The 142,084-nt window shown below is 53.3% G+C and overlaps 1 protein-coding gene and 1 long non-coding RNA gene across 2 annotated transcripts; one reads left to right on the top strand and one right to left on the bottom strand.

Annotated features, from left to right (window-relative positions):
- Window positions 1-41,017: 41,017 nt before the first annotated feature.
- DNMT3A (DNA methyltransferase 3 alpha) lies at window positions 41,018-141,865 on the bottom strand. The gene is made up of 23 exons (XM_027033331.2): window positions 141,705-141,865; window positions 115,104-115,339; window positions 102,784-102,888; window positions 86,663-86,933; window positions 80,453-80,496; window positions 79,852-79,998; window positions 56,144-56,359; window positions 55,721-55,879; window positions 55,243-55,350; window positions 54,838-54,994; window positions 54,359-54,508; window positions 54,207-54,251; window positions 53,386-53,465; window positions 52,760-52,872; window positions 52,444-52,627; window positions 52,143-52,227; window positions 49,751-49,896; window positions 48,875-48,965; window positions 48,537-48,685; window positions 47,428-47,513; window positions 45,552-45,621; window positions 44,602-44,720; window positions 41,018-43,526 (listed from the first exon to the last, which is right to left on the bottom strand). Exons 2-23 carry the CDS (start codon window positions 115,164-115,166, stop codon window positions 43,385-43,387), a joined length of 2,730 nt encoding a protein of 909 aa, XP_026889132.1. The 5' UTR covers window positions 115,167-115,339; window positions 141,705-141,865; the 3' UTR covers window positions 41,018-43,384.
- On the top strand, window positions 65,509-74,167 carry LOC113592448 (uncharacterized). Its single transcript, XR_003412321.2, has 3 exons — window positions 65,509-66,608; window positions 72,343-72,445; window positions 73,757-74,167. It is a non-coding gene; the product is annotated as an uncharacterized LOC113592448 (long non-coding RNA).
- Window positions 141,866-142,084: the final 219 nt, after the last annotated feature.

Raw genomic sequence — 142,084 nt, 5'->3', positions numbered from 1 at the left:
AGCAGGAGGGGAGGAAGTGAGGACCATTTATGGACTGAGTCAGAAGAACACTCGGACCAAATGTCTATGGCAGTGAGGATAATCAGAGGGGAGGGAGCCCGGAGACGGTAAGGGACGATCAGAGAAGTCCAGTGCTCTGCTCCAGGGCCTGGAGACCAGTGCAGCCAGGAGTGGCAGCGGGGAGGGGGGAGATGAGACAAAGGCGAGGGCATGAAGCACAAAGAGGTACATCAATGTGGGGGAAGGAGTCACGGACTCTTCCCTAAGGTTGTTGTGGCTGCATGGCTGGCACAAGGCCACGCTGTGGCTTTACAGCTCCACCACCAGACTCCCTGATCCTAACCCCCCTCAACGACTGCTGAACTGTGTGACTCGCAGCAAATTCCCACCCTCTCTGTGCTTAGTTGTCCCATCTGTGAAACAAGGGAAATGGTTGCGCGAACCCATGAGGCTGTCATGTGGATGCAATAAGGTAACACACGTGAAGGTCTTAGAGCAGAGCCCAACCAGCCCTTAGGAGCGCTAGCCCTTGTCCTTATTATTATAGAAGCACTGGCCCAGGAGGACCCAGCCTGGAAGGGGGAGAGGGGAAAAGGCAAGAAAGAAGGGAAAGGAGGAAGGAGCATACAGGGGGTCTCTGGACAGGGTAGATGAGGGCTCCTTTAGAGACACGGAGTGTGACGACCCTGGGGCTGAGGTGACGCACCCACACCTGGCGGTGGGCACAGGGCCAGAACTGCTCTCGTCATCCCAGCTTTTCACCTTTGAGGGTTTAATTGAAAAAGCAGTGTCACCGGGGTGTGAGTGCGTTACAAAGACAGGTGCAGAGGTGGCCTCCAGGGGCGAGGGAAGAGCTTGGGAGGACAGCAACAAGGATGGGTGGCTGGGAGCCCAACACGGGAGGGTGGCCTTGCCCTCAGCCTCCAGGCACTGGAGCCAGGCAATGGGGGACATTTCCCTGGGAGAAGAGGAGCCTTTTGGGGGGGGAAGCCAGGGAGCAGGACCCCGCCAGGCCCCCGGTGGACCGGCCCTGTGCTGCAGAGAGGAGGGTCTGTGAGAAGGTTACAGCAAGGTGGATGGGGTGACCAGGGTGGGGCGCTTTGGGCGCATTCTGCTTCCCTCCCCCACCCAGGAGCGGAGGAGGGAAGGGAGGGCAAGGAGTAGGGGGAGAGGCTGGGAGGGTCACTGAAGAGTCAGGGTCTGTCCTGGACTCTTAGGTTAGGACAGTTAGGCTCTGACTGGATGCAGGGTTTGCAGAGAGGGAATTTGGGCAGAATTTAGTGTGGGGCTGGGGGCGGGCAGGCTGGGAGGACTAGCAAGGGAGGGGGTTGGGGGTGGGGAAAGGCTGAGACATGCCGACTCGGAAGCAGCTACTGTCCAGTCTGCTCTCAGCCCCAAACCAGGCCCCCAGGCCCCCGTGGTGCCCACACAGTGCTCCCTCGGAGGTCACCAGGTGCGGTGGGCAAGTGCTGGCCCGGAATGCCCAGATCTGCTTCCATCACTCATTCACTCGACAAATGGCCATCGACCCTCACACGTGCCTGGACAGACCTCTCCTGTGGGGGATTCAGCTCTAGGGAAACTGAAAATAAAGTAGTCAGTATTAACCTGAAAAACAGACACTGCCAGGGCGCCTGGGTGGCTCCATCGGTTGAGCGTCCGGCTTCAGTTCAGGTCATGATCTCACGGTTCGTGGGTTCGAGCCCCCACGTCGGGCTCCGGGCTGACAGCGCGGAACCACTTGGGACTCCCTTTCTCCCTCTCTCTCTCTGCCCCTCCCCGACTCGCTAATGCTCTCTCTCTCAAAAATAAATAAACTCTAAAAAAAAAAGATAGGCAATGGCAGTTATTTTGCCAGCAAAAATGGGTTTATTCGGGGCAGGATGGCAACCCAGGGCACACAAGCTGCAGCAAAACCACAGGCAAGTCTGAGGAATAAAGGAGAGGCGTGGTTTTTAAGGACAAAACGGGTGAGTTGGGAAAGCTGTTATCAACTAAATGGACACGGGAGTAAACTGGGACTTTGACGGATGACTTTTCACCGGTAGAGCTGTTGTCCTGGGTGATGAGAAAACCTTCTCTTCCTCCAGCTGGAGTAGTAGAGTAGTATCCATGTGCAAGGTCAGGTCTAGGTAAGGTCAAGTCGATCTCTTCCTGTCGCCAATTGACCACAGGTGGGAGGGCCTGAGAGCTGCCGACTGCATTGCAGTGAGGTTTCCCATTACTAATTTTCACGTCCATAAACAATTACAAGTTGTGATAAGCACAAGGCAGGCAACTGAGTGGGAGAGGGGAGGGCAAAGCTCCTTAGCAGAAGCAACGGCTGGTGCCAAGACCCCGGGTCAGAGGAGATAGAGTTCCAGGAGCTGCTGGAAAGGGAGGAAGGGGAGGAGGGCAACCCTCGGGATGGAGGGACGTGAGGGCACAGGTCTTGAGGACTGTGATGTCGACTTAGATGATGACTTAGATTTTATGCCAAGAACAGAGGGACACCAGTGCTGGCTGTTAATCAAGGGAGGAACTGGATCCTCTCGAGTTCCTCTAAGACACGGTCCCGGCTGTTGTCCGCAGAACCAAGCAGAGGGCGAACAACCAACGGCTTCCGTTTAGAGTCAGAATCAACAGGACTTGGAGATGTGGGAGTGAAGCAAAGGGAGAGTTTAAAGAAGTTTCCGGATTCTGGTCGTGAGTCGGTGGGAGCTGGGAGCCTTCAGAGACATGGGGGAAGACTCCGGGGCGTGGAGGAGGTTTGAAGGAGGACACCGCGCGGCCTCAGGCAAGTTACGCCTCCGAGTTTCCCTGGGGACTTTCAAAGCTCCATCTCCTAGTGCTCACGAGGGTTCTTGCACACCTTGCACACCGAGCAGGTGTGAGAAATGCTAACTACCAGTAGATTCTCGGCAACTGAAACACTAAGAATTCTCCAAGGGGAGCCTGACGGGGGTGGAGGGGGCAGACAAAGAGCTAGCCTCCACAAAGGGGCCCTGAAACCTGGAGCAGAGCAGAGGGGAAAGTCCCTGGTGCCCCCTGGCCCAGGGAGTGGGGAGGGTCCCGCTGCCCCCCTCTATCCCCTGCCACCCACACTTCCCGGCCCCCAGCCCCTTTCACGGAGCTGCCCATTCAGCACTGCAGCTGGGCCACTTCTCGGGCCTTCAGTTTGACCCCAAGGGCAGAGAGGAATCAATTTGTGCAGAGAATTGGAATGAAAGCGATTTCAATTGACCTTTGAGTGGGGTTTTAATTTGCTTTATTACAGCCAAAGGGGCCTCATGAAAAGACCCTTGAGACTGCTTTTATCTACTAATGCGTGCATTAGCGCAGCAGCCTGGGCCTCTTCTGGATGCGGGGCGGGCAGAGGGGGAAAAGGCCAGAGAGGGCCCCGGAGCCAGCGTCCACGCCCCTCCCAGGAAACGGTTCGCAGGCCCCTCAGGGTCCAAGGCAGAATCACAAGTGGAGGAAGAGGCAGTGGAAGGTTCCAGCCCCAGGTCTGCTGCTGGGGCGCCTCGAGACCTGGGCCGGCACCTCCGGGTTGGTCTCTGAACAGTGGCAGGGAGGGGACTTGTGGAGTGGATGGCCCCTCAGTCCCGGCCAGGCCCGATGTTCTGTGGTTGTAAGCTCATATCTGCAAACTCTGGGGTAAAAGTAACTGGTTTTGTAGAATGTGGCCTCGAATGGGGACAGCAGAGCCTGCTGGGCTAAGGAGCAAAGCTCTGTCCTTCCTCCTCATAGGTCGCTGTCATGCTCTTCCCGGTTTTCTTGACATTTCTGCTCTAGTCCCCTCTACGGGCCAGTCAGATCTCTGTTCTCTTCGCCCCCAATTCCAAAGGAAGCCAAGGGGGTAGCTTCATGAATTCCCTTCTCCTCTACTGGGCAGAGCCCTGCAGGCAGCTTCCTGGGGGGGTCCAGGTGGCCTACAGAAAGCCAGCCCCAGAGCAGAGAGCCCCCTGAAATTACTTCTCTACACAGGGCCAACGTCAGTGCCACCGGGTAGGACAGACCCCTGTGAATTCATATTTACAGTCCCACGTTAGAAATGTCACCCACTCTGTACGTGGGGATGTGGCCACATGGAACCATGGGTATGTTCTTTCAGAACCACTCCCTTATCCTAATCCCTTTCTTCAAACTGAGGGCTTGTTCCTTTGCAGTCAAAGTGGACTTCCCGGGGGGCGCCTGGGTGGCTCAGTCGGTCAAGCGTCTGGCTTAGACTCAGGTCATGGTCTCCCGGTTGGTGGATTTGAGCCCCACATCAGGCTCTCTGCTGTCAGCACAGAGCCGGCTTTGGATCCTCTGTCTCCCCCTCTCTCTGCCCCTCCCCCGCACGCACGTGCACGCCCACGCTTGCACGTGCGCGCATTCTCTCTCTCAAGAATGAACGAACATTAAAAAAAAAAGTGGACTTCCTGGAGGTGGGGGTCCTAGTGAAGATGTCACCGACATTAAGGGGACACCAAGCTCTCCTACGTGATGTCCCCCTGCAGCCACCAGTTCCAGACAGAGCCCAGGTGCCAAGAGCCACCATTCTGAGGCAGTGATGGTCAGAATGGTCGTTTTGTAGGGAAATGCCTTTGTTGGACAGCTGCTTTTCCAGAAGAATGCGGAGTTCTCTAACCAGGAGTTGAAGTCAGGAAAGTGACTCGGTGGCCAGGAAGGACGCTGATAATGCACATCCATTAGCGCATCACAGGAGAGGCATTCAGACGCCCGGAATTGTCCTCCTCCTCCAGATCCAACAATGGCTTCTGTGGAGGGGCTTGAAGTGGCCTTTCTACAGGCACTCAGCTCAGCCCCTATCTCTGAGCCCCACGCACTGGTGCTCCGCTTCCATTTCAGGCCCTGCTCAAAGGAATGGAGGTCCAGAGAGCCCACGCCCTGCCCTCAAGTCCCGTTGCCCTGGGAGAGTGACGCCAGGCTTGGGCAGTGCCGGTGCACCATGACCTGATCTGCCACAGCGCCAAGAGACCGCTATTCCGCACATGCGCCTGAACCTGGGTGTGCACGTCTCGGGGGCGGGGAGGACGTGAGCAGTGCAAGGACATCTGGAAGGTAGTTTGATCTGGTTTTTAAGAAACTGCCTAAATCTTTCTGTCCAGATGAAAGTGATGCCCTTGGGGCACCTGAGTGGCTCAGTCGGTTAAGCATCTGGCTTCGGCTCAGGTCATGATCTCGGGGTTTGTGAATTCGAGCCCCGCGTCCGGCTCTGTGCTGACAGCTCAGAGCCTGGGGCCTGCTTCGGATTCTGTGTCTCTCTCTCTCTGCCCTTCCCCTGCTCACGCTCTGTCTCTCTCTCTGTCAAAAATAAACATTAAAAATATTTAAAAGAAAGGAAGGAAGAAAGAAAGAAAAGAAAGTGATGCTCTTCAAAGCATTCCCCCTCTCGTTCTTGATACCTGTGGTGGGGCGGGGGCTGGGACTTCCTGCAGACCCCTCTGGAAGAACTGCCCCCAACACCAGTTTCTAAGTCACCTAAGAAGGCCAGTCTTCTGACTCCAAAGTCACATTTTTTAAAAATGTGTGTTTATTTTTGAGAGAGAGAGAGAGACAGAGACAGAGAGAGACAGAGCTCAAGATGGGAAGGGCCAGAGAGACAGGGAGACACAGAATCCCAAGCAGGCTCCAGGCTCTGAACTGTCAGCTCAGAGCCTGACGCGGGGCTCGAACTCCCAAACGGTGATCATGACCTGAGCTGAAGCCAGACGCTTCACCGACTGAGCCACCCAGGTGCCCCTAAAGTCACATTTTTAAAAATGCATCCATTATATTCCTCTTATTTCTCCTTTATATTATAGTTAGGTCTGTATACTGAATTTTTTTCTATTTGTGGTGGATGTGGGAAGGTTATATTATCTGTGAGTTTCAAGGTAGTAAATAAGATCTTACAGAATATTTCCTTTTAGAAGGGAGTTTTGCTGCTGGTGGGAATGTAAAATAATGGAAAATAGTTTGAGATGCCTCAAAAAGTTAAACATAGAGTTACCATATGACTCAGCAATTCTACTCCCAGGTCTATATCCCAAAACTTAGACACGAATGTCCGTAGCAGCATTATCCATGATAGCTAAAAAGCGGAAACAGCCCAAATGTCCATCAACCAAAAAATGGATAAACAAAATGTGGTGTATCCTATACTGTGGAATATTATTTGGCAATCAAAAGAAATAAAGTACTGACAGATGCTACAACACGGAGGGACATTTAAAACGTTTTGCTAGGGGGCGGCGCCTGGGTGGGGAGTCAGTGAAGCATCTGACTTCAGCTCAGGTCATGATCTTGCAGTTCGTGAGTTCAAGCCCCTCATCGGGCTCTGTGATGACAGCTCAGAGCCTGGAGCCTGTTTCAGATTCTATGTCTCCCTCTCTCTCTCTGCCCCTCCCCTGCTCATGCTCTGTCTCTCTCTCTCTCAAAAATGAAATAAACATTAAAAAAAAAAAAAAGTACAGGCGAATGCATTCAGACAGAAAGTAGACTAGTGGTTGCCTCGAAGGTGTTGGGGAAAATGGGGAGTGACTGCTTATGGATATGGGAGTTCTTTTTGGAGTGACGAAAATCTTCTAAAATTGTGGTGATGATTGCACAGCTCCGTGAATATAATAAAAGCCATTTTATTGTACACTTTAAATGAATAAATTATGAGTTATAGCTCAATAACACTGTTATTTAAAAGGGGGTAGTCTTTTGAGAGACAAAGATGTGGCTACAGAGAAAGGCATGTATCAAATCTTTCTTTTTTTTTTAATTTTTTTTTTAACGTTTATTTATTTTTGAGACAGAGAGAGACAGAGCATGAATGGGGGAGGGTCACAGAGAGAGGGAGACACAGAATCTGAAACAGGCTCCAGGCTCCGAGCTGTCAGCACAGAGCGCGACGCGGGGCTTGAACCCATGGACCATGAGATCATGACCTGAGCCGAAGTCGGATGCTTAACCGACCAAGCCACCCAGGCGCCCCATGTATCAAATCTTTCAATGTAACAAAAGAGGAGGGTATCCTGCGGGTGTTAGGCTGTGTAAGCCACCCTGACCTACTATCCCTTTGTATAACAAAAAACACCCAGTCTTTCCTCCTGTGTCTTTGCTGTGTATCTCCTCACTCAGAACACTTCACTTCTGACATTTCTGATCACTTTTTTTTCCCCACGTCAAGGAATTTTCCATAACACCAAGCAGGTGTCCTATAATTTCACTCAATTCTAACACTATCTACCTGGTCAGATCCCACAGGCTAAGGGTCCTTCCCAGAAGCCTTCCCCCCACCCCACTCCAGATGCCAATCGCACATTGCAGATACCCTGGTTACCCCCGACTTCTGTCTGATTTGGCTACAAGTCGGAGGTTCCCATGACCCTTTGCTCAGGTTGGATTAATTTGCTAGTGCAGCTCACAGAACTCAGGGAAACACGCATATGGTTTTTTCGAGGATATGACGGAGGATACAGCTGAACAGAGGGCAATAAGTATAAAATAGAATAAAGTCTCTGACTGCCTCTGGGTGTTAGGGAAAAAGAACACAATACCACTCGAAACTGAAAAATCAAGTAATGGATGTTTATTTCCGTTTACAGAAATAAAATCCTAAGCAGCAAATTAGTGGGCAAGAGAGGGAGAGAAGTAGTTCACGGTTAATGCCAATATGTCTCTTATTGGGAAAACAAGAGACAACATCTGAATCTCTAAATAAAGAAGTAATGAAAGGTTTTACATAATAAGAGTATTCATCAGTGCTAATCACTGAACAATAATATACACCTTGTTCAACACCGCAGAATGAGAAAGAAAACATGGTCCATCTAGTGAAAAACTCTATTTGGTAAGTATAACATACCGTGTGAATTGAGGTATCATGTGAAATATAAAGCAATATGACAGGGGCGCCTGGGTGGCTCAGTCAGTTGAGTGTCCAACTTGGGACCAGGTCATGATCTCACAGTCTGTGAGTTCAAGCCCGGCGTCGGGCTCTGTGCTGACAGCTCAGAGCCTAGAGCCTGCTTCCGATTCTGTGTGTGTGTGTGTGTCTCTCTCTCTCTGCCCCTCCCCCGCTCATGCTCTGTCTCTCTCTCTCTGTCAAAAATAAATAAACATTAAAAAAAAATTTTTTTAAAAAGCAATATGACAAACTGGGACCCAATAAAGCATATTTATATATGTAAATGGACTTGAATCATCTATGAGGAAAAAATATTTTTAGATAGGTTTAAAAAATCCAGTTGATTGCTATATAAAGGAACATACATGGGGTGCCTGGGTGGCTCAGTCGGTTAAGCGTCCGACTTCGGCTCAGGTCACGATCTCGCGGTCCATGAGTTCGAGCCCCGCGTCAGGCCCTGGGCTGATGGCTCAGAGCCTGGAGCCTGTTTCCGATTCTGTGTCTCCCTCTCTCTCTGCCCCTCCCCCGTTCATGCTCTGTCTCTCTCTGTCTCAAAAATAAATAAACGTTAAAAAAAAAAATTTAAAGGAACATACATGTGGGGTGCCTGGATGGCTCAGTCAGTTAGGCATCTGACTCCTGATTTCAGCTCAAGTCATGATCACAGAGTTCATGAGACCGAGTCCGGGATCGGGCTCTGCGCTGACAACATAGAACCTGCTTCGGATTCTCTCTCTTCTCTCTCTGCCTCTCCCCAACTCAGGTGCACACACTCTCTTTGTCTCTCAAAATAAATAAATAAACAAACATTAAACAGAAAGAGAAAGAAAGAAAGAAAGAAAGAAAGAAAGAAAGAAAGAAAGAAAGAACAACAAAAAGTGGAGAGGGCATCATTTTGGAAGAAAATTTATAAAAAATTATGGTGTATTCCTAGAAGAAAATACCACTTGAAAAAAGAACAAACCACTGATACAACGACATGGATGAATCTCAGAAACATTACACTGGGTGAAAAAAGTTGGAAGCATTCGTGATGTATGGTTCTGTTTGTATCAAGTTCTCCAACAGGCAAAATTCATCTAGGGTGACAGAGGTCCCATGAGTATTGACCCTGGCGATGGCGAGGAGGGCTGGCCAGGAAGACACCCGAGGGAACTTTCTGGAGTCAGGAAAATGTTCTAAGTCCTAACGGGCTGTGGGTTACACACGTGTCTGCGCTTGTCAGAAGCGAGCAAAAGGTATACTCACCGCGTGTACAAGTCTTGGTAGGTAAATTATACCCCAATTGGAAAGAGAAGGGACTGGTGGCCGTGTTTACCCTTAAAGGGTCTCTGGATTCTTTAGCAGCCCCGACTGAGCAGGGCAGCGTTGCCCACACACCCAGCCACCCGAGCAGCACAGGCTGTCTGCGGTGCTCCGGTCCCCAGGGCTGCTGGTGGCCTGGCCTTGAGAACACCGGCCGGCTGGCCGGAGACAGTCATTGAGAGGAAACAATTGTTGCCTTTTGAGCGGAAGCCCGGGGTGGGGGCAAAAAGAAGGTCTGCCAGGCTCTGCCTTTCCCGAACAAAGCCGTGACCTCTTCTTGAGCAGTTGCTGCCTGCATTCTGCAGCCTAAATAGGAAGAGGAGGAGAGGGAGGTTGGAATAAAAGGGGGTAGTCACATCTCCGTCTCTTCCCTCTGCTTTTAAAACGCTTGAGCTACTGCGAGCAGAAGTGATTTGCTGGGTACCGGGCTGAAGAGGCAGATTTCCCAGATGGAGCTGCCGGGGAGACGAACCCGGGGAGGGGAGAGGCTTTCAGGAGGGCATTGGCCCGGCTGCATCCGCGCAGGCAGGGGAGTCACGGGCCTTTGTGCCCGCGGCCTTCAGCCCATGGCACTCACGGTAAAGTGGCTGTGACTTTCTGCCGGAGTATGTTTCAGATACTAATGACGGCCAGACCCCGGTAATGGGATGTGAAGGGCGTGGAGGGGGGAGGCCGGGGCAGGGTGCCTCTCACAAGTTCTCGGGGGGCCTGGGCTCTCTCCTCCACAACCGGCCCCTTCTGCTGCCCATGCAGGGGCCTACCTGGCCATCTGGAATGACAGACCCGAACCCCAAGGTCCACATGCGGTCATCAGGGGTGTGCCCTTCATAGTCGAGGAAGGGACAGGAATGCACGCTGTCCGGTAATCCTGAGATTGGCCGGAGCGAGTGACCCAGAGGGGTCGGCGGGGGCCAGACGTGAGAGGGGATCCTTCCCACATGAGCACGCAGAAGCCTCTCCCTCAGATTGATGGCATTGAGTGCCTCTAGGTTGTAGTAAGGTGCGTCGTGATGTGAAAAGATTCTCGTGCTATTATTGCGTGATAAATGGCAGGCCGTAAGTCAGTGTCTGTGGTCTGAGCCCATATTTGCTGTTTTCGAAGAGTGTAGACAAGAAAACTTAAAACTCTGAGGGGAGGGTGCCGCATGTTAGCAATGCTTATCTGGGGAATACGGGGAAGTTTTTCTTTTCTTTTTGCTTGTCTCTACTTGCCAGACTTTCTGAAATAAGCATATAGTCCTTCTGTAAGACAAAATTTTTATTAATCATAAACTTTAGGGGCTTCTGGCTGGCTCAGTCGGTAGAGCATCCAAGTCTTTTTTTTTTTTAATGTTTTAATGTTTATTTATTTATTTTTTATTTTTTTTTAAATTTTTTTAACGTTTATTTATTTTTGAGACAGAGAGAGACAGAGCATGAACGGGGGAGGGTCAGAGAGAGGGAGACACAGAATCTGAAACAGGCTCCAGGCTCTGAGCCATCAGCACAGAGCCTGACGCAGGGCTTGAACTCACGAACTGCAAGATCATGACCTGAGCCAAAGTCGGACGCTTAACTGACTGAGCCACCCAGGTGCCCCATGTTTATTTATTTTTGAGAGAGAGAGAGAGAGAGAGAGAGAGAGAGAGAGAGACTCTTAAGCAGGCTCCACATTCAGCTTGGAGTCGGACACAGGGCTCGATCCCACGACTGTGAGATCCTAATCTGAACCAAAAATCAAGAGTCAGAGCCAGCGGGGCGCCCCTGAGTTGGCTCTCTTTTAAATGAGGAGACGGTTTGGAAAGACGATTTGTTCCCTAACGGGCCGGATGGCAGGTGTGCCCAGAGACGAAAGTGCTGGCAGGCACTAACAAGATGGGTATCAGAAACAAAAACTGACTCTCACTCATAGTTCAGGGAATGTAAACTGAAACAAGTTTGCTGGGTGGTAAATCCGGATTTATGTACCCGTCCTGTCAGCATACCTACCTGTCCTTTACCACGGCAATCCCATCTCTGGGATTTGTCCTAAGAAAGTGCACGAATCGGTGCATGGAGATCTATGCAGAGGGGTGTCTGTATTTGTAAGAGGAAAAGACGGAAACAACGTGCATATCCATCAACTGGGGATTGCTTTAATAGGTCGTGGTGCTTTCGTATGCTGAAGGGACGGCGAGCCTCACGAAGCCGGCGCGGTACCTGCCTCTTCAACATCACCTCAGACCGTGTGTGGCACATCCCTTCCTTTGTTCGAGGGAGGAACAAATGAGTGAGCAGACAATAGCTATTTTAGAAGCACGACACTGAGGTCTGCTACTGCAGATGGGCAAAGGCAGCCAGTGTATTGCTGAGTGGCAAACACGGGTCTCAAGCCAAGAAGGCGGGTTTGCACTTGCGTTTGTTTAAGTCTGGAAGAATTTCCCTGAAAGCAAAACACAAAGGGCTTGGGAAGGACGCGCCGCAGGTATGAACAGTGCTTATTGACAGATGAATTGGATTATAGAGTCTGTTTATTCTTTTTATTTATCTTTTCCGACTCTTCTGTAATGGCCACGTTTCAGTCTTATACGAAAAAGCACAATGGTAAGTTTTATTTTTTTTAAGTTTATTTATTTATTTATGTAATCTCTGCACCCAACGCGGGGCTCAAACTCACATCCTCCAGAGATCAAGAGACGCGTGCTCCTCTGACTGAGCCAGCCGGGCACCCCACAATGTTAAGTTTTAAAAACAATAATGTGGAAGTGAATTCCTGACCCACAGAATCCTTGACTGTAATAAAATGGTTACTTTGAAGCTGCTAAGTTTGGGGGATTGAGCTGTTACAAGAATCAAAACAGGGGCGCCTGGCTGGCTCAGTCGGAAGAACACGCAATTCTTGATCTCGGGGTCATGAGTTCGAGCCCCAGGATGGGCGTAGAGATTATTAAAAAATAAACAAAGTTTAAAAAAAAAAAGAATCAAAACAATGATGATTCAGAAGAGTATTCAGCCTTTATCGCTTATGGTTTCTAAATAAATACTATTCCATGACAGAGACAATTCTACAATTTGTGCAACCAGCCAGCCACTGACAGCCACATATATCGTGAGTTTTTACTGTTCATTTATTCACTAAATATGTATTGAGGATCTATTATGTGCCAGGCATGCAGTGAGGTGCTGGATATTGGGAATGCTCTGGTAAACAAAGAGGGTTTGTTCTAGAAGCTTACGCTCCAGTGAGAGACAGACACTTAAGAAACTAAATGTTCAAATAAATGGATAGTTACAAATTGTGAAACATACTACGGAGGGAAAAAGATAACTCCTAAGAATCTCTAATATGGTGCAACATTTGAAACTTATAAGGATCAAGATAATAGTGATAAATGGTGCCGGGGGCGGCACAAGCAATTAGCACTGGGAAGAGCCGAAAGCTGTTTAAGGAAAGAAAGGTCATCAGAGTGCAAATTCGTCTCTGCAGAGAACAATATTTACATAGTCCTGATGATTTCACTCAATGTAAAATATAAGTTTGGGGGTGATGGAATGGAGGTAGCAGGGTCAGGGGAAGTCAGCAGATGCTTTAAACGGGTAACTCGGAACGAGCAGCGGTAGCATGTTATTTAGGGAAATGGAGTTACTACCAAAACACACGGTGAAAAGTGGTTATTTCTGAGGAAGTGGAGTGGAGTGTGTTGGGAAAGAGGTGAGCGGTAGACCAGTTGCTTTTCATTCATTCACTTACTCAACACATACTTGCTGAGCTAGTTCGGGGCAAGGCCTTGTTCTAGGCACTAGGGATACAGAAATAAACAAAACAGCTAAAACAAAAATAAACAGCTAAAAGATGGAGTTTATATCCAGAAGGGAAGACAATAAATAAAATCCTTACTGTGTTACAGAATAGTAAGTACTATGGGTGCGGGGGGGGGGGGGGAGGAAGAGGAGAGAAGGATGGGAGGGGGAAGGAGTTACAATTTCAGATAAGTGGGCCAGAGATGGCATCGCTGAGTGACATGTAAGTAGAGGAGTGAAGAGGGTAAAGGAGACAGCCACGTGGACGTCTGGGAGAAGAACATACCAGCAGCGGGAGCAGCAGGTGCAAAGGCCCTGGGGTAGGAGTGGTCCTGGTGGGTTTGAAGAACAGTAAGGAGACCTGCAAGGCTGGATTGGAGCGAGCAAAGGAAGAGAGAGGTAGGAAACAAAGTCGGGGAGTTAATTGGCCGCCAGATCAGGGATGGCCTTGTGGGCCACTTAAGAGTTGAATTTTCTCAGTGGCTCAGTCGGTTAAGCATCTGACTCTTGATTTCAGCTCAGGTCATGACCTCATGGTTTGTGAGTTCAAGCCCCGCGTTGGACTCCATGCTGACAGCGAGGAGTCTGCTTGGGATTCTCTCCCCCCCCCCCCCCCCCGCCACGTCTCTCTGCCCCTCCCCCACTTGCGCATGCAAACAGTCTCTCTCTAAATAAATAAATAAGTAAATGAATAAATAAAACTTTAAAAAAAGAGTTGAATTTTCTCACCAGGTATATATATATATATATATGGCTCTGATTTAATTTTTAAATGTATTTTAAGGAAATAACTCTGCTAGAGAGTAGATTGGAGAGAGCAAGACTGGAGGTGGGGATCCCAACAGGAGACCGCGAAGGCCGTTCAAGTGAATGGATGGGGTGTTGGCAGTGGAGACGGACGGATCGAACCGTTTGGGATCCAGTTGGGAGGTAGCACTGAGAGGTCTTGTTGATGAACTGGGGTCAAGAACGTAGGCAGTTCTGTCCCCAAGTGTGTGGCTTGAACGGTTAGCTGTGTGCCTTGTACCAAGACAAAGGAGAGAGAGAGTGTTCACATGGTATATTGACTCACTGAGTCTCACAGTCCTCCGGGGCCTCTTGGGGGAACCTCTAAAGCCCCGTGGCTGAAACTCACACATTACCCATGGGAATGGAAAATGGTGCCTCTGCTTTGGGAAGCGATTTAGCAGTGCCTCAAAAAGTGAAACGTAATTCCATTCCTGGGTGTCTCTCCGAGAGAACTGAAAATGTATTCACCCCAAAACGTGTACACAAATATCCATAGCAACACTCTTCATAATCGCCCCCAAATGGAAATAACCCAGATGTCCATCCATGAATGAATGGATCACCAAAATATGGCGGTATAAAGTGACATTTTATGTGAACACAAAAAGGAATGAAGCGCTGACTCACGCTACAACACGGATGAGCCTCGGAAACAGGCTCAGTGGAAGACGTCAGACGCAGAAGGCCGTGTATTGTGTGATTCCATTTATAGGAAACATCAGCACCGGCAAATTCACAGAGACAGAAAGTCAACCCATGGTGGCCTAGAGGCTGGGGAGAGAGGGGAATGGGTAGGGACTGCTTGTGGGTTGGGGTTTCTTTTGGGGGTGATAAAAATGTTCCAGAATTATCCAGTGGTTATAGTTGCACACCCTTGTAAATATACTAAAACCCACTGAAATACACACTTCAAAATGGCGAATGTTATGGTATGTGAATTATATCAAAAAAAAAGACAGTTGGCTGAATGGGACTGGGGCCATTGGGAGGTTGGGACTGAAGACCTAACAGAGGGAGGATCAGCACAGAGAGGACATTTGCAGCCACGGGAACTGAGAGGTGCACCAACAGAGCACATAGTGGGGAGAAGCAGTGGGAGCCTAGTGCCCCGAGAAAGAGCCCCATTTAGAGCGTGCGTGGCAGAGAAGGGGCCCATTAGAGACCCAGAAGGGGAGGCCAGAGAGGGGGCAAATCAGGAGCCCATGCTCCTGTCCAGGCTGCAGGAGTCATTTTAGACGGTGCTATTTCAAAATACGGTCCACCAAGCAGGGATGCCCAGGTAAGAGTCTCCACCTGTTTCTCTAGGATAAATCCTAGAGGCAGAACTTCTGGGTCAAATGACATGGGCCCTTGTAATTCTGAGAGTTCTTGTAATTCTTCCTCTCATCAATGTTGAGTGAAACATTAGTAATGGACAAAACCTATTTCTGTTCTGGATCGGGGAGTGAGAGAACCAGGGTGCCTGCCAAATAGAGAGAGGACCAGAGCCGGCTCAGGGGCCTGGGAGAACAAGGCGAGGTTTGGGTTGTTGGCCATGACCTGGCCCAGAAGGCAAGTACCAGAGTAACTCGCAGACCTTGGGGACCTTGGGGGCGAGGTGATTTGTACTGTGGGAACAGAGCCCGAGAGCCCAGGAGAAGGAACAAAGCAGAAGGGGGCACACAGTACAGGGCAAGAATCCTCATCCCGAAATCCTGGGTGGTCACTAAGCCGCTGTGTGACCGTGGATCAGTCACTTGACCACCCTGGGCTTCAGATAACTGTCAAATCTGAGTTCTGGCCAGGCATTTCTGGCCATAATCCTATGCCCTTCAGAAATCTGTATTTCCTTTTTGAGAAGAAGGACAAATCTTCCTTTTCATCCCAATCACCAAAATCAAGGCCGTTTTTCCTTCAGAGATTTTACTCTTCCAGTGGTTTTTCCGTTCTCTGTAGGGGGGTCAGGAGGTCACTGATTTTGAGCAAGCTCTATTTGGAACAGCTCAGTCCAATTCAGCAAATTCAGTTTACTGCGTGTCCCAGATGCAAAGCCACCACCATCATTCACCGGGATGGCCAGTCTCCCTGCTGCCACCTGGTGCCTGTACAGACTGTTCTCAATGCAGCAACTCACACGGAGCAGAAGGCAGAGTCTACAAGAGCCAGCCCACGGGATCTGGGGGATCTTGCACCCCTACAGGACCCACACCTCACACACACACAGTCCCGGCTGAGCAAACACATCCCCACCTGAACACGCTGCCTCAGGGCCTTTGCTCTGCCTTCTCCCAGAGGGCCACTAGTCTAGCTCCCTCATTTTATTAAGGTCTCTGCTCAAAATCAACCTCCTGGGGTATTTCCCCGATCTCTTTGTACAAAACAGTACCCCAGCCTATCGCTGTCAATCCCCTTCTCTTGCTTGCTTTCCTTCAGAGCACTTAGCACCACCTTCACATGGAGTGCTTGTCTGTGCCCCCAGCCACCACCAGACTTGTGAGTTTCCCGAGCACCTGGTCTGTTGCTTCCCCAGTACCCGGAGCAGTGCCTGTGGAGACGAGGCAGTTGGTGCATGTTGGGGGAGAATGAATGAACCTGCCCACAAGCCCCAGCCACACACAAGTCAGTACCGCCTGCTTTTTTGAATGGACACCCAAATAAAAACACAGGTTTCTAAATAAGCTCTTGACTCTTTTTGCAAGGCTTAGAATCTCTCCAGGCCTGGGTTTTTCTGTGTACATCTGAAGGTTAGCAAGCCGGGGACAAGCTCCAGGAAGGTAGAGCTTGAGTCCTATTAGCAGAGAAGACACTCGGAGGGGCTCAGCACTCAATAAATGACTGGTTCAGAGGAGGTGCTGGGCCAGTGGAACAGGTTGTGTTCTTCACACAAAAGAAAAAACAAAAAGAGAGAGAGAGAGAGAGAGAGATACTTTTGCCCCCAATCTGGGGAACTGAGATCTAGGTGGGGGGAAATGGGATTGATTCCTCTCATCAGAAAGGTCCCCAGGCACGTAACTAAACCTGCACGTTAAAGTGTTTAGAAGAAACTTGGTCTGATGGGTATTGAGGAGGGCACCTGTTGGGATGAGCACTGGGTGTTGTATGGAAACCAATTTGACAACAAATTTCATATTAAAAAGAAGAAGAAGAAACTTGGTCTGGCGGTTACAATCCCCAACAGTAGGGCAGCCCTGCCCTCTGGTGGCCATTTAGTGCAGTGCCACCCCGGAAAAGCTTAGACAACCATTGGAGGAATTTTTTTCGTCGAAGTTGCCTGAGAAGCCCGAAAGTAAGGGAATAAAAAGTAATCACGTACCCTTAACACCTCTGGTGCCACTGGAGTTTCCAGTCCTGCCTGTTTCATACCTAGTTCATTCCTTCAATCAAGTATTTCACGGCACTTAACCTCCCGGCTGTAATCACTCTATTTTTTTATCTTGATATGCTCACTTCTATCGTAACCTGTGTTGCCTCACGGCCTTCGTAAAGATCACTGCAGATGGCTAGATGGAAGCCCACTGAGTTAATGTCCTCAGCCATCGGTTCAGTATGTGGGTGGCTTCTTCTTCAAAGCAGGGTGAGGCATATGAGAAGCTTTTAGTGTCTTCGTCACAAGAGTGAGGTCCCACTGGCCGAGCGGCCTCAAATGCCACCCATGTGGGTTTTGACTGTCTCCAGGTCCTCAGTCCTGAATGGGTGCTCTATCTAGACCCAAAGTGAGGGCACACAACTGCTGTCCAAATACCTGCCTTCGCTCAACGACTGCCACCTGCTGGCATTATTCTAAAGGCTGGGGGTGCAGCTCTGGAAAAGGCAGGCAGAACCCTGTGCCTCCTGGAGACCGGTTCTGTGGGAAGGGGGTGGGGAACACATCATCACAAGAATAACTCTAACTCCGCTGTCATACATGAAAGTATATAACAAGTGTCCCTACTTAATCTGACTTCATCAGAGGGGTCCACTTCCCTGGGGAGGTCTTTATTAAGCTCAGAACTCATGGATATACAGTAATCAGGCTGGGGCCAGGCAGAGGGAGGAAGTGGGGACAGGGATGGCCAGGCCAGATCTCCCAGGAGTCTGTAAGCCGGTGAGCAAGTGTGGGGTTTCTCCCGGGGCTACAGGAAGTCACTGCCGGGTTTTGAGGGTTTTGAGCAAAAGACTGGCCTTTTAGAAAGATCCCCTGTAACAAACATAACCAGTTCGAAAGTATAACTGAAGACAAGAATCTATTCATAAGAATAGCACAAAGAAGAAACTATTTAGAAAGCCATTTATCAAGAAAGATGTAATACGGATCTACAGAAAAGCTGCGAACTTTCCTGAGAGACAGAAAAGACTCGAATGAACGGAAAGACACATTTTGTCTGGAATAAAGGACAGTATTCTGAAAACATGATGTTTTCTTAAATCTGCCTATATGGGCGCCACATGCATGTAATAGAACTTGGATCCCAGGGCCCCTGTTTTACACTTTTCCGACTTCCGGTACTTTCCCTCCACAACACGTATGACGGTGCGATTAGATTATTTTTGTAGATATGTGTTTTGGCTGCCTACCCGTTACATTGGTAAAAAGAACACTAAAATTCATCTGGAAAATGCACGAGTGAAAATAGCCGGTATATTTCTTTAAAAAAAATCTTACCAGGTAATAAAATATGTTATAAGGCTGGAGTAAATGAAGCAGCTTGGCACACATACATACAAAAATTGGCAGAATAGAACAATATTAAAACAACAATAGAACACAATAGAGAGACCAGAAATGGACCCTGACTCTATGTGGAAATTTAGAACATCATAAAGGTGATACTCCATCAGTGGGGGAAAGGATTCTTCAGCAAGTAGCACTGGGAAAATGGCTTGCCATTTCGAGAACACTTAAATGTGGATCCATACCTTTCTCTGCACCCAAATAAACTGGGGCTGGATCAAAATTTTATTTATTTATTTTCAACGTTTATTTATTTTTGGGACAGAGAGAGACAGAGCATGAACGGGTGAGGGGCAGAGAGAGAGGGAGACACAGAATCAGAAACAGGCTCCAGGCTCTGAGCCATCAGCCCAGAGCCCGACGCGGGGCTCGAACTCACGGACCGCGAGATCGTGACCTGGCTGAAGTCGGACGCTTAACCGACTGCGCCACCCAGGCGCCCCTGGATCAAAATTTTAAATGTAAACACTGAACCATGAAAGCATGAGAAGAAAGCATGCATATATTTCTATCGAACCCCATAGAAAGGACAAGAAAGACGACACATAGCAGAGAAAAGAGATTCGTGTGGATAACATATTAAAAGCTCAGCCTAACTCAGAATTTAAAAAATAGAAATTAAAAAAGGAAGTTACTATTTTTTCTGCGGCGCTTGGGTGGCCCAGTCGGTTAAGCGTCGGACTTCAGCTCAGGTCATGATCTCGAGGTTCGTGAGTTCAAGCCCCGCGTCGGGCTCTGTGCTCACAGCTCAGGGTCTGGAACCTGCTTCGGAGTCTGTGTCTCCCTCTCTCTCTGCCCCTCCCCTGCTTGCGTTCTGTCTCTCTATGTCTCTCAAAAATAAACAAACGTTAAAAACATTTTTTTTTTCAAAAAAAATGCAAGGTGCAAAAAAACAGCAAAGGTGCAGAAGTCTGAATTGTTTGTTTTTTGAGGTCGCACACCCACACATCTGATTATCTATACCATTATGCATACACACGTAGATGAAAGCATGTATATGCTTTGGAAAAATTTGGGAGGATACACATGAAACTGATGGCCTCTGGGAAGTAGGCCTGGAGTTTGGGGGAGGGGGTCAGGGGGGGCGTCTATCTTTCACTTTCTACCACCTTATAAACTCCTCCACCATCTGAATTTTCACACTGAGCACGTATTACCTCCGCAATAGTACCAACATTGTGGCTGCTGTTGTTTTAAGATCCCCCAGGCTGCCATGCAATGAACTGGCCACGGGGGCCGCGGGGGCCTGTGGAGAGACGTTTGGCCATCCAGAGAGGGCACGCCGGTGGCAGGGGTGGCCGTGGTGCTGAGAGATCGGTGGATTGCAGACTTACCTAAAAGGCAATGCTGACAGGCCAGTGAGAGTGGGGTCGTTCTGAGCCCCCACAGACACTCTGCCACCCCTCAGTTCTGCCCTATGACAAATGTCATTCCCCCTCCCCCCCCCAACACCGGACTAAAAGCTCTGTGAGGACAGAGACCATGACTGTTATGTTCTCCACTGCAGGACCCAGGAGGCCAGTGGCTACCAACACTGGCTTTAAGAGCTCAGGGCCTAAGTGGGAGACCCCCCCCACCCCCAGGGAAAGCAGGGAAAGGGTTTGAGCTGGTTCTGCCCACTGACCCCAATGACTCACACACACACACACACACACACACACTCACACACACTTTCATGAGTACAAGCCTCAGCGCCCGGTAGGAGCCTGCTTGGCACCCGCTGGATAAGTATTTGAATGGATACCACGTATCCCCGATCCAGAAGGCTGTGCCAGCAAATATACCCCCTACCCCCTACCCCCTACCCCCCACCATTCGCTGCCCCCATGCCTGAACCCTGCTTCCTGCCCAGCACAGATTCCCCTGGCTGGGTGGACTTGGTCCAGGAGAAGGCTGCCCAGACTCCCACCTGCATTCCTGAGCCCTGGCCCCACACTCCTTGCCCCGCTCAGGCCCCCAATCCACTGAGCAGGGAGCCACAGATTTGTCCCAGAACCCCCAGGAAAGTCGGGGTGGTGTCTCTGAGGAGGCAACATCTGAGCTGGGCCTTGAAGCGCGAAGAGGAACACGTTCCCACCAGTTACAAAGGAGAAAAGAGGATGTAGGTGTATATGGGAGCCAGCGAGCCGCTGCAAGGTGGGCTGAGGGCCTGGCCGGGCTGCAGTAGAGGCAGCCAGCTTGGGAAATACTCGAGGGGGTCACACTCATAATGGCCACCTCATGCCTCGATGGGCCTCTGTGCCCCGCTGTGCCCCCTGCACGTGCGGCTTCTCACACAGCTGTGTGTGGGGTGCGTCTTCTCTCCCAGACTCTGAGGTCCTCAAGAGAGGACCTCGGGTTTCATCTCTGTGCCCAGAGTGCCCGGCACAGCCTAGGGCACAATGCTCAACGAATGTTTGTTGACCTGAGAAAAAGGGGGGGATATTTGTAATTGTGGCAATCACCCAACTGTAGACATAGGTCAGAACTCCATGGGTTGTAGATGAGTTGGTGGACGTTATTGCTTGTGAATTACAGCCCAGCGTTGGGTACGAAGCGGAGCAGACGGGGCATCTGTCTTTGCAGTTCACCAGACACTTTCACTTCACTCATCCTGTGTCACCCCAGCAGTAGCCCCATTTCACAGACGGAGAAACTGAGGTGTCAGTGGCTTGCCCATGTCCCACAGTGGCCAACCTGGGCCCCACCCTCAGAGCTTGGTGCTCACAGGATGAGTCTGACGGACATTTTTAGAGGATGTGGTCCAGTAGAGGTTATAGAAATTCAACGTGCAGAGGTTATGGCTCCTTCTGCGGGTGCCAGTGGGCCCCCTTCTAAAATCCGGGGGGCGGGGAGGGGGCGCCTGGGTGGCTCAGTCGGTCAAGCATCTGACTCTTGATTTCGCCTCAGGTCATGATCTCACAGTTTGTGAATTCGAACCCTGCGACGGGCTCTGTGCTGACAGCTCAGAGCCTGGAGCCTGTTTCCGATTCTGTGTCGCCCTCTCTCTCTGCCCCTCCCCTGTTCATGCTCTGTCTCTCTCTGTCCCAAAAATAAAATAAAAACGAAAAAAAAATTTTTTTTTAACGTTTCTTTATTTTTGAGACAGAGAGAGACAGAGCATGAACAGGGGAGGGGCAGAGAGAGAGGGAGACACAGAATCGGAAACAGGCTCCAGGCTCCGAGCCATCCGCCCAGAGCCTGACGCGGGGCTCGAACTCACGGACCGCGAGATCGTGACCTGGCTGAAGTCGGACACTTAACCGACTGCGCCACCCAGGCGCCCCCAAAAAATTTTTTTTTAGATAAAAAAACAAGACAGAATACTTGGAACATATTTGTACAAAACAAGATGTATTAAACAAGAGACACATATGCTAAAAAATTATCCATTGTTTACCTAAAATTCAAATTAAACCGGCTTAATGCATCATGTCCTGCATTTTATCTGGCAATCTCGAATGCATAAAAAATTAAGCTATAAAATGTAAAACTAAAATGATAAAACAAGGCGATAAAATAAAATATAAAAAATAAAGTAAAATAAGATAAAATTTAAAGCTGATACGAAACAAAATATAAAATTTAGAGAACGAAAATAAAAGAAACCAGATATAATATAAACATTACAAAATAAAGGTAAAAAAATAAAATGTAATATAAATTTGTTTGTTTAAAATTTTTTTTACGTTTATTTTTGAGAGCGAGAGAAAGACAGAGCATGAGCAGGGGAGGGACAGAGAGAGAGAGGGAGACACAGAATCCCAAGCAGGCTCCAGGCTGTGAGCTGTCAGCACAGAGCTCGACATGGAACTTGAACTCACGGACTGAGAGATCATGAGCTGAGCTGAAGTCAGATGCCTAACTGACTGAGCCACCCAGGTGCCCCTAAATCTGTTTGTTTAATAGGCGGGTGGAGGCCTGTGTGATCCCTGGTGCCTTAACTGTCCAGCAGGTTGATGGTGGCCCAATGCCACCCTGCCTGGCCCTTCAAGCCCCCACCTGTGTCTCCACACAGCTCACCCAGCTCTCCTGGGTGCCTCCCAGGAAAATAGGAACCTCTCACTCAGAGTCCTCCCTACTAGGTGGCTGAAGGATGCAGCATTTTCTCCACTGGTTTTTAATTTTTTTTAATGTTTATTTAATTTTGAGACAGAGAAAGAGAAAGACATAGCATCAGCAGGGGAGGGGCATAGAGAAAGGGAGATACGGAATCCAAAGCAGGCTCCAGGCTCTGAGCCGTCAGCACAGAGCCCAATGCAGGGCTTGAACCCCTGAACCATAAAAGCATGGCCTGAGCCGAAGTCATACACTCAATCGACAGAGCAACCCAGGCGCCCCTCTCCACCATTTTTTAACTGAACCCAGTGTGTTCTAGAAAAGGCTGTCTGCAGCTCTGGAAGGAGCCCCCAGAGAGTGAGCAAATACTGCTCTGTTTTCAGGAAGGTTGCTCCCCGCCTCCTCGCCTCTGCTGTTTTGTCTTGCTTGGGAGAAGGTCAGGTCGTGGAGGGCACCTGTGTCTGTAAGTTCCCAGGGCACCTGCCAAGGCCCCCATGGGAGGGTAACGCCAGTGACGGTTCCCCTAGCTGAACTTTGCCGCCCCCATTCTGCGACCCCGATGCCAGGTGCCATTGTGCAGCTGGAAACAGGCTGGGGGTTCCTGGTCTTTTTTTTCCAACAAATCTGAACGCTGAAAGGCACAGCAGAGGATTTTTGTTCGCTTGGGAAAAAGCCAATCTGTACCTTAGAAAGGAAGAGCAATAATAAAGTTATCATAATATGAAATTAATCCTACCTAATACAGCCATAAAGCTCCAAAACCTTACACCCAGTGGCCCCACTCCTTGGGCGTTGATCCTATTGAAATAATTATGTGCATAATAAAGTTCATTCTGGCATTGTTGACAGTGTTTGAAATTTGGAAACAGTTGAAAACCTAGGAAAGGAGAAGTATTCATTCAGTAAAGATTGACAGCCACGAGATGTAGTGCTGGGCCGTCTTTCCATGATTATTTCCAGTGCTGTAGAAACATGCAGAAACGTTCACATCATGTCCATGAAAAGCGGTTGACACGAAATGGTCCCTACTCACGGATCACAGATCCTTCAAAATTCCTTTTTTTTTTTTTAATTGACCTTTTACGCAGATAATTGTGGATTCACATGCAGTTGTAAGAGGTAATACAGAGGGGCACCTGGGTGGCTCAGTCGGTTAAGCGTCCGGCTTCGGCTCAGGTCATGTTCTCGGAGTTTGTGAGCTTGAGCCCTGTGTTGGGCTCTGTCAGATTAAAAAATTAATTAAAAATTAATTTTAAAAATTAAAAAAAAAAGAATGCAGAGAGAGACAGTTTTACACAGTTTCCCTCATGGTAACATCTTGCAAAACAAGCGTGTTGACAGTGATAGAGAATCCACTGACCTCGTTCAGATTTCTCCAGTTTTACAGTCATGTGTGCGTGTGTGTTCAGTTCTATACAATTTTATCACACAGGGATGGTTTTTTATGTTATTTTTATTTTTTTTAATGTTTATTTTTGAGAGAGAGAGAGAGAGCACGAACGAGGGAGGGGCAGAGAGAGAGAGACAGACAGAATTTGTTTTTTTTTAAATTTTTCTTAACGTTTATTTATTTTTGAGACAGAGACAGAGCATGAATGGGGGAGGGTCAGAGAGAGAGGGAGACACAGAATCTGAAACAGGCTCCAGGCTCTGAGCCGTCAGCACAGAGCCCGACGCGGGGCTCAAACTCACGGACGGCGAGATCATGACCTGAGCCGAAGTCGGCTGCTTAACCGACTGAGCCACCCAGGCGCCCCCAGACAGAATTTGAAGCAGGCTCCAGGCTCCAAGCCGTCAGCAGGGAGCCTGATGCAGGGCCCAAACTCCTGAACCGCGGCATCATGACCTGAGCCCAAGTCGGACGCTTAACCAACTGAGCCACTCAGGTGCCCCAGGGATATTTTGTTTTTTGGTTTTTTTAAAGAACACTTGAATATGTAGAAATGTGTTAAGATGGTGGGATTTGGAGAGGTTTTCTTTAACGTTTCTCTTTAATGTGGCCGCGTTATGTTATCCGTGAACAGAGAAGGAGAGGTTGGACAGGACAAGGCAGGTGACGAGCAGAGGGAGGCCTGGCCAGTACTCAGGAGGCTGAGTACTGTGAGGTCATCATCCAGGCCCTGAGCACAGTCAACTCACTCACCATCCTTGCCAGACGAGCCCGGGGTGGGGGGGCCGGGTGTCTCCCACGGCCTCCTTACCACTCACAGCCCACCACTGCCAAAAAGGGAAATCTCCCCACCAAGCGGGAGATATGACATGAGGCTTCCCAAACGTTTGCCGCCAAAGAGGCCTGGACTCTGGAATTGGACGGGCAGGCTCAAAACCGGCTCCCATGGGGCAGCCGGATGCAAACAGGATCTGATAGCAAAGGGCCAATAAAGCAATGCCCACGGGGCCTCCTCTGGCTGCTCCTGAGAAAGTCGTCTGACTGAGGCTTTCCCTCCAGCGGGATCCCCCAAGGTCAGGGGCAGGGGCAGGGAGGTGCCTCCCCAGACTTCGCAGAGCCTCCTTCCCAGGGGACCCCTTCCAGATGTGCCCTGCGCCACTGTGCAAAAGGGCTCCGGTTCCCACACTGCCCTCTCCATGGGGAAGAGAAACTGTGAGCTGTTTCTGAAGGGGTTTTCACTCGAGACGCTTTGTAATTTTTTTTTTTTAATGCGTATTTATTTTTCAGAGAGGGAGAAAGAGAGAGAGTGAGTGGGTGAGGGGCAGAGAGAGAAGGAGACAGAGGATCCAAAGCAGGGCTTGGACTCATGAACCACAAGATCATGAGCTGAGCTGAAGTCAGACATTTCACCCACGGAGCCACTCAGGTGCCCCAAGACGACGCTTTGTATTTTAACGCTGCCTCGTGAAATGCCTTGTGACAGCTCGGAGATCACAATTGCCCAGAAGATCCTTGACTTGGTGGTTAGCCTTGCTGTCTGCTTAGCCCAGGACGCCCCTTGCCTTCTGTGAACCCTACCCTGCTCCCTTAAGGCGGGGGATGGCAAATATTTCCTGAGAAGGGCCAGACAGTAAATTAAGGTTTGTGTAGCATCTCTGTCACAGCTAGCATGGCAGTGATCCCACTAAATTTTATTTATCGGGGCACCTGGGTGGCTCAGTTGGTTAAGCGTCCGACCAGATCAGGTCATGATCTCACTGTTCGTGGGTTCAAGCCCTACATCGGGCTCTCTGCTGTCAGCGCAGACCCTGCTTTGGATCTTCTGTTCCCCTCTCTCGCTGCCCCTCCCTTGCGTGCATGCACTCTCTCTCTCAAAAATAAACATTAAAAAAATAAATGGGTTTTAGTTATCAATATTTGTTGTGGATTAAATTTCGTCCCCCAGGAAGATTGTTTGAAGTGCTAACCCTCAGTACCTGTGAGTGTAAGCTGAGTTGGAAATGAGATCTTTGCAGGTGATCAAGGCAAGATGAGGTCCTCAGGGTGTCCCCTAATCCAATATGACTGGTGTCCTTCTGAGAAGTGGGAAATGTGGACACATACAGAGAGAGAACACCATATGAAGACACAGACACGGAGGGAAGGCCGCCATGTGGGGACGAAGGCACAAGCCAAGGAAATCCTGGGGACACCAGAAGCAGGAAGAGGCAAGGGAGGATCCTCCCTTGAGGCATCAGGGGGAGCACAGCGCTGCCAGTGCCTTGGCCTTGGCCTTCCAAACGTCCAGAACTGTCAGGCAAGAAACTGTAGTTCTAAGCCACCCAGTTTGTGGCCTCTCTTATGGCAGCCCCAGGAAACTCATGCAACACTGGATTGGAATTTTGTATAGTGTTCACCCGAACCACATAGATCTTGATATCGTTTGTCAACCACACCAAGCAGCCTCGGGATTCAGCACATACACGTAGGCTGCTGAGAGCCTCTCCTCCAGTGAGCGCACCTCCCCACCACCCGTTCCTCTGAGAGAGCTGGCCGCAACCTTCGCTGAGAAAAGATGGGCTTCAGTCCCCCAGGAGCCATTCCCGTCAGAGCTCACTGGCCTGGGGTGACCCCGCCCCATCCAAGTGGGCAGCCAGAACCTACCCGAGAAAGCTGGTGTAGAGGGAGAGACCGGACTCAGCCAGGGCTGGTGCCTGGACTGGGAGGCTGGAAAAGCAGGGCCACGGGGCCTTTAAAAGGGCCTTGAGAGGCACGTATAAATGGTCATCCAGAGGCAAGGGGAGGGACAGATAAGCTAGAAGGCAGCAGGCAGAGTGCACATGGCCCCGGAGAAGAAGAAATGCCTGAGAAAGCTGCTGCCTGGCGTCCTTCCTCGCGGAGACACCGGTTCTGCTTCCTGCGGCTGGGTGCCTGAATACTCTGACCATTTAGTCCAAGTCCCCCTGATGTAAATAGCTTAGGTGGGCTTTGTTGCTGCCCCGGGACAAGTTCGCAGGGAAGGCAGGATGGGCCCAGCCCAAGGCAACTCCTCAAGGCGTCTTCCTCCATCCAAAGAGGTCCCTCGTACCTTCTGGGACTTACTTCTGCCCAGGGAAGGCATCTGGGATGCGTTCTGGAGAGCAAGGATCCCCCAGAACAGAGGGACAGAGCTGGGGCTGGGATTCCAGCAATTTCACTGATAGCTGCAATGGGTCAAAGACTAACACCATAATGTGGATCTTATGTACTGGGTGCTGGTGTATATACTCTATCGAACACCCGATGTACGCGTCTTAATCATCACAACAACCCGGGGAAGGAGACTTCAATTGTTCCCATTTTACAGGCGAGGGAACTGAGTGTTTGAAGGCGTTACACAGCTAGTAAAGAGCAAGTATTCCTTCTCTGGTCTGTCTGCTTTTCTGGCTTTGCCACACTGTACTGTTACCATAATTAAGACCCATATTTCTGGGTTTGATTCCTCCGGCTGCTGTAGCCTTGAAATGTGAGTCAAGCAATTGCAGAATAGGTGTATCCGTTCTGTATTCTGACTGTTCCAAGAGCTAAGCAGTCTCATCGAGGGCTGAGAGTCAGCCACTAGTAATTTCTAGTGCCCTCTGTTGTGTTCCCGTCATCTCGAACTGACTGTGCTCTTCCATACGGACCCTCTGCCTATTTCGTTGTGAACTTTATCCTGAAAATCACGTGTGACGGCATCTGGTTGCTATTGGTTTTGGTTGACCAGCCCCTGGCAACCCCATTTCCTTCTGGAAGGAGATTCTATTCCATCCCCTTCAACCATATCACTCTGGCGTGGCCACTCAGCGTACCCGGCTTCCTTGGACACAGCGACCGTCCCTGTAATGAGTGAGATGGAGGAAGGCCATTGGGAGAATTCCCCTGGCGCTGTGAGCTACGAGCACGTGAATTCGGAGTGGCCAGTGACCACCTTTACCTTATCTGGAATCAGTCTGTTTACAGAAGGGAGCCAGGCAGAGTCAAACAAAAGATAGAAGTGGAAAGAGTGCGAGAGACAGAAAATCGAGAAGGAGAGAGAAAGCAAATGAGAGAGACAAAAACAGAGAGACACCGGAGGCACCAACCCTGACTCCTGTTCAATTCTGTGACCAATCCCATATCCTTCCTAACTCCGAGCGGGTCTGTTTCCTTTTTGTTAAGTGTGTGGTTCTGTAATAGGTCACCATGAAAACTCACTCCAAGGAGCTCAGCGGATGCAGGATGAACGGACCAGAAAGTTTCTCTCATGCTGAGAAGACAGAGGGTCCCGGACTCCTGAGGGAAAGAGAAGTCAGCCCCTGTAGTGCCACCCCAGTGCCTCGTCTGCCTACTCCGCCCTTTGGACGTAGATGATATGTTCTACACAGGCGGACTCTGAGGCTCAGGGCGTCCATCAGACCTTCCCATTATGGGCTGCGGCCATACAGAAATCCCAGCGGCAGTTCTTGGGACCCCCTCTCTCTGGTAAACCCCACATCAACCCAAGCATCATCCCTCAACCCTCCGCAACTATTCCAAGCTCTGCCGAGCCCCCTTCCATCAGCCAGACAGGACCCTGTGTTTCCCCTGACATCTCTGGAGACCTAGCCCATGCCACTGCTGTCCCTCCCCAGACCCCAACCCAGGTGAGCTTTCCTCCCTACTTACGCCATCGCCAAGGATCTAGATATTCTTGCTTCTAAGTCACTCAATCAGCATTGTGTCCTGCCTCAGGCTTGCCCACAGGCCTCGTGCCTCCTCTGCCCAGGGTTCTCAGGGCCCGAGAGAGGCCTTGCCAAGTGCAGGGCAGGCTGGCTCCCCACCCTGAGTGACTCTGGTTTGGACAGCACGTGGTGTGGATGGGGGCCCAGTGCGCACTGTCCGGTCCCATAATGAAGGCGGGGTAAGGCCTCCCGAAGGTGGAGAGTGCCAGCTGGTGGCCACGTCTTCAGAAAAGCCTCTGCTCACAAACAGCATGCACGTCATGGTCCATCTTTATTTAAAAAACAAATAAATATATACACACACACACATACATACATTTAGAGTTTGAGAGTTGCTTAGAGTTGTGTACATATATTTGTATACAGAAAAGCACACATTTACATATGTATATATAATAGAATATATATTACATATAAGTAAAAATCTAGAAGTAAATATACTAAAATGCCAATGACAGTGGGAATCTTAAAAATAAATGTTTTAAAAATAAAAACTTTATTGAGGTATAATTTACATACAATAAACCGTACCTATTTTAAGAGTACAGTTCGATCAGTTTTGACAAAAATATACACCCAGGTAACCGCTGTGATATTTTTATTTTTTCCTTTGTGCCTTTCTTTGATTTCTAATTTTTTTAATTCAGTGGGACAAGTGTGACTTGAGGAATTGGATAACGCATGTACTGAAGGGTGGGGGGGAACCTGTCTCTGACCTTGCACTCTAGCAGAGGCTGGCCCCTTAGACCAGGTTGACCAGGGGTTTCAATAACCCTCACCTCATGTGGCTTCCTACAGTCACGCTCTGAGGACCTTGCTAAAGCAGAAAGTTAACCCATTTTGCAGGCGAATAAACTGTAGCTCAGAGAGGTCAAGTAACCTGCCCACTAAGTGTACAGTTAGAACCAACAGGGAATAGTCTTGGACCCCGAGTGCAGTGCCTTTTCCATATGCCATATTCAGCAAAAGACCACACCACCAGGTGGGGGGGAGCCCGACCAAACTTTCCTAGGCCTTTGGGGGTCCCTGGCTCCTCAGAGCTGCAGGGAATGAGGCCAGCAGCCTGTTCAGGCATAGCTGCCCCCTCCCGCTGGCCACAGGAGGTGAATGGTGAATCCGGCCCAGACCTCCTGGATCCTGCTCCTTCCAGGATCCTAAAAACACCTCACTCAAACTCAAAAGGGGTGAGCACTGGCCAGCAGGACCCACTTCTTGCCCTTGTCCCAAACTCCCCTCCGTGGCAAGCCAGGACAGAGAGAGCAGCACCCCTGGTCCCCCACAACACACACATTTCTTCTCCACTTCCAGAAGGAATCCCTTCACAGCTGAGCCCCTTGGGGCTACAAACCCAGAAGTCCTCAGGGCCCTCCCTCTGGCTCAGTTACCCTAGAAGCCCAGGTATGGAGGATTTACGTGGAGGAAAATGCACATAAACAGGGGGACCTCACAGCTTCAGTCTACCAAGGCAGGAGGCTGTGGGCCCTGGCGACCTTGTACACATCTCAAACCTGTGTCCATTCCTGGACCTACCAAACACACACACACACACACACACACACACACACACACGTATACGCAGCATTTTTTTGTGCTTCTGTATAGCCCAGCCCAGCCCTTGGTGCTGACCATTTATACAACATCCTTGTAATTTCCACAATAATCTCATTATCACCCCCATTTCCCTAAGTGAGGAAACAGAGGCTCAGAGCAGTGAAATCACCTTCCTAGTTTGGGAGATTACAACCCAACCATCCGAGACCCCACCACTGCACCCCAGCATCCAACTGCACCCACCGCCTCACACGGTGCCACCCAAGAACTCTTCCTCTGAAAACTGCACGGAGACACTCCCAAGTCCCCCCCCCCCCGATAGGGGTGAACCCTTAATGCCCCTGCCCTTTCTCAACCTGCTGTTCCACTGGTCAAAGGGGCGGGGGGGTGGCGCTCGGGTGCCCTCACTTGCCACCAACAGAACATAATCCTGCCAGGGCCAATTTACTAATATGGGTCCCGAGCCCTTCCACCTGAAATCACATTTCAAACATTTATGCTAGAAAATGATCACGTACAGACACCAGGTTGAATAAACGATCCACTAGGCTGTGCTCCTTGCCGGGAGGGTGCGTCTCAGTCACAGGGTATCCTGTCATCACAGCAGATGAGGGCGCCAGGCCCTTGAGCAAAGGCCCGCACAGGTGAGGGAAGGACCTGCCAGTGCCCCCAGAAATCCCAGGGGGCTCTTGGGAGGAGAAGACAGCTAGGCTGGCCAGGCCAGGGGGATGGGGGCATGTGTGTGGGGGTCAGAGGCCAACCCTTCCTCCAAGCTCCCAGGTGGTAGGGATAGGAGTCCCCTCCCACCACCCCTGCCCCCCCATGCCCCCCTCCCCCGCCCTCCCTACTGCTCAGAGGAAAAACTGAATTAAATAAAATTGTGTTACATCTGTGAGACAGAATAATACGCAGCCATTGAAAATGATGTTTTCAAAATAGTGATGGGGAAAATGCTCACAGTAAAATGTTAACAGAAAAGTAGTATCCAGCATGCAATGAATTCTCAAAAAGTAATTATTATTTCAAAACACTATATTGACGAATAATACAGTCTTAAATGAATCAAGTTGTATATGTGCCTCATGGAAAAGAAAGAGAAAAGAATTCCAACAACAGTTAAATTTGGGAGGTTGGGATAATGACTGATTTTTCACTTATCCCTTTTTTGATTATTTTGAAGGTGCGAGTAACATAATTTTAGGCTAGGGAGTCAGATCAACTTTTTTAAAGACTCGTGGTCCATTCTCTTCAATGCAGAGAGCACAGATGTCTCCTTCCCCTGGGCAGAGCCCCCCTCTGAGGAAGCCTAGAGAGTGGAAATAGCCTCTGGGCTGGCATGTCAGACACACGTCCATCCAGCTTCTACCTGGCAAGTTGGGTACTCTTGATAAGCCTCAATTTTCCCATCTGTAAAATGGCACAATTATGAGGTCTTTGCATAGGAAGTGAGCTAATGCATGTAAAGAACTTGGCACAAGTCTGGACCCATGGGAAGTTCGGTCACTGTTGGCAGCTGCGGGCTAGGATTTCTTGTATCTGGTGGACACTCAGTAATGAACTTTGCTTCCCTTCTCCTTGCCCTTTGTGCGCTGTGGACATAACCAACATTTATGCAACCGAGTTGGAACTAACTGAGGCCCATACGTTGTAAAAAATTCCAGAAACCCTGCTCAGCCCAGCAAGAGGCTTCTCGAGAGCCACTATCCTGGAGATCACACAGGTGTGGGGCTGCCTGAGGTTACCCATTCATTCCACAAACATGCAATGTACCTCTGGGGGTATACGAAAGGACAAGACGACTCTATTTCTGCCTTCCTGGATTTCCATTTTAGCGAGCGAGACACAACAAATGAGTAAACAAAGCGATTCTAATTATGATAAGAACTACAAAGGAAATAAAGGGCTGAACCAGAAAATTAGGGGAGAGGAGATCCTAATCTGAGCCAGGGGAGCCTCTCTTAAGGAACTGGTACCAGTAGGAATGTCTGCGCACAGAAAAGCTATGAAATAAGAAATCTACTCAGGTGCCCCCATGCCCCATCTTCCAACTCCTTTCCCCACACCTTGAAGAGCTAGCTCCCTGGGGGTGTGGCTGGAGGAGGAGCCAGGTCTAAGTAGGGAAGCAGGGGTGGGGGGCTGCACACCCAGACCTCTGGGGAGGGAGCCGGAAACTGCCACAGAGACCCTAATGGACCAGCCCAAGATGTGTGAGAGATAGAGTAGGGGCAGGTAACTCGGACTGTGACCTGCAGCCTTGCAGCGAGCAGAGAGGGTTTGAAATTTGGGCATTGCCCCTATGTGCAACCACAAGCACAGTATGTAGCCCATCTGTAAAATGGGATAATAGCACTCAGCACACAGGGTTGAGCAGGTTAAATGAGTAATGCAGAAATGATTTCTGGTACACGCTGAGCACTCAATACATGTCAACTCTAGCAATGATTAGGTTTCCTATGCAATCGTTATGTAAGGACCCGGTCTGGGCCCCGGGCACACTGCAGAAACAAAGGAAAGTTCCCGCCCTTGCAGAGCTTTCATTTGAGTGGAGAAGAAAGACAACAGCCAGGAAAGCAAACTCCTGAGTCAGAAGCGGAGAGGGCGAGGGCTAGGAAGATAATACACGTGACAGAAAGCAGTGGGCACAAAAGTACTTGAGAAACAGCAGTTAGCGTTTCTCTGAGTCGAGGCCTGGATGAGAGCGAACAGGCCGAACAGGCCGAGGAGGGAGAGGAGCAAGATTTCCAGGTGGAGGGCACCTCGAGCGTGCAAATGCTCTGCGCTGGGAAAGAGCTTGGAGGCCCAGGCGGAGCGCGTGAGGAGGGCGGGGCTTTGCAGGCCAGGGCGAGAGGGGTTTACGCTCCCTGCAGGTGCACACAACGGATGGGCTTTTTTTTTTTTTTTTTTTTTTAAGAGTTTGATTTTCAATAAGATCATTTTGCGTGTTGAACGGGCCGAAACCGAAAGGGACGGGAACAGAACAAAGAGATCTATTGTCACGGGATGGGGACAGAGACCGGTTAGGGGCCAGATGATGAAGACTTGGGGAAAGCTGCAAAAGACAGTGAAAGGGGCCCGATGAGGGTATATGGGGAGAGGGGTCTGTCAGTGCGAGCTGGTGACTGAGAAGTGGGCTGTGACAGAAAGAGGGGAATGGTGGATGAGCCCCAGGGTTTTGACACCAATGAAGCACCAGTTACAAAGATGTAGTGAAGTGTGAGAGCCGGGAGGAGACCAAGAGTTCTGTTTTTGGCAGGTCACATTTGAGGGGCCTGTTTTACACCTAAGCAGAGAGGCCAAGCAGGCAGCTGGATAGGAGAACCTGGGCTTCAGGGAAGTCGGGGTGAAAGCAGACAGGGGGTCTCTGGAGCCCTCCAGCATTTAGAGAACAGGAAGGAGTCAAAGAAGTCGGGGAGTGGGGGGTGGGTAGGAAGACACGGGGTGTGATGTCAGGAGCCCAGGGAGCAAGGTGGTTCAGGGAGGAGGAGTCACCTGGGCCCCAGCTCCTGAGAGGTGACAGGGTGATGGGGTGAGGGCCCCGCTGGGATGGATGGAGGAGAATGGGAGGAAGAAAGCCGAGTCGTCAGATCCCAGGAGTGCTTTGCTGTAAAGAGGAGCAGAGAAATAGGGCATCTGGAGGGAGGTCAAGGTCAAGTGTGCACATGTGTTTAAGATCGATGGGTGCCATTTAGGAAATGCTCGGGGAGAAACAGAGACCAATGGTGCCAGACAGAGAGAGCCATGGCCAAGCAGGAGGACAGAGTGGGATTCAGAGCAGACAAGGGCGGTCCCTGTGGAGGGAGATCCCTGAGCCAGGCAGGAGGGGAGGGGAGGAGCGGGAAGGGGCAGAGAGATTGCGGAAGTCCTCATGCTGGGCCAGGCAGAACCCAGACCCCGGGTGATCTACAGTGCTCATGTCACTGTCACATGGGTCAAGTCAGGGCCAGGCAAGGGATGGTCATGCTGTGAGAGGTGGGGCCTCGCGCTTCCAGCAGAGCGAAAGCTTCTGAGAGGCTTTGGGTTCCCTCCCTCAGCCACCGCACACCCACTTTGGCCAAAGCCCTGGGCTCAGCGAGGGCCAGTGGCGGTGGCAGGCAGCGGGTGTGTCTCCCCAGGCCCCACAGCTACGGCCACACCTGGGTGGGGGGAGGGGGAGCCAAAAGCCACATGCATGACGGACAAGAAGACGGAACCTGGGCCTCCAAGTAAGAAGACTGAGCTCAAGACCGGTAGCTAACCTGCCCGAGGTCACACAGGATTCAGATCCGAGGGTCCTACATGCTGTCCTCTTTCTTCTGATACAGTTCAGGGCACCTGGGACTTCAGCGTTGAAAATGAGGGGTCGGCTGGGTTGCTTTCTGAGATTTGAATCCAGCTCTGAAAACTGTTGTTCTAGCCGCCCACCCATCAGAGGACTCTGCCCAGGCACTTCCCTCCCAGCCCAGCAGCCTCCCCCAGAGGCTCCCAGCTGAGGCCAGCGGGCCTCGTTCTGTTACAGGGTACTAGAGCCAGAGAGAAAGGGAGCTTTGGGGGGTGATGCCAGGAGCCCATTGCAGGGGAGCCCCGTCCCCCTCGGATGGGACTTCCTTGTGCCCCCATCTTCGACACACACTTTCTGCCCCTCGCTGAAGCCCCTCGCCTAACACCCCCCCACACCGGACACCCACTGCCTGTGCCCACCACCTCCGGCCTTGCTGTGGATGGCAGCCTCCCCACCAGCCAGCTCTGAGACAGCCTCTCGTCTCCCTCTCTCCTCTCTTCCGCTCTGCATTCACCAGGTCAACCTTGCTGAACCCAAGGAAGTTGCTCCTGAACCAGCAAGCCTGGGGGCATGGCGCATCTCCTCCCCAGCCCGGGCAGACCCACCTGGGCATTCCGTCCCTTCACAACGACCTGACTCCTGCCCAGCCCTGGCCCTTCCCTCTCTGTCCCTCTCCGCCACCATCGGATGGTACCTGGTTTAAAGGCAGGAACTTCGCAAGACGGTTTTTACTAATGAAATGGCCCCGGTAGCTCCCTCCCCGTAAGCTCTGGCCAGACCGCCCACCTCCAGCTCAGGTGGCACTGGGAGGTCCCAGCGTGGCTTTCAGAGCTAGAGGGTACCCATGACACCCTCCCATTTCTCCTCAGCCTTGGAAGCAGCATCTCAAAGATTCAGTGTGAATTCCATCCTCCCGAGGCTGCCTCCAGGTGGGTACTCCCAGGTGAGTTCTTTTTCCAAACTGAGTGACCAATGTTGTTTCCACCTCTTGCTTCTGGCTACAGATTTCCAGCTTCTCAGGGGGAAAAAAACCAAACAAACCGCTTTGAGCCTTCACTTCCTCACCGGGATTAACACGTTTCTGAGATGGTCAAACTAAGGACTGTGTTTGTTTTTCTGAACTGAGAGCCTCAGAACTGAAGATCCACTATCTGCTGACCACTGAGAGGCAATCAGGCCAATGTGTCAGGAGCCAACCAAAATCTTCATCGTTCGGCCCCAAGACGTCTCATTTCTGGGAATCTAGCTTATGGAGAAAAAATACAAAATATAGGGGGGAAAAAAACCAACACATCAAGATATTTATTGCAGCTCTATTTATAGCTAAAATAAAATGCATATATATAGAAACAGACATCCAACAAGAAAATGCCATGCAGCCATTTAGAAAAAAAGCATTCTACATCAACACTGAAAAATAGAGGAAAAAAGTAGGATAAAAGTTAAGTGTACATTTACAATTTTGTAAAGAAAAGTGCCCATGAAAAAAAGCTTATTGTCTCCCTTTTCTCAAATGTTCCCTTTAGAATTTCTTTCAAAGCAGCCAACAAAATGGTGCAGCCCTAAACCTCTCCCTAGGTCTAATGTAGGAAAGAAGCCTTGAATAATCCTCCCATAGGAAGCCACTGGCCGAACTTGCTTGGCACTTAGGAGATAGAAACGCCACACAGAATGCCAGGGTCTTAGAGCTGAGATCCGTAAGGGGAACATCCTAATTCTCGTATGTGCTTAGATTCTGGTTTTTTTAGATGGCGGGAGACCAGAACTAGTGACTTTTAGGGGAAGAGTGGCAAGGATGAAGGGGACATTGCATATGAATGGGCTCTTCAAGCCACCAGCAAGACAGTTCTGAGGAGGGGCAGTGAGAGGGACCCAGACTCGGGGTTTCAAGGAAGGCCGGTGGTATCCCCAAATGGCTGCCCGGCACCTCTTAACTGCACTGCTGGCCAGGGGCAAACAAAGGATCTTAAGCGGAGCTGAAATGGGCTGACTTCCTGCCGACTGTCGCCACTTCTGCTCCCTTGTGGAACTACCCCAACAATCCCAGCCCCTCAGGCTTACCATGTCAGTGTTTGCAAACATCTCTCCTCCTTCCTAGGCCAAATGCCTCAGTTTGTCCCGGGGTCCCTTGTGCAGTCCAGACTGTCTACCTGTCAGCTGCCTTCCTCTCAACACCTTTGTGTGTTGGAGAAACCCCTGGAGAGGGCAACAGAGCCCATAAGCAAAAGGCCCTCCACTCGGCTGGCCTGGGCGCCGGCACGAGGCCCTCCTCTCATGGCTCCAGCCTGGAAACTTCTACCCCTCAGCCCAGGACAGAACGTGCTCTTCCAGAGACCCCCACCTCCACCCCCACCCCCCCCCCCCCCCCCGTCTCACTACGTAGCTTGTCTGAGCTTCAAGCTGACCAAACCGTCCTTTTTTTCACCCAGTTTACAGCCCCTACTTAATGCTCACACAGGTGATATTTTAAAGGGAGAAACTGCATTGTCTGGACCCAAAGCTAGTCCCTCCCCACTTGGGTACTTGACCCCTCTGGGAAGGCTGTGAACAGTCATGTCAGGGGGAAGGAGACGCAAGACAAAAGGACATTATTACGGTGCTTTTTCCGTTTTTCTTTTTGCACAAAAACAGTCCATTTATTCAAGTGTTCTCCAGCACAAGTACATTAGAAAGGAGCTTTATTATAGTCTTCTGGGCACAAAAAAAATGTGATGAAGGCGGAACTGACAGACTTTCTACATCTGCTGTACGCATTGACCTCTTTAATTATTTCATAAACAGCTATGTCACGAGCATCACTTACACAGAGATACAACGGAACACCAGGGGGACGGGGATGGGGACCCGCTCGGGGGCCCCTCTCCCGCGCCCCTCCTCGGATGTTCCAGAACCAGACTGTGAAATGTACATTATTATTGTCAATAAATAGAGAAGCAACCCTAAAAAAAAAAATACAGTGGTGAAAGGGTGCTGGAACCAGGAAAACAAACAAACAAACAAAACCAAAGGAAAAAAAAAAAAGAAAAAAAAGGAGAAAAGAGGAAGTGAAGAGAAAAGGGGCAGGGGAGGGGGGGCTGGGGAGGAAGTCCTGCATTTAGCTGCGTGGAATGTGGAATAAAAGTGCTCTGCCGCCGGGGTCAAAGCGAAATCGTCTGTAACAGTAAAAGGTATCACCCAATCAGCTACGGAGTTTATTCTTCAGTATGAATACATGATTTCCCACAAATAAGTAAGCACCCGCTACTTCAATGCCTCAGCTAAAACACATGAAACCGCCCATTTAGTTTTCAAGTACAAAGTTAAAATGCCTTTTTAATAATAATATATCAGAGTAAAATAATAGTCTCTTTTAAACTCCACTACAAGAAAACAAAACAAACAGTCATTGTCCAGACAGCAGACTTAATTTAACAATATATATTTTTAATAAAATGTTTTAGCACCTTGTTGAGTCACCTCCTCCCTCTGCGTATTCTAAGAAATTTCGGCATTTTGGTTGGTTGGTGAATTCTAGAGCTGTGCAGCCGAATCGGTCTGGGAAGTGAAATGGGACTACGGGGCGAGGCTTTCGATCCCTGCTCAGCTCCTCAGGCGCCGGGCTGGAGGCCGGCCAGACTGGGGTCGGGGAAAGCCGCTCTCCCACGGCCCTCGGGCAGAGCAGAACGGGGGAGTTTTCCAGTTACCAGAGTTCCAGGAGCCCGTGGGCCTCCATTCGGGCAGAGTCACGACGAGCAAAGGGCCCTTCCGTCCTTGTCCTCACTCCTGGTTTCTCCCACCCCCAAAACTCGACTGCCCAGGGTCTGTGGTGAGCCAGAGGTCACCAAGCAAAGGCCCGTCTCAGCCAGGTCTCTGAGGACACCCAGGGACAAGAGGGGCTGCCCTTGCCTCCCAAAGACCCCCAGGCTTCCTTTACCAAAACGTAAAGATTCGAGAGCTTCTGTGAGAACCGTGCAGTCTATCTTTTCCATTAATCTCTCCTCTTTCCTCCCAGGTCCTGCACACATTTGGAGTTAACCCCTGCCTCGGCAGGGAAAGGCCGGCAGGGCCATGCTAGCTCCAGGCCAGTCCTCGGCAACGCCCCCCCCCCCGCCCCCACCCCCAAGCCTGTGCTGGAGGAAAGCCTTTCCTGCCAAGGACAACTCCAGTGTCACCTCTAATCGCAAGCACTGGGAGCGAGCGGAGAGACAAATTCCGATTCCTCACCTCCTGGGATCAAGATGGGGCCTGGCTAGAAATGCTGTTCTCGCCAGAATCTTGGGTCTGCTGTTTCTCTGACCAAAGGAAACTGCCAGCTCTCTCAGATCACAGTGCCAGGCAGGTCCCACAGCCCTAACCCCACAGAGGGGGATCCTGCAAGTTTCCTAAAAATGACTCCTCTGAAAGACCCCAGTGCCACAGCAACTCTGGCCAAGCAGAACAGCGACAGGAATTCGAAACCTCCTCCAAGATCTGCTTTACCTACACTTAGATCACCAAACGCGGGAAGACTACTGATTGCGGGTTTTCCTGGAGAACATTTCCCAGACGGCTCCACTGAAACCTTCCTTCCCTTGCTCCTGCTACAGACCTTCCTGAGCCGGACATGGCGGGTATTCCCATGTAGGCTCTCCCAGAGCTGCCAGCAAGGAGGGACGGAGGGGGAGCCGGGCCTCAATAGCCCAGTTCAAGGCCCAGCAGCCTTCCCTGCTGTCCCAATCCACACCCTAGCGACTCACCAAGACTCCCAGGGGCATCTCCACCAGCCAACCACTCCCAGGCCTGTCTCAAAAGCTAAGAGGTCCTGGATGCTCTTTGGGGAAGTTTGCTTTCTAGAAGAATGTTCAGTAGCAGGAAAGTTCTGGGGTCTAGAGAGAAAAACAGATAGTAATGCACTCATGTCGTCATGTACTGACCGCGAGACCCCTCTCCCCCCTGGTCCTCACCTGCTGCTTCCTCAGCCTACTGTTCTCTAGTCAGCCCACAGGGAAGGGGCTTAGCACCAGCCAGCTTGAGGCCCACAGGGCTCAGCAGCCGCCTGCTGGAGACTCACCTCCTCCTGAGACAGGCGACCAAGGGCTCTGTGACCCTGGCACAGGCCCCCCGACTACCTCCCCCGGACAAAAGCCACCAATCTCTTTGGCACCACCTTCTACTTGGCACCTGCAACAAACGGGGAGGCATCCTCCTCAGTCCCTAGAAGCCCTGGTTTCCAGGGGTACATTTCGTTACAAAGAAGATCCCAATGGGGACATATTCCAGAATTTTCCCTAGGCCCTCCTGGTTTCTCCGCTCCGTGCCTCTACCCTCGGCTTCGCCCACAGCAAGCGTTAACGATCCCCACCTTAATCCTCGCACGACCCCGCCTCAGCCAAAGCACAGCCCTCCTTTAGAAAGCGACCAGATACATGTCCCCAGAAGCGCCCCTGCTGGGGCTGGAAGTAGACTGAGAGCATCTGGCATGGCCAAGTTGGCACATCCCCAAGGTCCCCTACACCCTCTCAAATTCTACTGTGGGACCAAGCCCACGGCTTGGGCTGGAAGAAAAGCTGGTGATTGTGAACTGTCATCTGGCCCGTTCCGGGGCCTAGTCAGGTTGCTAGACCAGGAGGAACAAGTGCTCTTAGGTTATCACCCACAAAAGCCAGGCCTCCTCCGAGCAAGCTGGCTGGCCCACACTAAGCCCTCAGGCTTTGCCACATCCATGGCTGCCAAGTTTCTATCCCCACACCGACCCCCTGGGTGGAGCTTGGGCCATCGGGAAAGGCAAACCCCTTCGCGTAAGCAGTGGATGAAAAGCCTAGGAGGGCCGAGAGAGCCAGTAAGTCTGTTTGCAGAAGAAAGGCCCGGAAGAGACGGTCCTGACGCTGGGGACTGCGAAGACCTTAGTGTTGGCCAGTGGGGGAGGGAGCACCTTGGACTGCCTGAGGCAGCCCTCCTCCCCACAGCCTTCCTGGAGTGGTGCTGGTGAACTCCAGGCCAGGAGGATGGAGCCCGGCTGGAGGAAGGGACGGGCAAGCACCACGATTTAGTACAGGGATTCCAACGAGGGAGGGGCGGACGGATCCCCCCTCCTAGCTGCTCCAGCCCCAGGGGGGCCCACCATCGCCACCTGCCACCGTGTCACAGAGCCGGCAGGAAGCAACTGGCTGTGATTTTAAAAACCAATCTGACAAGGAAATAGTAGCTTGAGGCCCAGGACCAAGCACCTCTAAAAGGAACAGGAGACCACGGCCACCAGCTGTGCGCGGACTCCTGAGCAACGAGCAAGGGATTCAAAGCCTTGGTTTAGTTTTGTCACCAATTATTAATTTGCTTTATTCAAATGATGAGTTTCACTGTCCCATTTTTTTTTTTTTTCCAATGGAAGCCCCCTTGGCCGAGACAGACCTGGATGTCAATTTTATTTTGGTTGGGGGAGAATAGGTAGGGGGAGTCGAGGGCTGACTTTACTGGTGCCTAGAGTTGCAGGTCAGTATCACAGGTTGCTAACAGAAGAATCTTTTGACATCACCAGGGGCAAAAGAGATAGAACGCTACCTGCTAGAGGAGAGCACCTGCGAAAATAAAACCTCCTCCTTTTCCTGCCTTCAGCACCTAGCAACTTCTGGGATTGACAGTCTACCTGCAATCAGGGCAACAGAGGTAAAGAGCTGCAGGGCCGACGCCACGAAGTCCTGAATCCTGGGGAGAAGGGCGCTGGGAGCCCCCTGGCTGTGTGTGTGTGTGTGTGTGTGTGTGTGTGTGTGTGCGCACGCATGCGCGCGTGCACGCGTCCATTCTGCATTGGTAGAATTCTGTTCCTGTGTATGCGTGTGGGATTGATTGATTGGCGTGGGGCTTGTCTGCAGTGGGACCCGAGGCTCAGCATCCTGAGCCCCCCTGCCCCGCTCCCCACTACATAATATTTCTTATACGTGACCCTATCTATGTATTTATATAGCGCCTATCACCGTAGGCCCTATCTTTCTAGGGATGCGAACTCGGGACCATGTGCTTGACAGCACACCTCCCAGCCCTGCCAGTCCCAGGAGGTGCCATCCCCCCTCCCATTATAAAATATATATCTCTATATGCCACATATCTACACCCCATCTATCCAGGCAAGCATCTGCCCATTGGGCCCTCACCCTGGAGCCACCAATGCTGTCCCTGCCTACCGCCAACGCCAGGCTGCCCGCCTCGGTAGGAGGTGTCAGTGCACTCGGGGGCTCCAGGTGCTGCTGGCTCCAACGAAGAGCACAGCTATCATCAGACCAAGTACTAGAAAAGAAATACACACCACTCCAATCATACACACGAGGAGAGAGATGGCCCGGTCCTCCCTCCAGCCCTGACACCCGGGACTCGAGAGGAGGGGAGTAGAAGAGAAGAGGGACGCGCCCGGAAGGCCGGCCTCGGGGACTCCTCTGGCCGCCTGGCTGTCGCTGCGCCCGGTGGCCCACCTGGCCCGAGGGGTGGGGAGCCAGGGCACCAGGGCCACCACTAACTTAGAAGCACCCTGCTCCCCGCACCTTGGTTTGAAACCGAAAGGGAGGGGGGTTGGGTTTTTGTTTTCTTAAAGAAAATCTGAAAACAAACATAATTATAACCAGAACCATAATAATAATTATAACAAAAGGTGTCATCAGCCTCCCAGTATAAAACTGCAGCCTTTGGAGATGACCAAAAACATCACATTCCAGGGGCCAGAAGCCGCCTTGTGCACAGAGGGTGGATGGTGAGGGCCTCATAAAAGAACACACAAAAGGCGACTTAGACAGGAAAGCACCAGTACGTTTTGTATGTTTTTTTATTTGCTCCAGGTGGGGTTTTGACTGTCACTTTCCCACACTCTGGATTATTTCTGATCCCACCACAAGGAGCCCTCGAATCGGCTAATGTGAGAAATTGGGAATGAAGACCCCTTATCCTGCCATCTTGCCGAGGGAGTCTCCTTTTTGAAAAAAAATCAAAAGGTTATTGCGTGAGCCTGGATGAATCCCACTCTTAGCTTTCCACGGTCCGACCACCTCCTCTCACCCCCTTTTTGGCAGGGAGGAGCGGGAGAACACGGTTCCCAAATTCTCCTCCTTCACCTTGTGAAAATACCAAGGGGAAAGCCCGCCATGGTTAACGATTCACCTTCAAGCTGCCTCCCTCCTCCATCCTCGGTTAAAACCCTTTGCACATAAGGCAATGTGGAAGCTGATGTTTTTACTCATCTCGCTGTTTTAAAGCACCATTATGAAGTCAGGTTGTACAGTAGTTAACAGTACCTTTTATATATATATCTCATATCTATCATATATATATAAACTGTAAACAAGAGGTAACAGCGGCTTCTAGAAACTGATTTTCTTCAAGGTTTCCTGTGTGGTAGGCACCTGAAATACTGTATAAAAGGGTCTTGTGTGTTCTGTCTCCCTGCTGCTAGTTGGGTTCTGTTTTGCATGACCAGGAATGGTGCTGGCAAGACAGCTCAGTGGCTGGGAGGGAATTCTGCCGCTGAGTGTCACTGTTTTCTGTCCCCTGCTTGTGCTCCTATCTGATCAGGCTAGAGACAACAACAAAAAAAGATATATAGTAAAAAAAAAAAAAAAAAAAAAAAAAAAAAAAAAAAATCCAATATATAGATTTCTATAGAATTTCCTTTCTTCCTTCTCTCCCATCCTTCCTCTGCAAGGTATCGTTACTATGTCTTGTTACTGATTTTTGCTGCAATAAACCTTCTTGTTTCAGTCACAGCAAGAAACAAAAACCCAAACAAACAGAAAACCCCTCTGAAAAGAGTAGAAAACAAAAGGTTTGACCAAAAAAAAAAAGGGGGGGGAGGGGAGCTTGGTTTTGTTTTTAAATAGGACTGAAGATTAACATTGAAAAATCAGGAGATGATGTCCAACCCTTTTTGCAAAAGGCAAAGCCCTCCGGTATTTCCACCTCTGTGGTTTTTGTTTTAAATTCCTTTTTCTCTTCTGGGTGCTGATACTTCTCTCCATCCTCATGTTGTTGGTGTTTTGTTGTGTTTTGTTTTTTGTTTGTTTGTTTAACTTTGTGTCACTACCTCGGTTTGCCCTCATGTCCCTTACACACAAGCAAAATATTCCTTCAGCGGAGCGAAGAGGTGGCGGATGACGGGCACACTCCATGACCGGCCCAGCAGTCTCTGCCTCGCCAAGCGGCTCATGTTGGAGACGTCGGTATAGTGGACAGGGAAGCCAAACACCCTAGAGACACAAGGCAGAAAGGGCAGGGGTCAATGTGGGCGTGGGCGAGTCTGCCACATCTTCTGCCCTTCTTCACCAAGCACGACTCAGGCACCCAGCCACTTTCTGTGGACCTGAAGGAAAGTAAGATAATCGCTGTCCGGGAGGCGCCTCCCAGTACAAACAAAGTTAGCATTTGTGAAAAACACCTCCGCCTGAGAAGATGGAGACACAGGCACGGCGGGTATGGAAGTCTATATACTTAAATGCACATCCCTAGGGCACGCCTGGGCGGCTCAGTCAGTTAAGCATCCGATTTCGGCTCAGGTCGCGATCGCACAGCCTGTGAGTTCGAGCCCCGTGTCGGGCTCTGTGCTGACAGCTCAGAGCCTGGATCCTGCTTCGGATTCTGTGTCTCCCTCTATCTCTGCCCTTCCCCCATGCACGTGTGCGCTCTCTCTCTCTCTCTCTCTCTCTCTCTCTCTCTCTCTCTCAAAAATAATAAAAAATAAACATTTAGATAGATAAATACACCCCCGCCCCCTCCACCTCTGGTATCTTCTCCACAAGAGCAGACTCAACAAAGGAGTTGGACTCTTGCCTGAGTTCAGAAGCTTCAAGTTTCTGTTTGTTCTGTTCATTTGCGTAAATGGTCTCTTTGGCTAAGCTGCAGTTACACTGACACTGAAGAGGTAATCTAGCCCCAGAGTCTGGTTTGCACCAAATCAGAGTGCTGAGGCCGCGAGGCCTACCTTGGTCCCGCACTGCCCCGGTGTGCAAAGTACCTACAACGAGCAGCACAAGTGGAGGAAGATCCCGTGGTTTAGCAGCTTGAGCAAGGACCTCTGGGAGCGAGCCAAGGCACCACGAACCGATTCCTAGACCCCTCTTACCCTGTGTGACCAACCTCACGATGCACAGGAGTCCTCCCCAGGAACCTGCCCTGTCAGGAAACACTTGGGAGGACCCACCGCTCACAGGGTACCTGTGGAAGGTACGAGCCTGGCCGGAGGAGGCAGCGATCCCTCCTCCCTCACAGACAGCCACCGCTTCACCCCACACACCCCACGACGCCAGCACCCGGCCTCGGTACTACCTTTCCATTTCAGTGCACCATAAGATGTCCTCTTTCTCGTTCATGAAGACGGGGAAATGCTGGTCTTTGCCCTGCTTTATGGAGTTCGACCTAGTAGTAATGGTCCTCACTTTGCTGAACTAGAAACAAGGAGAGGAAAAGAATGAGCACTCATCTGCCGGCTGTGTGTCTAACACACGTGCCAGGCCCTTGCCGGGACAGGCAAGTCTGACACTGACAAGTCAGGCCTGGTCCGTTCCGGTGGCCGGGGTGAGGCTCCGGCGTGAGCCTCTGCAGATCCCACCGCCCTGCTCTTCATCCCACTTTGAGGTCACCCGGCCATCCTTAGTCCAGTCCCGCTGGCCAAGGACTTGAGAAGTAGCAGCTCGAGCCCAGGACTGAACTTCCTAAGTCTTCTGAGAACTGGTTCTTGCACACGTGAAGTAACTTGCAGGCAAAAGGAAGCCAAACGACTCGGGAGCTCGGACACCTCTGGGGTCCCTGCAGAGTGTTGGCGAATGTCGGTGCCTGCTCTCGTGGGCCCTGACGCCTAGTACACTCACTCCAGGAGATTTCTCCAGAGAGAGATGCGGCTTCCACATCACAGGAGAGATGTGCGGTCCCGAAGGCTCGTGCAACAGGCCCTGGCCAAAACGCTTAAAAGCCTGAGCGGATCCAGGGACTGTGGCAAAGACGTCTTATCGAGTGTCTGCTTCCCACAGGACCAGCAGGCGATGCTCAACGGATGCGCCGGAGACTAGGAAGGACTTCTGATCTCTCTCCTTGCCCTCCAAGCTGTCCCCCGGGCCCGCCCCTCTGGCCGACTGGCTGCATGACCCCGTGTCACCTCCCAAAGTGCATTCTCCACACTAGCTGTGGACACGGCCCCAGAGGCCACTCCGGCTCACCCCGCCCTTTCTGCCCTTCTCCCTGCCCCCCCCAGCAGACGGCTTTGGTGCCAGGGGGCTAACCTTGGCTATTCTGCCGTGCTCGAGACACTCCTGCAGCTCCAGCTTATCATTCACAGTGGATGCCAACGGCCTAGGAGGCAGAAAGAGAAGGTAACGCCAGAGACCAGGAGAGCATCGGGGATGCGCCTGGCGGCCATGATTCACACGGAGGAGGAAAAGAGGGCTGATGTCACCCACACACGTGTGACCCCCTTCAAACGCCCCCCAAACACAGGCACACACACTGCAGCCATCCAAGGACAGTGCAGCAAGTATTAATCCTTGAAGGGAAGTTCCACAGTGGTCTCAATCCACGAATAAGCAGGTAACACCTGCCCCAAAGAAGGAAAACCCAATCGCTCTTGTTAGCTATCTTTAAATATACTGAGCTTTCAAAGTATCTGTCAGGCTTTGGGGGTGACCAAAGGTTCTGTATCTTGACTATGGTGACAGTTTCCATGGGTGTATATGCTGGATAAAATTCATCGAAGTGTGCACCTTAAATGTATAGTTAAAAAGGCCTACATTCTCGCACAGTCCCCAGAAGACTAAAATTCCGTGACATTCAATGTGTCACTTCTCACAGGGCAGAGCAGATCACTGAACATCACCTTCGGCGCTGACCTTTTCTGACCTTTCAGAATACTTAGTGAAGGTTTCCCATGGCAGTCCACCACCTCAGCGTGGGACCCACAGGGACCCACGGCCTGAGTGGGCGCCTCCAGCCTCTGCCCTGTTCACGCACACACTCCCTCTACTTGGTCCCTTGTGGTACCTCTGGTCCTCCTCGAAGGTCAGAGTTCTAGAATTTTAGAGTCGGAAGAAGCAAGTGAGAATAATCCCACAGGACCAAGATCCGTGAAGAGACACTGAGTTCGTGGCTCCGTGAAACACCGGATTGCGTAATCCAGTCTGCCCTTCCAGTACACATACGTCTTGGGAGCTTAGGAGGGCACTGAAACAGTTTTCAGGCCAGCTATCCTCCTGACCCATCCCCTTCCCATCAATAAGCCCTCACAAAAGACAGCAAGCAGTTTTGCTACATGGGTAGGAGGCTAGGGATGTTCCTACAACTTCACGCTAATGGCTGAGAGGAAGAGGAGAAGACTGAGGCCAGGTTAGACGATGTTTCTGATTTATAGATATAGCAAGGTATATAATCCACTCTTAGAACATTCTGGAAAAGAAAAAAAGAACATCCTGGAAAATATTTCCCTACATAACAGATATCTGGATTGGGTGGATCTCACTCTGCTCTTAAACAGACTCTCAGTCAGAATTCCTTTCTCCTCATAGGCCTTTTTAGAATGCATTTATTCCACTGAAGAAATGAAGTTGCCTGCATGAACATCTGGACATTAAAATCTCTACCTGTGTAACCTAAACAAAGAACATCCTTCCAACAAAGGACCTGAAGCTAACAAAGTGTGGGGATGACAAGCGAAGCTGGACCCTCTAAGCTGCCCAGTGTTGCTTCGAGGGTCCCTCTCCTGGAGCAGATGTGGCCCAGGTGTGGGCACCACTCCTTCCCATCCCACATCCACCCTCCGTGGCTTCACCTAGGAGACTAAGGACAAGCGCAGTCTGGATCCATCACCGACGTGGGAGCGCAAACTATGTCACTCAGCAGCACAGGGATTCTCCTTTTGTGTAAAGGGTGCCCTTTCAAAGGTCCTATTTCGGCCATTAGTTTCTGATTTCTCAGGCAAGTATTTTCTATGCCCTGACTCGCCTTCTCCCTCAAGCAGAAGGAAACAGAGAAAAACACGGCAGAGCGGCAAGCTGGTCAGCAGGGGTGGCTGCCCAAGAGGGCCCCTCAGTGACCTCCTCCTCCTTGGCCTGAGCTGCCTGCAGACACCGACCCGCAGCCACCCCAGACCCGGGCTCTCTCACCAACCTGTTCATACCAGGAAGGTTCCCCCAGAAGTAGCGGGCCCTGTGTGCAGCTGACACTTCTTTGGCATCAATCATCACAGGGTTGGACTACAAAACAGGAGAAAGATTAAAGATGAGCAACAGAGGAAAATCAGAGTGCGCCAGGAAATTTTGCTAGTTTTAGAGCCTTACAGCCTCAAAGCCGCTTACTCCTCTCTCAGGAAGCCACACAGTGGAACAGCCTGAAGCCTCTAGGAAAAGCCAGAATGGAACCCAGCCACATTCCACATGCTCTCATTAGAACATTCTAGACCACTGCAGTCCAACTGAACACCCTGTGATGACGGAAATGTTTTCTGTCTGCCCTGTTCAATGGAGTAGCTGCAGGTGGCTAACGAGTACTTGAAATGAGGTTAGAGCGACTGAGGAATTTTAATGTCAATTTAAATACCACGCGTGGCTGATGGCTACCCTATTGGACTACATACCTCTAGCTCACCCAGAGGCTCTGAGTAAGAGAGTTCCAATGAGTGTGGATGTGTTCACTGTGTGTCCAGATTATGAGCCAAACAGACGCTTGCGCTTAACGTAAGAACACCGAGCGGGAGCATGGGCTCGAGCTCCCAGACTGCCCACCCCAAGAATGCCTCTGGCCACAGAGATCCTGAGTGCACGGCTCCAGCCGGCTCAGAGCTGAGCTGGGACCCACGGTAAGCCATGTTTTTTCCTTCTCAGATGCCACAGAGCATCTGTCGTGGTGCCAGGGAGTGAGGGCAAGCCATTCTGGTTGGGGAAAATTGATCTGGCCATCTCAAAGGTTCCCCCAGTGAAGCACCACACAGAACCCCAACTCTAGGAGTCTGGCACCCCACCTGACTTAGGAACAGTCCTTCAAGCCCTGAGGCCCACACCCACACACTACCTCTTAGAGTGAGACCACAGGTTCTTTCCAGGGTCGGCTTCTAGCAATGTTTCCTCCCTAAATGGGAAGCCCTGAGCTTCCCAAACAGGCCCCTTGCAAAGCAGAAGTCACCAGTCCCCAGCTCCACAATGCAGATGAGACAGGGATAAAGCAGCAGTCCAAGGTAGAAGCCATTAGTGAGCTGGCCAAACCAAGGTTGCTGGCTATACCTCGAGAAATCGCGAGATGTCCCTCTTGTCACTAACGCCCATGGCCACCACATTCTCAAAGAGCCAGAAGAAGGGGCGATCATCTCCCTCCTTGGGCCGCGCATCATGCAGGAGGCGGTAGAACTCAAAGAAGAGCCGGCCAGTGCCCTCTGAGAGGTCGGAAGAGAAAGCCATCAGCTGGGGCTGTCTGCATGAGACAGTGGTGTGGCTCGGGCACAGGGAGGGCAAGGGAGGACAGGGTCATTGGGAGTAGCTGTCCCAGGGCAGAAATATCCAAGTAGGAAACCTACGTGCGGAAGCACCAGCTCAGAAGGTGGAGGGGTGAGCACGGCACCTACCGTAGAGTCCTTTACGGGCAGGGTTGACGATGGAGAGATCATTGCAAGGACTGCCCCCAATCACCAGATCGAACGGGCCCCATTCCTGGATCTGGGAGGATAAAGGTAATGTGATGGCCTGATGTCCGGGGACAGAGGCAGAAAGGAAGAAATTATCTGTGAATTTGGCAAAAAAGTACTTTGGCATGGGAGAGAGGAGACCCAGCTGCTTGGTATGCTCACTACATACGTTCGTATCTAATACCACATATATGCCCCCCTCCCCCAAACACACACACACCGCCCCATGGGCACTGAGGCTCTCTGAGCTCAGTTTCCTAAACAAAGGGATTCAACCGGATAATCTCTGAGGCCAGCAGGGAAACAGCGTGCTCCTGACAGGAAAAGCAGCCACTTAGAGGGAAGGCAGTCCAGGCTGGGCAGCTGCATCTCAGGGTACTTTGTGCTCTGCACATTTTGGACATGGTATCTGGGCCATCTGAACACCCTCCAAATGCCCTTGGGGATCCCCGAGGGCCTGCACTTTCAGGGGTAGAGCTAGATAACTGGAAAGACAAAGGGTCACTTGGGCAAGACGCTGCCAGAGCCCCCCAGAAATGGAGGCTGGTAAAGCTGTTGCCAAAAGTATTAGAAAAACGGGAACCAAGGCGCTCTAGTAAAAAGGCCCTGAAGCTAGCTGGGGGCTGCCCATCTTCCTCTGCAGACAGGAGGAAAACGGAAGAGGAGAAGAGGCTGGGGAAAAGGACAAAGGAAAAGAGCAAATGAACAGAATGCAAGGGGGCGCTGCCGCCGCCGCCCCCCCCCCCCCCCCCCCTGCCGGGAGCAAAGCGCAAGGGACGCAGAGAAGGCGGGACGGGTCCCACTGCGCTGACATACATGCTTCTGTGTGACGCTGCGGACGTCCCCGACGTACATGATCTTCCCCTGGTGCCGCACCATGCCCACTGTGATGGAGTCCTCACACACCTCGGAAGCGATGTAGCGGTCCACCTGAATGCCCAAGTCCTTCAGCACCAGAAGCCCTGTGCCAGCCAGCAAAAGGCACGGTCACTGGGTCTCCTTCCCAGCACCCTGGTCTTCTCAGGGGGCTCTCTGGCTGGCTAGACACATGGGTCAGCAACAGGCCTGAACCCTACCCTGCCCGGTAAGCTGCAGGATCCTTCTGGACCTCTGTCATGCCTACTTTGGCATGAGCAAAAAGGCAGTCAAGAGCAGACAACAGATGGTTTTCAGGACCAGAGAGAATAGCAGGTGACTTTTGGGGAGGCCTCTTCTTTGCTGTTTCTACATCCTGCATATACTAGCCTTCCTCACCCCTCACCCATGGCCTCCTGCTGCAACTCTACCCAGCCTCCAAGACTCAACATAAATGCCACCTGCTCTACAAGGATTCGCCAACACCCCCCCACCCCCACCCCGCAGCCCCCTGGAAGCACCTCCCTGCCCCTGGAAGCCCCTAGCACTCTGCGTCTCTCCCCAACTCATTACAACGGTGTGTATTTCTAATTCAGCAGTTAGGTTGCAAATGGTCTTCAGGACAGAGAAGGAGTCTCATTTGTGTTTCCTCCTGAGCGAGCTACACTCACTTTCTTACCACGATCCCTCCACAAATGCCTGCTAATTGAGGGCAAGGAAACAATTAGAACAGACCCTGAGAGCTTCCGGAGAAACAGCATCATCTCCACTGCTCAACAGGCCTCCCCACCAAGGAGCATTTACAGCCTGTTGGGGTGTGACGTGGTTCCAGAAGGCCTCAAGGTTCTGGCCTGGGAAACCAAGGCTGTAAATTAACTTCTCCACGTTTACATAATATCAACGTGGAGCTGAGAACAGCACATAAGCATCTGGCCTGGGATGCTACCCCACCCTGACCCTCTGACAGCCCGTCTCCCTCTGGTCACAAGTTCTGAAGAGGGTTGTTCCTTTCTTAAGAACTGAGAAGCCGGGGCGCCTGGGTGGCTTCGTCAGTTGGGTGTCCGATTTTGGCTCAGGTCACGATCTCACAGTTTGTGGGTTTGAGCCCCGGGTCGGGCTCTGGGCTGACAGCTCAGAGCCTGGAACCTGTTTCAGATTCATGGTCTTCCTCTCTCTCTACCCCTCTCCCACTAGCACTCTGTCTCTCTCTCTCTCTCTCAAAAATAAACATTTAAAAAAAAAAACAAAACTGAAAAGCCCTCAGGGCACCTGGGTGGTTGAGGTCATGATCTCCTGGTTCCTGGGTTGGAGCCCTGCACTAGCATGGTGGAGCTTGCTTGGGATTCTCTCCCTCTCTGTCTGTCCCTCCCCCTCACATGTACTCTCCCTTTCTCAAAAGAAAAAAACGTTAAAAAAATTAAACCTTTAAAAAAAAACAAAAACAAAAACAAAAACGGGAGAAGCCCTCGGCCTAGGGGCTTGGCAGATGGACAGAGGTCAGTGGCACCTCTCAGGAGGGCACTCTGGCAAGGTCAAGAACCGCATGAAAAAAACTTCCCATACGGTGACCCGGCATTCCCTACAAGAGAACAGTCTATGTGTGTATGTGTGTATAAAGATATTGTCAAGGACTACTCGTAACAGAGAAAAAACAGTAAACAACCCAACAGAGATCATCAGTTAACTAAATGATGGTACTTTTACCCAATGGAATCCTATGAAGCATTTTCCAGTAAGGGAGGTCCATGTTAACATGAAAAAGCACTCATAGTATCAAATGAAAAGGCAAGTTACAACACAGTGTGCATTTTACTATCCTTTCGTTTTATTTATCTATCTATGCATGATTATATAAACACACATTCATATACCCGCAGAAAAAAAAATATAAAAGGACAGACACCAAAACACTAATTATGGAATTATGGGTGATTTAAATATTCTTTAGACTCTCTTGTTGATAGTTTTTTTGTTGTTGTTTTTTTGTTTTTTTTTTGTTTTTTTTTTTTTACTGTAAGTTACAGTCATCACACAACAGAACTGCCTGTGTTTTTGTTTTGGTCGCCGAGTCTGTCCTTTGAGGCTTTGTGAAAATCTTCAATGATCTCTGGCTAACGACCACCCTGTCCTCTGCTGCAGTGCCTCCCCCATTGAGAAACATGCTGGTTTACCACTGATTTTGCTTCTCATTGAGCACAGAAGTAGTTTCCTCTCTGAGGTAATATTTTAACAGCTGTCACGTTAACTATCACTCTGTTTTGCCGGAGTTACACACACATGGTCCCTCAGGCACAGCCTCCTCGTCCCGGGACCAGGACGGTGGCACATCTTGGGGTCCGTGCCACACACTCACCTGTAGCAATTCCGTCGAATAGAGACAGCACCCGGATGGGCTTCCTCTTCTCGGCTGGGACAGGTGGGTAAACCTTCGGAGGGTCCTAGGCATGAGCACAACAGGCCAGGTGAATGGCCAGGATTCTGCAGGCCTGCACCCGGGGCTGGCCTCCCCCCAGCCAACTAGGGCTGCCCTGGCTTTCCAAACCCGAACCCCTGCCCAGGCCCCTCGACCACCCAAGCACTCTGGCTCTGGCCGAGCCTGCCCTCTGGTCCGGCAGGGAGGGGGTGGAAAGAGGCGCCCCAGGCCCGGCACTCACAAACTCCTGGTCGTGGTTATTGGCAAAGAACATCTGCAGCCGCGAGGGCCAGTCGTCCCGCCGCCGCAGCAGCCCGTAGGTGCCCTTGTGCCCGCACATGTAGCAGTTCCAGGGGTCCTCCTTGATGGCCGCCTGGGCGGCCCCCGGCCCCACCAACAGATCCACACACTCCACACAAAAGCACCTGGAAGGAAGCCCAGTGGAGCAGGGCTGGAGCACGGCCGGGGCCGGGGCCGGGGCCGAGGCCGGGCAGGGGGGCCGCTTGGCCCCGGACGGAGCTCGGCTGGGGGGCTGCGGGCCAGGCAGGGACCCTCACCTGCAACAGTTGTTGTTCCCACACATGAGCACCTCGCGTCCCCCACAACAGATGGTGCAGTAGGACTGATAGCCGTCGTCGTCGTACTGGTAGGCGCACTCCAGAAAGCAGTTCTAGACAGCAGAGCGGAGGGTCAGAGACCACCAGGCAGCACCCGGGACAGCCACGGCGAAGGTGGGCTTTGAACCCAGGTCTGAGCAGGGGACAGCAGGTCTCCCGACCCACGGCAGTGCGTGGAATCAAGAGGCACGAGAGCAACGCCAGGGAGGGAACCGCATCCCCTTGTCCCTTGCTGCGGTGCTGGACTTTTCTCCTGGGCCCCCAAGGACATCCATCCATCAGCCCGTTCTCCCTCACCCCACACTAGGGACTGTGACATTGTGAGCCCACATCCGGGGAGCAGAATGGGCTTTAGAGGGGGAAGAATCTTTCCGGGGAGGACAAATAAGGGCAAGTAAACGCTCTGAAGGCCCAGGGTCTGTTATCAGGACTCTGCGTCCACAGTGAGCTGTGGGGTCAACGTTGCTGCCACCCCAGGCGACTATAAGCCCAAAGAGTTGAGATGGCACAGAGAGCCAGGGCCCCAGAGTCACTCTCAACCACGTCTCTGCTGGGTGTGCCCCTACCTTACAGTTTTGGCACATTCCTCCAACGAAGAGAGGGTGTTCCAGGGTGACGTTGAGGCTCCCACAAGAGATGCAAATGTCTAGAAAGCAGGGACAGCAGAGAAAGCGGAGTGAACGTCACCAAAGGGCCCCTTCCCACCTTGGGCCAAAGCCCACTCCAGAAAAGCTACAAAAAAAGGGCGTGTTAGAGCCGCAGCCCCAAAAGGAGGCAGACAGGAGTCTGGGAGAGCACCCACGGAACAGGAAGACACCAGGGCCCCACTCTTAAAGCTCATTAGCTCTCAGAGCAGCAACGCCTACTGCCCAGGAAAGGTGTAATTCAAGGACAGAAACCCGCCCAGGAGAAGGCCCTGACCCTGGGTGACTCTGGGGACAGTCCAGTCCCTGGGCTGTCTTTAAGTCTCGTGCTCCTGCCCCATCTTTCCCAGCCCTGAGGGCCCCACGCTGGACAGACTAGGTCAAGGGAAACAGACAGGAGATGCTCCAGTGACCACGGGATGAGAGAAGGTGAGGAAAAGTAAAAGGCCCAAAGGTCACAGGTTTAAGCAAATCCAAGAGGCCACCTCGCTCTGACCCACTGGAGTGTCCCAAACCCTAAGGACCAGCCCAGGTCACTGACAGGAGAGCGTGTGAAGCAGGCTGGGGGTGGGACATACAGGACAGAGGCCTTGACTGGGTACTGACATCCTGTGACGTTCGAACCTTTCTAAATACCTATGCTACTCTGTGCCGGGCACCACACGAGGAGCCAAGCTCTCCTGCCCATGCCGGGAGCCACAGACTATGGACCTCCCAGGGAGTCAGTGCCCACGAGGACTCACCCTCGATGTTCCGGCACTTCTGCCGCACCTCGTACACCAGCCGCTCTGCGGAGGGGAGGAGAGCCCAGCATCAGAGGGGGCCGCAAGGGCCTTGCCCGCGCCTCTGAACGCCAGCCTCGCCACACCACTCTCTCCAGAGCCAGGCCAACTACCTCTTGTGCGTTCGTCAATGATCTCCTTGACCTTGGGCTTCTCAGTTGTGCTCTTTCGGGGCTTTTTGGCTGGTGGGGGTGGTGCATAGGCAGCCGCCTCAGGCTCGACCCACATGTCTGTGTAAACTTCTTTGTAGGGGTTCTTCTCCTCTGGATAAGGAAAGCAGGTGACGAGACTGTGGTTACCACGGACAAGCAGTGCCAGCTCCCTCCCCTCCTCTGTTCTGCCTACAAAGGGGTGCAGCCTGGTCCCCAACTTGTTCTAGCTCCCAGCCCCCCAGTGCCAGCAAGCCAACGGGAGCATCTTATTCTGCGTCCCAGAGCAGCACCGCCCCTACGCTGAACCCAGGGAAAGGGACACACCCCCGGGCCTCTCGACAGAGGCACCTGGTGCCTCTAGGCAGAGCCTTCCCAGCCCTGGCATGGAGCTACCTGGCTGGCAGGGGTCCCAGAAGGCTGGGCTGAGCACCTGCATTTACCTTCGGGTGGCTCCAGGCCCTTGGGGCCGGAGGGCTGGAACCCTCCGAGAGCCCATTCGATCATCTGTTTGTTCTGCACCTCCACGGCCTTGGCAGTGTCGCTCTCATCGCTGTCGTGGCACGCTGGGAACAGCTTCCCCGCACGGCTACTGGCCACCTGGAGGGCAACACTTGTTGGGGAGAGCGTCAGGACAGGCTGGAGGACAGCAAAGGTGGCCTGAGGCAAGAGCTGGGAGAAGGGGCAGGGCAGGACCGCAGGAGAACACTGGAGGAGGGGAGCGCAGAGAGGATTCCCAAGGGCCTTACAGGTGGACCCCCTGCCTGGGCCTAACGTCTGCCCTCCGGCTTCTAGACCAGCTAGGGTCCCTGCTGCCTAAGCCCCCTCTGCCTCGGAGGGGCACTCACCTGCAGGACCTCGTAGATGGCTTTGCGGTACATGGGCTGCTTGTTGTAGGTTGCCTGGTGGAAAGCACTGCAGAACGAGCTCAGGGGCATCAGCTTCTCAACACACACCTGGAGGAACAAGCGACGCCCCCTTGCTCCTCTGGCCACACCCGAGCCCCCACCGCGTGCCCGGCAACAGGCAGGTACTGGGGCGTGAGGACTCGGCCTCTGCCCTTGAGAGGACCAGATGCATCGACAAATGATTACACGATGCTCAAAGGAGGAGTCCAACCCAAGCGTGGGGGAGGACCTGAATGCAAGCAGGAAAGGAGTTCTGGAGAAAGGGTCCCGGGAGGCAAGAGCCTGGCAGGCGCACCAGCTCCCCGAGACCGCTTCTTCCGCCCCAGTTCTGGACCTCGCCCCCAGCCAAAAAGCCTAGATAGCCCCTGGGACCCAGACCCGTCCCTCCCCGAGGCTACCTCCAAACCCCACAACTTACCACCGAGAACTTGCCGTCTCCGAACCACATGACCCAGCGGGTGCCTTCAGCTGCTCGGCTCCGGCCCGTCATCCACCAAGACACAATGCGGCCTGGCCACCAGGAGAAGCCCCGAAGTTTCCCCCACACCAGCTCCCCAATGCCAAAGCCCCGGCCGTCCTGGAGCCCCAAGGAGCAGAAGTCATTACGTGGTGGTCACGAGGCCCTGCCACCCTGATCCCCCCATGGCAACCCCAGCCCTGGGCATCTGAGGGTCAGGACAGCCAGGAGGGAGCTCCATCTGAACGGACCGAGACAGAGCAAGACTGGGGAGACGAAGAGGCCTGGGGTCAGGTGGAGAGAGGAGAGCAGGACGGGAAGAGCTGGCAGTGGAAGGACCCAGGAAAGAGCTGGACGAGGCAGGTGAAGAAGCGAGCCGCTCACCTCGTACTCTGGCTCATCATCGGCCGCTTTGGTGGCGTTCTTATCCCCGGCGTCGGCTCCCACAGGCTCAGGTGTGGTGGCCACAGTGGGGGACGCAGGGTCAGTGGGCTGCTGCACCGCGGGAGGGCTGGCCTCCTCCACCTTCTGAGACTCGCCAGACCCCTGGTTTTCTTCCACAGCGTTCATTACTGCAATCACCTTGGCTTTCTTCTCAGCCTGGAGAAACAAAGGTAACAGAAGTTACCTTGACCTCTCCAGGAATTAGCAAGGCCGCTTGATACGGGAGGGCTCTTCTCAATCTCTTTGTGGCCTGGAGAGAGTGACAGAAGTATAGCTGAGTTCTTTGCTCATCAACTCAACTGGCTTGCCATGGAAAACGGGAAGATCTGAAGTTGGTTGGTGAACTCAAAACAGTTGGCTGCTTTCCAGCCTCCTCTTGTGCCTCTCACAAAAATCTTCCTTCATCGGTCAGCATCACCAGTTGCCCACCCTCTGACATGGAAAGATTAATTCTACTCAAACAGTAATTGTGCGCCTCAGCTTAGGCACAGACCTTGGCTCCGCCCTCGATCTTACTTCCCAAGCACGAATTGGATCCTCTTGTCCTTTTCTTTGTAATTTTCCTGGGCAATCAATCCCTTCTATTCCTGGTCTTGGCTTCCAGACCACAAATCCAGTTTTGTCGTGATGTCTCCCAAGGATGAAATCACTGTTCCGTGTTCCCTCTCTGCTCAAACCCCACAGAAAGAGCCACAAGAGCTTGTCTGCTCCTACGTCATTCTGGAGTTCTTAGCATTGTTATCAAATGCATGTTATCGGGTTCCCCCCTTCTTTCTACATGCACCTTTCAGATCCAACACCCTACAAGCCACACATCCTCTCTGCCATCCTACTGACCAATTAACCATCCAAACCCAATTATGCTCCCAAGTGGCCAGCCTCCATCCGTTCGCCTCATCGCGCTCATCCTTCCCAAAACCTGCTCCAAAACTGTCATCACCCTACAGAACAAAATCCTTGATCCTTAGCTCTGAGAACCATTTCCCCTAGTGTCACCCCAGCTACTGAATCTGAGGGACACATGAATCTCAAACTTCAAGGCTCTGCACCTGTTTCCACCACATTCGGAGAAAAACATCCCATCTTCAATCTGCCTTTCAACATGAAGCTTTCCCAGAGAGTTTAGAGCTGTAAATGCAAGCCCGTCCTCAAGACTACATAAGCATATCACAAAGCAACTTGGAGTAGAAGAGCTCTAAGCTAGTCGGAGCACCTACATTCCCGCCTTCGCCTGGCAGTAACAGCCGATTCTAAGCAGTCCTTTCTTTCTCTTCCAAGTTGCCCAACCTAAAAAAGCATTTGATCTAAAGGATTTCCACTACCTGTTTCTGACTGGTTTAAGAATCTGATGTACACAAGTATCAAGATTTCCAAGGACTCTCTCTCCAAAGCTTGTCAACGGACTCCCAGATGCCAGGGTCCCAGGTGAAGAACCTTTGTTTTAAGCTCAAAGGCCTACTGTGTCGTCGATTCATTTCCCTTCCGGTCTTCCCGTCTGCCTCCAGGCCACCGACCAACCCTGCTTCTGGTGCAGTCCTGAAACACTGAGGATGAAGTCCTGGTTCTTTCCCCCCGACTCCACAAATTCTAAGATGGGACACCGCATCCTTTGCCCCCAGCCCACAAACAGCTGGGAAAAGGAGCTGGATGCCAGCGGTGGAAGAAGGCAGGGCAACTTTTCTTCCCTCCCAAGCCCCTTGCTCACCTGCCGGGACTTTGCCCTCCCCGTCCCACCATCAATTATCTACCACCTCCTCCCCCACAAGAAGGTGGGCCTAGGTGTGTGCTCAACCCCATCCTCTTCCAGGACCAGCTGTGGCAACACTACTGAAGCCCCAGATCCGCTCACGGAGAAACACCATGCCTCCCTGAAATTCAGGCACGGATCTACAGCAGGGTGCTGCTGTGGGAGACCCAAAGACCCTGCTTCGGGGGTGACGAGGCCCCTCGGCCAGAACAAGGTTGCGGGTGGCAGAGGGCAGGAGGGGCCTTCTTTGGAAAGGTGAAGCCACTGGCACAGAGAACAGCAGCGGGTGGGTGCCGGGCTCCCCAGGTCTAGAAGGGAATCGTGCCTGATGCCACCCTCCTCACTCCCCCACAGCCCCTTTGTCTCTCTTCTCAACCCCTCCACTGTGAGTTCCTGAACATTATTCTTCCCCCACAACTTCCCCCAGCTTGTCAGATGCTGCTGCTGACGGCTGTTAAGCACCCCCAACCCACTAGGTGCAGGAGAACGCGCACCCAGCAGGGTTTTGGCAGGCGGAGGAGGAGGAGGAAGAAGGGGGCCTCCATAGGGACGAGGCCAGCAGGGGTGGGGGAAGGAGGATGGGGGTGGGTTAGCAGCAGGAGGCAAGAGGAAAGGGGAAGAAGTGGCAGAGACGGTGGCTGGGTGGGGGAGGGGCCTCATTAGAATAGTCTGCCTAGGGCAGTGTGGGAATGCCTTTTTTCCACGCTCACTCCCACCCTCCTCCCCAGGCAAACAATAGGAGAAAGAAGGGTTAACTCAGGGCTTTGGCATTTGGGCTAAAGGCTCCTACCCCCAGTTCACAAGAGCCCACGCCAGAGCGGCCCAGAGATTGGGCAGGGCCAGGGAGACACCGCACCAACCCCCCCCACTACTGTGGCTCAAGGAAGCCACTTCTCTGGAGTTTGTCCAGCCTGGAAAGCCACTGGCAACTCCGCTCTAGTAGAGGCAAGGGCCCCGCGTCCAGGCCCATCTTCCTGGGCAGCTGTCCCGCCTCCACCTTCCTCTGCGACTCAGGCTGCTTTCCGTTCCAAAGGTCAGAGGTCCGGGCGCCCATGTGGACTGCCGGTGCAGTAGATCCCAGGCTGTCCCAGGCACCTCTGCCTTCCCAGGTCGGCGTCAGGCTGCCCTCCACGGCAGCCGCTGACGTGCCACAGCCCCTGTCAGGGCCACACTGCTCCCTCCTACCCAGCACCATTTCTCTCTGCCTGGCCTGCCCCGTGGCTCCCAGTGACACGCAGAAGAAGAAACTGTCCCTCCCAAGAGGCTGCAAGGTTGGCATGGCCCGAGGACAGCATGGTCCACCAGCCAAGAGCACGGGTCAGCAAGGAAATGCCGGCAACCCATCAGCGAGCCACTTTGGCCAAAGGGCTGCTTCCAGCCCAACTCCTGGTCTCCCAGCTCCCGTGGGCCAGGGCCTGCCCCCCAGCTTCACTGACTGCTGCCCCGGGCACACACGCTGGGGCTGCTCTTCTGGCCCCTGCACCGCCAGTCCCCACCTGAGCACAGGGAGAAGTGGGGTTGGGGGCTCCTGAAGAGGGAGTGGGTGGGACAGCACTAACTCAGCATCTCCAGAACTCGGGCCAGGCACAGCAGCCAGCTCCTGCGGGCCAGGGAGGCAGACTTTGACTCTTCTCAAATCCAGAGGGCTGCAGCGGCCCAGAGATCCTCCCACCGGCCCCTGCCGCCTCCCCGCCCCCAGTCTCCCCAGGGCTCCGTCCAGGAACCTACCCATAAGGCCAGGTGCAGCCCCTCTGTGGTCCGGCTCAGGTGTGAGCCCCGGCCCTGAAGCTCTGTAAGTAGCTGCCCGTCTGGGGGGAGGGGAAGGGGGCGATGGGGCTGGGGGCGGAGGGGGCCAGGGAGAGGGGGAGGGGGGAGGTGGGGGGGAGGGCTTGAACATTTTCTTTGTCTAGAACTCCAGGTCACGTGGGCCCCGCTGGAGTGCCTGGTTGGCTGCGAGCGGGCCGGGGGAGGGGGCCGGCTCTCAGACGCTGGCAATGGGCCAGCCCCTCTCCTCCCGTCCGAGGGGCGCGGGCCGCCGCTGGGGCCTGGGGGCGCGGCTGGGCCTCCGCCCGTTCCCAGGACCCCGCCCAGGCCGGGGCTGGAGGCGGCACCGCCCCCTCCTCCGGGCTGGCCCTCCCGCCCCCTTCACCCCCAACTCTGCGTGAGCTCCGAGGGACGCCTCGGGGCGAGGCGGGGAGCCCGCGGAGGCTGGGAAGGGGACCCGGGAGGGAAGGGGCTGCACTGCAGCGGCGGAGGTAAGCTGGGAGCGTGGAGAGTACCAGGAGCGCCGGCAAAAGAAGAGAGGAGGTTGCGGACAGCCTGGGAGAACCAGGAGAAAGTTGGTAAAAGTCAGTCTCTCGGAAGCACAACCAAAAAAAAAAGAAGAAGAAGAAACAGCTTACAGATGAGCGTAGAGGCCCAGGAAGCTGTAGGGAAAACTCAAAGCACACAGAGATGGACAGAAGGCGCCTGCAGAAATTGGGAGCGCTCCAGAACAAGAACTGTTGGGGAGAGGGCTCTCCTCTTCATACTACAGGTGGATCGACAGGGGTCCCTTAAACGCGTGGCTTGAGTTCAGGCTTTGAAAACCTCTTCCTGGCCAAGTCCCTGGGTCCCCTACGTCACTCAGGATCTGCCTTGGATGTCCCATTTTCCCGTTTGTGGGGGGAGGGCGGGGGGGCACACTCTAGTTTAAAAGTGTAGCAATTCCTCTTTCCCAGGCACGATCATCTGATGCTCGGGAAGACTACATTCCTCTTCTGGAGCCTCCAGGTGCGGACTCAACCATTTCAACCTCCCTCCTCCAGAGCAGAGGCCCCTATCCCAGGGAGGAGGGACACACATACACACACACTCTCTCTCTACCCACATCTGATAAAGAAGCAGACCCTCTTGGCCCTACCTTCAAGGAGCTGACAGATTCAACTAGACTTGGAGAGATAGGAAAAGGTCATTGAAAAAACATCTGTGAAGATAACTATACCACAAATACCAAGCCCCGTGGACTTGGATGGCTTGAAAGCCCAACAAAAAAAAAATGGCTAGTATGAATGATAAATGAGGTTAAGAGGTCAGTGTGGAGCAGAGATGAATCAGATTTGGAATGAAGTAAGATAGAAAGGAAATAAGAGATGCAGGGCTGAGGTGGGGGGAAATCCTTGCCCATCTCCACCTCCCAAGACAACTAAGGCTAAAGGGTGCAGAGAAAGATGTCAATGGCTATATCCCACAGCAGTGAAGAATAACACAGGTGTTTCTGACAAGACCAGATGAATGGTTATTTTGGAAAGATCAGCCTGGTTTCCGTTTGCAAGATGAATTAGAAGGAGGAGCAGAGGAACTGAAGGTAAATGCTGTCAGCAGCAGAGAGCTGTTTAGCCAGCAGCACTTGTCAGAAGATCTGGACTTGGGTTCTGGTTCCATCACCATGACCTTGAACAAGTCACTTAACCCCAAGAAGTCTGGTTTTCTCATTTGCAAAATAGAAGTGATAACATCTGCCCTCCCAGGCCCTGGAATACCAGCATCTCTTAAAGAGATACTGCCCCAGGTGCCTGGCTTCCAGCCACAGTCAGCTGGGAACACACCAGCTGGAACAGGTGCTGGTATAAGGAGGTTAAGAGAGGTGCTGTGAAGGACAGCCCACCATCCCTCCTGGGGCTCGGCACCCTTCTGAGGGCCATCAGAGCAAGCCAGCCCTGAAGAGGGAGGAAGACTCCAAATCAGAGAGCTTTCTCCAAATAATACTTGGGGAGTTCACACTTTGCTCTCCCAACCCTGACTGAGACTCAGAATCCATCCATACAGCAAGGAGAAGGAGTCAGGCTGTTCTGTTCCAACCCATCTTTCAACCCAGTCGAGGGATCTGGAACAGTTTTTCAGGCGATCCCCAAGCAGAGACCAGAAGCCCTGAATTTGTGCTTCTTGCCTGCTGGAATCCTTTCTGGATGAGCTTCTTCTCTGATGCCTCCTGGGCATCCAGGGCCTGTAAACAGGCCACTTTAGACCTCCCCTCCCAGGCCTCCTCTCAAAATGAAATTTCTGATCTGGTTTGGCCAGCTCTTTTTTAAAAAACTCTAGATCTTGGGGCGCCTGGGAGGCTCAGTCGGTTAAGCGTCCGACTTCGGTTCAGGTCGTGATCTCGCGGCCCGTGAGTTCGAGCCCCGCATCAGGCTCTGTGCTGACAGCTCAGAGCCTGGAGCCTGCTTCGGATTCTGTGTCTCCCTCTCTCTCTCTGTTCCTCCCCCTTTCGTGCTCTGTCTCTCTCTGTCTCAAAAATAAATAAACATTTAAAAAAAATAAAAAATAAAATAAATTAAAATAAATTAAAAACTCTAGATCTCATCCATGGCATCTCCTTTTCCACTAATACGAGGTTAAACACTTTAGACTATACACTCTGTGGCCTTGGGACTTCTTCAGACAGTAAGTAACGATCCCTGGTGCATGCAGCCAGGATTCAAAGTGTCACCTCGGACAAGGACCATCAGTTTCACTTTCTCTTGGCCCACTTAATCAAGTAGCCTTTCCCTCCAACTGCCAAACTTCTTTGTTCTCATCCTTTAAAATTAAGCCCAAACCTTAACCTCTTCCACCCAGCTCCCAACTTAAGCATAAGAAAGACCCAACTCAAAGTTGTCCCCTCACCAACCTAGAGCACCGTCCCCCTCTTGTAGCTATGTGGACAGGAAAGTTTCCCCCCTTCTGTATGTATGAGTCACTCAGAGATTCATGTGCTCTTGGTGCTCAGTGGGCAGAGACGGGCCCCAAAACAGAAGAGGCCTCAAATCTAGGACACGAGGTGACTTTAGCGGGAAAAAAACAGGGCAGCCTTCAAGGATCCTCAGGTCATGTATGTCCTTGACCTTCCAAAGGAACCTTCCCAGGCTGGTTACTGAGATAGGTCTTTTTTTTTTTTTTTTTTTTTTTTAAGCTTATTTACTTAAGTAATCTCTATACCCAATGTGGGGCTCGAACTCATGACCCTGAGATCAGTAGTCCCAATGTGGGGCTCGAACTCATGACCCTGAGATCAACAGTCGCAGGCTCTTCCAACTGAGCCCTGAGATAGGTCTTTTGATTGCAATAAAGATCATAAACCTGAAATAGGAGTGTCACATAAAACCAGCCAGGTTTTTGGAAACGTTAGAAAGTATGTTGAAAGGGGGAACTGCTGGATGAAAAGATCTAGTGGATGTCAAGAGCCTAAAAGAAGTGTTGGAGAGGAAGTATCCAGGATGGCCCAAAAGAGAGGGTAACTTGAAAGAGAGGGCCGTTTCCTGTTTGACAGGCAGAAAGCAGTGATTCAACAGGCCTGATGAAACACCTCTTAAGGACACCTGACTCTTCGCCCTGATCCTGCACTCATCGAGCAAACTTCTCATTTTAATTATATTTTCCAGCGACTCCGATGCCAGTAAGTTGCCAGAAAACAGCAGGACAAGTGCTAGGATCTGTGTGGCAAGGACACATCCTGTTATAAATCTCAGCATTCTGCTATGTGTCGCTCTCCTGTGTTTCTGAAGAACATGATCACAAGACGTGCCATTAACCTGACTCTCCAGCTCACAGACCTGAGATGAGGCACGAGGGCCACGATCCACCAGTAAAGAGCAGTAATTCCCACGGGTCAAGGTGGGGACGCCAGGCCTGCTGGGCTGGTTTTAACTCAAAGTTCAGTGTTCTGCGGTACGCTCGGACATGAAATCCGGTGCCAGCAGGACAGGGGGAGGTCATGTTGCTGCCATCAAACAGGACATTTAACCACAAGTCCGTTTACTCAAAGCCAGAGAAGCCATGATCCCTATGAAGCCATCTGCAAAGCCACATATTGAGGAAGCACTGTATATACTCTGCCACAAAAGCACTCGCAGCCATCCCAAGGAGACCTGGTCTGCACAAAAGGCCGTGAGATCAAAATGGATGTCTGTTCCGATCCTGCCCTTCTCCTACCTGTAGCTCAAAAGCCTCTGACTACCTGCTGATTACAGTCAACCCTCTGCATGGCATTCAAGGCCCCCACAAGCTGTATAGCGCTTATGTCACGCAGCCCACTCAGCCCACCCACTTGCTATTCCCGAAATATGCCCTTTCCTGCCTCTGTGCCTTTGCTCATGCTGTTCCTTGCTCCTCCCCTTCAACTCCCACCAGCCCAAATCCTATCTATCCTTCCAGTTCATCAGTTATCTCCACCATCAAAGTTTCTCTAGACCTGAACTGTCCAATAGGGTAGCCACTCACTGCATGTGCTATTTAAATTAATTAAAATTAGGGGCACCTCGGTGGCTCAGGCGGTTGAGCGTCCGACTTCAGCTCATGATCTCACAGTTCATGGGTTCGAGCCCTGTGTCGGGCTCTATGCTGACAGCTCAGAGCCTGGAACCTGCTTTGGATTCTGTGTCTCCGCCTCTCTCTGCCCCTCCCCTTCTCGCCCTCTGTCTCTGTCTCTGTCTCTCTCTCTCTCTCAAAAATAAACAAAAACAATGTTTTTAATAAATTAAAAATTAAATAAAAATAAAAGTTCTTTTCCTCAGTTGCATTGGTCACATTCCAAGTGTCCAAGAGCCACCTGTGGCTGCGGCTATTATATTGGACAGCACAGATCTTAGAACAGTTTTATCATTGCATAAAGTTCTGTTGGACAGTGGTACTCTGGCCCCTCCCCCTTACCTTTCCCTACTGAAAAACTGCCCTGCCCCCACTCCGAGGTACTCCCATAGCACCTTGTAATCCTCTTAGCACCTGCCAATATTTGCCCATACTAAGGCGATCGTGCACTCACTCATCTTTCTCCTCCACAAATTAAAAATTCCTAGAGGGCAGAGACTGGACGTTATTCGGCTTCATATGGAAGCAGTGTGGACTCGAGCTTCTTGCACATTGAAGAGGATTTAGATAGTGTTTGCTGAACTGAATTCAACATTGTCTCAGGAGCCTCATCCAGAATCCACTGCCAAAGTTCCCAGTTAGGGACAGATTCTGTCCATAGCAAAATTCTTAATAGGTGCTAAGAGGTCCAGGTCTGCCCCCCCCCACCAGAGGCCGGGAATCTTTGTTTGCCTGTTCCCCTGCAATCCATATGGAGGTTGCAAGCAAATGACCAGGACTGGGCTGCTGGCAGTGAAGCTAAAAATAGCCACGGAGCCAACAGCAAGGAGTTAGCAGGACTTGTTGCTAGGGAGACCAGTCACAGAGAGAGCAACTAAGCAGGGAGAGTGTCAGACCAGCACCTGGAGAGCAGAGGCCATAGTTGCGGTGGGGGGGGGGGGGGGGGGGGGGCTTGAAGTTGACAGGGGTCCAAGGCTCCCACCTAGAGATGTTCAGCCTCCTGGCAGCTCCTGACTAATGCTCTAAGTGGGGCAAATGCTCCCCCTGTCCCTCAGTAACCCATCTCCATGGAAACCACCATTACTGGGGTGAAGTACCAGCCCCTGGAAGGGAGGCCTCTGCCTAGAGCTGGTTGTTATGGCAACACCCCCCCCCCCCTTTCCTGTCATTCTCTCTCCCCGGGCTTCTCCTGTGGGGGAAAGGTGGGGGCCTGGTCTTGGCTTAGCCAGCATGACCAGGAAACACCCGCTTCCTGACAAGAGTAACCTGCAAGGGGCTCTTCAGAAGCTCCTGGGAACCCAGAAAGGCCAGTCAGTCCTCAGCACAGGGCAGGCCTTCCTTTTCTTCCCACAAGAGCCCCACAGATCATCTTGCTAGGAGAATCCCCAAATCGGTTGGGTTTAATTGTATTAGGATCACCCAAGGTTTTTAAAAATACAGATTCTTGGGCCCTCTTGTGGAGATCAGCAGGCTTGGGGCAGGGCCCAGGAATCTGCTAAAACCTCCCTAGGTAATTCTGATTCTCGCCAGGTGTGGAAACCACTAAAGGCCCTGGCTGTCCTTGTTACAAACGAGGAAACCGAAACCTGCAGGAACTGAGCCCACCCAAAGGGTCAGAGCCAGTAACGGGAGAGGAAGCGGTCTGGAGCAGGAGGGGTAGGTGGAAGGAGATACGGAGGGAAGCTCCCTCAGTGCAAGCGTCAGAGGGGAGGCCTCAGGGAGGCCGTGTGTCCTGGGCCTTTCTCTCCTCCCCTTCAAGCCAGAACATGCAATTGTCCGATACTGGATTGTGATTTAGGACCGAGCCTCTCTCGACAAGCTATCCCCTGTGGCACAAGGCAGAGGTAGCGGGGTTGGGCCGTCTGGTTCCCAGAGTGTACAGAAGGGTGGCGGCCCAGGCAGATGATCTGCGCTGAAAGAAACTATCCTCCTTCGGAAGGAAACCAAAAGGGTCGCCATGGCAACCTGCAGTGCGCTGGCCTGGTTGGGCTCTGTGCCATCCTCCCAAACTTGGGCCCAGGAGAGGTGCAGCAGTATTCAGGCAAATGCCGGAGGGGCAGGGGCGCCCCATCCCCCTCGCCGGTCCCAGAACCCACAGGGAGGCCGGGCTGTACCCCGGAGCCGACCTCGGAGCCCGCCTGGAACACACCCAGACACCGGTAATCCGGGAGCACGGGAGTTCTGAGCACCTGCAGTAGCTGGGCCGGGGGAGCACACTGCGGAGGTGGGGGAGACAGGCCTCCGCCCTTCTGTTACTCAGCCTAATTGTGTGCCCAAGACCCACCGCTCATGGAACCACAGCCCTCATGCAAGACAGCATGCAATTAGCTGGTAAATTATGTGGTAGGGATGCTGTCTCCATGTGCTGAGGGAAGTCAGAGGAGACGGAAATCAGTAAAGGCAGCAACGGGAGGATGACAGAGGGTATGCCAGGAGTGGGCACAGCCTCCCAGCTTTCTCAGACAGGAGCGGCCAGATCTTTAGGGGTGTCTGCAGTTGTATCGACTCCCCGGCAGATAGAGGGGCAGGGGTGTGAGGCACCGGCATGGCGCCTGCCTATCTATGAGGGAGAAGGAGTCCCAGTTCCGCCCCCCCCCCCCCTCCTGCGTGCCATCCATGCACTCAGATGCATTCTTCTGAGCCTGGGAGGCACCTCCTGGCCGACCCCTCACCTCATCTCTTCTGCCACATTCCCAGGCAGCCTCCCCTCCTCCCCAGCCCCCTCAATCTCTGCAGTCACTGCTACACGCCCCCAATGCTGTGTGCCTGGGAGCCCCAACTCGCCAGAGCAGCCCTGAGGCTTCTGGAGCTTCAGCTGCTACCTCCTTCCTCACTACACCCATCTGCCTTCTCCTTCCCTACCGCTCCAGGTCTGCTCCGTAAGGGGAAGGCTTCCCCCACAAAGCCAGCTCCCCGCTGCGAATCAGTTCCCCAGCCCCTAGCCCGGAGCTGTTGGGTGTGCAGGGCTCCACCTGTGAGTGAGTGGAGTGCGGATCTGGGCAGGGAGCAGGGGTGCAGGTGGCAGTGCTGCTGGTCCCCATACCTTACCACGGCAACATCAAGGAGCGGGATGTGAGGTCTCAGACTGAGCAGGGGATCATAGCTGATGCCAAGACCTTTAATAAGTGCCTAGCCTCTTTGGACCCTGATTTCCTAATCAGTCTGACAGGACCACAAATATCTGCTGACTAGTACAGGTAAGATCGAAGGAAGTCAGGAGGGGGGCGCCTGGGTGGCTCAGTCGGTTAAGTGTCCGCTCTTGGTTTCGGCTCAGGTCATGATCTCATGGTTCATGAGTTCAAGCCCCGCATCTGGCACTGTGCTGACACTGTAGGGCCTGCCTGGGATTTTCTCTTTCTCTTACTGCCCCTTCCCTGCTCATGCTCTCGCGCACACCTCTCTCTCAAAATAAACTTAAAAAAAAAAAAAGGAAATCATGAGGGTGCAACATTTTGAGAGGTGGAAAGAACCCTATGACAGGTTTGCTTGAGGACTTGTCGATGTTCACTTTGCTTTAGAAACCCGACCCTAGAGAGAAGTGTTAATTTTATACCTGGGACAGACGGGTCAAAAGGAACCTGGTAAACCCTAACAGCCAGGGCTGCTCTCCCCTCCCCTCCCCTCCCCCATCCCTTCTCCAGGCTCTGGGGGTCAAAGGGAGGGGCTCAGGGACCACCATTCAGATTCAGGCATGCAGACCCTCTCAAGTTTCAGAGTCCAAAGAGAAGACCCAGGAGGAGCCCGGCAGACAGGCATTGCAGTAAACTACAGCTGGAAACAGCAGGAACGCCTACCATCTCCATCCCAAAGGGAAAATTTGAATTCCTGTACCAAGTCCTTTCCGGTCTTCTCCCCCCGCCCCACCCATGTTTGGAAACGGTTCCCTAGCTCTGCCTGCCTTAGAGCCCGAACTTCTTTCCTAGTTCAGTATTCCAAGATCAGAGAGTCTCACGCAACAGCTGTACATTAGAATCACCTGGGAGAGCGTTGGCAGCACTGTGGGCCAGGGCCCATCGCTAAATCCCAAATGTAATAAATCCAGAGGAGGGGCCCAGGCGGTGGTGGTTAAAACAAAACAAGACTCCCAGGTGATCCTAACGTGCACAGAGCACCCCCCACCCCATGCGGTTGATAGGGCGGTAGGTGAAATGACAAATGCACCTTTTGGGGATCTCTTCTGTGCCAGATTTGCTTTACTTGGAATCATCCAAAGCTTGGTGGTTCTCAAGCTTTCATAAGCCACAGAATCGTCTGGGGAGCTGGCTAGAAAACCAGCTTTCTCAGGAACCGCCCTAGAGATTGTGCCTCCTTGGGTTCTGAATGGGGCCTGGGAACACGCCTTTTTTGAATGCACAGCCCACATGATTCTGACGTAGTATCACAGCAACCCGCCCTCTAAGACACACTGAATGCTGACGGCATCTTTGTTATGTATAAAGCAAGCCCAACTCAGTTTTTGGTTTTTGTTTGCCCCATAGAGTTGCCCTTGAAACAGCATCTAGATTCAAATATACAGGAGACTAAGCTCTTTCATCCCTATTGGTGTTTAATTCCTCCGAGTTGGAAATGAAAAATTAAATATGTATACTGCTCACCATTTACAGACTAAGGAGGAATAGGGGAAGAGTCATAAGGCATCTATAAGGAGTTGTAATTAAAAAATGGCAGATCTGAAAACTGGTAAAATCACACACACACACACACACACACACACACACACACACACACACACACACACGACATGTTTGTCAGGGAGAGGATAAACTGAGAGGCGGAGGACCAGGATGGCCAGATGCTTCACAGAGATTAGAAAGGGCTCCACAGCCTGGTGAAAGAGGGGGCTTTCTTGGTTCTCTAATGGGCTCCAGAACTCCTTCGGATTCCGAAGCCCTCGTAGTAGTCCTGGGCACCAGCTGTTCCCAGAAGCTCCAAGTCCCCACCCCTCCTTATCCTGGTCTCCAACAGGCTGCTCTCCCTGCTTCCGGCTCTTCCCTCCCAGCTCTGCAGCACGTGCCCTCCACGGCAGTGATTCCAGAGTCTGGTTCCGGACCCACCTTCAGAGCTGCCTGCTACACCTCTCCCAGTGCACAGCCGCCCTGCCGGCTTCTCAAAACCAGCTTGTCCAACACCGAACTCACCCTCTCCTAAGGGAACATATTTTCATGACCTTGGGGTGGGCAGAGAATTCTTAGAGATACACACACATGCTAACCAATAAAATGGGGGGAAGAAAAGGATAAATTGGACCTTATTAAAATTAAAAGCTCCTGCTCATCACAATACATCCTTAAGAAAATCAAAAGCCCAGACCACCTTCCAGTCCCAAACCCGCTCTTCCTCCAGGATTCTCTAGCTCAGATAATGACCACCACCCCCAGCCCCTAAATACGAGGCCAGTTTCTCCCTGTCCTCCGACGGGAGACAATTCTATCAAGTCTCTCGTGTCCGCCTCTTGTTACCTGGACCCTCGGTCAAAGCCCAGCCGAACGCCCTCCTAACTCGTCCTGCTTCTCGACTCCTCTGCTCTGGACTCCCTTGCCATGCTGCCAGGGTTACCTTCCTAAAAGCCACGGCCACCTCTCTCACACTCCTGCTCTCTGCTGCACAATGAAGCAGTTCCTGACCGTGACAGGAAGGCCTTTGCGGATCTGACCATCTTCCTTTGTAGTCTAGTCCTAACGCTTCCTCCCCGACTCTCACACCTTAGTTACCAGATCTCTTGCTGTTCCCTGAACAACCCAGAAGCTTCACGGCTCCTTCTCTTTGCCCCCTCAGTGGTTCTTTCCTCATTTATCCCTACTAGAATTCCCAAAGGAGGCCTCCACCAGGAAGCTTCCTGGAAATTCCCTGGAAAAGTGCTCTTGCCCTCCACTGTGCTCACCAGACTCTTGGTACCGGGAGCACAGAACAAGCCCCACGCTCTACCCGACACCGAGGTTCACAGTGAACGCTCCAGCCTTCTCCACTAGCCACATGTCCCTGGGACGGGAGCTGTGCCCATGCGTCTCCTCCATGTTTGGTAAGAACTGAATTCAAGTCCATTAATTCTTTCATCTAGAGTTATTGGCTCCTTAATAGGGTCACACAGTCCAGCCGGCCACCCTGTGCTTCAACATCCCTGGGGCCTCCAGGACAAATGGTCTGGTCTTTAAAGCAAAGCAGAGAGAACATCACTGTTATATCTTCTCCTTTGTCTGCCTCATAGAAGGTGCTATAAGAGCGCTTCTCAAAGTTGGGACTAAATATGCAAGCCATCTGGAGGTGCTCCAGACCCCAAACTCCCGGAGGATTTCTCGGCACCTACCTTAAGATCCCACTCAACGCCCTTCCCCCGCCATCCCTGTCAGGCAGACTGCTGGTTCCAGGGGAGGGCTGCGTGCTGTCCCTTCTTTGGCAAGCCTTCCCCGAGGTCCTCAGGCTAGTTAGTGCTCCCATGGCCTGTTTGCTCCTAGTCCTAAAATGGCCGTACTGGGTTGCACAAGGTACTCACCTACCTGCCTACGTCTCCCAGGGGAAGGAGGCATCCCAGGCCGGGATTCTGACTTTCCTTGCAATTTGTTTCCGTAGTGTCTAGAAAATGTCGGAATGCAGTAGCTCCGCAGACACATGTGGTGTTATCTTAAAGCTCAGTTAAGGTTCGACGGTTCTTTGAATGAATGAATGAATGAATGAATGAATGAATGAATCAGTGATTAATGAAAAGAAAACTAGCAATCCTGGGCAGATCTAGGTAGAGGGCCACCAAAGCCAGAAGCTGGAATGTGAATTCCCAAGCTAAGGAAATGCCCTAGGAAGATGTGTCACCTGGCGGGGGTGGAGGGGTGTACTTTGCAACATGGCCTTTTTTGTATGAACTCAAGCCTCTCCCTAGCCTGGGCCTAGTGTCTGAAGATGAGCACCGAGTCAAGAGTAGTGAAGAGGAAAGGAAAACTAGGTTCTAGCACCAAACACGTAAATATTACGAAAGTCTTTATTAAGAATCCTTGTCGGGATACTTTATATATGTGTTTCTAGAAGAGGCGTGTATGTAAGGTCTGAGAACACGCTCAGATATTTAATTTAGAATTCATGTACAAGGTAGTACAGGAGACAAAGGTGCTACAGGTCATGACTCGAGCCCTCCTCCCCACAAATTATAAACTTTTAGAATCTCTGGGGTCAGCTGAGTCTATTTCTGTCACATTACAAATGAGGAAACTGAAGTGCAGAGAGGAGAAAGATCTTCTCAAATAGATCAGGGGCAGAGGCTGAGCCCGGAAACCAAGCCTCCTGAATCCCAAGCCTCGTGAATCTCATTCCAACATTGTTTTAATCCAATCTCACAATGTCAAAGGTACCTTCATGAGAAAACAGCGATTCAAGGAGGGGCTCAGGACCAAGTGAGTGGAGCGGGGGCGGGGGCAGTCCCGAGGGCCTAAAGGACCCAAACCTGGCTCAGGCAGCCCAGGAGGTGGGGAGTGGAGGCGGCAGCTGGGGCAGGGGGTGGGGGGTAGGGCTGGGCCAACTCTATCCTATCTCTCTCTTGTTTTTAAATGTGGTATGATTCTTTTCCTTTTTTCTTTTTTTTAAAGCTTATTGTTTTGAGAGAGGGAGAGAGAGACAGAACAACTGGGGGAGGGGCAGAGAGAGAGGGAGAGAGAGAGTATCCCAAGCAGGCTCCGCCCTGTCAGCACAGAGCCCAGCGCAGGGCTGGAACTCACAAACTTTGAGATCATGGCCTGAGCAGAAGTCAGACTTTTAACCAACTGAGCCACTAAGGCGCCCCCAGTATCCCTCTCTTTTAACCCCATACTTTAGTCTCAGGAGAAGCCATCAGCAAACCAGGAAGATTCTGTTCTAGGTGAGTCATTTGGGTGCAAAACAGAAGCAGCATGGGATGGGTTTTGCCCCTGGGAACACTCTACAAGCATATCCACGTGGTTCTCACCTCCTTATCTAGGGGAATCTTAGTTTCCTAGGAGTAAGATAGGGATAAAGATAGTTCTTATAGCAACTGCACATAATATATCTGTCAAATGACAAAAACAATACAATTCAGTAATGCGTTTGATGTCCTTTGTTCCAGGGAGAAGAATCCAAGGATCGGAGAGTACAGTGCCTAACAAGCAATGGAGTACTCTTCCCGAGGGATTCTGGCAGGTAGCGACTTTGATAGACTCTTAGAAGAGGTAACACGGAAACAAGACATGATTGGCTAGGAAGTGGGGAATTTCCTTATAAGGCTAGCAGGTCCTATTTTCTAGGGTAAGGTGTGCCAACGAAAGCTGAGCTGGACGATTGTGATTGGTGTATGTTAAGTTTGACCTGTGGTTCCCGTAAGTGCATAAACTTAGGCTTGGATTCGTGACGTAAGCTGGGCCACTGGAACATACCGTATCTTAGTTCTATGGTGAAAGTGAATGCTCCTGGCACAGTGCCTGGTACAAAGTAGGTGCTCAGTAAAGTCCAACCCCTCTTGCCTAGTTCCGCGGCCTCGGCCAGCCGCTAGACCCCGCCCACAACCACCACCACCACGCCCACCCCCCCCCCCACCCGCCGCCATTTGTTTTCTCATCACTAAAAAGTGAGGGTTGTTCTAAGAGCTATTCTCTGTGCCCCCTGATAAAGTGAACACTCCGGTGTGCAAACAGCCCATCCCCTCAGGAGACAGTGGGAGCCTCTATGATGACAATTTCACAGCCAGCCCTGGAAGTCACTCTGATTATAGGCTGTCACAGGAATACCTTTAAAAACCTGTTCAGCCTTTTGGTAAAGTACATACTTGTCATGCTTGCCCCAAATGGCATCACCTCCTTGAAGGAGATGTTATTTTTGAGGCCATCCTGCAAAAGTTCAGGTTGTCATGCATTTACGAATGGTGGATAAGAGAGGGATGCCTGCCGGTCAGAATACCCTAAAACTGCTATCCACGTAGCTGGCTAATAATTTGATTTTAGTCCTTAATGGTCTACTAGCGTAGCCACTTCTCAAGTCTCCAGCACTAGAGCCCAGGGGAATCACACCTAATTCATCTCCTTATTCCTAAAGCCCCAAGCACAATGGCCCCCTACTTAGTAGGCGCTTAGTGATTGCTTATTAAATGGAATATAGCACAGCAGGAGATGACCCTCTCGACATTCACAGGCTGTTTCTTCCCAGGACGGACAGGAAGCACAGTCTGTTGAGACTGCAGGGTTATAAAGCAAGAGGAAGCAACATTTGCTCAGCTCACAGAAGCAGCAGCACAAATGGCCAATAACCATATGAAAAGAGGTCCAGCCTCACTTATTATCTGGGAAATGCCAATTAAAATCATAACAAGATACCGTTTTTTTTCCCACCCATTAGATTAGCAAAATATTGATGTTGGCAAAGGTGGAAGTCTTCTCATACCCTGTTTATGGGCACACAAATGGCACTGCCCTTTTTGGAAGGCAGTTTGGCAGGTTCGATAAAATGCAAAACACACATTCCCTTTGACCTAGCATTCCTCTTTCTAGGTGTCTTAAAGGAACACAGATGCACAAAGAGGCATGACCAAGGATGTTCGCTGCTGCAACGCGTATGTAGTAAGATACTATAAACAACACAAATGCCCGCCACTCAGAAAACGGTTGAGTAAAATCGTGGCAATCCATATGCTGGGATAGAACAGTGATTACGTGGCGAGATTGTTGAGACTTATTGTAAGTGAAAAACCAAGCTGTAAAACAAAACTACAATGTGGTTCCATCTATGTAAAAAAGGAAGAGAAACAAAAGCAACTGTGAAGTAAAATTATATATTTATACACACAGAGATGGATAGAAAAAATCATGTCGTATATACACCAAACTCACAACACCAAGCACCTCTGCTGGAGGAATTAGAATCACGGGGGAGGGATGAGTTTTTCGCGACAAGAATGCATTTGTGTAATACTTATGTCATTTAAAATCATTTAGAAAAGTATCAAGCTCCTGTTATACGCTAGCCCTGCCCTAGGAGCTTTAAATGTTAAGGATTATTTTATTAACCCACACCAGTTCTGAGATTAGAATTGTTGACTCATTCAGCAAACCTTTCCCCAGTCTCCCCTGAGTGCCACCCCTGGGGACAGAGGTGCCCAGAGTGCCTGCATCTACCCAGCTCGGGTTGGGGAGAGGCGGAAAGCAAGCCGGGCAAGAGCCGCTCTCGTGCATACGAGATACACCCAGGAGCTCGGGGCACATCCAAGGCCAGCTACAACCAAGGGCTCTCAGCCTGGTGAGGTTAAAAGTGACGCCTAAGGTCCCACATCCCATAAGTGGCCAGGTGGCATTCGAACTCCCCTCCAAAGGCACCCTTCCCTTCAGGAACATAAAAGCTTTGCCACCTGTTGGGGGGCCCAGGGGGAGGGGATGGGGAACTGCCTGATATAGGCGGGAGAGGGGAGGTCTCGATGTGAACCACAGATTATTTGTTATCATCACTATTGAATATGTATTAAGCATCTAATAAGTGTAAAGGTGCATGGGTCCCTCCCTTCAGGATGGGAGCCAGGAAAGAGACCAGATCCTAGATCAGCAGGACATGGTGTCCTTGCCTTGACATAATTTAGAATCGGGCCGGGGTGAAGAGATTACTCTTCATCACGCAGCTACAAGGGAGTCCTGAAACCACACAAACTGGAACCGTGGGAGTCCTCAGCCCCTCTGGCCAGATGATGGTCCCCGCTGCTTGAGCAGCCCTCTGCACCTCTTCTGCCTCACGGTGGTGACATCCAATGAAGTGACACATGTGGGAAGACCTTCCTAAACCCACCATACTCCCCTGGGTCACTGCGTTCTGTTAATCATTAGAAAGAGGAGCTAGGACTTGCCCTCCTCTGGGAGGAGGAATGCCTCACCTCTGCCCTCCCTGCTGCCAGGGCCTGGGCCAGCTCCGCCAGGGCAGGGAAGGTTCTCATCGGCTCCAGCACAGCGGAGGCCCGGCAGAAATAGCGGGAGCATGGAGTGCAGAAGAATCAGGGCACCACCTTACCCGTGGGAGCCTAATCACACGGGTCCTCCTGCCCCATGCTGTTCTCCAGGTACACCTGTCGGCACCTCCGAGAAACCATATGGAAACCAAGGGGTTGGGGCCTCAAGGCAGAAATCCAAGGGCCTGAGCTCCCTGAGGTGTCCCACATTCACCAATGTCTCAACTGCTTGGCCAACCAGCAGGTATATATTGAGCCTATTCTTATCCAATATCAGGCTGGGCATGATGGGGGAAGACAGGATTAACACACGAGAAATAGTGAAAAGTACCCTACAAAATATAACTGAGTGCTTCATCCAAAAACATTAGCAGTAAGGGCGATGGGGTGCAGAGAAGGGAGGAGGTCAGTGTGAACTGGAGAAATCCTAGAGAGCCTTGTGGACTCAGTCCTGCAGAGCATAGAAAGGAAAGCACAGCGGGGACAAAGGGAAGAAAGAAGGGGCACAGCAAAATCTAAAGGGGGACTGGTCCTTCTTAGAGGGCCTTCCTCTTAGAGAGTGGCAGTGAAACGGGGTGGGGTGATTGTGAGGTCCCAGTGAGAGATGATGCCTTGAGAAACAGCCAGGGCATTTCTAGCACAGATGAGGGAGACAATGGGGAGCCATTGTAGGTTGTATAGCAGGGCCCAGTCAGGATTCAAGCGGAGCTTAACCCTTGAAAGGATTAGTAAGGAAGTGACTATGTGATAGGACAGACAGAAAATGACAGACAGCTTCCCACCTTCAGCCAGAATTCCCACCTCAGTCTCAGGGAAGGAGCACATGTCTCATTTTCCTCACCCGCTTATTTTAAATTTCTTTCATTTTGTGATATTCTAAGCCTTATTTAAAAAAAAAAATTGGAGGTAGAGGAAAGCCTGGGGAGGTAGGTAATCTCAGATGGAAAAGGAAAGAGTAAACCTCAGTCAGTAACGGGATTGATAGAGGAGTATTTTGAGGGAAGCAGGCCCCACAGGTTGGGGCATGTGGACCGGCGAAGGGGCAGGTGCAGACTGGGGTCTGGTGGGAGCCCCAAAACAAGACACACAGTCCTCAAGCCCTACATCCTGTGTTTCTTCACCAACTTCCGTTCCTGATCCTGAAAAGGCCATGTTGCCTGGTGCCTGGAACCTCTGCATATGCCGTATCCCTCCTTCTGCAATGCCCTTTTTCCCCTTCCCTAAATTCTAGTCCATTCTTTAGAAGCCAAAAGCCACCTCTTGCTGATGCATGGATTATCCAGGCAGAACCGCTCTAAGCCCTTTGGGTGATGCTCTTCCCGAGGTGCCCTAAACCCTTGTCCTATCTTGGGGTAACTAGGAATCTTCTAGGCTTCTGGTACCCCCAATATCTCATACAGTGCTGAGACATGGAGGGTTCTGGTAGCTCAAAAATGGTGCCCTGTGGGAAGTTTTAAAGAGCAGGTGTCACCTTCTGAGGTTGGGAAGAGCCGGCTGGGCCTTCAAGTGACACTGCCTGGGAAACAGCTGGAACTGTGGTTTTAGGAGGGCACCTAGTAGGATCTAGGAGAGCACATAAGGGGTAAGTGGATCAAAACTGGCAGGAGGCAGGGGCGGGCAGAGATCTGGGGATGCCATAGTTAAGGGACAGAGGAGAATGCCAAGCAGATGCCACTGGAGGAAACGGGGAAGGATCCCAGGGCCAAGGTCAGGAAGGCCTAGCGAGGCAGTGTCGGAAGAAAGGGTCGGACGCCAGAGAACGAGGATGAGGCCGCAAGCGGAGGAAGGGTTTCTTTACCCCTGGGAAGCCACTCGGAAGACAGGCCTGCTGGTGACAGTTACTACCCTTTAGTCTGAAGGGAACCTGGCACTCTTGAGAGCTACCTGTGTTTCCCCAACATTCTTATTGCCCACAGCTAGCTCTCTCCTAGCTCCCTGGCCGAGCCCAAGGGGGGCAGGGGTGGTGCTGTGGCCAGGCCTCAGCGGGCAGTAGGAAGCCCGAAGGGGGCCTGAGCTTGTAGCCAGCGCTTAAGTGCGGCCCCAGCCCCCTAGTTTGAGAATGAGGAGATCAGCAGTTCTAACACCTGTACTGGAAATCACGGAAGGCTTTATGACATCTTTAGTTATAGAATATGAATGAGGAACAGTTGTACTGGCAGAAGAAATACATTTTTTTTAACTTTTTTTTTTTTTTTTTTTTTAACTAAGCTCTATGCCCAATGTAGAGCTTGAACTCAATACCCCAAGATCAAGAGTCAGGTACGCTATTAACTGAGCCAGCCAGGAGCCCGACGGATATACTTTTGGGGCACATACCTCAAACATTTTAAATTAATTCAACTTTGTACGTGTTTCTGTAAATGCTCATTGATTGCCTTTGTTGGCTGGGGGTGGGGAAGCAGAGGCCAAAGGTTTAAGATTTACTAGAAAAGCTTTTGATGATGGTTGAAGCTGGGTGATAGGTACATGGGGGTTCGGCACATCACTCTCTCCGCTTTTGCGTATACTATAAGACGTCCATGATAAAGTCTTGAAATTTTAGTGGAACACTTAAAATTAGGAGAAAATACACCTATTATCTTAATGTTTCCTGCAAGTTGAGAAAAGATCCCCTTTTCTATTGCAACTGAGGGCAGGCCCCCATACTGCTTCTTCAAAGGAGCACAGTTTGAGGACCACAGAGTTTATAGATTTACCAGGCCTAAAAGTCATCGTGTCCAAGCTTCTGGCCCCAGGGCTAAGGGAGAGCAGAAAAAAGCAAAGCCCCCCTCTGCTGGCCCCAGGGAACTGATTGGTGGGCACCTGACCAGATGGCAAAAACAGCCCAAGTTCCTGAAATTTCCAGTCCAAAGACCACACTGCGTGCTCAGGGTCAAGTGCTTCTCTCCTCTCCCAGACCTCAGACAGGCTGCCCCTTTTCCAGGCTCTTCCCGGAGAGAAATTTCTGCCTTCCTGGATCCCGAAGGAACTGGAAACAATCAAGTAGCCAAACCCCTACCTGTTCTGAACCTCTTCTAGAGCAAGCTCTCACACAATGTAAACGGGATAAGGCCTTTCTTTGTAGGCCATGTCCCAGATGGTGGCAATTCAAGGCATTTCTGCTCCAATCCTGGTGCCAGAGGTCAACAGCCTTCTCTCTACTAATCAGACAGGAAGGAGAGCAGCCCCACAAATCAGGCTTCATAGACTGGAGCCTCCCTGGTCTTGCAGTCTCCTCACCTCCTCTCTCGGCTGCAGCCTTCCATGGGCTGGCTTCCACCCCCCACGGAAGCTGCTCTAAGAAAAGTCGCTGGCCAACTCCAGGGCGTCAGATGCAATGAGCATGTCTCAGTGAATTCACCTTCCACAGGGCTAGGCAAACGCTCTCGGGAAAGCCTTCTCCTTTCTGAGTCATGGCTCTTCTCCCCTCGGCTACCCCCCAAGCCCCTCGTCAGTCCCTGCAGCCTGCCAGTCTTGCTCTCTACACGGCCCATAAATAGTGGGGTTTTGTGGCTGCGATCCTGGGACTTTGTCTCTTCTCTCTCCCTGTCCCTGGGTGAGCTCATCAGCTTCCCTGGACTTAAACACTAGCTTCTGCTCTTAACACCCTCTCACCTTTGCATCTGGAGCCCAGACCTCCCTGCCCCCCAGGCTCCAGGCACCTCCACATCTCAGACTGAAGTCAGAATTCCCGCCGGTCTCAAACCTGCCCCTCCGCTAGCCATCCCCATGTGAGGACATGGCCCAACCATCACTGGTATTCAGGTGAGACCCCTGGGAGTTGTCCCGGAGTGCCCCCATGTCCTCCCCTCCCCCACCTCTCCCCTCCATCAGCAAGCCCTACTGATTCTATCTCCAAAATACATCCTGATGTGTCCACTGCTGCCCCTTTAATCCACATCAGATCATTCCTCTGCATAGAAACCTTCAATGTCCTCAGAACTATACCAGCTTCTGGCCAGGAGCTGCAAAGCTCCATGTGGTTGGACCCCTGCCGACCTCCCAGCCTCGTCCAGCCCCACTTCCTCCCTTGCTTGTTTCACACTGGGCATACCGGTCTCTCACTTTGCCAAACAAAGCGCCTTGCTTGTGTGTTTCCTCTTCTTAGAACACTACCCCACTCCGCTCCTCACCAGACACCTTGCGCGGGGGTCGTGGGGTGAGGGGTGGAAGCTAGCTAGTAGAGGGATTTAGCAGCAAGAGGCGTTGAGGCAGTGGAGACTGAAAGACCAAGGAGCGACCCGATGAGAGCCAGCTCTCCTCTTCCTTTAGGTCTCAACTTAAATGCCACCTCCTCCAAGAAGCCTCCTGTGACCACCCCCACCTAAAGCAGGCCTCTGTTATCCTCTACTTCAGCCCCTTCTTTACGTTTCTGTCTTTATTTGTTCTATCTCCTCCATCAGAATGTCAGCTGCACGAGGCCAAGAATTATATAGGCACGGAGCCTAGAACGCTACCTGGTACACAGTAAGCGATCAAGAAACATGTGTCGAACGGACAAAGAAACCAGTCACTGCCTACTAATTGAGCGGTTCCCTGTAAGTGCAAGAGGTTAACCTGAAGGGGAAACTGAGGCTCAGCCAGGGGCCGACAACAGCTCCGGAAGGCGGCTGAAGCTAACTTCTGGTTTTCCAATGCTGGGGGACGGGCTGGGGCCCAGGCCAGAAGGCACCTCACCTCCCTTTTCCAGCGTGCCAGCCACTCGTCCCGCTTGCGCTTGCTGATGTAGTAGGGGTCCCCCGCCTGGAAGGTGAGCCGCGGCATGGGCCGCTGGCGGAGGCTGGACTCCCAGCCCAAGCCACCCCGCAGCCGGCCCCGGGAGCCCTAGGACAGAGAGACGACAGAGACAGACTGGCATTAAGATGGGCACCGACAGTCCCACTGCAAGGTTTCTTCCTCCTAAGGGGAAACTGAGGAGGCACTCACCTCGAACACAACACAGGAGCTCTGACTCCTGGCCAGAGATGCCGACCCTGCAAGTGCTGGGAAAGCCCCTGTTTGGGCTGGAGGAGTGAGCCGTGGGGTAACGGGGCACGTGGACGTGAACCACGAGGGGAGGTGCTTGGTCTCAGAGCGGGACCAGCTGGCTGCCTCGTTGGGGGACTGCTAACCTCCGCACCCATTTCCTTTCCTCCTAACATGGGGGACAGGTAAAGAAGGGGGCAGGGCCACCTCAGGATTCCCCTCACACACACTGGCCACAGTTGGTCAGAGAGGTGGCTTTCTTCTCCTAGAACCAGGATCCACAGAGCCCCTGGGGGTTGAGGAAAACACTTGCCTCCATTTTCATGGATTCGATGTTGGTCTCCTTCTGTTCTTTGCCTGTGGAGAGGGAAGAACAAAGGGACTGTCGCAGAGTTACAGGAGTGGCTCAGAGGCCCCACCTTGTGCCTGGGGTCCCTGCCACAGAGACGGGGTCCTCCAGCCGTTCAGTTGTTCGTGTGTCAAACCTGCTGGCCCACCGCGTGCTAGGCACGGTGTTGGCCCCAAGGACTCAGAGCAGGGCCTAGAGCAGAGAAGGGACTGGTGCGGGGTTGGAGGCCCAAATCCGAAGGAACAATAGAAAAGCCAGGGCCACTGTTTCTGGCCCACAGACACTGTCTTGGGCACACAAAAGGGGTCGTCTAGAAACAGCTCTCTCCCCCAGAGGAGGGGCCAGACAGCCTCCCCCTACCCTGGAAGGGAGCTGTTCTCTTCCCTGTATGGAGTCAGGCAAAGATACCCTGGGGGGCAGTGGGTACAGAGCCACTGGAGCAAGACTCTGGTGAAGCAACTTTGTCTCTGAGACTCGGTTTCCTCATCTGGAAAATAATGATGCTGGAGATGATTTCTAAGGTCCTTCTGCAATTCTCAATATTGTGGTTCTGTTATCGATATCTGCCTCTGTACTCCATTCTCCCCCCCACCCCCCTTCTCAGGTCCCTGAGCTAAGCCTTTATTCTAGTAGACTTGGATTCCAGCTGTTTCTGTGTGACCTCTGTAACCTCTCCTAGCCTGTTTCCTCACTGCATTAAGATAGAGAACTGTTCTAATATCTTTAGGTGATTGGCAACATTGAGTGCCTGGGGCAGGGCTTGGCATATAGTAGGTGTTCATTGAACGTTCATTTGGACCTCTGTCCCCAAGGCATTCCCTGCTCCTCTACCCTGTGGCTCCTTCACTGGGCCCAGATGCCATTTCCTGGAAGCCCCCCACCCCCTTAGCAGAAGCCCCAGAAGTTCTGTCTATAGGGGAGTCTCACCCTCTCCCTGTCCCTCTCTGGGCCCCAAGCAGGAGGACAGCCACACTCCTCCAGAATATCCTGTGCTCCTATCCTGGTCCTCTCGGGGTCCTCACCCAGATGCCCTTCCCGGGCCCTGCACACACCTGGCAATCTGGCGGCGGGGTTGGGTTAATTATGCCTTCCAGAGCTTCCTGCAGGTGGGGGTGGGCAAGTGAGCCCCTTCTCACCTGGGCCCCTGAACTCGGTTCTCTGAAGCTAAGAGTACTGAGCTTGGGCCCAAAGCAGGAAGGTCACTAAGGCTGGTTCACGGTAGTTGGGGTGGGGGAGCCCAAAACGGAAAAAACAGCCCCTACTTCATTTTTTGGCTCTGAAGCGGAAACCAGACACAGCATTGAAGGCCTCTTTGGCCCCCGGAGAGGAAGTTTCTTTCCCTCTCTCTCGCTAGAGAAGACCTGGGGCTCTTTGTGTGTGCCCCTGGGGCAGGGGCAGTCCGGGGTTACAGCGCCCCCAGAGCCCAGGGGAGGGGAGGCAGGGGCAGCGCCCACAAGGGCCCTGGCTGCGGGCACCGCACCACGTGCCGGCATGCGACAGGGACAGTGCTGAGCTGGCTGCCTGGGTGGGGGAGGGGGCATGGGAGGAAGCAGGAGTGTCTGTCGTGGGTGTGCGCAGTGGGAACGGGGGTGCTAGCTAACGCTTTACACGACAGGCTTTTTAAGTGTGTCTCACCCGTGGCTTTCTGTCTCTTCCTCTGAGCTTCCGCTCAGCACGGCCAGCTCCCGGACTTTTCTCCCTGGAGCAGGGTGCCCCTCCCGCCCCCGGGGGTCCCCCGCCTCTCAGACCTGCACCTTCTCCCAGCAAGGCTTTGGGCTGCCAGAAGGGGGAGCCTGCCCTCGGACCAGGCTACGACCCAGGGTCCCTTGGACCTTTCAAGCTTTTCCTATGGGGGTCCCTCCATGGCATCTCATTATGGGGAATCATACATTTATTAGAATGAAAGAAAATCAGGGCTGAAGGGGACTGTAGAGATGCTGGAGCACCTGTCCAGTCCCTAGATTTTGCCAATAAGGAAACTGAGGCTGGGGGGTGGGTGGCTGGGTGGGTGTGGAGTGACTTACTGCCAGGGCCGAAATCAGATATCGGGGCTCCTGAACCCCAAGCCAGCTCACTTTACCCTGTACCACCTTCAGGTTCTCCCCTTCCCCATTCCCTGGCCCCCATGCTCCCCCAAACAGAATTGCTTTTCCTCGTGCAGTTTCCAACTGGCTTCTTTCTGGAATTTTCTCCCTGACAGATTCTGCACATGCCCACTGAGTGATATCACACACACACTTTCCAGCCTGGCCCAGCAAAACAACAAACTGGGCTGTCTCAGAATGCCGCACTTGTCCTGAGTCAAGGAGGGTCAGCTGCTCTCTCAACACTCCCTCTGCGGTCCATCTGCTCCTGGCCCAGACCCAGGGTCACAGGCGGGCCAGGTGGCTGCATGCCTCCCGGGGTGGCCCTGGCAGACTCAGACATGACCCTAGAGTATCTTAGGTCCTGGGGGCAGGAGAGGCCAGGATGTTTCCAACACTTACCTGTCTGTCTAAGCCTATACCCAGCTGAGGGCCACCCCAAATTCCCTTGAAAAGGAACCCAAATCTCAATGACAAGGCTAAGGCCAGGCTTGCCTCAGAGGGCAGACACTAGTCCAATAGTGAGTGTTCAGAGAGGGGCTTTGTGCTGACCCTGATCTGGTCCTGTACTAGTTGTGCAATCTTGGGTAAGTAACTTAACCTTTCCGAACTCTCAGTCTCCCCAGCTGAAAAATGGGGACAATAAGAGTCTTCCTCACGTGATCACAAAGATGAAACAAGAGAATACATAAAAAGCAGGGCTTCTTAAACTTGAATATGCATCGAAATCAGGATCTCTTTGAAATGTAGATTTTGATCCCACAGGTCTAGGGTGGGGCCTAGGATTCTGCATTTCTAACTGCCGAGGTGACAGAGCTGGTCCATGGGCCACTTTGAGTAGTGAGGATATAGGACACTCAACGCATAGTCAATACTCAGTAAAAGAAAGCCATATTACCGTCGTTTCTATTATAATCATGGCGGCATTAATGCTAGGAATGCAGGAGCGGTCCCAAGGCCACCACCTGCCTATCCAGGTGGCTCTTGTCCTGATTACTCATCATCTCCCCTGTTCTTCCTTCTTTCTCCTGGCTGTACTATCAGGATCTGGGGCACCTATGTGCACAAGAACGCTGCCCTAAAGTCTTCTGTCTTACCTGTATAAGAGCTAACGGAAGGGGTTCCAGAGGGGATGGATGCCCCTCCCCCCCCCCCCAAGAGATCTGGAATGAGGGAAATAGAAGGGAGACCATGGCTAACTCACTTCCTCCCCTGGGGCCTTAGTCTCCTTCCTCCTTGGAACTAAGCAGCTGAGTATGTGTTCTGTGTGGCTGACTGCTGGCCTGACAGACCGCTGCCCATGCCTCCAAGTAGCACCTCACGGGTCTCAGCATCCGGGCAATGCACAGTGGCCTTCAGGGGTCCTACCAGCTCTGAGCGCGGCCAGTATCTCCCCCTCCTGGATAGCTGCAGCACACAGGAGCGCTCTGAGGCCGTAGCTGGGCGGTCGGGGAGGCCCGGAGTGTTTGCCTGCCACACTCAGCACTGAGACTCTGAGGAAGGTCCGCCTGATGTGTGAAGATCCCAAACCCAGGAGTCACCTCGACACCCTCTCTCCCCTTTCCCCTGGTGTTATGGGGCTTGTCTGTTTCTCTCCATCTCTGCTGCCACCTCACTCGTCACAGCCACCTTCCCCCGCCCTCAACGCCTGCAGCAGCGTCCTAACCCTGCTTCCCAACCCCTCTGTTCCATTCCAGGATCCAGAGCGCAAAGTGATTTTTTTTTTCAAAACACAAAGCAGACCGTGTCACCCCACCCCCCCCCAGCCCCGAAGGTGTCCTCAAAGACCTGCCCAGGCCCTGTCGGCTCTGCTCTCATCTCACACCCTTCTCCCTTGCCCTCTCCACTGCAGCCCTGCTGGTTTCTATCAGGTCTCTGGGTGCCCTGCTCCCTCCTACCTGGGAGCCTGTGTACCTTTTTTCCCCTCATCCTGCACCACCCCTCACGTGGTGAGCCCCCACTCATCCTTCAGCTTCTGTGTAACAGGCCAGACCGGCTGAGGTTCCTTGGTCACCGTTCCTTACAGAACCATGCTTATTTTCTCTTAGAGAACACATCTCCCTGTATAATCACAAGCTTTTCTCTTTTTTAAACTTAAAAAAAACTTTTATTTTAAGTAGGCTCCATGCCCAACATGGGGCTTGAACTCCAGCATGCTCTACTGACTGAGCCAGCCAGGCGCCCCTAATCACAAGCTTTTAAGTGTGAATTTCTCTTTCATGTCTGTCTCTCCAGCTGACTGTGAGGTCCTTGAAGGCAAGAACCAGGTTTTTGTTCATGATGGTTTCCCCAGATCCTGACACACACACACACACACACACACACACACACACACACACACACACACCAAATAGGTGTTTAACAAACGCCTATTGACCGACTCAAGAAGGAACTCCTGAGAACAAACAGAAATGGAGACAGGGAAATCCCAAACTGAAAGCAAACCCTTAAGGGTTAAGAGCGGCTTTAGAGCTCTGGCTCCACCCCACTGGGCAGGAAGGACCTGCCCTGACCTTGCACAGCAGCTTAGTGCCAGTCGTGGTGAGATCCCAGGAATCTGGGAGTCAGCCAAGACGTACCCACGGGAAGTGGCACATTTGGTGGGCAGGGCTGATGGGCTCCCAGGTTCTGCTCTGGAACACCTGGTCTCTTTAACGGGAGGGATGGTGTCTTCTCCCTTTCCTCCTCAGTTCCCCCTCACTCAGGCCCCTTGAACAATCCTGCCAAGTGTCGGGACATATCCCATGAGGCACTTGCGTGAGGGCAGGAGCCCTGGACAGTTCTGGGCCAGCCCACCCCGAGCCCCATTGCAGAATAAAAGGGGACAGTGGAAGGGCACACCGACTTTGAAGCCAGAGACCAAGACGGAATGAATCCTGGATCTACCACTTACAGGCTCAGGGTCCCTGAGCAAGTCACTTCCTCTCACTAAGTGGCAAGTTTTTCCTGCTTTAAAATGGGGATAATAATACCTCCGGAAGACTGTTTGGAGGACTAAAACAACAAATACAGAGTGCCCTAGAAAGCGCTCTGCACATAATGGGAACATCAAAGTATTAGTTGAATAATAAATGAATGAAAGATATTTTTTAATAAATTTGGAACTCTCTTTTCTGGAAATGCGCTCAATCTTGCATGAATATTGGGTTTGGATCCATGCAAAATAAGCGATGCCAATTAATCAATTTACTCATTCCATCATACACACTTGGAAAGAAGACGTTTTGAATTTAAAATGCACATATGCAAACCAACCTGGCAGGGCCCTGGGAGGATCAAATGTGATAATATATGAGAAAGCGCTCTGTAAACTGTGAACCCTGTACAAATGCTAGTTGTCCTCATTACCAACATGTTTACAGCTCGCTTGGCCCTGAAATCACTGGCTTAACCTGAAAGAGAAAAGTAGGCAACTTTCCAGGACTCCAGGGAGAGGCCAAAAAGTCCAGGGAGAAAGGGGCCTGGGCCGGGCAGCGCCCTGACCACCCCATCCGCCCCTCCCCCACCCCGCTCAGTCACAACCACATTTTAGCGGGGTCAGCTGAACTGTGGTGGGTTCAGGACATCTGTGCTGGGGAAGACTAACTGGGCTTTTAACACCTACAAGGGTATCCACTGCTCTGAAGAGCCCAGAGGCTACAGACACAACCATCCCTGAGAGCTGCGCGCCAGGTGAGGGCTGAGGGAAACTGAGGTGCACACCCAGCCTACGAAGGGGTAGGGGGCGGGGTGGGGGGACAGCCATCACCCCAGTCCCACAACTGTTAGCATTCTGCAAACCCACTGCTTCCAGATCTGGCTTTTTTTTTTTTTCTTCACGAGAAGCCAAAACTCCAGATTTTTATGTGAAATTTCTTGATTTTTAAATACTGGCAACTAATATTTTTTAGATGTTTAAAACACTACATGGGCCAAATACAACACGTATGCAGGCTGCACGCAGCCAGCCGCCTCCAGGGCACAGCCTTGGCAAGCCCACCGACCTTCAGCTCCCATGCCTCCCCGGACCGGACCTGCTGGCCCCAAGTCTCTAACCCTCGGGGGAATCCTGCGGAGCCCAGAGAGGCTGCCCCTTGTGCCCAAGACTTACTCTCTTCTGCGGGGGCTCCTCGGCCATCCTTGGGGGTGCAGCAGCCATTTTCCACAGCTCTGGAGGCTTCAGGTGGGGTCTCAGCCGCACCCTCTCCCTCTGCTGGGGCTCCGCCCTTCTGCCCTCCAGCGGGGCTCCCCTCCTCAGGCTGAGGATCACTCCGCTTCTCCAAGTCCCCATTGGGTAACAGCTCTGAGGGGCCTGAGTCCTGGGCCATGGACGGGGACTTGGAGGTCACTGCGGAGTCCTTCGGCGTGTCACTGCTTTCCACCTGGAAGATGAAGAAACAGGAGGAGAGGATTAGACCAGCGGTCTTGTCTCTCTTAGATCACTAACCCCTCTGGAAATTCTGGTGAGTGATGTCCCCTTTGTCCAGAAAACTGTGTTCACGTAAGCATCCGTACCAGCAGAGACACTCACGATTTTGCTCTCAGTGTCAAGGGATTCGTGGGCCTGACTCCCTGAGGTCAAGGGGCTTGTGCACTCCAGCTTCAGAAGCAGGAGAAGAATCCTGGTAGGTATGCCAGGCTGGTTTCACTGCCCAAGCCACCCTGGCCACCACCCCCCGTTCCCTGAGGTGACATAGGGCTTCCAAGCCGATGCTGAGGCCCGCTGTTAGAAACAAATGTTCTGGGGCGCCTGGCTGCCTCAGTCAGCAGAGCCCGCGACTCTTGATCTCAGGGTTGTGAGTTCAAGCTTTGCATTGGACCTAGAGCCTCATTAAAATAAATACATAAGGGGCGCCTGGGTGCCTCAGTCGGTTAAGCGTCCGACTTCGGCTCAGGTCATGATCTCACGGTCCATGAGTTCGGGCCCCACGTCTGGCTCTGTGCTGACAGCTCGGAGCCTGGAGCCTGTTTCAGATTCTGTGTCTCCCTCTCTCTCTGACCCTCCCGCGTTCATGCTCTGTCTCTCTCTGTCTCAAAAATAAATAAACGTTAAAAAAAAATTAAAATAAATACATAAACGTGAGAATGCAAGCTGATGCTGCCACTCTGGAAAACAGGATGGAGGTTCCTCAAAAAACTAAAACTAGAACTACTCTACGACCCAGCAATTGCACTACTAGGCATTTATCCACGGGATACAGGTGTGCTGTTTTGAAGGGACACATGCACCCCCATGTCTATAGCAGCACTATTAACAATAGCCACAGTATGGAAAGAGCCCAAATGTCCATCAATGGTGAATGGATAAAGAAGATGTAGTATACACACACACACACACACACACACACACACACACACACACACACAATGGACTATTACTCGGCAATCAAAAAGAATGAAATCTTGCCATTTGCAACTATGTGGATGGAACTGGAGGGTATTACACTAAGTGAAATTAGAGAAAGACAAAAACCATAGGACTTCACTCATATGAGGACTTTAAGAGACAAAACAGATGAACATAAGGGAAGGGAAACAAAAATAATATAAAACCAGGGAGGGGGACAAAACAGAAGAGACTCATAAATACGGAGAACAAACGGAGGGTTATGGGAGGGGTTGTGTGGGGGGGGGATGGGCTAAATAGGTAAGGGGCACTAAGGAATCTACTCCTGAAATCATTGTTGCACTATATGCCAACTAATTTGGATGTAAATTTAAAAAAATAAAAAATAAAACAAAATAAATAAATAAATACATAAAAGAAAAGAAAAAGAAAACATCAAGGATTTTTTAAAAAACAAAAACACAAACAACAACAAACATCCCTTGCACTATCCCTACTGCAAATTAGGACCCCTCCTCAGAAGATTCTAGTGTCACCAAATCAATTCTGTTAACCTTGGGCTGATCTGACTTTTTTGTTGTTGTTGTTAATGTTTATTTGTTTATTTTGAGAGAAAGGGAGGGAGGAGGGAGGGGCAGAGAGAAAGGGAGAGAGAGAATCCCAAGTAGGCTCCTTGCCGTCAGCGCTGTGGGCTGATCTGACTTCCGTCCGATGTCTCTGGCTTTTGTTCCGGCCTCCTAAGGCCCAGACCCAAATAGTGACCAGTTGCCCCCTGGAGCAGAAGAGTCAAAGGGGGAGCCTCTCAAATATACATTCTGCTGGGCCCCAAAGCCCGGCACAGTTCTTTCCCTCAGCTCTGGACCCCACGTGTTCTCCCAGCACCCAGGCCCCCGGAGAAACCGCCCCCCGACCCCAACAGAAGCTGTTTGCAGCCTCTGCGGTAAGCCCTCCCTGTGCGTGTTCTCATATTCCCCTCTGAAAGGAAATGTATCACTCCATCCCAAGAGTCTAAGACCCGAGCCTGCTACAGTTCCAGGTAGTAAGAATCCCATCAAGGGTAATCGTGACTGTCCTTTGTAAGTGTCACTGCATGGTGGGCAAGACTCTTGTCACCATTACCCCTTTAGAGCCACTCAACCTCCCTGAGGAGGCTCTCAGAGAATTCTGTGACTTGCTTAAGGCCACACACTTTGTAAGGACAGAGTGAGGGGAGGAGAGCCTGAGGAGCACTTTGTGCTTGGCCCCTGAGGGGCAAGTAGACCCGGACATCTCAGAAGGAAGGGAGGTGTCCTCTTGGGGCAGAAAAAGCTAGCTTCCCCTGTGATCAGTGCTCTGCCATGCCCACGGGCACAAGGCCACCCTCGGCACCCGCCAGCCGCATCCGCGGAATGCCTATGAGAAGGGAGACCGGGCCGCTGGCCTGCCAGTTAGGCGATGCTCAGGAGGGGGCCTCGGGTGCCCCACCTAGAAGGTGAGATGCGTAGGCTAGTCCCCTGAGGTTTTTCCCATCTTTTTAAGTCTTTTTTTTTTCCTTTCTGTTTCTAAAAGTCAGACACATATATTATAAAAATTCAAGCCACACCAAAATGAGTCTTCTTAAAAGGCTAAAGCTCCTTTCTCTTTTCCTTTTTTTTTTTTTTTACAATTTTTTTAATGTTTATTTATTTTTGAGAGTGAGAGACAGCGTGTGAGAGGGGGAGGGGCAGAGAGAGAGGGAGACACAGAATCTGAAGCGGGCTGTCAGCACAGAGCCTGACACAGACCCCGAACCCATGAACCTCGAGATCATGATCTGAGCCAAAGTCAGACGCTTAACCGACAGCCACCCAGGCGCCCCTAAATCTCATTTTTCAATTCCCTACTTCCAAAATCACAGGTAAACCCTGATCAACAGTTTGGTGAGTATATTTTCTAGACTTTTTTTTTTCTATGCATCTACAATCATGTGTGAGTTACATGTTTATACATATGTATTCGCACACACATCCAGATCCAGATTTTTTTTTTTTTCTAATAGGGTATCATACTACTCTGTGTTCTATAACTTGCTTTTTCACATAACAAGCAGAGTGGGCATCTCTCCATACCCGTACATATGGATCTGTCTCCTATTTCACAGCTGCTCAACATTCTATTGAATGGAGGCTCCATAATTTATTCAAGCAGTTCCCTAATAGTGAGCCTTTGGGGGGATTTACTTTACCTACAGTGAACCCCGAGCACTTCACAGTTGTGTGCACCTGTGTATTTCTGTAGCTTGGAGTCCCACAAGTGGGCTGGCTGGTAGAGGGCCCGCCTAAGTGTGAGTAAACAGGCCAAATCCCCTCCAGAGAGTTGTACCACTCAAGTGTACCCTGACGGCCCCGAGAGAGCGCGCTGGTCTCCCTCCCCAGCAATCTCCAAGGCCGCTTCTGCTCTAAGGGTCTGTATCCTCAACTCTGAGCCCGCTGCTGCCATCTGTTGAGGAACCTCCAGGGTGGCAAATAGGGACAAGGGTCTTGGGGACAAAAAAAATCAATCCATCAAAATAAAAACTAGAGTCTTCCCTGGACAAGGCTCCAGGCCAGGCCTACAGAGCAGCCTGAGGTAAAGGGACCGGGTAGCTTGGGGGCAGGCCTGCTTCCAGGAAGGGAAGCTCCCATGGAAAGCTGCAAGTGTATGCAGTCCTCAGAGGCTGGGGGTGGGGTGGGGGCTGTAGCAAGAAAAAGAGGAGGCCTCTGGCAGGAACAAGAAGTCCTCCTGTTAACCTAGCCTTGGGCACAGAGGGCCTCCCAAGCCACAGCCAGGAGGCCAAACACAGGAACGCAAGTGAGCAAGGAGGCCCTGTCTTTCTCCTTAGCCTCCATCTCTGAGTGTTGGGACCTACACACTCTGTCCAGGACTCAGACGGCCCTTCCCACCTCCCTGCTCAAGCCAACAGGGTTCCCTGGCCTAGCACACCCCTCCCTGGTACAAATCCTCCCACCTCTAGACAGCCCAGGTAGAGTAGGGCATACCCGGACCCTCAGGGCGCCCCCAACGCCCAGCTGTGTCGGGCACCACAGAGCCCTAAACATGGCACTCCCAGGAAGACGGGGTGGGGGTCCCGCTGGCCAACTCAGGCTGGGAAATTCAGGTCAGAGCCAAGCTCTTACCGTGGCCGCGTCCTTTTCCCCTCTGGCCACTTGCTGCCCACAGACACCTCAAGTTGGGGCAGGCTCCCAGCCCCCCAAAGCTGCTCGAGACAACCCTGCTGTCACTAACTTCCTGCCTGGGAACCACATGGCCTGCTCTCACCCTGGGACTCACTTCCTGTTGATCGCCAGCTCCAGCAGAGAGAGCCAGGAGGACGTGTTCTAACACCCACGCTGCTCACACACCCCTTCCAGGCCCACTCCAGGAGGACCCCAGTCTGCAGCAGACCCCACACCCTCTCCAGAGGTGGGCGAATCAGGCGAAGGGAAGCACTCTGCACAGCTCCAGCCCCGGGGTTAGTTCGGTGGGCTGAAATCCCCCCTGGATCCCACACAGTCCTCACCTCCTCTCTTCCCAACCGCGCCACCCTCCACTGCCCATTCTCTCTGGTTCTAGATGAGTCTGCATTAGCCAAAGCTCTGGAATCGGGGGAGCTGCTGACTCCAGCCCAGGCCAGCCCCTGAGCCACTCCAGACCCCCCCCACCAACCCCCCCAACGCTGGGATGCCTGGCTGGCTCTATTGGTAGAGCATGTGACTCTTGATCTCCAGGTTACAGGTTCAAGTCCCATGCTGGATATAGAGAGTACTTAAAAATAAAATCTTGAAAAAAAAAAAAAGAACCCTCCCCTCCCCAAGCCAGCAGTACGTCCTCACTGGCTTCCTCTCTGGGGCCCAGGCAACTGAGCAGGTTGAATCCACCTATAAGAAACCTCTGAGAGGAAGGAAGGAGGTCCACAGGCAAATGAGCTGAAGTGACTGTCCAAATCTCTTGGAGGGGCTGCGTACACCCTGAAAGGGGCATCTCGGGTGAGGAGCACAGCCTGATCCACACCTGGAAGCCACCGGGAGAGCCAGAACTGCACCCTTCTGCCCCCACCTCCATACCTTCCTCCCAGCTCCTTCCTCTCCTGTCCCCTGTCACCCTTGGGCTTGTCCACTCCTGAAAGCAAGGAGTTTGCTCTATCCAGCTCGACTCAGCAGGAGCAGGGCACCTGCTGGGCACTCAGTATTCATAACCGATTCTTACATGCCAAGCTTAGGTTACAACTCAGAACACCCTGCTCATCTGCTTAGAGGCAGTTTCAACTTAGTTGCAGGTCAGATGCTAACTTTAAAATTCGGTTTTTGTTTGCTTTTAGTTCACAGTTGCCTTGAAAGGAGACACAGCGGCACACCCTGAGACACTTATTTTTTCCCATGGAGGGGAGGGGGAGGGGTAGCAGCAGAAGCCCCCGGTCCTTTCAGAAGCCACCAGCAGCAGCTGAAGGTGACAATTTCAGCTTCCTCTGCTTCTCACCTGTGGGGCTGGGGGGAGGGGCGGCAGAGTTGGCAGAATGGGAATGGCGGCAGCTAGCGCCCCGTCACATCTCCCCCCTGGGGGCAGGGGGCAACAGATATGGGTAAAGCCTGATCCTACTGCCCACGATGTACCTACTCTTGCCTGTATGCCCCATTATGGGTCTTCAAACCCTGCCCACCGCCTCCTGGGGTCCCTCAGAATTTGCTGACCTTTGCCTTCCTTCCAGGCAAGACCCCTCCACTCTGGGACAATGGTTCCTCCACTACCGCTACCCCCCTGCCTACCACCCCCACCTCGGGCTCTCCTGTGAGCAGCTTATTTCAAGCTGGCAAATGCAGCGGTTCACAACCGGGGGCAGTTTTGCCCTCCAGAGGACATTTGGTAATGTGTCTGAGACACTTTTGATTGTCACACTGGGCTGGGGCTACTGCTGGCTTCTAGTGGGTAGGGGTCAAGGATGCTGCTGAACACCATAGAAGAACAGGGCAGCGACCACAACAAAGAACTATTCGGCCCCAAATATCAACAGTGCTGCTGTTGAAAACCCCTGGGCTGAATGGGGGGCACTGAGCAGACTGCCTTTTTCTAAGCACCCTTTTTTAAAACATCTTAAAAAAAGTGTATTGTGGGAAAATATACCTAACATAAAATTTTACCATTTTAACCATTTTCAACTGTACAATTTAGTGGCGTTAAAGCGCATTCATACTGAACAACCATCACCACCATCCGTCTTCAGAACTTTGTCATCATCCCAAACGGAAACTGCACCCACTACATACTAACTCCCCACTCCCCGTGCCCCCAGTCCCTGGTAACCACTATTCTACTTTGTGTCTTCTAAGGAACATTTTAAAGTCTGCCTGTCTCTTACACACACACACACACACACACACACACACTCCCAGCCAGGCAGGTATTTGTGCTAGGCCCTGTCCCCAGGTCACAGTCAGCCCCTCCAGCCCCCCCAACCCCAGCCTGGCAGTAAAGGTGTTGGGGGGGGGGGGTAAAATCCAGTCCAGAGGTCACCGAACCCCCAGCCCACTGCAGGCACATTTGTTTACCAAGCCTTCCACACCCTAGCTCGTTACAGCACGCCTCTGCTACACTTCATTATTCACCATGTGTCTCCCTCGTAGACTCAAGAGTTTTGCCTTACGTATCTTTTCATTCCCCTCCCTTCCAACGACTCCACCTACAGCTCCCTAGCACTGAGCATGCGGCATAAATATGCACATGCAATTAATAAATGTAATTATCACAATCGTCCTGGTGGGTAGCGTTACCCTCACTTTTCCGAGGAAAAAGGCACCAAGGCCTCTGGTCACACACCTTCTAAGTGGTAAAGCTTCCAGAATGACCCAGGTACGAGAGAGGCATTTGAAAGCCAGCTCCCTCTTTGGGTTGAGTCTCTGGAAAAACCCAACCTCAAATCCCAAGGGTTCCAAGGAGGAAAAGGAGGCTTTGATGTGCCTAAGCAGGGCCAGGGAAAGGCTGCCGGCTGTTTCCTTGGCAGCAGCCACAGCAGGGAAAAGCCGGAGGCAAAGCAAGAAGCAACCTTCGGCAGTGAACCTGTCCAGGCCCCCGCCCCTGTCCGCCTCCTCCTCTGCTGGAAGTCTGGACCAGACCCCAGAACACCCCCCCCCCCCCCCCCGCCACAGATGAGGCCTCATCTCCCAAGGTGGGGCAGTGTGCTGAGGTTCCAAATAAGGAAATGACTTTCGAGAGGCCCTTTATTATAATAATAATATTTACCCACAAAAAATTAAAACCTGGCAAATAAGAGATGAGGAAAACAATACAAAGGAGGTGAGGCCCAGACATCTGAGGGCACAGGAGCCCATTCACTGAGGGTGCCAGGGCACAGGGACCAGCTGTCTAGGGCAGCCCCGCGTGCAGGCTCACCTGGGCCCAGGTGTGGAGGGGGCCGGCCCAGGGCCCGGCCTCTCTTACAGGAAGCCCCTGGAGGCCTGAGTCAGGTTCCCGGGCTGGCTCTGGGCCCCTAACTGGCCCTCCCTTGCAGCCCTGGAGGCCAGGGCTGCAGCTAAAAGGGGCCTTCTCTCCTGCACCCCAGCGCAGCGCTGGGGCGGGAAGCCCAGAGGCTGGCAGATGTGGGGCGGCCCCTCCCATCCCGTGTTACCGCCGTTGTGCCTTTAAGGCCCTTGGCAGCACTCAGCTCTGTGCCAGCCGGGAACCCTGGCATCCCGCCAGCCTTGGCCTCTTGATTGAAGACACACAGTCACACGCACAGACACACAAGGGGTGCGCCACCTTCCGGAGGCACAGCCCGGGAGATGCGCGGGGGAGGCGGCAGAGCGGTGTCCACAAAAACACACAAACAGTCCCCCTCTCCTTGTACCCGCGGGCCCATCAGCCCCCCACCAAGCCCTGGATTCTCCCAGGCTGACTCCAGCTACAGGTTGACTTCAGCTTGCAGGGCGGCCTGTCCCACAGCACTGGCGCTGGGCCCCACACTCCCCCCTTCCCCTCTGCCCCAGGCCTTCCTGCAGCCCCTTCTCCTGGCGGCCCTCGATCTGATTGGCCGGACGGACGTGGCCTTGAGGCAGGGAGAGCCAGAGAGGTCCTCGCATTGCCAACTCCCAAAAGAGGTCCCCAAAGCCTTCCTGCTCTGCCTTCCTGAGGTGAATGGAGGCAGACTCTAAGCAGATCTCTCTACCGTGTGTGTGTGTGTGTGTGTGTGTGTGTGTGTGTGTGTGAAAGAGACACAAACGGACAGACACTGATTCTAGGAGACAAATTCAGGGCTCAGCAGAGCCTCAGAGGTCACACAGTTTGTGCCCCTGCTGGCCATGGCAAGTGCGTGCAAGAACGAACACGCCTGGTGGTGGCCAAGCCACTCGGGGTTCTGCCTCCAGCAGGGACACCTGTCCACCTGGAAGAGGGCCTGGCTGTGCTCTTTGAAGTCAACCTCAAAGGATTTCAGGATGAGCTGGAGGCTCCCGTTAAAAAGCCATCAGGTATAGAAGATCCACATATTTAGGTAAATCTCTTCTGAAGTTATTTCTATTTTCAACCCCTACCATCCAGGCCTGGGGTTTGGTAAGAAGGAAATCCACCATGGAAAATGGGGCTTTCTTTCTCTGTGCTTCCTGTACCTTTCTAAAGTTTCAAAGGGGTACCTCCCCACCCCGCCCCACTGGGGTGCACCACAACCCCCCCGCACCCCACCCCTCAACATGATTTCACAACTTCAATCGCATCCCCTCTAGCCTTTGTCTCTCCGGACTGGGGAGCCACAGTCTCGTCTGTCCTCACTTGGCAGCCCTGCCTTCCCCTTGATCGAGCTAGCTGCCCTGCTCTGGAACTTTTCCAGTTCGGTTATATCTTCCTCGAGGTGGCGGGACCAAAACGCACACAATTCTCTAGGTGATGATGATGAAAGAAAACCAGCGTCAACAACTCTGTCCGGGTGCATGTGCTGGCGAGCACCCACAGGAGCACAGGAGTGGTGCAGGTGCAGGGCGGGTTCCAGAGAGGCCCACGGGGTCCTAGGAAGCCCCCTGGAGGCCACCCCTGGAGGGAAGCAGGGCTTTCTCTGGAGGTGGCCCTGGAATGTGTGACTCTGGGGAAGGGACCAACGCGGGATGAAAAGAAACAGGGAATTTTGGAAAAACAAAACAGAGATTCTGGGATTTCACTCAGATGCTCGCTGAGACCAGCTATCTAGAGTGACTCTGCGAGGGCCCCTGCCAAATCTGCTCTCTTCCAGACGTCTCCATCTCTGACAACGACACTGATGCCATCCATGGGGCCTGCAGCATCTCCTCTCTCCCCTCCTTCTCCCCGGTCTGCAGCGGTCAGCAGTGTGGGCCCCGCCAATTCTGTCCCGCGCTGCCTCCCCTGGCAGGCTCTGGGGGTGTTTTCTGGCACCGCCCCACCTCACCCTCCTATCCCCCTGCAGTCTCTCGTGCTCAACCCCCCCATGCTCATGGATGCCAGAGCCGGCTGCCCAAAACATGACCCCCATTGCTTCACGCCCCCCCACCCCCTCAAAAATCTCCTAGATAAACACACTTTTGAGAGGATAAAGTGTAAACCCCTCGGGCCGCCTGCCAACTACCTCTCCAACCGCTATCTAATGTGCTCACAAATGAAACCCTCAGCCACTCAGCCACCAGTCAGCTCTCAGTGCCTCCTTCAGTGTGCCTTCCTCCCTCCACACCTTTGTTCAGGAAGGTCCTAGGTAGGAAAGTCTCCCACTTTTCCCTGGACTTCTAAACATTACCTCCCTTCCCAGGCCCAAGTCCAGTCCCTTCCCCCCCAGCATGTCTTTGGCACTTGAAGACCAGACTACCAGCCAGGCTCTCGGTCCTGGATGCCACTGGCAAGTGCCGATTTGACCTATCAGGTGCAGGAATGAGCAGATGAATCTGCAGGGCATAGTTACGAGAGGTCTCTAACCTCCTAAGATGAGCGACAGAAATGTTCTCCCCACACTTTGAAAACCACGGACAGACGGGTGCTAGCACTGCATCGAGGCACCCTCACAGGCAGCGAAGCCCTCCAAGGGGCTGGCAGCCAGGACTGGGAGATACTTTCTGGAAGTTTTGTGCATAAAACCCAGGGGGCACCAAGTCACTGAATCAAGGTTCCAAAGATCGGTGAAGGAACCATTCTGACCTGGACACAAAGAGGGGATTTGAGCTCTGTCGGAACTTGGAGACGAATCAAAAGTTCGTATTAGGTTGGAAAGTGAGCCAATACTGCAAACGCCCAACAGCTGAGATAAACCGTCCCCAGCTGGCTTGAGCTGCAGTGAAATGGCTCCCTAACTTCCCAGTTCATACCCCAAGTCTTCTGCTGCGAAGAGGGGAAGCTTTGCCCTCTTGAACTCATTTGGGCGTTGTGTCAGAGGCTCAGCCTCCAACGTGGAGTGAGTAATGTTGGCTTTGGGCTGGCCTGGCTGAGCTGGGCCCCTGCTCCCAACCCCCTCCTCCTCCCCCTCCCCCTCCCTTTCTGGGTTATTCTTAGCAAGAGGTGACCTCAGAATGCTCCCACTGAGCAAAAAATAACCCTGGAGGAAGTCGGTGAGTATAAATCTTCAATGAATAAATACATATAGCTAGTACACAAGGTATGAAGCCCTAAAGGGCTGGTCACTCCCCGGGGTCTGGTGGGCAAGGGCAGAAACTGTCCCTCCTAGTCCCCCAGTTGTAACCAGCATGAACGACAAAGGTGCCTGCAGGGCTGCTGGGGCTTGTGACTGGGCAGGACCCGGCTTCAGACACCTCCACTTGTTATGTCCTCAGGAGTTGGTGAACAGGAAGATGCCTCTTCCTCCCACCCTGAGGCTCGCACCCACGCACAGGCTCACACTCTCCAGCCGGCAGAAATCAGCCCTGCACACTGCTCTCCCTCCTCCCCATCACGGGCACTGGCCAGCCCGCAGGCCCTGAGCCCAGGTGCCAGCTCCCTTCCTAAGCCACGCCCAGCCCCGCACGGGCTTCCTGTTTCCTGTTGCCTGCCCGGCTCAAGCATCCTGGCTCTGAGGCCAGCGCTGCAGACCAGCCTCACTGCCCGGTTTTAATGGGCCCCCCTCTCGCTCTGAAGGCCGCTGCAGCCTTGCCCATTTACCCCCAGGCTCCCTGGTACTTGGGTTGGTCGCCCTCCTCCTATTATATCTGACTTGCATTTCTCTGTATGCTTTTTAGACCAGGTCTCCACTTCTTTCAAACAGCCCTGCATTCACATTTTAACTTCAGGCGGCTTTGGGAACACCCAGGCTTCCAGAGCATGTGGCTGGCGTGGTAAGGAGAATTGAGTGCTGTGGGCTTTGCAGGCAGGAGGTGTGGAGTCCAAGTCCCAAACATCCTCTCTGAACCTCAGTCTCATCTGAACGTGGGCATCGTAATGACAGAGGCCCCACCTATCCCACACAGGTAAGTCAGTCACCCTTGCACAAGGCCTTTCCTTGTAGGCAATAAAGTGCTACACGACCCTAACTATGCCTTTGCTCCTGGTCTGTGTCCTCAGTGAGGTGGGTAGACAGTGCAGTGTGGCTCAGCTCAGTGCGATGTGGGGTGGCAGTCAACGTTAAGTCTAGTGGAAGGCGCGAGCTCTCTCTGTGTGCTCTTCCAACTACGCGGGGTGGAAAGGCCAGGTTTTTGGTTTTGTTTTCTCAGTTCTCAATCCAGCAAGAAATAATACTTTTGTAAAATACAAACTCATGCATGTGGTTGTGCTGACAGTATCGAATCGGCAAAAATTCAAAATACTTATTCTCAAGTTCCCTAAAGACGTGTAATAGTTTGAAGACCAGTGCCATCCAAGCACATGATCAGTGGGCTTATTATCTTTTTTTTTAATATCTTTTTTTTTAATGTTTATTCATTTTTGAGACAGAGAGAGACAGAGCATGAATGGGGGAGGGTCAGAGAGAGAGGGAGACACAGAATCTGAAACAGGCTCCAGGCTCTGAGCAGTCAGCACAGAGCCCGACACGGGGCTTGAACCCACGGACTGCGAAATCGTGACCTGAGCCGAAGTCGGACGCTTAACCGACTGAGCCACCCAGGCGCCTCTTTTTTAATATTTTTTAAAATGTTTTTTTTTTTTTGAGAGGGAGAGAGAGAGCAGGGGAGGGACAGGGGTGGGGGGACAGAAGATCGGAAACAGGCTCTGCACTGACAGCACAGAGCCCGATGTGGGGCTCAAAATTTCCAACTGTGAGATCATAACCTGAGCCGAAGTCGGATGCTTAACCAGCTGAACCACCCAGGCGCCCCAGTGGGCTTAATATCTTGTCTTTTATTCCTTTGTGTTCACTGGGATTAATTTTACAAACAGCTCAGAAGAGAGGGTCATGATGGCTGAAGCGGGCTTCCCTTGCAGGACAGGCTTTGATGGGCTATGACAGTGGGGCCGGGAGAGAGAAGGGCAGGCTGTGGACCAAGCCCCCAAGGTAGTGAGAGAAATGTGGCCGGTGTGCTCAGGGAGCAGCTGGGAGACAGGGTTTCTATGACAAAAGCAGTGGACGCTGAGCACGAGAGCAGGTTCAGGAGAGGGGCCAGGTGGAGCATTCCAGACCTTGTCCCATAAGAAATGAAGATTCTTGAACACAAAAGTACCGTGGACAGTATTTAGTGTAACTGCACGGGGCCCCCTCTCTCTAACACACTAGCCTGAAAGGTATGTCCTTCTTTATCAGTGTGGCCTCCTCACCCTGGTAGGTGCTCAGTGGGTGTAAAGCATCTGTCACTGAGGGGTTACAAAGTATACTGGGGGCAGCTGGGGTCTGGTCTGGGTGAGGGTGCAGCCAGGAGGCTGATGCCAGAGCAGGAATGAATGGAAGAGATCCAGGCCTTGTGGACAACACGGGAAGGCAGACAATGATTTCTTAGCCTTGGGGCCAGGCGAGAGCGGGGACAGTAGAGGCCGTACCTCACCCCTCCCTGTTCAGCAGGGGACATGCACAAATTAAGACCCCGGCTGCAGCTGGCTCTCACGCTCAGCTTCCCCGCACTTCCCCCTCCGTGCCACCTGTCGGGATCTGAGCCAGGCTCCCTCCTGTTTCCAGGGTTAGCTGGATGACACAGGCTCGGCTGCTTCAAAGCTCCCTGGTCAGTGTGTCCCCAGGGCTGCCGCTGTACCGGGTCCCCACGAAGCCCTCCGGCTCTGCTCCTCTGCTGGGAGGCGAGGAGGGCAAGCACCTGCTCCGTCCTGGGAGCCGACCTCTAGTGGCAGCACAAACTTCCCCGATTTCCCCCCCACAGGCTCCCTCCGGGGGCCAGGGGCCTGCTGCCTGGGAAGGCCTGTGAGCTCTTATTCTGGGGTCAGTTCTTCTCTGTTGCCCCAGAGTACAAGGGGTCCCTTTCACAACAGCTGCCTCAGCCCTCTGTCCCCCTGTCAGCATTGCCGTCCCCATGGCCTCTCTCCCATCCTGGGGCCTCTCTTGAGAGTCCGGGGGCTGCAGATGTCCACTAGGGCATGGGCTGGGCCACATGCAGACTGTGACCTGCACAATATTGCACCGCCTCTCACCAGGGCTGCCGAGAGGCCAATGCTTGGCTCCCCCCCCGAAAGATCTGGTAGACCCCGGCCCCACGGACCCCCGCACAGGAGCAGGTTTATTACACTGCCTGCCCTGCCCTTTTGGATCCACTTGGCTGTTTGCAAAGCATTCCTGGAGGTGGACAGGACAAGTGTTCCTGGCGGTTAAGTTTTCCCAATGGAGCAGCAGAAGTTCAGAGAAGTTCACTAACTTGCTCAAGGTCACACAGCTGGTAAGCAGTAAATCTGTTTCTTCTATCAAACTGAGGTTGCTGTAGCCTCCTAAAGAGGAAAGGTTTGGCCGGGCAAGGGAAGACCGACCTTTGCTAAGCCCTGGCTCTCCAGTGCTTGTACGAATTTAACTCCCACAGGCATCTAGGAGGAGTGCATCCTTATCTCTATTTTTCCAAGGGGGAAGCCGAGGTTCAGGCGGTGACTTCTTCAAGGTCACACGGGTGGTCAGTGGTGGAGCCAGGATTTAAACCCGGGTCTGTTATAGTCTAAAGACGGTGCCTTTCCTTCCACACTAGTCCCTGTTCCAGGCAGGGGTGGGGAGGGCATACGACCCACTGAACCTTCACCCACTTGGCCCTGCCCCTCCTCCCTCGCATTTGTCCACCTCTGGACACATTTCCACAAACCTGCCCCTGACTGCCTTGCACTTTCTCTCCCGGGGCCTCACCTCCCCTCTCAGTGATATGCCCTCCCTCTGGTCCCGGGGACTCACAAGGATGAGCAAAGGGCTGCCAGGTCTTTATTTGCTATAGGTGGTAATTCTTGTCCCAGGTGTGCCTGAATGGGGGCGGGGGGGGGGGGGGGGGGGTCGAGTTCTTGGCCATAGATCATGGCCACATGTGCAGGTGAGGAATAACTGGTGGGCTCTGACTCAGCCTGGCTCCCCGCCCCCTCCCTCCAGCCTGCACTGGGGCCCTCCACCTTCTCCCAGATGCCCATGGGGAAGGAGAGTGGAGGGGCACCCTGGGAATCTGGGAGTACAGCCTGGAATCTGCTGCAAGCTGGAAATTCCTTTGAAGTCCCCTGTTTTATCTTTCAACTTCATGTGAATTTTTCATCACAGGCCATAAAATATCCATGTTTGCTTTAATATTAAAATACTTAAAATTACTTACCAATTAAACGACTTAACTTCTGCCCCCCCCCCCCCCCAATCTCCAAACAGAATTGGCAGTGTGCGCTTTGGTACCCACAGGTGCCCAAACCTCCTGGCTCTAAGAACCTCCCCTCCCCTCCCCCTGGTGCAGGCCTCCCTCCCTCTGCTGTCCTTTTCACCACGGCCACCATTCACCCCGACTCTCTCCCCCAAGGGAGAAAACCCTGCCCTGCTGAGAACATTTCCTTGATGGGCTGAGTTACAAATCTGAGCTCCCAGCCCTCCCTTGCCTACTTGCTCTGACTCTCCCATTCTCAGCTGGAAGGAACTGAAAGAAAGGAACCAGCTGTCTTCGGTGCTGGCAAATAATTATTGCTCTGCCTCTGAGTCTAAGGCATAGGCAGGCCAGCTCTTAGAGCCCCCCGGGCATGCCCTCTGGAGCATTCTGCATCCTGGGCAACCCCGGGACTCTCCCTAGACTCAGAGGTTATGGCCCCCAGAAGCCTGGGCTTGGGACTGGCCCTGTAGCCCACACTTAAACAGCGTCAGGTTCTCCTTCTTCCTTTTTTTTTTTTTAATGTTTATTTTATTTTTGAGAGACAGAGAGAGACAGCATGAGCAGGGGAGGGGCAGAGAGAGAGGGAGACACAGAATCTGAAACAGGCTCCAGGCTCTGAGCTGTCAGCACAGAGCCCGATGCAGGGCTCGAACCCACAAACTGCGAGATCATGACCTGAGCCGAAGTCGGACACTTAACCAACTGAGCCACCCAGGAGCCCCTCTACTTATTTCTTCTGAAGGGACCCGTCAGCCTGCAGCTCTCCTACTCACTTGGATCAGACGTCCAGACCTGGGTTCCCTTCCTCCGGGTCCTCAGGTGGGGCTGAAGCCCAGGGTGGGGGGTGGATGGGGAGGGAGGGGCCTGTGCAGGCTGGCCAAGGAACAGCAAGTCCAGCTGTCAAAGCCACAGGCCTGGCCTAGGGAACCTTTCAGGCTCCCTTACTGCCACTGCCCTTCCAGAAAAGTCCCAGCTCTGCCACGACTCGCAGCGCAAATCCTCTGGTCTCTAGGGGTTTCCAGTTCAGTGTAGAAAACAGGAAAGCGTGAGGGTGGCGGTAGGGTTCAAAGGACAGGGAATGTCAGTGAGCTCTGCACCCGCAGGGGTGCACCGCATTGCCGAGTCTTAACGCCCCCTGGTCCCCGCAGGACACACGTCACTGCTGTTCAGTGCGTGCGTGCGCGTGCGTGTGTGCGCGCGCTGGGGGGGAGGGGATGCCATGACACTCACCAGGGGGTGCTTGCGCTTCCGCCCAGGCCGCCCCACCTTCCGTGCGGTTGTGCTGGGCTCCTGCCGTTCCTCCTTGCCACGAGCCTCCTCCGGCTCCTCTCCCTCCTGCGGGTACAGACACAGCCTGTGAAGCCAGGGCTGGATCCAAGAGGCCTCCTCCCCTGTCCCACCCACACCCGTGACAGCCACATTCCCGGGGTCGTGCCAGGCTGTTCCTCCCCGGTGGGGATGATCTTCATCCATTTCTTGCCTGGCCAAGCTCAGGCTGCCCCTCAGAGTCCCATTTAAGCAAAACCTTGGGGAAGACTTGAGGGCAGACGCTGTTGCCCCAAGCGCTGTGCCGCTCTCCTTCCTGGCGGTCACGTTTTTCTCAAGCACAGGGTCACAACACATGCTCTGACAAAAAGTGTATTTCTGGATAGGAATTTATTTATATGAAACCAACCTTACACAAGTACAAAAGTTAAATTAGCTATGTATTTCATGAATCACCTGTCCTGTAAAGCATAAAATCACATGACACGAAATAGTAAATTTGGCGACTGGAAATCCGGGCAGCACTTGGCATGGGGACTGTGGCAAACAATGGAGGACTTTCACAGTCACTGTGATGTATCTGCCCTGAAGCATTCGCCATGCATGCCTGTCACCCCACAGGAGCATCTCAGGGACACCGTCTTGGTTCATCTCGATGCCCTATGTTCATGGAGCTCTCTGGACCAGAAGTTTGGTCTTGTGAGCCACCTCCCCCAGCACCTGACAGAGCCGGGCCCTGCACTGTCGTCTCATGGAGCACAGAGACACAAACCTAGAAAGTCCTCCTGCCTCACTGCTCCAGCCTGGCCACAAACCACCCACGGGTTTCTTCTGACTCAGCCGGCTCCAGCATGACTAATCACAAACAGAAACAATGATGGGGAAGGAGAAAGGGACCCTGACCCCGCAGAGGGATCTCAGGCAGCTCTTCAAACCTTCCATGATGTCAGGAGCCAAAGATGGCTTCCCAATCCACCCTGGGGAGGGTGCCAACCCAGAGCCGCGCTGGTGCCACAGAAGAGAAAGGGAAGGTGCACAGGTTCCCTGTGGATTTAATCAAGATGTCCCTCAACATCCCACTCAACTTTCATTTTCTGTGATTTCAAAATAGCTTGTGGTTTGCCTGTCTGTGGGCGGGAGGGGAGGGTCCAGGGTGGAAAGAGAGAGTTTGCACCAGGACCAGAGACCCTTGACAGGCTCTTTTTAGGAAGACACGGCAGAGAAGCTGTGAGAGCAGAAAGGCCACAGAGGTGGCCCGCCAGATGGTGGGGAGGGTTCCACGAGGGCTCTGGGAGGCCTGAGTGCGGGGGCCGGGGCACGTGCCCCATGGGAGGCCAGCCCTCTGGCTCTGAGCTGTCCTTGGTGAGACCTCGCAGATACCCCGTATAAGAAATGATCACTTGGATCCCAGAGGAAATATTACCAATGCGGCTTAGTCTCTGTGAAGGTTTCAGTCGAATCTACAGAATGGCAGTGAATTTCAGGCGGAGGCAGTGCTTTTGTTCTGACTCCACCACTGCTAACCGGGCAACACCTTAATCATTCTGACCAGGTAACCCGGCGTTTACAAAGCACAGCCAACGTGAAGTCATGCAAAGGCGCAGGACTTAGAACAAACCAAAATGGGGCTGAGCCCGGCTTATCCATTAGCTATAGTACCATCTTCTCTGAGCCTCACTTTGCTCATCCGTAAAAGGGGAATCTGAAGGTGTCCATCCTGCCTGCTTCTCAAGTTTTTCAGAGGACCGAACCAATGTTTTGTCCCCTTGTCTGTTTTGTCCGCTGCTGAGTGCCCAGAGCCTAGAACAGGCCCGGGCGCTTAGTGAGTGTTCTGCATGCCCCCCACAGGAGGGGCTTACATAATCCCTGGCAGCAGGAGGCCTACTCAGCCCCTGCATTTGCCTGGAAAGCACTGGGCCAGATCTAGCCAAGCCTCTGACCACTCCTCACGGCCAGGCCCATGGGACTGGAATGCACAAGGCAACAGGCAAGAACGAGGCACCGATGTGGATCAGGGTCAGGCTGGGTGGCCACGGGGTCTGGAAAGACTCCTACCGCCCAGAAATTCTGGGCTACGAATGATTTCTTTAACAAACTGCATTTCTTACAGAGGGATTCATTTGGTTTTCTAACTTTTACTCTGAACTAACCTGAGAAGTGAAAGTCATTCAGAGCCCCTGAACGGCACTAAGGAACCACAATCACCACACTGCGATGACCTAAAAACAACGACACTTGACATTTCAGGACCCGTGAGGCCGGTGCAGCCCGGCAGAAGCCTTCAGGGGCCCCTGAGAGGCAACTGCTGTGCTACCCGAAGACTGCTGTAAGTTGGCCCCTTAGTGACACTGGCTATGCCTGACGCATAGGAGATGTTCCACGTATCTTCCCCCCATTGAATTCAGCTTAGTGCAATACACCCCCGGAGGAAGGGGTGGGATGCCTGAAAGCCATGCCACCTGACCAGGTCCTGACATGTTGAGAGTGTGGACATCACCGGGGCAGGCTGCCACATGCTGAGCCCGTACGTTGGCCCAGGTGCAGGGCAAAGTGCAATACGCTCGGTCCGGCATTCAGGCCTCACCCCTGGGTTGTGCATGAAGAAACCCAATCTCCCCAAGAGCCCGGGTCGGGACTCGAACTCAGGTCCGTGTAACAACTGGCCCATGCCCTTCCCATCAGACCCTTAAGTACGGCTTTGTAAAAAGCATGTTATTTGGGGCCAACACATCATTCTTCCGTGACGTAGTGATGTCACAGGGCAAGGAGAAGGGCGGTAAGGCCTCCGGCTCGGGACCTGCCTGAGTCCACACACACAGTCAGGGGGATGACACACAGAGAAGGAGAACAGATGGCTCAGGGCTGTGCCCCTCAAGGAGGCGTATCAAGAGGTCCATTCTCACATCTGTCACGGAGCTGGCTTCATTCAATATCTTTGCTGATGGGTTGAGCAAAGGAATGTAAAATATGCTTATCAAATCTGTAAGCAGCCCTGATTAGGCAGCATCACTAATACTCTGAAAGGGAAGAATCTGATCCCCAGTGACTTGGAGCAGCTGGAAAACAGTAACAAATTTAGCAGGAACAGACATGAGCCCAGGTTGGTTTCCTCATCTGTCAACTCGACTAAGGGGACTGAATTAGTCAATCCCTACAGTGGGGGTTGGCAGGAAGGGGACAGAAATTCTAGTTGGGTGGGATTTGGAGAGGGCAGGGATGAGCTGGCCTTTCCGTCCTGCTCTTGAGTCACTAGTAACTTCAAGCCATCTAACCTGAGTCTCTCTTTGCTCACCTATGAAACGAGGCTGATAATATCTACCTTACAGCGATGCCGTGACAATTGAATGAGGTAATATATCAAGAGCTGACACGTGAGAGTCACTGAAGAACTACTAACTCCCGCTCTACACGTCCTGACCAGAACTATTCACAAAAGTGCATCCCTCCCTCTTCCCCTTCCCCCCTCCCTCCCCACCCCCAGGCAGAACCCAGTGCCCTGCATTTGCAGCCATCACTCACTGCTACAGACCAAGCCCAGCATCTGGCTGGTACCACTGCAGTGGGATACTCAGGAACACCGCCTCTCTGATCTTTCCAAAATGCAAAGCTGATTATGTCACTCTGCAGAGCTTAAGCCCTTGCTGAGGGGGCTCCCAGGGGCCTGCAGGATCCAACCAAGCTCCTTAACCCGTGTGAAGGAAGTCCCCCAGGATCTGGCCAGCCGCCTTGGTCTCCCCTCCCCACCGCCTTCCTCCCACTCACCGTAAACAGACTGCACCAGCTGCAAAAGTGGGCTGCTTTCTTCCCCAGCGCCGCGGCACAGACCATTCCTTCTGCCCCGACTACCTCCCCCTCAGGTTGACCAGCAAATCCTTACTTTTCCAACCTAATTTCCTGGATTTCCTTCCTCTTGGTCCCTTCCTCTGACGGAGTCCATAGGTCCTTTCTCCCCATAGCACCAAATACCCAGCACTGCAATGGCCAGCAATTGTCCTGGATGGGCTGTGAGGGCCTTGGGGGAAGGGATTATGTCTTATCCACCTTGGCATCCCCAAAGCCTAGACCGATGCACCTAGCATGAGGCAGGCACTCAAAAGCACTTGATGAGTGACTGTCACATAGTAGGTACTCTCAGCAGGTAACTCCATACACACCGAGAGAGGCACACATGCAAATCTACAAACCTACAGTTACGTGAAGATAACTGTGCATGAGGCTCCGGTGCTGCCCTGAGCTTTATGATTTCAAATCAGGAAACAGGATGACTAACGTGTACTTTCTAGGCTTACACAGAGTCATGTCACTTTACATTTATGTAACTCTTTACAGCTCTCAAAGCACCTTCACATTTGGTGGCCTGTTAGGTTAGGTAGTTACCATCAGCCTTTCTAAACTTCTGAGGCTATGATTTGACCTAGATTTTAACCCAGCTCACTGGATGGATTATTTTAAGCCACATACAACTTCTCATTCTGATGAGCTGGGCTATGACGATAATAATCTCTTGCAGTCGTACAGTAGGTGGTAATTAACAGAGCATTTTCACATACATTATTTCATTTTATTCTTCTGCTTTACAGAAAGCAGAGCTGGCATTATTATTTTTTTTTTTTTTTTTTCCATTACACAGGCGGGAAATCTGAAGCTCAGAGAGGTTATCTAACTTACAGAGATCAGGGAGCCAGGAAAAAAGGTCTTTAGAACCAAAATTTCAATCTTTCAACGCCCAGCTCATGGGTCTTTCCACTTCCACGTGCCATTACACCCTATGACGCCACGTGCCGCTGATGTGTGTCACCATGTGCGTCACAGGGAAACCGTGAGCGTGCAGGCGATCCAAGGTAAAGGCACACCCTGGCATTCACATGTGCGTATCCACACAGCTGTCTCAGGAGGCTCACACCTAGACACAGGACCCCTCCCTAAAGAGATCTACGTCCCACCCAGAGACCGCCGGCAAGATGTACGTGCTCCCTCCAGAACTTACAGAGGATGCTACCGACCCAGCATCCGTTGAGCAGATGTCTCAAGTTGGTGTTTGAGTTGAGGGGATGAACTTGACAGATCTAGCCAGCCACTTGCCCAGACCCTTGGGACAAGAGGCACGTACAGCCTTGGCCAGCTGGCCGGCTGGCCTCCAGGGGCCATCTGTGATCGTGGAATTCAATGGAACCAATTGGCCTCTCCGCCAGGCCCAGCCCCGTTCTGGGCAGCCCGAGTCCCAGCTCTGCAGAGTGACAGCCACAGGACCCTGCACACCACACTGCGCACATGTGCTCACAGGTGCCACACGCCCAGGCTGGGCCCACAGACAGGTGGGTGGCAGGGCACGCTGCCGGAGGACGCGTGGGGAGGACGAGGCTGCAGCGTGAGTGGCCACGCGGTGGCACCAGGAATGGCTGCACATACCCCCCAAAGTCCCTTGCTTTTAACGATCTCAGTCACCTCCCAAACTATCAGTCCTCTGTTCCAATTATTCATCAGTATTCAACAAGTATTCACTGCCCCCTCGGTCTGCTTCATATTATACATACTGAGGAAGTCCCCATCCCTCCCAAAAGGCCATGCCCCCGAGGGGTTCCCACAGCTCCAGTGCCCCATAAATGCCATTTGGAAACCCCAAATGGTTCAAAATGGTGGTGCCTGGGGTTTCCCAGGCCCTCCTGCCAGGGTGCAGCCCTCCCCGACAAGCTGTGTGCCATGATGGGGCCTCACTGCCTTCTGGAATGGAGACTCCACTAAGCATACCCAACACACTGCAGCCCGGCAGGTTAACCTCCGTGGCCTCAAGGCCAACGCGAGGCCAGGCTAATGGGCGTGCTCAAAAAATATTTATCCGGCACCTATTGTGTGTTGGATACAAAGATAAGCAAACAGAGCACTCAGTTTAGAGAGAGAGATAACACATAAATAAAAAAGCACCTCAGTACAGTGTCCCTTCCGTGGACCCCAAGCCCACCCAAGCTCTACATAGCGCTCCATCTCATCCCCACCCCACCAGGCACCCCCTTTCCGGAGGCATTAGAACGCTACGTGGGGCATGATTTTTCTCGATTTATAGAGGGAGAGAATCCGGCTAAAACTACTTCATAGCCATGTGACCCTTTGCCAAGTTTCTTAGCCTCCCTATGCCTCCATTCCATCTCTCTAAAACGGGGGTGACGAGAGGAGATGCCCCCTGGGTTGTTGTGGGATTGAGTGAGTTAATTGCCAAGCCAAGGAAGCTCCTTTACATGCCCTACCACAGCGTGCAGACATTAAGTGGGATGATCACAAGCAATATCCCTCATTGCCCCGCAGCTCTCTGCAGGGCACGACCAGGCCCAGGTGCCAGAAAGGAAGGGCATCGTCCCCATTTCCCGAACGTCCTGGAATACCCACTCCAGTCTGCCCTTCTCCTCTGCAAAGCCGAGCTCGGCTGTTCCCACCCAGGCCCTGTGGGACGTGCTTCTTGGCAGGGAGGGGCTCCATCCCCAGCCTGACCATTTAAGCCATGAGGGACCTGGGGAACCTCACCTGAGCTTCTGAAGGGAGCCACAGCCCTTCCCGTCAGGAGTTGGGGCTCCCTGTCTCTTGCCTCAGTGTCACTTCTGTTCAATGCATGAAGGGAAGAGGGACCTCAGGCCTGTTTTTGAGGACCCAGGAATAACCTTCCTTCCACATGCCAGGTTCTCAGTGGACTTTCAACCCACACCACACCCTGCCTGCGTTTTCCACCCTGTCACCCCCAAGCTCCTGAGATCCTTGGGGCTACATTGCACCTACCCCACCAGTGTGCGGATAGGCAGGTAGATAAATACATGGGTGGGTAGGTAGATAGGTAGAGAGCAAGCTAGCTAGTTATCCAAAATAAGTCATAAGACTAACTTAACACGTCAGGTCCCTGTGTTAAAAACACACCATGTAAACCTCTCTCTTCCCCGCTTAGGCCATGCCGCTGAGTCACACGGCGCATTCCAGACGCAAACACAGGTCTGTCTCCAGAGTCCGAGTGACACCTTCTCAAGACTGTAGTGACTGCAGGTTACCTAAACTTGACCTGCCTACCTCCTTTTACGGGGCATCACGGATAGCACGTGTTTTATGAATTGAAGGTTTGTGGCAAGCACGTCTACCGGCACCATTTTTCTGACAGCATTTGCTCACTTCGTGCCACGTTTTAGTAACTCTTGCAATTTTTCGAAAATTTTCATTCTATTTGTTATGGTGATCAGTGATTACGACTTGCTGAAAGCTCAGATGATGGCTAGCATTTTTAGCAATGTTTCAAAATTAAGGTCTGTACATTTTTTAGACACGTTATTGCACTCTTGATAGACTACGGTATAGCCCAAGCGTAACTTTTAGGCACTGGGAAATCAAAAGTTCATTTGACTTGCTTTATTGCAGTATTCTCTTTGCCCTGAGGATCTGGAAAGGAACGTGCAGTATCTCCAAGGTACGCCTGTCATATCTAACGTAAAGAATTTTAGAGGACCTAAAACATGGGTCCCAGTCGGCTCAGGGGTGGACTGTTTACGTCACACGTCCACTCTACGTGACCAAGCATCTAATCGACTCCATTGAACTACAAACGGATGTGCCCTTAGTCGTAGCTGTGTTCTTGAAGAGTAAAGGTAAAGCTACCTTTTCTGTTACCGTCTGCATGAACTAAGAGGGATGCTATTTAAACAACCCCTATAGTGACTATTATAAAGCAAAGAGCCGGCCCTAAGCATTGATGTGTGGGCATCTGAGTGTGATAAAGGCAGAGCGTGCCCAGAGTGGGCAACAGATCTGTGGACCAGCAAGAACAACGGAGAGGGGAGCTAGGGGAAGCCTACCCAGGGTGCCCTTGAGTTTGTGTACCAGGATGCAGGAAGTAGTCAGTGCCCAAGGGAAGTCGGCACTTGCCAGGCCTTTGGGTTGGAGGAGGGAGCCCCAGCCACAGCGGTGGACACACATGCACACGGGCACACTCACTGTGCTCCCCCAGCACAAATATGCATCCACTGCTGTTGCTTCTTCCACCCAGCTTCTCCCCCCCGGATGGTAGGCACAGCTCGTACCTTCCTATCCCCATTCCTTTACAGGAATGTTTATTTAGTTCATCTGACAGACTTATGGAGCCCTACTATGTGCTAGGTGCCTGGAGAGGTACCTGGAAAGAAAGAGAGGAAGAGAAGGAAAGAGAATGGGTGCAGGAGGGAGGCAGACAGGCAGGGAAGGAGGCATGGTAAGAAGGAGGGTGTCCACAGCCCTGTCTTCATTGACCAGCGTGTGTCTGGAGTGTCTGTGTGTGTGCGCACGCACATACCCACAATCGTGCCCACTAGACTTGTATGTGAATTCTTACTGGAGATGAAGTGCCCCCAACACCCACCCTGGGGCAAGAGCGCTGTCACGAGGAGTAAGGCATTCCCTGGCCGTCCCGACTTCCAGTCTAGATAAATATCCTGGCCCCTGCAGCAGAAGCAATACGGGCAGGACCCTGGAGGCACCACTCATTCTACCTCTTCATGCAGGAGGCAGCCTGGTGGTCAGCAGCCAAGAGCACAGTCTGCCTGGGTTCAAGCCCACTTGCTAGCCACTGACGAGCTGTGTAACCTTAGGCAAGTGACCGCACCTCTCCAAGCACCCATTTAGTCGTTAATAAGATGGAGGGTGAAAAGAATACAGCCTATCTTATGGAGCAATGGTCAGAATGAAATAAGATAATGCAAAGCACAGAGCTTAAAGTAGCACCTGGCAGATAGCACTCAGTGCATCTTGGCTGGTGTGTTTCTGAGGCCAGAGGAAAGAAAGAGGGGAGCGGCGTAATCGGGGGCCCAGCCTGGGGCTTGGACGCGTGGCCAGGCGCTGATTCATATTTGGGGAACTGAGGAGGCCTTTCCAGCCCCTTCCTGCTCCCTCTGCCCCTCCCCTCCCCTCCATGCAGGGCCTGACACCCCACCTCCACGCTCCTCCGCAAGCCAGGACCCTGGCTCCGGGCCTCCCTGCTGTTGGACGCGCCCCCCGCCCCACACACATCTCCCATAAGGCCAGTTCCCCCTCCCTCCATGTGGCTACATCTACCCAGCTGACCCACCCTGGAGAGAACCCCAGAGCTCTACCCCCCCCCCAATCTGCATTGTCCCAGCCTCCCCCCTTAACATACGGATGGCAAGGCAGGGGAGGCCACAGGGAAAAGAGGTGCTGGGCAGACCCCTCTATGCACTCCCAGCCATACGCACTCTGCCTCAGCCACCACTGCACCCAGCCTGCTTGACCCAGGCCCCAGGCTGCTGTTCTGTGGGAGGGTCTTACCCCTCTCATTTCCCTTCCTCTGCTATCCTCTATGTATTTCCTGAGCCTCTTCTCTAGGCTAGTCAGGCCCTGCCCTCCCTCCCCCTGGATATCATCCACACCAGTACTTCCTACATGCCCTAGAGAGCTAGTTAAAACAGATTGCTGGGCCCCTGCCCCAGAGTTTCTGATTTGCATTTCTAACCTTTCCAGGGGCCACTGGGGCTGCCGGTTTAGGGGGTCACGTTTTGAGAACTGCATGTCCACCACAAACTGTAATTCAAGGCCGACAGAAGGAAGCAAGGGCTTTGATCAGAGAGGAGCAGTGAAGATTAGGGAGCAGGCACACCGGGCAGAGGAAACCGCAGAAACAGAGGCCTGGCAGCTCCAGGAAGTACCCAAGTGGAAGGTGCGTGGAGGCGTGGCCGGGAAGGAGGCTGGAAGGGGCGTGGGGCCCAGTGGAGCAGGGGCCAGTGCGTGGCCACACCCCTTCCCTCTGGCTCACCAAACAGTTCCTTTGTGCCAGGTGCCCCAGGCAACTCTGCCAGGCTCCTTGGGCCACAGCCCAAGCCCATCTTCCCCCTCTGCAGACAAGGCACCTCTGCCCCAGGCCTGGCTTTCTCGGGCCAGCGTGGGCGGCTGTGTCTCTACCCGGCCTCCCCGGTGGCTCCCTGGAGCTGTGGGAGCCAGCCCAGAGGTGCCAGGGAGGTGTGCCAGGTGAGCCGGCATGCGCGCTGTGGGCGTGGGCGGCTGGGGAGGAGCGCCCGCCATGCCCCAGCCCCCGTCTATCGGCCGCTCTATCAGCACCAGGATCTGGGGCTTGGGTGTGTGTTTGTTGCCGCGTGAGCCAGAACAGTTACTATGGGTAGATAATAATAGCAATCGTAATCCCTCATAATTGGACCAGACTTTGCTGTTTGCAGGGCATTTCCATGCCCGTGACCTCATCTGACTTCCACAACCACCCTGTAAAACAGGCACAGCCAGAGTCATGATCCCCACTTCACAGCTGAGCAAATGCAAGCCCGGATGGCCTGAAGTCACATCTCCAGGAAGTGGCGTACTCAGGCCTGGGCCCGGGGACTTCTGACTCTGTCCAGTGCTCTTTCTCGATCTTGAACTGTCATCACAGGGAGCCTGATCTGCTACTTTCCATGCGAGGGAGCCAGGGCCTCTGCTATCCAGGGTGGCACAGTTCAGTAACAAGAGGAGTCCGGCCTGACTGTCCCCCCCGCCCCTCCCCACCTGCCAGTGTATGGACTGGAGCTGTGTCAGCACCAGTCAGGGCATCAGGCCACGTCGGGAGGTCAGGGTCACCTAATCCAACAGAGGAGCAAAGCAGAGCTGGTGGAGGGAAAGAAATTACCCATAGCCTCCACTCAAGAGCACAGGTGGCCAGCTGCAGGTGGCCCTGACTCTGTGGTGGCAAGGTGTAGGTCTACCGCCACCCGAGATAGGAGTGGCCCAGAAGGCCCACGGGATAACCTGGACTACCTGTTATTTTCTGTGGGGGTCAGAGAGAAGGGGACCGGTAGCGCCTAGAAAGCCTGGCTCAGTGGGCCACGGCAAGCACTTTCTCCCCAGTTTGCTGCGTATACGCCCCCAACCAGGGCATTCTGCCGGATTCCAGGCTGGGAAGGCAGGTGCCTGCGCTTTGTGCGCACACCTGTGCGTGTGTCCGCACGAGGACTGACGCAGGCGGGGCAGCGGGAAAGGTTCTGACCCACTAGGCTCTCATCTGGACCCACCACTGAGTATCTGGGCTCAGCGTCCTCACCTGTAAACTAGGGCCATCTGCCCTTGCCCCACCTGTTTCAAGGGCTGCTTCCAAGAACCACATGGATGGAAACCACTCAGAAAACTGAAACAGGCTCTAAGAATGAGCAAACCCAGGAAGGAGCTGAGCACGCATGGGGGAGGATAAGCAGTGAGCGGGTCTCAGGGCCGCCCCTGACGGTGGCCAAGCAGAGGGGACACTCCTCAGAGTGCCGGGGGCGGGGGGGGGGGGGGGGGGGGGCATGCCCGGTAACAGGTGTCCACTGTAGTTCCAGAAGGACAAACTATAACCCCCAACCAAGCATCACCACCCCTCGCTCCTTGCTCAGGAAAAGGGGAGCAGGCAGAGGAAACTGTGGGGACCAGGGCATGGCAGATAGGACACCCCAGAAAGGCCCGTGGCTGGCACAGCTTCCCCAGAAAGGTGGTGGTGGGGTTTACCATTTCACTGACAGAGGGGGAACACAGAATCCCAACGTTGGGGGTTCAGGGTGGCTTTGCCTACAGGTGGACACGGCTTGGTGAGGTTCCAAGGCAGCCTGTGGGGACCCAGCAGGGACCCCTACTGGTCTGCTGGGATCTCCTCTGATTTAGGCTCATCCTGGAATTCAGCAGAGGGTGATGAGGTCACCTCTCATGGGGCTCTGAAAACAAGGAGGTCATTAGCTCCATGGTCAGAAGTGACACTCACTCAGAGCCCGGGGTGGGGGTGAGGGGCAGGAAATCACCATCTCCAGGATGACTGGTGTCACCCTGTGTTGGAGGGGGAGCCCTCACGCGGCCTCACATCTACCAACCTCCCTGAATTTGTCTTTGGCCTCCCAGAAGCTACCGAATACCCTGGGGAAGCAGAGGCAGCTAAGACAGGTAAAGTGACCAACCCGAGGACACAGGGCTGGTAGGAGGCCAATCCAGAAAGGAATCTGGGTTTGGGGACACGCTGCAAGGCCGACTGCCAACACTGTACAGACCCAGGGCTTGAGCCTCTGCTCAGACACCAGGAAGGTGAAAGGCCTGGGTCCTGGAGCCTGATCACGTGGTTCAAATTCCCACCGCACCACCAGGACTGAACCTCTACCAGCCATCACCCGAAGGGGCACATCACCCCCCTCTACCGCCCAGCGCGAAGGCTGAGCTGCGCGGTCCAGCGCTCAGCACACCAGAGCTGTCACTGCTCGGGGATGGGTCCTCCCCTTCCCTGGGTTTGGGGTTCCAGGGGGTCCTGGGCAGAGCCAGCCGCTCACCTTGCGGTCCTCCTCCCGCTCCGGAGCGGAGCTGCTGGTGTCCCCGGGGCCGCTGGAGGGCATTGCGGGCAGCTGGGCGGTGGGAGGCAGGCTGGGGCTGCGCGGGGCTGGGGGGCTGCTGGGCTTTGGGGAAGGAATTATCGTGGTCTTTGTAAGCAAGAGTTAGAACTTAGACATAGATCCCGGTGCTGAGGGAGACTCCTGCTGCCTGCCGTGTGGGCTTCCAGTGGCTCCACCTGTGGGGGAAAGACAAGAGGGGTCAGCAGGGCAGGGCACCCCCAACCCAGGCCCCACCTGACCCCCCCCCCCCACACACCTCAGCCCCGGGGCCTGTGAGGCCTGTTCCTCCGACCTCACTCCTCTTCCCAGGCTCACCAGCAGCTCCGGCCAAACTAGCACCCCAGAGCGTAGGGGAAACCGAGGCCGACTCAGCTGGCAGGGTACTGCCTGGCTTCCCCCAGGGCCACCTCCTGCCTGCGAGGCGGCAACAGTCTCCCCGGGGCCTCCGCGTTGCTGGGGCGCAGTGGGCGCCACTTCTGGGACTTCTAACTGCCTCCTGCCTCCTCCCTTTTCTTCATTCACGTCTGTTCTCTCCTTTGAAAGCTTCCCGCACCCTCCCTCCCACCCAGCCACCCCCTGGGAAATCCCAGAGGTCCCCAGCCCCGCTACATTTTCCTTCTAATCTGTCCTCCCCTCACGCCCCCGCCCCCACACCGCTCCCACCACGTGGAGGAAGTGAGCTGCAGTCACAGGATGTGAAATGAATGTCAGCTCACTTTAGGACCAGCGCCTGGGCCCAGAGAGAGCTGAGGTTGAACTCGGGCTGCGGCCAGGCTGAAGGCCTAGGTTTGCAGTGCAGTCTGGAGGGCGCCCCGGTGGGGAGAGGCTGAAGCCAAGGCCACGGCGACGGCTGACGGGAGGCTGCTTCCCCCCCACCCCCACTCGAGTCCCACGAATCGGCACCATTTGCCCGGGGAACCTGGTGGGCTTGAGGGGGCCCTCTGCACCCACCCTGCTTGATTTTAGGGGCTTTTTCATCTTCCCTGCTTCAGGTGCGGGCCTCAAGCCAGTGAAATCACAAAGCCCCCGCCGCAGGCCTCTGCTCGGGGTGGGGGTGTTGCGGATTCAACCCCCTTTGCTCGGAGACACTGAGTTCTGGGCTCCCCACCCCCCAGGAGGAAACCGGGCCAAGCCCCGGCCTCCAGCGCACCCGCCCGCGGGGAGGGGATTGGCAAGAGAAGGAAAGTGGGAGGCAGCTGGATCTGGGCCCACCCACACCCTTCCCCTTCCAGTTCCCGTTCTGCTTCCCGGGCTTCCCCTCCCTCTCGGGCTCCTTCTCCCATCCCCCTCCAGCCAAGGCTCCCTGGAAAACCAGGCACTGGAGAAAGCACAGGCTTGGGTCTCCCACGGGCGCGGCCCCTCCCCCAGGGACAGCGGCGGCAGGAAGGTGGGTTCTGCCCAGGGTGTGTTGGGACAGGCTGGGGCTGGGAGGAGCCTCCTTAGGGCCAGCACAGGAGGGGCTGTAAGTTCAGACCCCAGTGGGCTGTAGGTGCTCCAAGCCCCCACAGGTGAACCCGAAGGAAACCCCAGGTGCTATGCAGACACGTAAGCTCGGCACAGTACTGAGCCCCATGAAAGTTTGCTGCCCAAATGCACGAGTGCACAGACAGCAGGAGGAGTATTGCTTTAAGTGTCAGACACGGTGCTAAGCACGTGACACGCTGGCCTGCCTTCCTTCCTTCCTTCCTTCCTTCCTTCCTTCCTTCCTTCCTTCGGGGAGCTTCTAGTACTATTACTATCCCATGTTTACAGTGGAACCTAATGTTCAAAAAGGTTAGGATTTGTCCATATTCTAGAGTCAAAGCAGAAACTTGAATCCAGATCTCTCTCACTAAAGCTCTGGGGGGACTGCCTGTGAAGCTTTGTCCCCCAGCTTATACCACCCCACAGAAACAACTCTTGAGAGCCCATTCGAGAACTGGTCCAACCCAGAGCTCCATAAAGCTTCCCTCCATTATCAGCCAGTCATTCCCCCTCAAACCCACACCCCGTTTGTTACCACAAACATGCCCAATGGCCTTCCCACCACCCCCCCCAACCACATCAAAACCTTCAAAAGGATAAGGGAGTTATCTGGTTGGAAAGAATATTGAACCCAGAGTCAACAGATGTGGGTTCTAGTCCTGACTCGGGCTTCCCACCCTTAGTTTCCTCAACCGTGAAATGGTCGAGGTAGACTCGGTCATCTACAAGGGGTCTTCTAGCCCCTCCCGGCCAAGCTACTGGAGGCTCCAAGGGCAAAGGGGAGACGCAGACAAGGCTGGGACAACTTCAGGAGCCCCAGAGCCCCAGAATGGAGTCGGTGAAGACCCAGGCACAAAGTAAGTAAGAGGCAGATAACCCTCCACCAGATGTTTGTCTCAACACTGCCGTGAGGCCCAGAAACACCCAGGGATCTTCTGCAAGAAAAAACAAACAAACAAACAAACAAAAAAACACTTTCAGAGAACCTCTGGTTGCCATTGAAAAGAGTAGGAAGTAGGAGGGAAAAGCGGAACATCACAAGGCATTGACCCTGAGGACAGACACCCCGGAAAGGAAAGGAAACCTCTTTCCTCCTCCCCTTCCTCCACATATCCCCCTGGTATCTGAGCTGCACGCACAAACTCACCGCAAACTCAGCTGACCTGGGTCAGTCTGTAGGTTCCTTTGTGTTACTCAATGGAACAGATCTGTCAGAAAGTGCTCCTCAGAATCACCCAGCATCATCTAAAACCATCTGGCATATGGTCAGGCAGGCCACGCACCGCACAGCCCAGGGGGCCCACGGCGGTGGCCAAGCTCCAGGACTCGACACGGCGCTTCCCACCTGCCCTTGGAAGCTTCCTTCTCTCAAGCAGCCCTGCTGAGAGGAGCGGCCAGCTCCTGGGCCCCCGGTCCCAACCCAGCGGCATGTGTCCACCACGGCGACGGTCCTTCGCCAAGCACAACTCTCTGCTGCTCCTGGCGCCAAAGCCTCCTTCTCACCGGTGCCAAGGGCTGTGCCACAAAAACCACCACCAAAGAAAAATCCATGCCAGGAACCCTACCACCAAGGACAAGCAGCTTTTATTTCCTTCTTTACACTTCTAAATGTCCACAGTGGCCGTAAATAATGTGTATAGCAACATCTTTAAAAAATGCTTAAGGAGGGGCGCCTGGGTGGCTCAGTCGGTTAAGCGTCCGACTTCAGCTCGGGTCACGATCTCACAGTCCATGAGTTTGAGCCCCGCGTCGGGCTCTGGGCTGATGGCTCAGAGCCTGAAGCCTGCTTCTGATTCTGTGTCTCCCTCTCTCTCTGCCCCTCCCCCGTTCATGCTCTGTCTCTCTCTGTCTCAAAAATAAATAAACGTTAAAAAAAAAAATTTTTTTTTAAATGCTTAAGGAATCCCATCAGAAAAATGTCTGGGTATCACAACCTACACAGTCACCATTATCACTCTTCAATTCCAAACCCGCTGTGGAAAAAGGACAGGGATTTTGAATATACACACCAAATTTCACCACTGTCTAAATCCAAGTTGGTAAAAAGTTTTTTTTGTTTTGTTTCTCAAGACGTACAGTCACGGGCTGGGGCCGAACAGAGAGGAGACACCCCCACCCCCGCGACATTTTGGGGTCTGGAAAGCAGCTTTGTGATTGCCAAATTTCAGACAAAACTGATTTCAAATCAACCTCAAATCAAATCAGATCAGACCTGCTTTATGACAAGAATCCTCAAAAGACACTTGAGACAGTAGCACCAGATATCTCCCAGACCAGGGGTGAGGGGGACGGACAAGGGAAAATGAAGAAGACTGAAGGAAAGAAGTAAAAGCCCTAGGTCCTGTCCCCATGGAGTCCGAAGGTTTACTCTCTGGAGAGCACAGAACAGAGGGGTCTCTGCACAGAGAGTTGACTGGTGCAGCTGAGAGCAAAGGTAATATATCAAAATCCGGGAGATGAAGATTATTTTAAACGCTGACGTCGAGTGCCCCCAGCTTTTCCCCACTGGGCTCCCAGAACCCTGGCAGCCCGACCGTCGCCTTCTCTGGAGAATCTCATTAGTCCGAGGGGATAGGCCTGCGGACATAGATGCTGCCACCAGAAGCCAAACGGTGTCCAAATGGCTTGTTTAGGTCAACCAGGTGGGTCTGCCGCACAACAAGCCCCAGCATCATGCACAGGTCTTCTAATCCGCTTGTTCGTCCCCCGTGCTTAATCCTGTAAAGGACCATCATGGACCAGTAGACGTCAGAGGGAAGCCTCTGACTTGGAAGACAGAGACGAGAATGCAGAAACCCAAACCAAACCACAACTTGGAAAACCTAGACTTCAGGCCCAGATCAGACGCCGCGTTCATGAGACAAGAACGTGGCGCGATTTGAAGAGAACACTCAGAGAACAAAACAGGTTTGCCGAAGGTACAAGTCATGCTAGCAAGATGCAGAACTCAACACAAAGGTACTCCAAAGAGAAAAATGGAAATAGGAGAGGACGGGAAAGAGAGCTTGAGAACTGGTCTGGAAGTTTCATCTGAAAAGCAGGCATTACAGAAAAACAAAAACAAAAACAAAAACAAAAACAAAAACAAAAACAAAAACAAAAACAAAAAAAAACGGGAGAAAATTACCAATGAAATAATTCAAGGGAATTTCCCAGAGCCGAGACATGAGTGACCTGGTTGAAAAGACCCACCACAAGGCACGTCACCGTGAAATCTCAGAACACTGACATCAAGAGAGGATCTTGCAGACCAGGAGAAAAAGTGACATATAAAGGTCCAGGAAGCAGAATGGCTTCGGATCGCTCAACGGTAATGTGGAAAGCCAGAAGACAAAGGACCAATACCTTTGGAATTCTTAAAATAATTCTCCCGTTAGAATTCTTTACGCAGCCTCGTCATCATTTACGTGTGATAGAAGGATATATTTTCCAGACGCTCCTTTCTCAGGAACACAGGAAGATGTCCTCTAAGACACACGAGACAAGGGAAGGGGATCTCCGGGATTGAGGTGGAAACAGGCCAGGTGAAGCCATCGAGGGTCATTGTTCGGATCAAAGCAGCGTCACCTAAGCCTCAGGCCTGTTGACTGCTGTCATTGCCATGCGCTTGACCATCGAACGGTCTTTTTAATCCGACAAGACTACGGGTGTCACTCCCTGTTCCCACTCTGCCATCTGAACTCAGGAACTGAACGGATTCGGATATTGACAGGTATCTGTCCTGGACGATGTGCTCCAAAAAGGGGGAGTAAACCAGACAAGAGGAAGAAGGCAAGATCCAGGAAACAGGAACTTCGACCCGAAAGAAGGCAGAGGGAATGCCACGGAGGACCACAAAAGGAAGCCACAGAATGGCAGCCACAACGTGCCACACAGCTAGAACTGGAAAGAACTTTCCAGCAAGAACTGGAAAACTGGGTCTGGAACATGTAATATTTGATGTGACTGCCCTATGGAAAGCCACACCAACAGCTATTAGAAGGTGAGGCAGCAACTAGCAAAAGGTACAAAGAAAATAAGGCAGATGCAGAAACCAGATCATTGTTAACTTCAGTGGAAAAAAAAAAAGAAAATGATTGCAGTAGACTGTAAGGCTTAGCTGTGAATACAGACGCATTAGTTGATTTAACAAATATGTGTGTGTGTATACACACCTATGTAATGCATGTGGGTATGTATACATATGTGTGTGTGTATATATATACACACACACACACACACACACATATATATATATATACGTGTGTGTGTATATATATGTGTGTGTGTGTGTGTATATATATGCATTTCCTGTTGCTGCTGTTACAAGTCACCACAAAATTAATGACTTAAAACAACACAAATGTGTCATGTTGCAGTTCTGGGAGACAAAAGTTCAAAATGGTTCTTGTCACTGGACTGAAAATCAAGATGTTGGTAGGGCTGCACTCCCCTCTCTGGAGGCTCTAGGGAGAATCCATTCCCTCGACTTTTTCGACTCCTACAGGCTACTCACATTCCTTGGCTCATGGTCCCTTCCATCGTCAGAGCCAGCAACGGCCAGGCTCTCTCTTACCGCATTACTCTGACTCCGCTTCCAGAATCACATCTCCTCTGCCTCTCCCACCTCTGTCTTTCATTTCTAGGGACCCTGTCGATTACCCTAGACCCACCCAGAGAATGTAGGATGATCTCCCCATCTCAAGATCTTTAACTTAATCAGACCTGCCGGCAAAGTCCCTTTTGTTACATAAGGTAACATATCCACAGGTTCAGGGGATTAGGATGCGTCCCTCTTGGCGGGGGTGGGGACGTGGCAATATCCTGCCTATGACACGTATACACACGCATACATTCATATGTGCATAAAACATTTTTGAAAGAGCACTGTTAATAGTATGCCCTACCACGAGAACTATTTAGGAGCAGAAAGGCTGGCCGTGTAAGGGAGCTGCATGCCTACTTACTAAATAGGAAATCAATGGGAAATGTCTAAAATGGAAGAATCAAAAATATGCACATGCCTCAGAAATGTGAGATGCAAAATTGCTAGAAGAAACAGCTAAAAGTGGTCGCCTCTGAGAAGGAGAGGGTGGGAGGGTCTCTTTGGTGAAGTGATGTTAGTCTTGACTTCTTACGTGATGCATATGTACTGCTGTGAGGAAATAAGACAGGAATGTTATGGGGCGCCTGGGTTAACCAGGCGGTTAAGCGTCAGCTTCAGCTCAGGTCATGATCTCACGGTTTGGGGGTTCAAGCCCCGCATCGGGCTCTGCGCTGCCAGCTCGGAGCCTGGAGCCTGCTTCGGATTCTGTGTCTCCCTCTCTCTCTGCCCCTCCCCCGCTTGCATTCTGTCTGTCTCTGTCTCTCTCTCAAAAATACATAAACATTAACACAATTATTTTAAAGAGGGAATAGGGAAGGGCAAGAGGGCTTACCTCCCAACTTCAACCACTGGTTGGCGTTGGCTTCTATCCTCCTCTACGAGTGCGTCTAAGCCCTTCTACCTTGCTGCTCTGTGAAACCATCACTTCCCACAGCATGACCATGACCAGTGCCTCACGCCCACACACAGTTCCATCACCAGCTATAAAAGGGGTGCCTCCCTCCCTGCTCCCCCACCCCACCCCTCACCGAACGTGTCTAATCCCTCCCTGTACATCACTTCCACCAAGCACAGCCCCTGCCCAGGGTGCTGCAAGTCCCTTCCATTCCTCCCAAAGTGCATCTGTGCTCGCCATGGCTGCCCACGTCCCTAACCGCAACACCGGCTCATTCAACAGCCCACCTCAGCCGAACACCCACAGTTGAGCCATCCCTGCCACGTCACCTGCCCCCCCACCCCCCGCCTCCAGCCTGCCACCACACCGTTCCCGGCACCGTCCCCACCTTCCTCACCAACCCCAACCCCATCAGCACCTCCCCAGCTCATCACCCCAAGTCTCCCCTCCAGGTTTGCGCCCACCAGCACTGAGACCGTCACCCCGCTATGTCACCTCAACAAGAGCCTGCGCAGAACGATTCTCTTCCAGGAACAAAACCAGAATTGCCCCAAACCTAAATCCTTTCTCCATCAAAAACAATCCCGGGGCGCCTGGGTGGCTCAGTCGGTTGAGCTTCCGACTTCGGCTCAGGTCACGATCTCACGGTTGGTGGGTTCAAGCCCCCTGTCGGGCTCTGTGCTGACAGCTCAGAGCCTGGAGCTGCTCTGGATTCTGTGTCTCCTTCTCTCTCTGCCCCTCCCCTGCTCACGCTCTCTCTCTCAAAGATAAACAAAAATTTTTTAAAAATTAAAAAAACAACACAATCTTGACGTCATCATCGTAAGAGCCCCTTCCACTCCATCGCAAGTGCTCGATCTGCATCGCTGAAAAACATAGACCATCTCTGGGGCAGGCCCTTCCTCCCCCTCCGTCTAAAGTCTACTTTTCCCCTTGTGGACTTTGCTTGTTTCCAGCTATCTACCCCTCCCCACCAGGGGGCTTGGGGCGTATTTGTCCTGACCCCACAACTCACTCCAGGCAGAGTGAGCACGTGACCAGGCGGGGCCAACTGGAGGCCGCCGGGGACCGTGGTGGTGCAATGGAAAGGCTACAGGGTAGGATGTGAGTCAGGAGCGGCTGCCTGCGGGGGAGGGCTTGCCTGAGAACAAAGAGCTGAAGACAGAGGGATGGCACACTGAGGTCATTGTCTAGGCCCCCGAGAATCTAGCTGTACCTGGAGGCAGGGCATCTCTGAAACTCGCAGTAATGGAAGCCTTTCCCTGCTTGGGTGTGAGTCTGTGCCGTGCGGCTGACAGTCCTGACTCATATGCTAATCTCAGCCTCCTAAAGGGCTTCTTCCTGCTAGGGTTCAAATCCTGACCTGCTTACTCTATCAGCTGTGTGACCTGGGGCAAAACCATGGCCCGCGGCCTCAGTTTTCTCAGCTGTAAAATGGGGTAATAATAGGAGCCACTTCACAGGGTTGTTGTGAGACTTCAAACGAAATTCATTGAACATGCTTACAAGGGTGCCTGGCACAAAGAAAATCCTCAGTACATTTAAACAACTGTTAGTCCCTGACTAATCCAGCCCACGGTTTTCTCTCCTTTCTTGAAATCCCCCGAGTGCCCGTGAGCGGACGTCACTCAAACAGGAGCTTGTACTCACGAAGCTCCCACGACGTGCCAGCCCCTGTGAATAGAGCTTTACAACCGCAACATCTTGTTCATCGTCACGCCTCACTCCGACCTTTTGAAGTGGGGACTCTCCCCTCCCCCCTCCCCGTTTTCCAGACGAGAAACGTGCGGTATCGAAAGGTTAAGAAAGCTGCCCAAGGTCATTATTAAGTGGTGGAGCTGGATTCACATCCACGTCTGTCCCACCCTGAAGTCCAGAGTTTTCCACGTCATCATGTCCTCTTACAATTAACATGTGGCTGTTGCAGACATATTAACTTTGGGCACAGATTGGTCTGAAAGCAAAGTTTCCAGTTAGCCTCCCTTTCCTGGTGAGGCCTGTCTGCGGGGAGGGCAGGAGTCGGTGTGGTGGTAAACAACTTTCTAATCATAGTAGCCCGGGCTCTGCCCAACGCGTCAATCATTCATTCAGCTATTTACTGGGTACCTACCATGTACTCGGCACTTGCTAAGAGACTCGTATGGTCCCATTTCATCCTTGCGACGATCCTGTGAAATGTATGAAATGGTTCTCTTGTTATTCCCATCTTACAGAAGGAAAACCTGAGGCTGAGAGGTTTAGTACCTCTCCAAGGGAGCACAGGTAGAAAGTTCCAGGGCAGGATTATGAAGCCAGGTCCATCTAACTCCAGGGTCCTTACAAACATGGCAGCACTTGGTCACGGATGAACACGCTGAGCCTACACCGCACATCATCTGTCTACGCCCCTGGTGTGGCACCAGCCCAGAGATAACAGCGTCATAGCTGAATTTCCTACCGGAGCTTGGGTGGAGCTACAAATGCACCTGGTGGATGACCGAAGGCAGGAGAGTAATCGTGTGCCCCTCGCCACCTAATCATCTGCCAGGGTGGCGATAAGCTCCGGGCCTAGTAAACTGGGGGCCAGTAGGAGGCTGAGGGGAGCGATCAGGGCCTCCGAGACAGAGATGTCTATCTGCCAAGACTTTCCCCCTGCCACAGCCTCTCTCGGTCACAAGACTGAGCTGGATGGGGGGCGGGGGGGGGGGTCTCCTTTGGACTGCTCATTCCCTCTCAGCGTGAGTGAGATGCACATCATCATACCATTCCTCTGGCTTCCAGAAACATCCCTCCCATCCAAACCACCAGCTGCACAGAGAATACCAAAAGCCATTGGCAACAAGCCAACAGTCCTGCCATCCTGTTGCCACTTCAAAGCCCATCTGTCTGGCTCTGGAGTCACAACAAGATGACCTGTGGTTGTCACACTATCCTCGAGGCCAGGGCACCACCAGTGTGAGCATTTATGATCACACCAAACCTGCTGCCACGATGGTGGCAACACCGGCAGAGATGAGTTGAATCAGACTCCTGTGCTCATACTAATGGTTACCATGACACAGACCCGAAAGCAAGGAGGGAAAAAAAAGATTTATACCCAAAATAGATGCTGGTAAGGAGCCGAAGTTGTCCTTGGGCATTAAAAAGAACCAGTACAGACTTCCGTTAAGGAGCATGCAATTCTGAGTGTGACAGGTCAGGAGATGCCTGACTTGTGGGGAGCCATGGGTGCTGGAGCAGTCAGATGGGCGTCCCGGGCCTTGGATCAGAGAGCCAGGGTGGCCAGGCTGAGGGTCCACATGAGAATCAGCCACGTGGGCCCTGGCAGGGCCTGCTGTCTGAGCAGCCGTGAGCGTGGGTCCGGTCCTGTCCTCCCCTGGAGGTAGCCCATGGTCCACACCTGCCAGCTCCGGGACTTCTTCACTTACTCCCTGTTGACCCCTGCCTGCGACCCCTACCTCCTGTCTCTGAAACTGTCTAGGAGTGCGAAACGTCATAATCCCCGAAGGGGACACCACCATGGTTCCACTGGAAAGTAAGTCCACAGCCTGGCTTTTTTTGGACCCCTGCGCCACTGAACCAAGAGCCCCAAAAAAGGAGTTACTCCACTGGCTTGCGTGATCGATCCTAGTTACCACACCACTGAGTTGCTGGTTCGTAACAGAGACAAGGAAGACCACATCCGGAATCCAGAGGATTCTCTCAGTCACCTCTTAGAACTTCCAAGCCCCAAAGTTAGGGTTAATGGAAAAACTAGAGTAACAATAACAACAACATAAAAGACAGACCAACGAGGGATTCGGATCCTTCGAGAATCAAGGTTCGGGCCACTGCACCAGGTAAAAGAAGCCTGGCCTGCTGACATTCCAGTAGAGCACAGAGGAAATCTAGGGTGTATAACGGGAGAAAGGAGCCAGACATCAAACGTGGCCTTGGGAACAAACACAGAAATGAAAACAGTAGTAGTTTTGTGTACTTTCTATTTACTTGATACATATACGTGTTTATTTGTACATGGTAACCGTTTTTCTTCTTTTTCCTCCTTCTTCCCATTATTTCATATACAAGCTGTTGGAAGTTAAATTTATACTTTAGTCTTTTAAAAAAAAAAAAGATTTTATTTTTAAGTAATCGCTACACCCAACGTGGGGCTCGAACTCACAACCCTGTGATCAAGAGTCACATGCTACACCGACTGAGCCAGCCAGCCTCCCCTATGCTTTAGTCTTTAGGTAACAGAATAGTCAGTGGCACTGTGACTGAACTTGAGAAGCTATTCACGTAGACAGTGGCTGATCCAGTGCTTAGTGGGACTCTTCGGGGAAAAGGGTGAGAAGAATTGCTTGCCGTGTCTTGTGAGGTAGAAACATGGCTTCGATTGTAGTTGTAGGGGAGCCCAAATAGGTGTGAAAGGTGCAAATGCAGTTGTGCGGCCAAAGGGGTAGATAGACTGCCAGTTAGCGATTTATTCATCCTTCACTTCCTGCTCGGTGAAAATGGAACCAGGCCCTTGAAGTGTTTCTCCTCTGCCAGAAGGCACGGCGTTAGACTCTGCCACCAGAGGGTACTGGAGGGACACTGAAGAAAAGGGAGTCTTCTTTCCTAGACCTGGGGTGCTCTCCCAGAGCTCTGTACACAACTTCCCAGGCCTGGGCTCCTGCAGCGAGGGGGCCTCTGAAGCGCCTGGTCTGGGGAGTCCCTAACAGCCGGCAGCAGCCAACAGCTCCACCCGACATTCCCCTTGGGTAGTTTAGTGGCAGTGTGACCCATGCATAGCTTTCCTTGGGACCCAAAGGATGGCTTCCAGTGAGTTCCAGGGGCAAGTCTCCAGCAAGGTCTTCCAACGTATCTCCACAGTCAGCTCCCTGTCATCCAGGGAGCCACAGCCGTGCCCTCTCCATCCAGGTTGGGATATCGACCCCAGCGTGGGCCTCTTCCCCGGGCGCTCCATGGTGACCCCCGGGGAAGCGGCTGGTCTCACACGTGCAATTTCTATATTCTCTGTAGTTCGTTTTACGTCTCACCGGCTGGTCTCTCACTACTCCCAACCCCAATTGTAGTTAACACGTCTTGATAGTAAAACTTTTCCTGTTCAGATCACGATGTGCTTTTTGTCTTCTGAATGGACTCTGATACGGTCACCCACAACCTCAAAGGACCATTTTCCATCCTCGTGGTCCTTGAGTTCAATTCAGCCTCCTCACCAGCTAACCGTTACCCTGCTTCAAGCACTCGATCGGCCACCGTTTGCTGAGTGCCACTGCTGAGCCACAAGACACCCTACTTCTGGAAGCTTCCAAGCCAGTCGATTCTCTGGCTCTCAGTCCTGCCCATGCCTCCCCCTGGCTCCATGCCCTTGACTCTCCCACTCCTCGGGCCCCTCTGCTCTGTCTCGGGGGGCAGCTACTACTGCACAGCGGGCACCCCCGTGGGGCACGCGGTCCCCTCTGCGGAGACGCTCAGGCACCGGGGTCAGTACAGACCCCCACTTTCTGGACATCTCCACATGGCTGGTTTGCAACCACCTAAAATCCCACTCTTCTAGACCCAGATGCCTCATGTTTCCTCTGGCTTCTCTCCCTACACGGTAGTGGCACCACCCCCCCCCCCCCTCGGCCGCCGACGCCCCAAAGCCTGAAGAGAACCGAGGTCCCCCTTCCTCCTCAGTCCACCCGGCACCTGATCCTGTCCTCGGGCCTCTATCCTCCACCTCCGCCCTCCGGGCCCTTTGTGCCACAGGTCTCTACCTTGGTGGATGTTCTACGACGGGGCTCCCTGCCTCTTGCATATCTACCGCCCACCCCGGCCTCTCAGCAAAGATTTTCCACAGCACGTGGCCTCCTCCATCAAAACCTATGATGCCTGATGAAAACGTTCTGAGATTGCCTGTGGTGATGGTCACACAACTCTGTGAATGTACTAAAAACCATCGCATTGCACACGTTAAACGGGTGGATTGTATGGTATGTGAATCATATCTCAATACAGCCGTTATTTTTTTTAAAACTCCATCGGGCCTATGATTTTCACGCACAGTAAAATCTGAACTCTGGTCCAGACCTACACGGATGGCTCACCACAGCGTGGCCTCACCCCCCACCTTCCCAGCCGACCCCATCATTCCAGGGCCGGTCACTGTCCCCCAGCTCACACCCTCCATTCCCACACCTGTGACTACACCCACCCCGTCCTCTCCTCTGAGGGAGTCCCCTCTCCCCCCCGTCCCTCAGCACTCCCATGCCCACTGCTTCTCCTCGACCACCCATCCAGTGGTCTTTAATCAGTGTCTGTCACGTGGTCATTTCGCTTTTCATGTGTATATGCATGTGTCTGCTTTCCCAAACAGAGGAGGCCAGAGTTCATGTCTTGCACCTTGCTGTCCCCCCAGACAGCTCACAGCTGCCTCCCCCCTCTTCCCTGTTCCGGGTGACCCTTGAGGCAAAGAGGACTGTGTGAAATCACTCCCAGGCAGCTGCAACATCCCCAGCACAGTGCTGCGGTGCCCCGAGTGACCCCCCACAAGCCCCATTCCAGGGGTCGCTTAGCAGAGCCCCCCAAGGGACTCTGCCCACAGTAAGGCCCTCTGCGGGAGCTCCTGGCTTCCTGCACCACCTTTCCCAGGCCAGAACATACACCTGCTGTGGGGTTTGCAGGCCCCACTGGCCCCCAGATGCACAGGGTGAAGGGGGTCATGAGGGTCCTAGGTCAGGGTGTCAGTGAACCACAGGAAGCAAGGGGGGATGGCCTCCCACACCCCTCCGGGCCCTTGGAGGCTGAGTCCCCACATGGCCTGTTGCCACTCTCTCCCCACCATCTACGCACATGCTTCTCCCACTCACGCTTTCTCACCCTTCTCCGAAATCAAGTGACCACCCAGCTGACCCCCTTCCAGGCCACAATTAAGATGTCCCTGAAAAGGTCTTCAGGGCCTGGGAGCTGCTATCGGGGCACAGCTCCTCTCCACCCGTTGCTACATGAACTACTCACTTGTCCCTGGTTTGCTTTCTCCTCGCCCTCTGCCCCAACCAAAACCAAACGTTTTGTGAAGGGGGTCGAGGGGAGGAAGTAGAGCTCCAGATTCTGGGCAGTGCTTTTCGGAGTCACTAGCCCCTGGCAGCAGCCCTGGGGCCTCTCACCCAACTTCAGCCCTAGGGAGGCTCAGCCAGACTCCACCTCAAACCCTGGCCCTGCCAGTCAGGGACACAGGCTTCGGTGTCTGGTCTGTGCAGTGGAGTGAATAGGAGCCCCTATTTTAAGATATGAGAGAATCCAGGGCGCCTGGGTGGCTCAGTTGGTCAAGCATCTGACTTCGGCTCAGGTCACGATCTCACAGTTTGTGAGTTCAAGCCCTGGTTCGGGCTCTGTGCTGACAGCTCAGAGCCTGGAGCCTGCTTCAGTTTCTGTGTCTCCTTCTCTCTCTGCCCCTGCCCTGCTCACACTCTGTCTCTGTCTCAAAAATAAACAAACAAACAAAAAAGGATATGAGAGAATCCAAGTCAAGCTTTTAGCACAATGCCTGGGACACAGTAGGCACTAAATAAATGTTAAGTCTTTTAAAAAGTATTATGTGATTAATCAGGGCAAAAGGCCAGTGAAGTGTCCTTAGAAAACCTAGACTCTGGCTTAAGATCACATCTACAAGTGCCTGTCGCTCAAGGTGGCCTGACCCAGAGTCATCTCTCCCAGCTAAAGCCCTCGTCTGCCCCTAATCCCCCAGTCCAAGGCCCCTGGCCACAAGTATGGGCAACCTCTTCACCAGAGCCCCGAATCCATCATCATGGCCACACACACACACACACACACACACACACACACACGTGTGTGTGCGCACAGATACACACAGACAGGTGCATGTGTGCACACATGGGCATGTATACAAGGACAGATGCATGCACACACATACACAGATATACACACATGTGCGCACAGACACGGGTACACAGATACACATGCATGTGCACACACAGATACAGACAGATGCGTGTGTGCACAGACACACACAGACACTCACCCCTCCACACACACACAGACGGATACAGACACACACTGACACGCTGAGACACACATATATAGACAGACACGTATGTACACACACACACACACACACACACACACACTCACTCTCTCTCTCTCTCTCTCTCTCTCCTCACGCTCCAGGCGCCCCCTGCACATGCATCACACATTTCACCTACTGTATGGGCCAAAGAGGCATTTGGAAACCAGCTTGGGAACCTCATAACCATTCATAACATTGTTCTGATAGAAAACACAAAACATTGCCCGATAAACAAACATTTGCAATAGAATTCCTCCAAGAGCTAGGAATTGCCTGTGCTAGAAAACTAACCGAGCAAGAAGAGAAAACCGCATACACTTAGTTTGCCTCTGCAAAATTAATACCAATTACAAAAACATTTACGTGAACTGCTTACCATTTACACCTAATTACCATGCAGCACAATTATGCATACCATTAAGGGCATGCCAGATGAATTATGCTGTATGTTTCATTTGATTACACCACCACACCCTCCGTCCATATACGCCCAGCTTCCAGAGGGCCATCCCACTGCCAGGGTGCAAGCACAGGTCTGTACAAACCAAAGAAACATTGCTTTCCACTCTGAAGCCGATCGTGGTCCCCACCCCAACCTCTTGCCCCAGCCAGAGCCAGCCTGACTCTGGCCCAGGCCTTCCCGCCAGCATCACCACCACGGGAGCCCAGGCCGAGACGCCATCTTCCCGCCAGAGCCTCCACCAGAAGGCTGACCTTCCGAGGTCTCCCCATGGCCGTGGCTACATGTCACAGGGGCCACGATACAGCCAATGGTCACCATGGCGTGGCCACTCACGAGGCAGCTGGCCTCGCTGTCCAGACAAGGCCACCCCAAGCTCACCTTGCAGACCCCGCCAGGGCCCTACACCCCTCCTCCTGGCACACTGAGCCAGCCACTGCCCAGGCCCCGCACGGTGCAGAGCTTCTCCCTCTCTTGTCCACACGGCCGTGGACGGTCCTGCCCCCTCTTTATTAAAGAGAAAAGGAGCCGACTCCCCTGATGCCCACTTAGCCCACTAGACGCTCTTCAAATACAGTGGGGTGACCCAGACTCGAGAAACAGGAGAGTCAATGGAACGTGATACGTGGACCTTCCCAGGACAGGGAACTCCTCAAAACTGACTGCGGGCAGGTGACACGGGCCTCCTGGAGGCAAAGCGCAAGAAGTAACTCAGCCGCTGAGAGAGGGAAGGAAGGGGTGCGCACGTGTGTGCCTCCACAGCACCAGAAGGGAACACGCGCAGCTGAATGTTAATTCTCGAACACCTGTGAGGCCAACTGCATAAGGATTCTTTTAAAAGACGAGTGACATAAAATGTGTGACGAGTGACATCAAACATCCAGGGTTAGCGCAAGAAGCAGCGTTTCAAACAAGCAAACACAAGCCTGTGAGGTTGTCTCCACTTTGCAGATGGCAAACTCCATGAGAAGCATGGAGTGATCTGCCCAAGCACGCGGCTAGGAGGTGGCAGGGCCAAGCTGAGACCCCTGTCTGTCCAGCACCGGGTCTGCTGGCCCTGGCACGATGCCACGCTGCCTCTCGTCTCGGTGGTGCTAACTCAGCTCACGTCATTTTGCTGGAAGGTCTTTGGAAATGGCCCTTCCTGCGACAGGCAGATTCATTTCTATCTTAGAGAAATGGTTTTTGTTTGTTTCTCGTTTGCTTCTCCAAACTGCTGTCCCCCGCTTATCCCCACCTATCTCGGCAGCCCTGCCTTAAAGGGAAGGGTGGATGCCAACTCTGCAATACGCGTACCATTTTCCAGGGTGAAGGGACTCACCCCGGGGCCCTGCAGCCAGGGAGCCCGGGGACAGAGCCTAGGCGTTAAGGCTCATCTTCTGAAGGGGCTCCTGGGAAGAGCAAGGTCCGGCTCAGGCCCTCAAACATCAGTAGCCCCCGGTTACTTCCCTCCGAAAAGTCTACAGAAGTTGCTACCAGCTACGGAAGAAAATGTGCCGGCCCTTCTAATCCATCATGCTGGGCCCTGTCCCTCCCTCCAGCTCCAGTCCTGTCCCCCATGGGAAGCCTCCGCAGGGCTCCCCCAGGCTCCCCCCCACCGGTGCCCTCTCAGTGGCTGTCGCCTCCCCCCACACAGCTGGCCAGGTGACACTGCCCAGCCTCTAGCCCCACCTCCATGCCCGTACTTCCACTCCCCTTCTGACTAGGCTCCCTGCCCCCCTCCTTCTGTCCAGTCTCTCTGCCTTGAGGCCCCTGGACCCCCCCGCTCGGGTATAAACGTGGACATGTTACTCCAAACCCGACGTCTGCCAGGGGATAATACCCCAGCCTTCCGTGGTCCAGCTCCACCCCGCATCCCACCATTCCCCACATCCCGTGACGTCCGAAAATGCCCTTGACCCCCTGGCTGACTGCTCCCTGCCCTTTGACACTCAGCTCAAGCATCACGTCCTTTAGAACAGTATCCTGATGAGCACTTCATAATGTCTGTAATTGTCGAATCGCTATGTTGTACACCTGAAACTAATCTAATATTATAGGTCAACTAAATTTCAATTAAAAAATTAAAAAAAAAAAAAAAGCCTTTGCTGTTTTTCTCTCCCCTTCTAATGAGACGTCTGAGCCCCTGTGGTATCCGGAGCTCTCTCCACTCCTCCACTCCCCTGCCAGATAATAATCATCATCCTGGTCAGATTCACCTACTGTGGGCTCAGCCCACAGGGACCGGCTCAGCCTCTCTCATCTGGCACGTAGTAGGTCTTTAATAAATGAATAGATGAACGTGACTTGAGGATCTGAGGCAAAGGACCTCTGGACAGAAAACTCGAGAGCTGCCAGACCTGCCAAGGCGGGGCCCTGGCATCTCACTCTGCTGAACCCTGGCTCTCTCAGAGTCCAGGCTGTGTGGAGGGTGTTGACAGAAAAAACACAGAAGCAACGGCCCGGCCCCACTGGGCTTCCCAGCTGAGCCTCCAGTACTAGGCAGGCCCTCAGGCCACCAGCAGATGGGCGGGGGGGGGGGGGGGGAGGGGGGGGGGGAACCAGGCCCGGACAGAGGATAGCAATAGGCACCACCATTGTTGCTTGGACATGAAACCATTAGGAACCAGCGCTGGGTCCCAGCTGCCAGCCCGCTGTGGTCTAGAACCTCCCACGCCTCCAGGCCAGGGGGCAGGGCCAGAACCCGGCAGAGAGGTCACTGCCTGCTCTGGGCCCAAAGACACTAGAGGGCAGGGAGACAGAGAGAGGCCCAGGGCTTAGGGGCCCTTCGAGGTCCCCAGCGGGCACGGACTCCGACAAGACTGAAGTTAGCGCATCCAGATGAAAGGCCCAGAGATCAGGCGGCCGGGGCCAGAGGGCTCACAGATCAACCACCCAGCTGAATCCTGGCTTCCCACAGGAGGCCCTGAAACCCCGACAGCGAGAACGACAGACATCTGTAGGGTCGTACAGAGCAACAAGGCCTTCACGGGGGTCATCTCACCCGGTGCCCACCGTCACCCTCATGCAGCCCTGCCATGACCCCACTTAAAACAAAGGAACGCACATCTCCTCACCACCTACGGCGTGTCGGGGACAGCGCCAGCTGGTTTTCATACAATATCTCATTCGACGCGGGCAACCCCGGGAAGGTGGGCAGGCTATTCTCCCTGCGTCTCACAGATGCAGGGCCCGCGGCACAGAGACATTAGGGCCCGAGGTGAGTGAGTGGTAGCGGGGCTGAGATGCTCAAGGTGTGCCCCCACCCCCTGCCTGCCAGGGCTCTGCTTTGCCCGGCTCATCGGTCCCCCAACCAGCCTGGGGCCGAGGGGCGGGGGGTGCGGCAGAGGGACACATTCCGTGCCTGCTTGCAGCACACGTTACCCTATTTATCTTCCTGCCTTAATCCGGGGGGGGGGGGGGGCAGAGACAAACAAGGCCGCATACCCTTTCCCAAGTCACGTTAAACAGGGGCAGCCTCAGAGTGGAAAGCAAACTCCAAGAGGGCACCCATGGGTGCGGGGGTAGGGCCGGAGGAGGAGGCTGTGGAAGGGGAAGGTGGGTGCTGTTGCCAAGCAACAGGCCGAGGAATTTGTACCTGCTGTTCCTCACCTCTCCACCCCCATCACCGGGGTCACTCCCACCCACTCATGGGCCTCCAGATCACAGAGCTGGGCACATGCTGGATGAGTTCTCCGGAACCCCCTCCATCCCTCTTGGGGGTCTCCTGAAGCCCTATTTTGTCCTCCCTGTGTGCGGCTCCCCACGCTGTCCATGCTATGCCAGGGCTGGATCCCCTGAGCTCCGTACTGGGACCAGGGCCTGGTTATACCTCCGGTTCCCAGAGGACCATTTGGGCCACAACAGACACCAGATCGAAGCCTTCTGTGAAGATCTTCGATGACTTGTGTGCCATCCTGGGTGAACTGAGAGTTCTAGTCACCGCCCTAGAAAACTAACTCGGTCCACTGGCCCTGGCATGGACCAAGAGTTCAGCCAGCTGCCTATTTTCCACTCTCACCCAATCCCTATTAGCCCAGGCCTTTGCCTAGAGTGTCTGCAATATTTCTTCCTGCAACCTTTCCGGAAAAGACAGGTACCTGAGTGGCTCTACCCTTTGCTGTCAGTCTCCAAGCCCGTATCTTATCCATTACCAAAAAAAAAAAAAAAAAAAAAAAAAAAGCCATTCTTCCAGCCCTGGCACGACTCAATTTTTTTCATATTCTTCCAGAAGCTTTCAAAAGTGTGCTTTTATTTATTTTTGTTGTTGTCATTAAGAAAGCAACACACGTGTGTTTACATTTTTCCAAAGATTACAAAAAACGTATAAAGCATATAAAGTAAAAAAGGCAAAGTCTCTGTTGACAGGTCTGCTGTGTGTCCTTCCAGAGCAACTTTTTCTGTCCACGTATATTTGTATTTCTTTTAAAGGATTTTACAAAAACAAGATCACACTCTGCACCTTGCTTTTGCGGGTAACCCAGCACCGTATCATGGACATTTAACACATCAGAGTAGACATGCTACGACCTCATTTCAAAGACTTAGGTCTATTTAGATTCCCCTTTATCCACAAATGTATTTACCTTTCCAGGATTTCTAAAATTAATCACACAGGACCGTTCCCTCAAGAAGTCCCTGCCCGACAGGTACCGTTTGCTAGAGTGTTAGAGGATCTCACCCGCCAGGCACAGGACTGGGTGCCCTCCCTGGCCCCTCTCAGGGTCCTCTGGGGACCTCTGAGGGGTGGGGGGCACACTTCCAGAGCCCCAAGCCCCAGCATTCCCAAACAGTCACCGTGACATGGCCCACATCCAGTCCAGGGCTCAGTAAACCACAGATCTGACCCCATTGTCCCATAATGTCCCCTCGGAGCATCTTTCACCTGTTCAAGTAAGCACCACTGAAACACAGGGATCTAGAAGATCTGTTAGGTCCGGAACATCTGCACCAAAGCCCAGATCCATCCACACAGCCCAGCCGGCAGAGTACTAGACTGGGAGTCAGGACACCCAAGTTCCGACCTTCCGCTTACTAGCTGAGAGAGACGGTCCTCCGTCCCCTCCGTGCACCCAGACAGGGCAGCTAACAACTGGCTCAGAATAAAAATGACCTTGACATTTGAAACGGAAACAGAGAGGAAAGATCAATAGGGATGACAGTGAGCAGGGCCATGACCGCAGGAAAGAGAAAATAGGAAACTGGTTATAGAAGTAAATAAGGCTGGGAAGCCTTAGGGGTCAGAGGGGACCACAGCAGGATGGGAGTGGACAATGCTGAGCTATGGTTGAAAAAAATTCCACTCCCTACTGGGATTCAGTTAGGAAAGCCCCAGACGTCTGCACCTCCTCCCCCTGTCGCTGTCCTCCAGACAGGCCTGGCTTGATGTGATCAGCAAGGGAGATGTGGCCTGGAGGGCCCTGAGCACTGGCTGTCCTTGCTGGGGGCTGCCAGGCACCTGCAGCCACACCTCGATCATATCCCACTCACGCCCACCCTCACCCCCAGCTGGGGGCTTTGGGCTCTCAGTTCTGCTGCGTGTGGGGGAGGGAGACTGGAGGGAAGGGCAGAGTCAGCCTCTCCTGCCCCCATCCCCTTCCTACTCACAGCCCCTGGCAGGAATGTTCTGGATGCTAGGGCACCTCAGCTTGGGTTAGGGGAAGCTATGGGAGGCCAAGCAAGGGACCCCCCCCTCCTCCCCATTCATACCATGGTTGCTGTCACTGGCATGTAATCCTTACCCCAACTGGTGTTTCCCTTAATGGCCGCAGCCCCCCTGGGGTTAGTGTGATTTAAATATGCTGTTTCCCTCCAAGTCTGAGCTCTTAAGTGCTAGTCTCTGGAATATAAAGAAATCATTAAGAGCCTATACCAAATGAAATCAGCTGGCCCCTTCCCTGCCCTCCCTTCCGTCCCTGTCTTCTCCCCACCCCACCTTGCAAAGCCACTACAAGCAGGGTAGTTCAAAGCCATTGTCCACAGGCCACGCAGGCGTTAGAGCACAGGGGCCGCTCTCCTCAAATCGATACGGGGTCTCCGCCTGGCTCCCAGCACAGCCAAGGCCCATCCCACATCCCAGGGGCTCTTCTACACTCCAGCCACCCCAACCACCGCCCCCCCCACCCGCCCCCCAGCAGCCTGGCTTCCTCCCCTCAGCCTGGAAACCCCACCTCAGTGCTCTGAGGCCCCTCTCAGGCGCCACCCCCAGGAAGCCTTCCCGGACGACCTCAGATGGTTGTGACTTCACCGTCCTTTGAGCACTTTATTTCTCCCTCTCCCGTGACCTCGGTCTGTGGTCATTAATTAGTTGGGCTCATCGTAAACTCACTCTGTGTCTCCTCAAATCCTAGCCCAGGGCCTTGCCCACGGGAAATGCTCAGCAAACACACATGGGCCACTGAAGACAGGCTGAGAATAAAGCCTGGGACTGCAGCGTGAGGGATCGAAGGTGGGTACAAAGACAACCTGTTGACAATGGGATCCATTACACTCAGGAGCAGACCGCTAAGTGGCACAGAGGGGCCTCCACCTCTGAAGATTATCCAATCAGCATCAGCACGTTCCTCCTTTGTCCAAGATTTTGCAAAAGAGGCAAAAGAGGAGGGTGGACAAGGCTTCCCAGAGCGCTTTGCAGCGCCAGTCCAACCCAAGCTGCCCACGTGATGAAGACAGTCACAGCTGCCTAACACTGAGCCCTGGCTCTCTGCTAAGGCAGTGCACTCTCTCCTGGAATCCTCACCGCCACCCTGACGAGAGCCCCGTCTCATTGCCGCGTTACCGGTGAGGAAACTGAGGCCCAGAGAAATTAAGTTAGCTGCCCCAGATCTCACAGCAGGGAAGCGGCTGTCTCCGGGGGGGCCTCACTTCAGCTGCCTCGAAACAGGCTCATGTCTAAGCAAGTCATATCCCTCCCCACGCGGCTGCACACCGTGTACACAGAAGTACACACAGACACACGTGCACCACACCCTGTCTTGCCCAGAACACTCAGCCAAGTGGAGGCAGGCTTCAACACACACACACACACACACACACACACACACACACACACACATCTGTGACACTTCATGAGCCTCAGATTTGTTATTTTGTTTTGTTTTGTTTTGTTTTGTTTTAGGGAAAAACAGTCAAGGAGAGAAAGGAGTAAAAACAAGCCCTCAAGATTTGCAGGGAACGGAATCCGGCTCCTTAGTTTATCATGAAAGCCCCCAGGAGCGGCCAAGCGCAGGCCCATAGAGATGTCCAGCCTCAAAGGGCAGGTGGAGGCAGACTCCTGACTGACTCCACCGTTAGATACCAAAATGGAAGTGGAAACAATCCCCAAGGGCGCCGGGCACCCGAGTCAGGGTCCCCAGGCCCGTACAGGCAGCAGGAAGTGACGAAGGAAAGGAGCAGGAGCACGTGACAGGCATTATTGGCTCTTCTGGCCTCAGGCTCTGGGTACCACCTCCAAGCCCAGCCAGGCCCCACACGCAGACAGCCCCCAACCCAGCTCTCAGTGTTCTCAGAGCTTCAAGTTCTCTTTCAACCCTAAATTGTAAGGCTTGTATTCTAATGGTAACATTTCAGGCCCAAGGATGGGGAGTGGGTGGTCTATTCTTAACTGACCCGTTCGTTCGTTCAGGAGCCAGCGAGACTGATCTGAGGAAGCTCTTCTGTGCTGCCAACAAACGCAGCCTTGCCTGGCCACAGCTAGGGAGAGGACAGGGACCAAAGACACAGATGTGTAGCAAACTCCCCCGCCATTCAGCAGACACCCATGGAGGCCCCACTAAATGTCTGATGGGGGACCCAGAGGCAGCCGAGTCAAGGTCCTTGTCCTGTGGAGACCACAGGCTTACGGGAGAGACGGTCACCCAGAGCAGCAGCCCCGGAGAGCTGGAGCGGGGGACAGTGTAAGTTCCCCAGGGGCCAGGTCATCCTGGGCAAGTATTTTGTAAGTCCTGTCTCCCTTGTGGCCTTTTTCAGAGGACCGTCAGCAGTGATGTGTGTGACTGTGATAGGAAAATACCCACAAGGGAGTCGGCATACTGTGAATTGGACTCAGAGCAAAACAAAACCCTCAGAAATTATGTACACACACAGATTTACACGTAAATCACACACGTGTGAAGGTTTAACTGGAGGCTGCATTTTTACAGCCTCTGTGGAGTCACCTGTGACAAACCTGTCTCCCTGCAGGGCCCCCACCCCTCACACCACCTTCTCCTTTCAAAGGCCCATCCCCCAGGAGGCCTTGCTCTCTCAGACCTCCTCTCCTTGGAAGCCTTTCCGGATTACCGCCATGTGGTGAAAACAGACCACCCCGCCCCCATTCCTGGGTCTGAAATTCCACCACTAGAATCAGAGCCATAGAATTTCAAAGTTGGAATGGACCTCCAAGCTCCAGTCCAACCCCCACCCCACAGAGGAATCCTGTCCGCAGACACCCTGACAGATGGCCACAGTCCGGTCGTCTTCTCCAGTGCTGGGGTTGGGGGGGTGGGGGTGGGCAGTCCTTGCACTGTGCACCCGGCACTCAGGGAATCTAGAAGGAATTAGGAATTCACCTTCCTAAGGCCGACCTCTCATTGCAGACCCCACGCCAGGGATGGAAAACGAGGAGAGCCTCGGTCAGCCTGAGCTTTGAGGAGTAGCTGAAGACCAGCACCAAGCAGCTGGACAAGAGTGCAGAGAGGGAGCCAGGGCCCAAAGAAGTGGGGCCCGGGAAGGGAGGCAGTCGGGCAGGTGCCAGACTCGCCGCACAAGTTTGTGGGCCCCTGCCTGGGTGCAGCGCATGCACTCACATGCGCACACACACACACACACACACACACACACGCAGACTCACACTTTCACACAGTTGCCTGTCAAACAGCTCAACCGGGGGGCTCAACGGGACACGGAGGCAGAGCAGGACCACCTTCCCCCAGAAACCTAGCAGGGACTCCCTCCTGACAACCCGAGTCTCCAAACCCTGGGGGTTTACTCAACCACCAGAAGATAGCCCCTGCCAGCAGAGAAGAGAGCCCAAAGAGGGTCCCTCCGCCTGACAGCTGGGCTCCCCAAATCCCACAGGCCAGTCCTAACACTCCAGCAACGCCTAAGGAGAAAAGCTTCCCTGGCTGCAGCTGTCACATCTGCCTGGAAGGGAGGAGGCACAGCAGAGCAGCACCTGATCCCAGGATCCCTTCGCAGCCCGCCCGCCCAGGAGGCCGGAGGCCGGTTCAGCCGCTGGCAAGCCCAGGGTGAAACATGAAGACTGAACAGTCCCGCGGGGATGCTGATGGCAGTCTCTGGGCAAGGCTGCGAGGGGGGCAAGCTGGGTCACAGGGCAGAGGGCGCTTCTCGCCCAGGCTCCTGTCCCTGCTGGTTTGGGAGGGGGCGCGTGGCGTGGCTCTGGGGCCCGGCCCTTCCTCCCCCCGCCCTCAGGCCGGGGCTGCCCAGCTGGGTGCTGGACGCCATCTTGGGTCAAGGTGCAGCCACAGGGGGCTCCCCTCAGGAGCGGGGGGGGGGGGGGGGGGGGGCGGTGAAAGAAAGCCGCTGAGACTGAGCGAGCCCCCCGGCCCCCTTCCAGGGCAGCAACACCTACTCAACTGGCTTTGCAGTAGAGGGAGGTGGAAGGACGTTGGGGATGGAGAGAAAAGTGGGAAATCACAGAGGGGGGAGTGAGGGAAGTGGGTGCCCCCAAGAAGGGAGGTTCCAGGAAAGCGAAATGCAGTTTGGCAGCCCGAGGGCCGCGGGCCCCAGCGATGGGGGGCTGGGGGAGGCCGGGGGCGGGCCCTGGACCCACGCCAGCTCTGTCCGCGCCGAGGGGGAGGGAGGGCAGGGCGGCCTGGGGGAGGGGAGCCGGGGTGAGGGCGGGACACGGACCGCGGCCGCCTGCGGCTCCGAAGCTTGGGGTCTCCCGGGGCGCGGGGCCGAAGACCCCGCTCGGCAGCCTCCGCGAGGCCTCGTCCTTCACTGTGCAGATGCGAAGCTTTCAAGGACACGTCTGCACCGGCCCAGCGGGGGTGCGTGTGCGTGAGTGTGCCCGCGTGCGTGTGAGTGTGTACGACTGGGGGTGCTGCTGCAGGGGGCGACCCTGGGCGCCCCCACCCGCGCCGCTCCCGGCCCCGGCCCGCAGCTCCCATCCCCGCGTTTTCCGGCCCCAGCGGCCCGGGCCCGGGATCTTCGCCCGCCCCCGCCCCGCCCCCACACTGCGGCGCCGCCGCCACCGCCGCCGCCGCCGCCGCCGCCGCCGCCGCCCCGGCTCCCACGGCCCGCGGCGGGGGCAGGGAGGAGCCAGGCACGACGTCCCCCCCGCGCGCCGCCTGGCCCTCCGCGGGGAGGTGTGCCCCCCGAGTGGCACTCTCCCCACCCCCGCCGCCCCTCCCAGATCCGCTGGCACCCCGCACCCCCAGCCACAGGTGGCCGGAGGAGGATCGCAGCGCAGCGCTCCTCGGCCCGGCCCCCGGATCACCCCTCGGCCCGCCCCCGGGGGCCTCCCGGGTCCCCCGCCCCGCCGGGCCGAGGAGGGCCGGGAGCCGGGGGGAGGGGCGGGGGGCCGGGTCGTGCCAGGCTGCCATTTTCTGCCGCCGCCGCGGAGCCTGCGCGGGGCCCGGCCCCCGCCCCCTCCCCCGCTCCCTGCGGGCCGCGGCGGGAGCCGATCATTCCGGGTCGGGGTCCGCGCCCTCCAGCGCCCCGGCCGCAGGCCCCAGGCGGGGCCCCGGGGCGGGGGCAGGGCCCGGAAGGCGGGGGCGGCCAGGCCGGGGCCCCTGCGGCAGCGCCGAACCGGGCACCGCGGCTGAGGCCGGCGGTGGAGGGGGCCCCCCGCGGCATTGTATAGACTTGAACTTGAGCCCGGAGCCGGGCGGGGGCGGGGAGGGGGCTCCGCGCCGGGAGCGGGCGGGACGGGAGGGGGCGCCTGCCGAGCCCGCGGGGACATAAACAAACCCTCAAATCCCCCGCGCCGCCCTGGCCAGCCCGGCCCGCCGTCCCCGCCCGCAGCCCTGGCCCCGCGAGCGCCCGGCGCCGAGTTGCAGGGGTCCGGGAGCGTGCCCCAAGCCGGGCACTGCCCGCCGCCGTGCCCCCCGCCCGGCCTCCCCTCCTCTCCGCCCGCCTCCGGGCCGGCCTCCCGGGCCGCCAGCAGCGGCGCTCATTACCGTGTGGCCGGTGGGGTCGGGCCGGCCCGGCTGCGCGCCCTGGTGCCGCGGCGCCGCGTCCCGGCTCGTCCTCTGCTCTCGCCGCCGCCGCCGCCGCCGCCGCCCGCGCGCCCTCCCTCCCTCCCGGCCCGCCTGCCTCGCTCGCTCCCTCCCTCCGCTCTCGCTGTCGCGCTCCCTCTCTCCGCCTCCTCTGCCGGGTCCCCCCCCTCCCACCCCTTCTCTCCGCCTTCCTCCTTCCCTCCCTCCGGCCGCCCGCGGGCCCAGGCCTCCGCCCGCTGCTCGCCCCCCGCGGCCGCGCTGGCCCCGGCCCCGGCGCTGCGGAGCCGGCCCGGGAGGCAGCGCCGACTGGGGGGCCCCGGGGCGCCGCGGCGGTAGCGGCC

Source organism: Acinonyx jubatus, chromosome A3, assembly GCF_027475565.1.
Source record: "Acinonyx jubatus isolate Ajub_Pintada_27869175 chromosome A3, VMU_Ajub_asm_v1.0, whole genome shotgun sequence".
NCBI classification, from domain to species: domain Eukaryota; kingdom Metazoa; phylum Chordata; class Mammalia; order Carnivora; family Felidae; genus Acinonyx; species Acinonyx jubatus.
This window is presented reverse-complemented; position numbering and strand designations above follow the sequence as displayed.

Excerpts from the sequence above, each read along its gene's own strand:
- DNMT3A (XM_027033331.2), bottom strand. The coding sequence starts at position 115,166 with ATGCCCTCCAGCGGCCCCGGGGACACCAGCAGCTCCGCTCCGGAGCGG. Across the intron at positions 54,995-55,242 it reads CCATCTACGAGGTCCTGCAG|GTGGCCAGTAGCCGTGCGGG; the intron begins GTGAGTGCCCCT and ends GTTGCCCTCCAG. Across the intron at positions 54,252-54,358 it reads CATTGACGAACGCACAAGAG|AGCGGCTGGTGTACGAGGTG; the intron begins GTAGTTGGCCTG and ends TCCCCTCCGCAG.